At 51.2% G+C, this 134,853-nt stretch overlaps 9 protein-coding genes, 1 non-coding gene and 1 pseudogene across 18 annotated transcripts; 3 read left to right on the top strand and 8 right to left on the bottom strand.

Moving 5' to 3' along the window:
- Window positions 1–15,848: 15,848 nt before the first annotated feature.
- On the bottom strand, window positions 15,849–17,109 carry LEUTX (leucine twenty homeobox). The gene is made up of 2 exons (XM_025914833.2): window positions 17,026–17,109; window positions 15,849–16,295 (listed from the first exon to the last, which is right to left on the bottom strand). Exons 1-2 carry the CDS (start codon window positions 17,092–17,094, stop codon window positions 15,849–15,851), a joined length of 516 nt encoding a protein of 171 aa, XP_025770618.1. The 5' UTR covers window positions 17,095–17,109.
- A 19,803-nt stretch (window positions 17,110–36,912) lies between these two features.
- LOC112851099 (ferritin light chain pseudogene) lies at window positions 36,913–37,991 on the bottom strand (annotated as a pseudogene).
- Window positions 37,992–38,067: 76 nt separating this feature from the next.
- On the top strand, window positions 38,068–39,343 carry LOC112851384 (EP300-interacting inhibitor of differentiation 2). Its single transcript, XM_025914920.2, has one exon. It carries the CDS (start codon window positions 38,217–38,219, stop codon window positions 38,778–38,780), a length of 564 nt encoding a protein of 187 aa, XP_025770705.1. The 5' UTR covers window positions 38,068–38,216; the 3' UTR covers window positions 38,781–39,343.
- A 10,100-nt stretch (window positions 39,344–49,443) lies between these two features.
- On the bottom strand, window positions 49,444–57,754 carry SELENOV (selenoprotein V). Its single transcript, XM_086689757.1, has 8 exons — window positions 57,218–57,754; window positions 55,991–57,111; window positions 54,069–54,093; window positions 53,886–53,939; window positions 53,695–53,769; window positions 53,486–53,580; window positions 53,119–53,166; window positions 49,444–49,567 (listed from the first exon to the last, which is right to left on the bottom strand). Exons 1-6 carry the CDS (start codon window positions 57,407–57,409, stop codon window positions 53,503–53,505), a joined length of 1,545 nt encoding a protein of 514 aa, XP_086545883.1. The 5' UTR covers window positions 57,410–57,754; the 3' UTR covers window positions 49,444–49,567; window positions 53,119–53,166; window positions 53,486–53,502.
- A 13-nt stretch (window positions 57,755–57,767) lies between these two features.
- On the bottom strand, window positions 57,768–72,764 carry DLL3 (delta like canonical Notch ligand 3). 2 transcript variants are annotated; one of them, XM_086689755.1, is made up of 9 exons: window positions 71,398–72,764; window positions 70,987–71,268; window positions 70,052–70,106; window positions 68,672–68,914; window positions 67,411–67,625; window positions 66,271–66,493; window positions 64,230–64,821; window positions 63,904–63,988; window positions 57,768–57,868 (listed from the first exon to the last, which is right to left on the bottom strand). In XM_086689755.1, the coding sequence occupies exons 1-9, from the start codon at window positions 71,464–71,466 to the stop codon at window positions 57,830–57,832; spliced, it is 1,803 nt and encodes a 600-aa protein (XP_086545881.1). In that variant the 5' UTR covers window positions 71,467–72,764; the 3' UTR covers window positions 57,768–57,829. The 2 variants fall into 2 exon arrangements, with proteins under 2 accessions (XP_086545881.1, XP_086545882.1); XM_086689756.1 differs by lacking the exon at window positions 57,768–57,868 and adding an exon at window positions 63,342–63,559.
- A 3,477-nt stretch (window positions 72,765–76,241) lies between these two features.
- On the bottom strand, window positions 76,242–83,257 carry TIMM50 (translocase of inner mitochondrial membrane 50). 2 transcript variants are annotated; one of them, XM_086689758.1, is made up of 11 exons: window positions 83,105–83,257; window positions 82,087–82,243; window positions 81,518–81,549; window positions 81,282–81,303; window positions 79,186–79,244; window positions 78,975–79,094; window positions 78,459–78,563; window positions 78,262–78,360; window positions 77,751–77,907; window positions 77,337–77,443; window positions 76,242–76,452 (listed from the first exon to the last, which is right to left on the bottom strand). In XM_086689758.1, the coding sequence occupies exons 1-11, from the start codon at window positions 83,210–83,212 to the stop codon at window positions 76,351–76,353; spliced, it is 1,068 nt and encodes a 355-aa protein (XP_086545884.1). In that variant the 5' UTR covers window positions 83,213–83,257; the 3' UTR covers window positions 76,242–76,350. The 2 variants fall into 2 exon arrangements, with proteins under 2 accessions (XP_086545884.1, XP_025770415.1); XM_025914630.2 differs by having other exon boundaries at window positions 83,090–83,246.
- Window positions 83,258–84,735: 1,478 nt separating this feature from the next.
- On the bottom strand, window positions 84,736–110,418 carry SUPT5H (SPT5 homolog, DSIF elongation factor subunit). Of its 3 annotated transcripts, none has more exons than XM_086689751.1 (30): window positions 110,304–110,418; window positions 109,970–110,047; window positions 105,389–105,554; window positions 101,607–101,672; window positions 101,049–101,060; window positions 100,488–100,557; window positions 100,291–100,359; window positions 100,127–100,192; window positions 99,850–99,880; window positions 99,426–99,494; window positions 96,064–96,315; window positions 94,839–94,928; window positions 94,661–94,731; window positions 93,046–93,151; window positions 92,737–92,830; window positions 92,509–92,645; window positions 91,943–92,098; window positions 91,692–91,838; window positions 90,713–90,859; window positions 90,500–90,625; window positions 89,580–89,664; window positions 89,120–89,239; window positions 88,935–89,037; window positions 88,725–88,852; window positions 88,519–88,624; window positions 87,693–87,851; window positions 87,407–87,575; window positions 87,091–87,294; window positions 85,241–85,336; window positions 84,736–85,167 (listed from the first exon to the last, which is right to left on the bottom strand). In XM_086689751.1, exons 2-30 carry the CDS (start codon window positions 110,042–110,044, stop codon window positions 85,024–85,026), a joined length of 3,264 nt encoding a protein of 1,087 aa, XP_086545877.1. In that variant the 5' UTR covers window positions 110,045–110,047; window positions 110,304–110,418; the 3' UTR covers window positions 84,736–85,023. The 3 variants fall into 3 exon arrangements, with proteins under 3 accessions (XP_086545877.1, XP_086545878.1, XP_086545879.1); XM_086689752.1 differs by having other exon boundaries at window positions 110,311–110,404; XM_086689753.1 differs by lacking the exon at window positions 101,049–101,060.
- Window positions 110,419–111,238: 820 nt separating this feature from the next.
- Window positions 111,239–116,450, bottom strand: LOC147573598 (uncharacterized). Its single transcript, XM_086689754.1, has 4 exons — window positions 115,106–116,450; window positions 114,001–114,159; window positions 113,833–113,877; window positions 111,239–112,914 (listed from the first exon to the last, which is right to left on the bottom strand). The coding sequence occupies exons 1-4, from the start codon at window positions 115,247–115,249 to the stop codon at window positions 112,660–112,662; spliced, it is 603 nt and encodes a 200-aa protein (XP_086545880.1). The 5' UTR covers window positions 115,250–116,450; the 3' UTR covers window positions 111,239–112,659.
- A 129-nt stretch (window positions 116,451–116,579) lies between these two features.
- RPS16 (ribosomal protein S16) lies at window positions 116,580–119,504 on the top strand. Its single transcript, XM_025914929.2, has 5 exons — window positions 116,580–116,738; window positions 116,875–116,976; window positions 118,915–119,011; window positions 119,118–119,165; window positions 119,295–119,504. Exons 1-5 carry the CDS (start codon window positions 116,691–116,693, stop codon window positions 119,438–119,440), a joined length of 441 nt encoding a protein of 146 aa, XP_025770714.1. The 5' UTR covers window positions 116,580–116,690; the 3' UTR covers window positions 119,441–119,504.
- A 3,793-nt stretch (window positions 119,505–123,297) lies between these two features.
- PLEKHG2 (pleckstrin homology and RhoGEF domain containing G2) lies at window positions 123,298–133,862 on the bottom strand. Of its 5 annotated transcripts, none has more exons than XM_086689747.1 (19): window positions 133,029–133,862; window positions 132,249–132,393; window positions 131,158–131,426; window positions 130,976–131,076; window positions 130,124–130,190; window positions 129,973–130,019; window positions 129,582–129,732; window positions 129,149–129,286; window positions 128,781–128,981; window positions 128,238–128,330; window positions 128,064–128,150; window positions 127,193–127,226; window positions 126,999–127,100; window positions 126,833–126,880; window positions 126,715–126,753; window positions 126,534–126,550; window positions 126,250–126,426; window positions 125,219–126,143; window positions 123,298–125,139 (listed from the first exon to the last, which is right to left on the bottom strand). In XM_086689747.1, the coding sequence occupies exons 2-19, from the start codon at window positions 132,355–132,357 to the stop codon at window positions 123,515–123,517; spliced, it is 4,230 nt and encodes a 1,409-aa protein (XP_086545873.1). In that variant the 5' UTR covers window positions 132,358–132,393; window positions 133,029–133,862; the 3' UTR covers window positions 123,298–123,514. The 5 variants fall into 5 exon arrangements, with proteins under 5 accessions (XP_086545873.1, XP_086545874.1, XP_086545875.1 ...); XM_086689748.1 differs by having other exon boundaries at window positions 132,249–132,378; XM_086689749.1 differs by having other exon boundaries at window positions 132,291–132,393; window positions 133,029–133,861.
- A 334-nt stretch (window positions 133,863–134,196) lies between these two features.
- TRNAI-UAU (transfer RNA isoleucine (anticodon UAU)) lies at window positions 134,197–134,289 on the top strand. The gene is given in 2 exon segments: window positions 134,197–134,234; window positions 134,254–134,289. It is a non-coding gene; the product is annotated as a tRNA-Ile (tRNA).
- Window positions 134,290–134,853: the final 564 nt, after the last annotated feature.

Genomic DNA, 134,853 nt, shown 5'->3' with positions numbered 1-134,853 from the left:
CCTCGTGAGAAGTGCACATTCTTGGATCCGTCTTCAGGGAACCACCAGCTCTGGAGTGGGCTCCAGCAAGTGTCTTAGAAGCCCTCCAGGGGCCGCGTGCTGAAGCGGGTGGAGCAGAGAGGGCCCCCGCTTGAGGTTCAAGCTGCGTCTCTACCTCTGGCTCGGAGTTTAGGTGAAATACAGCAATGATCCTGCCTCACCTTTTCCACCTGTAAAATGATGCACCTCCTATTTTTTTAATGTTTATTTTATTTTAGAGAGAGAGTGTGTGGGCAGGGGAGGTATGGGGGGTGGGGGATGGGGAGGACGGAAGATCCAAAGCCAGGCTCTGCGCTGACAGCAATGAAGCAGTGGAGCCCGGTGTGGGGCTCGAACTCACCAACCATGAGATTATGACCTGAGCCGAAGTCCAGTGCTCAACCGACTGAGCCACGCAGGCACCCCAAGATAATTCTCAGCCTCCTTTAATGATCTGGATCAGTCATTCCTAAGTGAGGATCCACCGGTCACTCTTTTTTTATTTTTTTAATATTTGTTTATTTTTGAGAGAGAGAGCACAGGCAGGGGAGGGTCGGGGAGGGCGGGGGGGGGGGGGGGGGGCAGAGATTCCAAAGCCGGCTCTATGCTGACAGCAGCGAGCCTGACGTGGGGCTTGAACTCACCAGCCATGAGATCACGACCTGAGCCAAAGTTGGACGCTTAACCCACTGAGCCACCCAGGCGCCCCTCCTGTTTTGTAATGCTGTTGTGTGGACCGGTGTGTCACTAGAGGTAAATCACCCGGAAGAATGCCTGGCACCCCGTCCATGCTCCTTAAAGTGAGATCGGTGGTTTTCAGACTTGGTCGCGCATTAGAATCACCTTGGCCGGCTTGTTGAAACATCCATTGCTAGGCCTTCCCCTCCCCTCGGAGTTTCTTGCCTCTCGTTAAAGGGAGCCTGGGAATTTGCATTTTGAACGAGTTCTCAGGCCGAACTGATGCTGCCGGTCCCGGGGACCCTACTTTGAGAACCGCTGACTTAGATGTCACCGTTGCCGGTCTCCAGCTCCCTCTCTGGTGCTTCTGCAGTCACCTCAGGTGCTCTGGAATCGCTCTTTCCGCTGACTCAGGCCTCTGTCCCCCCCCTCCCTCCCCTCTGGCACCAGTCTTGATAGTTGGATTCTCTGTGCTGGTAATTGGAGCTCCGAGCCCAGCTTTCCGCTGAGAGTGGCCCCAGGCTCCACCTGTTCAGGGCACCTGATTGATGGTTCCATCCACCACAACTGTTCCTTTTTTGGCGGCCTTCAGAACAGTCTCCAGCTTTCTTACATAAGCAGACACCTTTCCTCCCAACCCTGGGGAAGGGGCCACATCACTCCTGACACCGGCTGTCCGGCTGTCTGTCCACACCAGCCTCGACCACCCCCACTCACCCGACCCCCATCACAGACTTTCTTTGCCGACACAAAGGGCTTTCAAGGCAGCGCCGGGGGCGCCTGGGTGGCTCAGTCGGTTGGGCATCTGACTTCGGCTCAGGTCATGATCTCACGGTTCGTGAGTTCAACCCCCACATGGGGCTCGCTGCTGTCAGCGCGGAGCCCGCTTTGGACCCTCTCCCTCTCCCTCTCTCTCTCTGCCCCTCCCCTCGCTTGCGCTCTCTCCGCCTCTCGCAAAACTAAACATCGAAAAATAACTAAATTTTCAAAAATAAAGGCAGGGCCAGACACCTGAGACTAATGTCACATTGTGTGTCAGCTATACTCAAATTTTTACAGAATTAAAAATTACAAAATAAAGACAGGACCAATCGAGCCCCCTCGGCCAAACTCCTCCGTCATGCGGCCTGCTAGCTGGAGCAAGGAGGTCAGTGCTGCTGGAGCTGAGCACGAAGGGGAGGGTGGCAGATCAGGGCAGAGAGAGACAGATCGTACAAGGCTTTATGTCATGAGAAGAGCTAACAGTGGTAAAATTTTTAAATCATTTTTTAAATTGTGTATATATTGTATACATAGTACTATATATATACACTATACTTGTATAAACACATATACATATGTATACTATATTTACATTATATATAATACTACATAGGATATCGTATATCTTTGTACACACATATTTGCACATTTATACATAACTATATCTATATATAGTTAAAAAAAATTATACAGTGAGCACACATGTAGCCACTACACAGGTAAGAAATGGGACATAGCCAGTCAAAATCATCCCTAACTTTTGTCAATCCTGGACCAAAAGTACAAATGGAGGCACATGGGTTCACACCCATCTCTTCCCACTTCTGTCCACATCCTGAATCCTTGAGGGGTCATCCATGCGTTTATGTGGACACCCTCATCTCCATATGAAAATGTGGTCCATCTCCCAGATCACCTCTTGCCCACCCCTTGGATCTAGAGGCGTGCAGACCAGCATGACCTGGCCTGGGTGTTGGGGGCCAGGTGGGCTGGGAAGAGGCGCATACAGGTGCTGGAAGGTTCAGGAACACTTGGCTAGGGGATTCTAGAGAATTGGGTACTCAGCATGGTCTAGAACTTCACTGTCCAAGAAGGTAGCCACTAGTCACATACGGCTATTTAGATTTAAATTAATAAAAATGAAATAAAATTTTAAAATTCAGTTCCTCAAAAAAGAAAAAGAAAAATTCAATTCCTCAGTAACACTGGCCACATTTGAAGTGCTCGGTGGTTACGTTAGGCTGGTGTGTATCATACTGGACAGTGCACGTAGAGAACATGTCTATTATTGCAGAATGTTCTATGGGACAGTGCTAGTTAGGAAGGAAGCGTGGTAAGGGTTCATTAAGACAGGGAAGTATGACCCCTAAAAAGCAGGCAACAGAAACTGCCTATGAGAATAAACAGAAGTTGGATTTAACAGACAAAGCCTTCAAAATAGCATATGTTCAAATAACCAAGAGGAATCATGATTTTAAAAGTAAAGGGAAGTTAGACAATAATGACTTACCAAATTGAAAATATCAATTAAGAGTTAGACATTACAGGGGCGCCTGGGTGGCTCAGTTAAGTGTCCAACTTCGGCTCAGGTCATGATCTCACGGTCCGTGAGTTCGAGTCCCGCATCAGGCTCTGTGCTGATAGATAGCTCAGAGCTGGGAGCCTGCTTTGAATTCTGTGTCTCCCTCTCTCTCTGCCCCTCTCCTGCTCACTCTCTCTCTCTCTCTCAAAAATAAACGTTCAAAAAAAAGAGTTGGGCATTATAAAATAGAGCCAAATGGAAAGCTGGAGCTGAAAAGTACAATAACTGAAATGAAAACTCACTAGAGGGGCTCACCAGTAGATCTGAACTGACAGAAGAAAGAATTAGCAAATGAAGATAGATATCATGCATTTCAAAGAATGGGGAGAAAAAAGAATGAAAAAAAATGAACAGAGAGCCCCAGAAAAATGCAGCACACCATTAAGTCAAGCAATATACACATAATGGGAGTACCAAGAGGAGAGGAGAATAAGGAGAAAAATTACTCTAAGAACTATGTTAAGAAATATATTCTAGGGGCATCTGGGTGGCTCCGTTGATTAAGCATTCGACTCTTGATTTCAGCTCAGGCCATGATCTGACAGTTTGTGAGTTCGAGCCCCGCATTGGGGCTGACAGCACAGAGCCTGGAGCCCACTTCGAGTTCTGTGGCTCCCTCTCTCTCTCTGCCCCTCCCCTGCTCATGCTCTCTCTCTCAAAAACAAATAAACATTGAAAATTTTATTAAAATTAACATAATGTAAGAGAAAGCAGTTGAGGAAGAATAGAGGAGGAAAAAGGACGTGAGACACATCGAATATAAAAAGTGAGAATTACCAATCAGGGGTGAATACTTGCTTTACATTTGTGTGACTAAAGAGTCATTCTCATGACTTTTCCAGAAGACAGAAGTTCTGTTCCAAGAGAGCTGGATATTTCCACTATCCAGAAACAGAAATAGGCAGGATTTAATTTTTTTAATAAGACAAAACAAAAAAGTGGCAAAAATTTTAAGGTACTGAAGAATATAATGAAAAGCAAAACCAATGAATATATACGTATATGAATATATATGTATATTCATTCGCAATATATGTGTATATATATATATATATACATATATATTCATTCTCAAGTCAGTTAACATACCGTGTAGTCTTGGTTTCAGGAATAGAATCCCGTGGTTCATAACTTACATATGACACCCAGTGCTTATCTCAAAACCAACAATTTTTAACCTCATCTCAAGATCTGAGCCCTGGGTGTACTTGTCGCTACTGGGCTTAACATTTGTTTTGATTACAAAATAATATGCCGTATTTGATCAAACTTAAGATGCCTTGTATTATGAAATACAGCATTGCCCTATTTACCACTAGGACGGAAAAACTGCTAGCAGTTATGCTGACACAATGCGTTGTTACCACTTACAGTATTTAGCATATATTTGCTAAAAGAGCACTTTTAGATTTATTTAGAAAAAAATTTTTTGGGGGCGCCTGAGTGGCGCAGTCGGCTAAGCGTCCGACTTCAGCCAGGTCACGATCTCGCGATCCGTGAGTTCGAGCCCCGCGTCGGGCTCTGGGCTGATGGCTCAGAGCCTGGAGCCTGTTTCCGATTCTGTGTCTCCCTCTCTCTCTGCCCCTCCCCCGTTCATGCTCTGTCTCTCTCTGTCCCAAAAATAAATAAACGTTGAAAAAAAAATTAAAAAAAAAAAAAGAAAAAAAAAGAAAAAAATTTTTTTAAGATTTTATTTTTTTAAGTAATCTCCACACCCAACACGGGGCTCGAACTCACAACCCCAAGATCAAGAGTCGCAAGCTCCACCGACGGAGCCAGCCAGGCACCCCCTAGAAAAAGATTTTTTTTTTTAATTTTTTAAAATTATTTATTTATTTTTGAGAAACAGAGTGAGACAAAGCATGAGCGGCGGAGGGGCAGAGAGAGAAGGATATACAGAATCTGAAGTAGGCTCCCGGCCCTGAGCAAGCCGTCAGCACAGAGCCTGATGCGGGGCTGGAACGCACGAACTGTGAGATCATGACCTGAGCCGAAGTCGGACGCTCAACCGACTGAGCCACCCAGGTGCCCCGAAAAAGATTTTTTTTTAACAGATCGCTCTTTGTTATCTACAATGGAAAATACAAGCATAATTAATTGGTTAAGGTATATCTACAACTTCCTCATGCTCAGAATCTGATTTCTCCATCATTTTCCCCCAAAATTTTACTGTGAAAATTGTTAAACATCCAGTGAATTTGAAAGAATTTTATAGGGAACATAATATCAACCTAGATTTACCATTCATATGCGTATATATATTTTTTACACCTGATTTATACACAGCTATCCATCTATCCGTCCATCAATGCAGACATTTTGACTCATTTTCTCATCTTCTGACTTATTTTCTGACTTCAGAGTTCTTGATGTTTGTGCTTCCCCGTAAACATCGTCCTTGTGAAATCAAGAGTGTTATTGACGGAGCATTTCTTAGAAAAGCGCTCAACTTTCTTCCTTTCACTGTGTCAATGACAGGGCTACTGGACAAGAACTGGGATTTGTATTCCTTTTTCAAATGGTTTTTAAGTGATTGTGCTGAAACATTACGGGATGCATCAGGACTGCTGTCCAGTGGAGAGCAACTAACTATAAGATGCCCTCAATTACAGGATTAAACCCGATTTGTAGAGATCTTGCAAGGTGAAAAAACAGAGGGGCTCAGAATTAATAAAATCATGTAGACACCACTGATTGAACTCTTACCGACTTCACCACTGATTGAACATCACTGTGATGGTTTTCAAACTTTTAATTCTTCTTAATGTTTATTTTTGAGAGAGAGAGAGAGAGAGAGAGAGAGAGAGAGAGAACAGAACATAAGCAGGGGAGGGGCAGAGAGAGAGGGGGGAGACACAGAATCCAAAGCAGGCTCCAGGCCCTGAGCCATCAGCACAGAACTCAATGCAGGGCTCAAACTCACGAACCCATGAGATCATGACCTGAGCTGAAGTTGGATGCTTAACCGACTGAGCCACCCACATGCCCCACTGTGATGGTTTTCAGATGAGGAAATGTCTCTAAGGTTCTCTGCCCCTCAGTCTCCCTCCATCTAACCCTCATCTCCCCGCCTCCCCGTCTCTATATTTCCCTCTCTGCCTCAATCACTTTCCCAGTGTCCCCCCACCCCCACTTCTCTCCACCTCCCTCTTTCTCTCTCTCCCTTGTCTCCCATCTCTGCAGCTCTCCCTGTTTTGCAGGCTGCCCTTAAGGTAGTTGAGAGTTCTGACTCTCCTCACTGTTCTAGCTCTTTCTTCTCCACGCTGTAAGGAATGGTGAAGTTGTGCTCCAGCTTCCTGGCTGGAGGAAGCTGGAGGAAAGGCAGAGGGAGGAAGTGCTAGGATGGTGGGCTTGTCCCATGAATTCGCAACATTTCTGTGCCTTTTGAGATGATCACATATTATTTCATCTTTAACCTGTGAGTGAGCCGGGACACACTGGCACAGTTTGTAATGTTGAGATATTTCTGTATTTCTGACAGCATTCCTATCATTTCTTATGAATTACTGTCTTAAAACATTGCTGAGTTCAATTGGTTCATATTTGACTTGGAATTTTTCCTTCTGTTTTATGAGTGCCATTTGCCTAGTTTTTTTATTGTTTTTCTAGGTTTGCTAAGGGAATTGTGCCAACCATTCAAAAGATTTTTTGTAATTTTTAAAATTTTTTTTTAAATTTATTTTTGAGAGAGAGAGCAGGGGAGGGGCAGAGAGAGAGGGAGACAGAATCTGAAGCAGGCTCCAGGCACCAAGCTGTCAGCACAGAGCCTGACACGGGACTTGAACCCACAAACCACAGGACCATGACCTGAGCCAAAGTTGGATGCTTAACCAACTGAGCCACCCAGGCACCCCTAAAAGATTTTTTTTAGTTTATTTATTTTGAGACCGTGTGTGTGTGCGCGTGTGTGTGTGCGCGCGCGTGCGCTAGGGGCGGGGAGAGGGAGAAAATCCCAAGCAGGCTCTGCACTGTCAGCACAGAGCCCATCGCGGGGCTCCATGTGACCGACCATGAGATCATGACCTAAGCAGAGATCAGTAATGGAAAGCCAACCAACTGAACCACCTGGGTGCCCCTCAAAAGATTTTGGTAGCGTTCCTTTCCTTTTCTATTCTCTGGTCCACTTTCTAATCCTAGCAATTCTTTGTCTGACTATATGGTAGAACTGGCTGTAAATCATCTAATGTCAATCTTAGAGTGTAGACCTTTTACTTCCTCTGTTACTTCTTTGGTTATTGGTAATTCAGACTTTCAACTTATTGTCATTAATATTTCCATGGAGAAACCCTATTTTCATTTGTTTGCTTGTGTATATTTTGGGGAGTATAAAATATCCTCTGCTCTGTTGGTGCCTGTAGGAGCAGCTGTTGTCGATCCTGATTGGGCGGCAAGGATAAGGGGTGGGGTCTTAAGTCCTGATTGACATTGCTGGAAACACTCCCGTAAACTTGGAGAGAACGTCCTCAGGCAAAGCGGGTCGCAGTGGCTAAACACACGCCCACTTGGGTTGACCGACCAGTTCGTAGACCTGGGAAGCAGCGGTCCCTGTAAATGGGGTGGAGGAGTGCTGCCCGCCCGCAGAGGGAATGGAGGACCGCACCATCACGGAGCACCATCTGGCATGTTATGTGCGTCTGGCGCCCTCTGGAGCTCAAGTGTGGGTAGTGACCCTAGAGTTAGGCAACGCGGCCTCCACCCAGGCGGCGCCCGAATCTTGGCTACACCTATTATCTCAAACTTTCAGGACCTTGCTCGGTGCCCTCCAGGGTCACACTACCGAGTCAGGGCTCCACCACCAGGACCCCTGCTTGGCCGCGGTATAAGACGCAGCTTCCAGTTCGTCCAAGGACAGACACCCCCGTCACACGCAGGGAATTGATTAAAGGTGTCTCCCCACCACCACCCCCCGCCCCCACTTCTTAATGTTTTATTTTTCTTCACTGTTCTTACAGCAGAATAATAAGACGAACACGCGTGTATCCACCACCCAGTTTAAAAAATACCTTGGGTTTTTGCTTAACCTTAAAAAATTGTTCGTGGGCGCCTGAGTGGGTTGAGCGTCCGACTGCGGCTCGGGTCATAATCTCAGGGTTGGTGAGTTCAAGCTCGGCATCGGGCTCGCTGCTGTCAGCACGGAGCCCGCTTCGGTGTAAGTCTTTCACCTGTTTGGTTAAGTGTATTCCTAAACGTTTTATTCTTTTGTTGCTATTGTGAGTGGGGTTGCTTTCTTACGTTCTTTTCAGATAGTGCGCTGCCTGTGTGTAGAAACGTGACTAATTTCTGTGTGTTGATGTTCTATGCCGCAACTCGACTGAATTTGTTTATTAATTCTAAACATTTGTCGCTGGGTTATTTTCTACATAGATGATCGCGAAAAAAAACTCTTCTGTTTCTCCTCTGCTCTCAATACTCCACGTCTGACACCAGATGTATGTGGGTGTTCCCACACCGAGCACTTCTCAGACCCCGGCGGGGTGTCCTACAATTTAACACAGTTCGGACATTATCTACCTGTCATAGCATCAGATCCCACAGGGAAAGGTCTCGGTCCTACAAGACTGTCCCCCACATCCAGCTCCAACTGCAAGTACAAATTGTCACCTGTGCTTCTGACCAACCAGCTAGAAGTCAGGGATTCCCAGTCTCCCTCCGTGGTTTTGATTATTTGCTAGAAATGCTCACAAAACCCAGGTCAACGGTTTACTTATTAGATTACCATTTATTAAAAAGGTTATTGGGGCCCCTGGCTGGCTTAGTCGGTAGAGCATGTGACTCTTGATCTCACGGTTGTGAGGTCAAGCCCCACGTTGGGCATAGAGCTTACTTTAAAAAAAAAAAAAAGGGAAAAAAAAGAATTAAAAGGTTATTAAAGATGTGAATGAACAGTAAATGAAGAGACACATAGGGCCAGGTCGAGAAGGGTCCTGACACAGGAGCTGCTGTCCCTGTGGAGTTTGGGATGCTTCATCCTTCTGGCACACGGATGTGTTCTTGTTAACCAACCCAGAAGCTCTTTGAACCCTGTCATTTAGGATTTTTATGGCATGATTGGTGAACTCACTGACCATTAGCAATCAACTTAACCTCCAGCCCCTCTCCACCCGCTAGACGTCAAGTTGTGGGGCTGGAAATTCCAACCCTCTGATCCCAGGATTGGTTCCCTGGCAACCGTCCCTCCCCCACCCCCCAGTTTCCCAAAAGTCACCTCGTTAACATAAACTCAGTCTGGTTGAAAAGAAAAGGGCTTTTTTTTTTAATGTTTATTTATTTTTGAGAGAGAGAGCATGCAGGGGAGGGGCAGAGAGAGAAGGGAACAGAGGATCCGAAGCGGGCTCTGCGCTGACAGCAGGGAGCCCCATGTGGGGCTCAAACTCACAAACCATGAGATCATGACCTGAGCCAAAGTCAGAGGCTCAACCGACTGAGCCGCTCAGGTGAAAAGGGCTTGTTTTGAACAAAACACTCATCTCACCTTCAGTGCACTGGGGCTGTATCAGGAACCAAGCACAAAATCCAAATATTAGGACAAAAGACGTGCCCCTAAGGCTCTAAATACTGGTGAAATTACAGGATTTTGAGTGCTGTGAGCTAGGAACTGAGGGGGAAGGCTAACATATACAGTTGCCCCTTGAATAACCTGGTTTTGATCTACGTGGGTCCACTTGTAAGCTGATTTTTTCATAAAATATATGTCCAGTGCCGTAAATGCCTTTTCTCTTCATTATGATTTTCTTAATAACACTTTCTTTTTTTTCCAGTTTACTTTATTGTAAGAATACGGTATATCCCACATATATAGAATACGTGTTAACGAAGGGTTTATGTTATACGTAAGGCTTCCGGTCAACAGTAGGCTATTACTAGTTACATTTTGGAGGGAGTCAAAAATTATACACAGGTTTTCAACTGCGTGGGGGTTGGCACCGCTAACGCCTGTATCGTCCAGGGGTCAACTGTACTTTCTTATTGTACTTTTCACAGGTATCACAATATCACAGTCTACCCCCTGACCTTCGGATACAGATCTCTTAAAGCAAATTGATTATAAAAGTCAAAGGATACTAGCACATTACTAGGGTCCCATTTCAGCCATTAATCCAGTCGAATATATATATATATATATATATATATATAAGTGTCAGGGCACCTGGGTAGCTCAGTTGGTTGAGCATCTGATTTTTTATTTTGGCTCAAGTCATGATCCCAAGGTCATGGGATCGAGCCCTGCATCGAGCCTGCTTGAGATTCTCTCTCTCTCTCTCTCTCTCTCTTTCTCTCTCTCTCTCTCTCAAAAAAAAAAAAAAAAAAAGAACAGGATATATATATATGAAAGTGTCTCCAGGGCAAAGCTACTCAGGTTTGAAGCTGCCATTTGATCTTGTCAAGGTTCCAAAAGCAGACATACTCTTGGTGAATGTAGCTTCACCCAGTCAGGCATCTGGTACAGTTGAGCTAAGAGACAGTATCCTCTCTCGTGCTGAGCCTCTTCCAAGGTGTTAATGCAACGTTGAGTCTCTCCCTCATTGCATAACCTGTGTATTCACTCCTTTACCCTCAGCTGCTATTCCTTCTTTTTCCTTTTATGCCCAAACTTTTCCACCCTTGGAAGGCACCTGGAGTTTGGCCACCATACTGGTCTGGACTGCAGGCAGAAGAACAGTCCCTTCCCCAAGCCCACCCCTCTAGCGGGCGGTCTCCCCCCACCAGGCAATACAGTTGCGTCCGCTGTTAACCCCAGTCTTGCCAGATGCCGTGAGGGCACAGCCCATCGAATCAGGCCCTTGGGAATTCTGACATAAGGTTTAAAAATACAGAGGTTCTTAGCGAGGAATCATCCTCTTCCCGGCTTCTGGTGTGGTAGCCCAGGTCCTGTGACTGCGGCGTCAGATAGGGTACAAACCGTAGAGGTGATATAGAGAAGAAAGTACATCAGTCCCCTCCCCCACCCCCTTTCCCCAGACCCACAGAAAAGCGGAGGGCTCCATCCAGTGGGGACGCTCCTTTAGCCCAGCTCATGTGGAGTCTGAGAACACACTCGTGAAGGCGTGCGAACCAGTTTTTCATGCTTTTATGGAAAGCATGCACCTCCGCATTTTGGACAACCAGTGTCCGAATTGCTCGTTCCAATTCTCCATCCCACTAGTGCTCTGGGGAAGAGCTCTCTCTGCACATTGTCAGACACTGTGGGCTGTAGAGTGTGTCCCTCATCTGAAGAAATGACAGTCATCTGTCCACACTGGTCCAATCTTCTAGTTCTCTACGGTGCCCTGAGGGTTAGCCTGCTTCAAGTTAACACACTCCTTGCTTGCCTACTTAAGGCCCTTGATTTGTGACAGAATTAATTTGCTTCCTTTGAGATATGCAGACCGCTGGCCTTGGGGAATAAAGGGCCAAAATGTCCCCAGGCCACAGAGGCCAAGCAAGCCGATTTGAAGTCCCCTTAGCTTTCTGATGAGCCCAGCAATCTTTTAGCAAAATGTTTTTCTTTTTCAAGGTCACACGAATGACTTTACTGACCTCCCTCTGCTCCCCTGTAGACCTTGCCCTCCTTTTCGGAAAGAGCAGAGTATTCTCGAATGACCCCCAGGTACCAAGGAACCAAACCTTCTTGCACAACCCGCCCAAACTCCAGGCACCAAGGAACTCGAACTTCTTGCACAACTTCCAAGCTCCGAGATAACTCTGTAGCTGGCATCATCGAGTCTGCATGTAATCAAGAAATGTCACAGACCGCTGCACTCCCTTAACCCCTTTAAAAATCTCTGGGCCAGGTGGAAACCTGGGAGTTGGCCTTTGGACAAGAGTCTGCCTTCTCCCCAGGTGGCCAGCCTCCCGAATAAAGCTCATATTCCTTTCCAATAAAAGCGCATCTCTTGATGGGCAGCTGAACTTGGGTTTCGGGAACATGAGCGTGTCCTTCTGCCACGGGGTAGGCAGACCCGGTCCAGAGTCAGTGTCTATTCCTGTCACATCGCATCTGTAGTCCCCCTCCCCGACCTCCTCAGGGCTCCCAGCATCAGTCTCACTTGCCAGCTACCACCAGGTCCGGACCACCAGGGAATCTGCCATATAAGTATCTGCAGGCTCTGTCTCTTGTAGGCAGATAAGACAGCCCTTGTTGGCGTTTTGTGCCCAGAGGGTGCGAGGGGAATGGGTCTAGATCTAGCCCACATCTGCATTGTTGTAGAAATATCCATTCATCCAGGCGCCTGGGTGGCTCGGTTGGTTGAGTGCCCAACGCTTGATTTTGGCTCAGGTCATGATCTCACAGTTTGTGGGATCAAGTCCCACGTAGAGCTCTGCGCTCACAGCAGGGAGCCTGCTTGGGCTTCTCTCTCTCCCTCTCTCTCTCTGCCCTTCCCCTGGTATCTAAATAAATAAATAAATAAACATTTAAAAAGAAAAAGAAAAAAGAAATATCCACTCAGTGCACGACCACTAGAAGCAAGCATACAGCAATATTCGCTTGTTGAATCCAATCCCCTTCCAAATCTGGAAAGGGATTCTTCTGATGCACAACAACATGTCCTCCTTTTATGAACCCCTCAGATTCCCATAGTGATTTCTCTAGGGCTGTTCCTCCTATGGGCATCCCTTGATTAGGGGAGGTTTCCATTGCTCTTCTGACTGTACGTCCAAGCCATTGGCCACTGCCCATGGGCAGGGGCCTATTCTACTGTTCAAATCTTCCGTCATGCTAGGAAAACACCATGAAGTTCAGCCCACTGAGCTGACTTTTTTTTAACTTTCTTCAGTCAGAGAGGCTGTCTTCCAAACAGGATGCTCTCCACTCACCTTGGAACTTTGGTCCACAGACCTAAGCAGTACTTGGTCAATCAATTGAGAGCTGTTCATAGGGCACTGTCCAAGTGACACTAGAGTCCGGTGGCTTCTCTCATCGCTCCAAAGTCTCTCCTAGAAGAAAAGAGGCTCTCTCATGTCCCCCAGGCAGCAAGATCCCGTATAAATTATTTCCATTTTATTATGGAACTCTTGTGGGTACTGACATCCCCAGTAAAACATCTCTCCAACATCACCCAAGACATTATGGGTATTTCTGGTTTCTAGAAACCAGAAGGTCCATTAGTGAGAAGGACAGTTTCCACTGTTCCAATAGCAAACTCATAGGGATAGCAAGCTTTCTTCTCAAATGGGAATCCTCTGGTCCGGAGCCCCAGTTGTCATTACTGAGAGATGCTCACAGGCTTTTGCCAGGAGGTCCAGTCTATACTCCACATAGGGCAATTGCACAGAGAATTTGTACTACTGGCACTCAGCCTTCCATTCCTCACTGTGTGGTCTCGGGCAATCTTACTGGTTCCGGATTTACCACATCCAGTTAATATTGTGGCTGGAAGGGCAGACTCACATGCTTTCTGGTTTACAGTATGAGGTAGGAGAATCATTCCCCGCTCAGACACAACGTCCACCCCATAACACAACCAGGTGAGAAACACCACTATTGTGCAGGAATCCTGTTGAAACATTTCGACGACCATAATCCCACCAACCCTTGTATCTTCATGTTCTCTCAGTCTGATTGTAGCCTGCATCGGATGGATTTTCATACCCATGTCAACGAGGTCTGGAAACTCCTCCACCCCCTAACCATTTTAACCGCTCTTGTGCAAGAGACTTTGGGCTTCCAGGAAGAGGTTGAGCCAAGAGACCTTTTGTCAATCTTTGTCTTGATTAATCTGCCTAATGATTGCCTGAGGCGATTGCAAGGCAGGTTTCTCATTATCATCTTTGACTCTTGGCTTTTAAAATTTCTCCAAACTAAGGTAAATAGAACAAACTTGTTTGGGGCTCTTTAATGTTGGGAGGCCAGTAGGGGGTCCTTTTGGCCTGCCCAATCTTGGGTAGTACTATACTAAAATCTTTGTTTGAATTCCATCAATATCCATTTTATTCATCCCATTTCTTTTTCTTTTTTTTAACGTTTATTTATTTTTGAGAGACAGAAAGCAAGTGGGGCAGGGGCAGAGAGAGAAGGGGACAAAGGATCTGAAGCAGGCTCCATTGCTGACAACAGAGAGCCTGATGTGGGGCTCGAACTCACGATCTGTGAGATCATGACCTGAGCCAAAGTCGGACGCTCAACCGACTAAGCCACGCAGGCGCCCCTCATCGCATTTCTTAATAAGCACCTAACCAGCAAGGATGTGGGTGTTCATGTGGTAGGTCAAGGCCATTGTGGATGGGGCTGAAGTGTCAGCTCCTGTTCCAGGGGTTGTTGGTTGGCAAGCTACCCAGGAGCTTGCCAGATATGATTTGAAACCGGCCACCGTACAGAGGGCAAGAAGAGACAGAAGAGGCAGACTACTCCAGATTGGTAAATAGCAGGTTTAATAATGAGGGAATTTACGTTGGCTGTGGGGAAAGTCAAGTGGAATGCATGTTCCAGGGACAGGGGAGGGGGTTAGGAGCCTCTGATTGTCAACGTCCAGCTCATGGGTCAACCAACAGTCTTATCCTTTCTATAACCTCTTCCAACACGGGCTTGGGGGCACGGACTCTAGGCAACTCCATCAGCTGGGATCAGCATGGGTGAACACTGGGTGAGTCCTCAGTAGCAAAATTTGCAGGTGTCCCTGAGGGCCACATGGGCCACTTGAATCCTCATGGTGAAAGCTGCTGGAGTCTCCCTACTCTCTTTTTCTTCTGAAGTGGGATGGGTGGAGAGGGTCGGGGGTAAGTGCATCACAGCCAAGGAGATCCCTCTTTGGCAACAAACTCTGTAGAACTGGGGATGAGATTACACAGGTAAAATGCCTCCTATGCTTTTCTATGAGGCCTCGGGTTTTATGTTCCCCTGGGTTGCTATGCTTCTTGCTTATACTCCAGAGCTCTCTCTGAGCTATTTTCATCAGAGAGTAGTTAGTTGTTAAATCATTGTTTTGTGGAGACACAAGTGCTGCGACCTCCTAGTCCACCACCTCGCTAATGTCCCTGTGACTTTTTTAAAGAGATAAAGATGGTCCATGGGGAACAGGTGCAAGAGAGCTTCGTCTATATGGCATTGACTTTAGTTGGAGTGCTTTCATGGAGCTAGGTCAGTTGCGACAAGCTAGCACCCAAGGAAAACTAACTGGTTTCTACTACCATTCTAAAGGCACCTATGACTGCCCTTAATACTGAAATTTGGTTGAGACGGTACTCAGAGTACAGAAGTTACACAGGCAATGATAAGAGGTAGATTGTTGGGGTGCCTGGGTGTCTCAGTCGGTTAAGCGTCCGACTTCTGCTCAGGTCATGATCTCTCAGTTCACGAGTTTGAGCCCTGCATCAGGCTCTCTGTTGTCAGCAATGGAGCCTCAGGTTCCACTCAGCAATGGAGTATCAGGTTCTGTGCTGACAGCTCAGAGCCCGGAGCCTGCCTCAGATTCTGTATCTCCCTCTCTCTCTGCCCTTCCCCTGCTCATGTTCTGTCTCTCTCTCCCTCTCTTTCTCAAAAATAAACACTAAAAAAAATTTTAAAGGTAGATTCTTTTTTTTAAGTTGATTTATTTTGAGAAAGAGAGAGAGAGAGAGACAGTGTGCACATGAGGGGGGGAGGGGCAGAGAGAGGGGGGGAGAAAGAGAATCCCAAGCTGGCTTTGTGCTGCCAGCACAGAGTCCAATGCGGGGCTCGAACTCACGATGATGACCTGAGCCAAGATCAAGAGACACTTGACTGAGCCACCCAGGCTATCCTGGATTTCTTTCTTCTCACAGAAAAAGGCAAATTCCTGGGCTCTGGTCCATTTAGACTTTGTTGACCCATGAAAGGCCTTTGGAAACATCTCTCAGTTGGTCAGGATTTGGATCATAGATCTTTCTCAATAAGGGTGGGTATGTCAGCCATATCTCCTGAACTGGGACACCTGGGGGAGAGGTACTGATCTAGATCATCATCCCCAGGTAAGGCATATAGTTGTATAAGTTGATCTATGTCATAGGGAATGGAGGCCCAAGGAGGATCAGGGTCCCCCAGACATATCTGTTGGAGATCATGAGGTGGAGAATCCCAAGACGAATTCCACTTGGAGGGACCAGCACCTGCAGATTGCACGCTATCAGGAGACTGAGGTAGTTCATGGTCACAGGCATCCAAAATGCTGGGACTCCCGGGATGAGTGTTTGCTGAAGTTACAGGTAAGGGAGGTTGCTCCTCTTTGATTGAAATCGTCTGGTTTGATGATTTTAGTGACGAATTTGAATCAGTTTGTTGCTGCTCTTTCTTCCTTTTCACGCGCTGGTTCTTAAACCAAGTCTAGGGAGAGAGGAGGTGAGCAGGTTAATACGGGGGGGGGGGGGGGCAGGGGGGCGGGTCTAAAGGGAAATCCTCATGTTTCTCAGGAATTAGTTTCTTTTGGCATGAGAAGGCTAGTGTCTCATCTCTTCATAGTTATCTGAACAAGGGACATTCCTTCTATCCTCTGCTGTCCTGAGTTCCAGAAGGCAAATGGAGTGTAAGATCATGACAGAGCACTCAAACCCTAGATCAGGAGGGGTTAAGGCAAGGTGCTTCTGTCTTGGTGGATGCTCAGCATTTTCAGACAGACTTCTGAAGACCAAGAATTTGGAGTGGGAGTCTAGCTTGGGGTGTCTTCGGGATTCATTCAGGGGTTCTCATACCCCAAATACTCTGTGGCAACTTAGTTGCAAGGCATCTAAATGACCGAATGGTCTGATTAGGGAGAATCTAGACATGAACAGGAGCTGACTCCAATGGGCTTATCTGAGATCCATCGCTGTGTAGCATTGTGGGTCTGGAGTCAGAAAGGTCTGGGTTCAAATTCTAGCTCTTATGTTTATAATCCTTGGAGGATTCTCTGCGAGCTTAGTGTTCCCTAATAAAATGGATGGTCATAAGAATAAAACTATAAGACATCTGTCTGCGCACACACCAGTTGTTCAATAAATAGGAATTACATGATGACTAAAGTGTATATGAAGCTCTGGGTTAGGTGTGCTGTGTAGACACACACTCAGGGACATACCTTTATCACGGATTCGTCTAGCTGAGTAGATGAAATAAGTTCCATCATGGTAACCCAGTCTGGGTACATGGTCTCTTCGAACACTTGTTTCAGTGCTTGAAGCTGTTCTGCACTAAAGTGTGTGCGCCTCCGGCGAGCATACCTTTGCTCTTCTGCAAAAGGAATAGACACAAGGCTTTCATTTAAAAAAAAAACAAAAACATTCAAAGATAAACTTCTTACCTGAGCCTGACCTGAGAGCCAAGAGCTTGGTCTTAAAAGTTGACTCAAATGGATAAAGAAGATGTGATTTATATATACAATGAAATACTACTTGGCAATGAGAAAGAATGAAATCTGGCCATTTGTAGCAACCGGGATGGAACGGGAGAGTGTTATGCTAAGTGAAATAAGTCAGGCAGAGAAAGACAGATACCAGATGTTTTCACTCATATGTGGATCCTGGGAAACTTAACAGAAGACCATGGGGGAAGGGAAGGGGGAAAAAAAGACACAGAGAGGGAGGGAGGAAAACCATAAGAGACTCTTAAATACAGAGAACAAACAGGGTTGATGGGGGACAGGCGGAGAGGGGAAAGTGGGTGATGGGCATTGAAGAGGGCACCTGTTGGGATGAGCACTGGGTGTTATATGGAAACCAATCTGACAATAAATTTCATTTAAAAAATTCAAGAGGTAAAAATATAGGGAAAACTCCAATTAATTAATTAATTAATTAATTATTTAAAAGTTGACTCATGGAACCCACTCTTCACCATCTTGCTGGGATTGCTCTGCACCACTGAAATTCTGTTTCCCCTATGCGAAAATGGTTCAAGCCTGGTTTAAGAGCAAGTAACTGTCCTAACTGTCCACTTGTTCTAGAGGAATATACTAGTTCTGGAAAGCAGTGTGGAGGTTCCCCAAAAAATTAAAAATAGAACTACCCTACAAGCCAGCAATTGTACTACTAGGTATTTACCCAAGGGATACAGGTGTGCTGTTTCGAAGGGACACATACACCCCCATGTTTATAGCAGCACTATCGACAATAGCCAAAGTATGGAAAGAGCTCAAATGTCCATCTAAGGATGAATGGATGAAGGAGATGTGGTATATATACACAATGGAGTATTACTCGGGAATCAAAAAGAATGAAATCTTGCCCTTTGCAACTGCATGGATGGAACTAGAGGCTGTTATGCTAAGTGAAATTAGTCGGAGAAAGACAAATATCCTATGACTTTACTCATACGAGGAATTTAAGATACAAAACAGATGAACATATGGAAGGGAAGCAAAAATAATATAAAAACAAGGAGGGGGACTAAACATAAGAGACTCTTAAACATAGAGAACAAACAGAGCGTTGCTGGAGGGGTTGTGGGAGGGGGGATGGTCTAAATGGGTAAAGGGCATTAAGGAATCTACTCCTGAAATCATTGTTGCACCATATGCTAACTAACTTGGGTGTAAATTAAACAATAAATAACAATGAATAAATAAAAACAATAAATAAATTAAAATGAATAAATAAATAAACCTATGCTAAAAAAAAAAAAGAATATACTAGAAACTCATAGCCAAGAAAAATGAACCAGACTAGTGGGAGAAAATATATCTTTCCTCGGGGTGCCTGGCTGGCTCAGTTGGTTGAGCTTCGGCTCAACTTTGGCTCAGGTCATGATCTCACAGTTTGTGAGTTCAAGCCCTGCGTCGGGCTCTGTGCTAACAGCTCAGAGCCTGGAGCCTGTTTCGGATTCTGTCTCCTTCTGTCTCTGCCCCTCCCCACTTTTGCTCTGTCTCTCTGTCTCTCAAAAATAAATAAATGTAAAAAAATAAAAAAAAAAGAAAATATATCTGTGAGGACAGTTGGAATAACATAGGGTAGTGACATGATTATCAACGTTAGATTCATTTGAGTTCATATGATTCATAGAGTATTTGAGACTCTGTTGCCCTAATCAGCCATAGACTCAGGGTCACTGCCATCTACACTGGTCGGCATGTGAGATCTTGAAGCTGATTTGGCCATTTATCAATGAGGCCAGTGAGAGGAGCAGGTATGGAGCTTAGTGACCTGAGAATGAATGTTGATTCTCCCATTTATTAGCTCTCTCTGGGAGTATCACTACACTTATATTATTTGCCCCTTTTCTCTACCAGTAAAATGGTCCCATAGTTCACTTGCTTTGGGGAAGAACTGAGTATCCAGAAAGCAAGTCTGTTAATTACAGCCTCTGTGTATAATAGGTGCAGAGTGGGAGTTGTTTTATTGTTTAAAATATAAATGTAAAACCATGGCATCTAGCAATATTCGATCCATTTTCCATAGGAGATTCTGTTTATGTTGGGGGCCCTTATTCTTCATATATATATATCTCTTCATACATAAAAAAAATTAATAAAATAGAGCAAAGAGTCTCAATTTCACTAGGTAATAAAGAAATGGAATATGGATCAAATATTAAGTACTATCTTGTATCCACTGCTGAAGATAGGACAGTGGGGGTGTACCTGGGTGGCTCAGTTGGTTAAGCATCCGACTTCGGCTCAAGTCATCATCTCACATTTCATGAGTTTGAGCCCCACGTCAGGCTCTGTGCAGACAGCTCATTGCCTGGGGCCTCCTTCGGATTCTCTGTCTCCCTCTCTCTCTGCCCCTGCCCCCCTTGTGCTCTATCTCTGTCTCTCTCTCTCTCTCTCTCTCTCTCAAAAATAAACACTTAAAAAAAAATTTTTTTAAAGAACATGGAAAAACAAAAACTCACGGTACACAGTAATGGTGGAATCCAGTTACAAAATGTGTTCCAATGCTTCCTGTTGGTATAACCCAGTGGTTCCCAAAACTGACCACTTGGTGTTGGCAAGATGCTACCACAAAGTCTCACCATCTTGCCTCGGCCTGTCCACAGCCCAACTGCTCAACCTCTAGCACTGCAAGCATTTGTTGCCCTTGCCCCAGCTTACCTGCCATAATATCCTTTTGAAATGCAAGGACTCCTTCTGTCGTGCATTTGCTGAACTCCTGAATTCAGTCTATGTATCTGCTGGGTCTGAGGACTCCCATTTATACAAAATTTTGACGTAGTATAGTCCCTGCCCTACCCCGCCCTAATGTCACACCCTCTGGTAATCCATTCAACACGTGCTCCTTGAGAACCTGTTCTGTGCCCCATGCTGTGCAGGGCCCTGGGATAAAGCGGTGATTCCAGACTTCATCTCTGACCTCAAATGGTGGAGGAAAACAAATGGAAGTCAAAATGGATAAAATGTTCAAAAATTTCACTCTGGGAAAAAGAGAAAACACGCAGGATACAGAGAGAAACAGTAAACTGGGAAGGCAATTGAATCCAGAAGGTGAAGGATGGGCTCTGTGCGTTGGGCAGCTACTGGTGAGACCTCGCAGGGTGGGGATGAGGTTCCGGGGATGGGAGGTGCATGGGGAAGCCCCTCAAACAAAGCAGCAGCAGGCAAGGGTCAAGATGTTGGCAGAGCCTAAATGGTAGACATTCTTGTAACTTCTGTTAGAGTTTGGATTTGGGATGGTTGAAAGCCCAGGGAGAATTCTGAGCAAGGGACCTTAACTGATACATTGCATTTTAAAAAACTTATGCCTCCTGGGGTGCCTAGATGGCTCAGTTGGCTAAGCATCTGACTCTTGATTTGGGCTCAGGTCATAATCTCACAGTCCATGGGTTTGAGCCCGCATCCATCAGTGCAGTTGAAGCTGTTAGCGCAGAGCCTGCTTGGGATTCTCTCTCCCCTGCCCCACCCTCTCTCTCTGCCCCTCCCTGATCTCTATCTCTCTCTAAAAACAAGTAAACTTTAAAAATATCATGCCTCCCTCTTGCCTCTTACCTTCCCTTTCCCTGTTTCTCGGTTCTGCATTTTCTTCACCTCTCAGGTGACCTATTTGCAACTTATTTATTCCTCCCCATGGTGTTCTTCTCCAAGACAGGCCTTATACATAGGGGGGGTCTCACCTGATAGGAGAATTGGCTCTAGTTCCTAGTCATCCGCCCTGGAGGCCCCGCACCCATTGTGGACCCAACATCTCTGAAGTGGAGCTGGGACTCTGGCCCTGGCCCATCTCACCTGCCCCCCACTCCACCCTCATCCCTCATCTCCACATGCTCATCAGCCTGGCTTGGAGAGGTCTTGAAAGAGCCCAAGAACACTGACTCTGGAAACATTGTCAGTAGCCCAAAACGATTGAAGCACCCAACTGTGTCTCATACAAGAAGAAAATTCAGGGAACCTTTTTGAAGTGATCAATGGTAGAAACACCTTCCAAATATCTATTCAAAAGGGTAAAAGCAGGCCTTGAATTTTCCATGTAAATTTTAGAATTGATCCCCAGAATCTCCTTGAGAAGCCAATGAGGATAAAAGAGCGTGATGGGGGCGCCTGGGTGGCGCAGTCGGTTAAGCGTCCGACTTCAGCCAGGTCACGATCTCGCGGTCCGGGAGTTCGAGCCCCGCGTTGGGCTCTGGGCTGATGGCTCAGAGCCTGGAGCCTGTTTCCGATTCTGTGTCTCCCTCTCTCTCTGCCCCTCCCCCGTTCATGCTCTGTCTCTCTCTGTCCCAAAAATAAATAAACGTTGAAAAAAAAAATTTAAAATAAAAGAGCGTGATGTATTCAAAGGGTATGAATGTCAAAAGAGCAGAGGATTTTGCAGGTATTTATGTTTAAAAACAGGAGTGCCTAGGGGCGCCTGGGTGGCGCAGTCGGTTAAGCGTCCGACTTCAGCCAGGTCACTTCAGCCAGGTCACGATCTCGCGGTCCGGGAGTTCGAGCCCCGCGTCAGGCTCTGGGCTGATGGCTCGGAGCCTGGAGCCTGTTTCCGATTCTGTGTCTCCCTCTCTCTCTGCCCCTCCCCCGTTCATGCTCTGTCTCTCTCTGTTCCAAAAATAAATAAAAAACGTTGAAAAACAATTTTTGGAAAAAAAAAAAAAAAGAACGAACTTTTGGTTTCATTGACACTATTCTTTTTTGTTGTCTCTATTTCATTGATCTCTGCTCTAATCTTGTCTCCTTCCTTCTGCTAGCTTTGGGTTTAGTGTGCTCTTCTTTTCCTATTTCCCCTTAGCATAAAGCAAGGTTATTGATCTGAGTCAATAAACACAGATAAGAATGCTTAGGGGGCATCTGGGTGGCTCACTCGGTTGAGCGTTCAACTTTGGCTCAGGTCACAATCTTGAGGGTTGGTGAGTTCGAGCCCCGCATAGAGCTCTCTGATGTCAGGGCGGAGTCCGCTTCAGATCCTCTGTCCTCTTCGCTCTCTGTTCCTCTAGCGCTAGTGCTCTCTCTCAAAACTAAACATTAAAAAAAAAAAAAAAAATGCTTACTAATGTGATGCTATGTCATGGGTTTTCACTACCCCACTTACCACTAGCAATGGGTCTTTATTGTGACCAGAGCAATAAAATTTCCCATAATAAGGGTCCAGCTGCCTTTTAGGATTTTTCCAGCATCCGCTTGGTTTCCACCCTTGCCTCTTAGCTGTGCAGTGTTTCTTCATACTCTCTGCCTAGGAAAGAAAAGAAAGTATTTTTTCATCTTCTCTCATCCCTCATGTTAAGAAGCCACCCTCTTGGGGTGCCTGGGTGGCTCACTCTGTTAAGCATGTCAGCTAAGTCTGTCAGCTCAGGTCATGATCTCACAGTTTGTGGGTTCGAGCCCCACCTAGGGCTCTGCACTGACAGCTTGGAGCCTGCCTGGGATTCTCTCTCTCCCTCTCTCTCTGCCCCTCCCCCACATGTTCTCGCTCTCTCTCTGTCTCAAAAATAAATAAACTTAAAAAAAAGCCACCCTCTTGGCATTAATTTCCCTGCAGTGAGGGTTTGCGAGTGTATGGGTGCTGAGAGGGCTTCGCAGGGGTGTTGGGCCAAAAGTCAAAGACGCCCAGTGGCAGGCAGAGAAAGGTCCTGAGGAAAGGGCTTTTGGCTCACACCCACTTGAAGCCAGCAGGAAATCTTTGTGGCCCTGGTCGCCTCAGTAACGGTGCTGTAAAGGTGAGCCCGAGGTTATAACAGGATGCAGATAAAGCCTGATATACTGGCTTCCTTTCAGTTCCTAGTCACACCAAGCTCATTCCTGTGCTTGGAGCCTTTCACATGACAACTGTCCTGGAAACTTCCCAAAATGACATTAACAAGGCAGGGAGAATGTTCTAGATTAAAAGAGACTAAAGAGAGCAACCCTACGGAATGCCCGGCACTTGATTGGATTCTGGGTTTTAAAACAGCTATAAAAGGGGGCTCCTGGGTGGCTCAGTTAAGCATCTGACTCCGGGTTTCAGCTCAGGTCATGATCTCATGCTTCGTGGAATCCAGCCCCGAATAGGCTCCATGTGCCGACAGCGTGGAGCCTGGTTGGGATTCCCTCTCTCTCCCTTGATCTCTGCCACTCCCCTGCTCATGTTCAAGCACTCGCTCCCTCGCTCTCTCTCTCCCTTAAAATAAATAAACTTTAAAATTTTGTTAAAAATAAAACTGCTATAAAGGACATGCTTTTGGATGATTGGAGACCTTTAAAAACAATTTTTTTAATGTTTATTTATTTTTAACAGAGAGAGACAGAGCACGAGTGGGGGAGGGGCAGAGAGAGAGGGAGACACAGAATCCAAAGCAGGCTCCAGGCTTCCAGCTGTCAGCACAGAGCCCGAGGAGGGGCTCAAACTCACAGACCTCGAGGTCATGACCTGAGCCAAAGTCGGAAGCTCAACCAACCGAGCCACCCAGGTGCTGACAATTGGAGACATTTAAGTGCAGACTGTGTATTCGTCTCTAATTCTTTAGCGGCCTCAGAGCAGAAGGGCTACGGGAAGATACAACAATGGGAGCTTAGTGCCCGCCAAGGGGAGGGGATCTGGTTAACACCTTCAACTAAAGTCGGAGCCCCAGAGGGATACACCCTAGGGGAAGGGGTGTACCAATCAGCTCTCAAAGCAACCAAAGACTGAGCCTGATCAGCGCGGACACTATTTGGATTAAAGAATCTGCCTCCCCCACCCCCACCGCCCCATTCTCACTGTGTGAGAACCTGATCCACTTGAGACAAAGATAATACCTTTTCAAGTTGGAACTATGCCTGCAGCTCCGTGACAAGAGTTAACACCCATTGGGTATTTACTTCATGCCAGATATGGTTCTAAGGTGCTTTCGTATATTATTTCCTTTAATCACCACAGAAACCCTGTAATGCAGGTCTGGCACTGGTTTTACAGATGACGACCATAAGGGACAGACGTCTCAAGGAACTGGTTCCTACCCCTGAGCTAACAAGTGGCATAGTCAGGTTCTGAATCCAGCCGATCCGGGTCCAACATTTCCCGCCTTAATTGCAATGGTATTCATTGTTATCAGCCTCTCATCTGATCTTGAGGCTTGTGCATCTCGACTTCTGATCTCATCGTGACTATCTCAAAGGATCACTAAATCTCCAAAGTCAAAGTCCCGCTTGCTCGGGGAACCAATCCCCTTCCCTCCAGGTAGGTCAGGCGTGGCCTTTCCCCATCTCTGTCAGATCCTAGACCCAGTTCTCAACGTCTCCCAGTGGTGGGAGCCAGGACTCAGTGCCCTGCCCCCCAACACCCCATTCTCCAGGATGTAGTAAGAGGTTTTCTTTCAAATGCACATTGAAGCATGTCACACCCTCTCATCACACGCCAGTGTGATATTTCCCTGCTTTATCAGCTCAGAGGACCTAAAAGTAGCAACACTCCAGTAGTAACGGTCACATCCACCACCCAGATCAGACACAAGGAGTGAGTGACAGGGTCACATCTTAAAAGACATTTGTAACAATATCCTTACATAGTACTTACTACATGGCCAAAATTCTTTCCTAATTTCAGACAGCTAAACCAAAGATGTCAGGTATCTGTCAACTGCCGCACAATTATAATGGTGGCTGTGGGGGGCGGGGAGGGGGGGAGGGAGGGAGGGTTACCTTGTAATTTGAGGAACGTCAGGTGAAAAGTTGCCCTCAAAGAATGCCTTTTCCTTCCCGTAGGCAAAGATTTATTTGCGAGACTTTTCCAGTTTCTGTGGGCAGACACAAGTTTGGAAATGAATTGTCAGGGTTTTAGACCAAGGAGGATAGCATTTGTTAGAACAAGCGCAATTCATATACATGGATAACAGTGACCAGACTCCTTGTCTTGCTGTTGTTCGAGATAACAAAATAGCAAAGCGTTCCAAAATGTATTGGCTTCAAACAGTAATTTATGATTCCCTCGTCCAGTTTTGCAGGTGTAATACGCCCATGGGTTGTGCACCGTGTGGTTTTTATCAGATCACAGTGGGGACTCAAGTTTTCGGAAGGATACACCAGGCTGGGCTTCCACATGGATGTGTTTGCTTACATCTCACACTTCACTTGGTATGGCTAGACCACGGCTGTCTTAGACTTCCTCAAATCCCAAGGATCTCATGGTTTCTGGACTTAATGGTGACTGGCTTCTACCATAGTGAGCCTATATGCTATCCAGTCTCCTCCATTTTTCTTGCTTCTTCCAGCTAACTAACCCCCACAGGGAAGTGGGGTTAACACAACTGAAATGTCTGGGTTTTTGTTTTGGTTTTTTTTTGAATGGTGCTTTTGTGAATGATCACAGCTTCTTTCTTGAAGCTTGAAACACCTGGAAATAAAGGAACAGTATATTCCGCAGGGGTTCCCAGTAATACAGTGCCACCATTGACAAAGTACAGCAATCCAGGCACATTAGTTGCTAAACGTCTTCATATTTTCCCAGGACACAAATACAGAGAGAAATGGACAAATCCACCATCACTGTGAACAATTTTAACACATCTCTCTTATAAATTGATAGTTCAAACATGTAAAAATATAAAATGATTAAGCAAAACAATTAAGGAAATTGGCCTAAGAAAGTTACACACAATACTGTTCTATCCAACCAGTCTACAGAGAGAAGATAGAATATGTATTATTTTCAGACGTACACAGAATAGTCACAAAAATTGGCCATATGCTCTATGCTATATAGCATATATATGCTTTGCTATATGCTATAAAGCATATATACGATATATGCTATATGCTATAAAGCATCTATCAACAAATTTCAAAGTAACAAAATGATTTAGAGTCTAAATTTTTATTTTTTTAATATTTATTTATTTATTTATTTATTTATTTATTTGAGAGAGAGAGAGAGAACACAAGTGTGGCAGGGGCAAAGAGAGAGGGAGACACAGGACCTGAAGCAAGCTCCAGGCTCCGTGCTGTCAGCAGAAAGCCCGACGCGGGGCTCAAACTCACCATCTCAAGAACTAGGAGATCGTGATCTGAGCCAAAGTCAGACGCTTAACCAACTGAGCCACCCAGGCCCCCCTAGAGTCTAAATTTTTAGAGCATACTCTCTCCCCCAAAATGTATAAATAATGCATGAGTTAGGGAAGAAACATACATTGAAATTAGAAAATAGTTTTAATCAAACTACAAAAATTCTACGTATCAAAACTTGCGGGGTGCCAAAAAAGGATTCGTGTGTAGGATATTTTTTTATAACTCCTACAAATCAATAATAAAGTCAAACGACCCCATAAAAATTGAGAAAAGACTGAAGCAAACATTTCACAAAAAAGTATATCAAAAAACACTGTTCAACCTTAGTAATCCTTGAAATAGAAGTTAAAATGCAACGACATAATATTACACCCCACAACTAGAAAAAAATTAAACTCAGGAAACAGATTGTTGGCACGTGAAGAAATGAAACACTCTAGAGGGGGTGTAAGTTGATACAACTACTTTAGAAAACTTTGACATTAGCTAGTAAAGTTGAAGGTATGTATTCCTTTTGACCCCCAAATTCCATCCTTAGATATATATGCCTAGGGAATTTTTTAACATGTTCATACAAATATCATTCATAATGGCCCAAAACTAGAAATAACCCAAATCTCAAAAATAAGTGTCACTCCCCATTGCCTCCCACTTACTGACCTTCCCAAGCAAACTACACCCTGAATTTATCAGGATATTTTTATTTAGAGTGTTCCTACCTATGTCTGCAAAACAATGATAAAGAAAATTATAAAACTCATGTAATAGAAGACCTGAATAAGTGGACACACATAGCACATCAGGGGAGGAGATTCTTCTCGAATCCGTTTTTTGTTTTTTTTTTTTAATTTTTTTTTTCAACGTTTATTTATTTTTGGGACAGAGAGAGACAGAGCATGAACGGGGGAGGGGCAGAGAAAGAGGAAGACACAGAATCAGAAACAGGCTCCAGGCTCTGAGCCATCAGCCCAGAGCCTGACGCGGGGCTCGAACTCCCGGACCGCGAGATCGTGACCTGGCTGAAGTCGGACACTTAACCGACTGCGCCACCCAGGCGCCCCAAGAATCCGTTTTAAAGATGCCAGTTCTCCCCCTAAATTCATCCAAGAATATGCATTTCTAAGCAAAATCCCAATAGGATTTTTATGGAAATTCTCAAACTGACTCAAAAATTCACACACAGTATGAAAGTCCAGGAACAGTTAAGACCATCTGGAAGAAGAACGAGGGAAAAGGACTCAGCCTTCTCAGATGTCAACAAAGCATATGTGTATAAGTGCCTGATATAATTATAGTAAGATCATTGGCATTGGGGTAGATAAGCAAATACATTAATACAAGAGAACACAGGGTCCGAAATAGACCAAGCAGAGGGGTGGCATTACAAATGGGCCTGGAAGACAGATCCCCTAGAAGCATCCGGGGCTGGAACTTTGGGGGTGGTTACAACAGGAGGGTAGGCAGAGAAGTCTGCTAGAGATTTAGAGTTAAGAGGGAGGGCAAGGGAAGGAGGAGATAGATAAAAGAAAGGAGGGAAGCTGGAAGAAGAAGAGAGGATGAACAGAGGGGCACAGAGGGAGAGGAGGAGGTGGAGGAGGTTGGAGGAGGGGATGCTAGGGGAGGAGAGGAAGGATCAGGGAAAGAGGGTGGAAGGGAAGGAGGGAAGGGAAAGAGAAAAGCAGGAGGAGAACAGGAAAAAGGGGAGAGCATGTCACACAACAGTAGCCGTTGTAGTCCCTAAAAGGGACACTTTTAGGTTTCCAGCATGGAAAGTTACAGAGCTTTCTAAACCAAGCTAGGGACTGAGATCCGATGGTGTAGGTGTGTCTTACAAAGAATTAACTTGGCTAGGTTTTAAAATACGAAGCGACTTTTGTCCTTCCTTGGGGGTTGGGGACAACTAGAGCCTGGCCGGAATGTTGTCCACGTGCGGATTCGTCTCCCAGGCACGGTCTCCACGAGGGCGCAAGGGTTAAACACGCACGCGCGCGCAGGCGCACAGGCACGCGCTAACGTGTTCCCACGCACCACGGCGCTGTGGCGTTTTTCTGGTCTTCCCGGTTGCTGCCCAGCGGACCCAGCGGCCTGAGGTGCCCCGGCTGCCAGCGGACAACAGTGTGCCACGGACAAATGCAGCAAATGACTGCGACGTCCTGCAGGCAGAGGTTCCGATCTTGCTCTGCTGCCCTCTCGAGAGACCCCCAGGCAAGCGCAGCTTCTGGGGGAAAAGACGCCCAACACCCGCGGCAACCAGTTAAGAGGGTTTGACCAACCACGCTGAGTGTTCCTGGGTGTGTGCAGAGAAAGGAAGCAGCCCAGGATGCCAGCTGGCGAACGCGTTTTCCCAGCATCTATCTGGATTATTTTACATTTATCGAAGGTCTCTTTGCATCTGTGGCTTAGTTTCTGCTGCAGAACTCGGCTGTGATAGGCTCAAAGATAGGGAATAGTCACATGCGAGGCCCTTTACATCACCAGGGAAGGAAGCTACCTTCCGGGAACCGTGCCATTTTTTTTTTTTTTTTAGATTCAAGACCATCTCTCTCTCTCTCTTTTTTAAATGGTTGTTTATTTTTGAGAGAAAGACAGAGCGTGAGTGGGGGAGGGGCAGAGAGAGGGGGAGACAGAATCCGAAGCAGGCTCCAGGCTCCGAGCTGTCAGCACAGAGCCCCACGCGGGGCTTGACCCCACAGACTGCAGATCATGACCCCAGCCGAAGTGGGTCGCCCAACCCACTGAGCCACCCAGGTGCCCCCGGCTTTTGCCAGGGGCTCCTGGCGGGCTCAGTCAGTGGAGCACCCAACTCTTGATCTTGGGGTCATGAGTTCAAGCCCCATGTTGGAGACAGAACTTACCTGAAAAAGAAAAAGAAAAAGATAGTTGCTTGCCAGTCCTACAACTAGAACGTTTTTATTGGGCGGGGGGGGGGGGGGGGGGGGGGGGGCGGTTGGGGGGATATTTTCGATTAAGGGAGAACAATTTTTACACAACTGAAGAAGGGTAGCATCAGAAACGACAGAAAACAGTGGAATGCTCGTGGGTCTTTTGAAGCCTCTTTTCAGAAAAATCCTGCGTGATGCAGAGTCTTTGCATTGCAGGAAGTATCTTTCCTGTTTGCCTCCCTGCAAAGCAGCTTGGCTTTGTGAGAATAAAACTTGACTCAACAACTTGCCATGTGATATTAACCAAGATGAGGAAAGAAGTGACTACAAGCCCCAACTTTCTAAACTTTTATCTGGAAAATGAGGACTGGAAGACTTTTGAGAAACCTCCGAAATTTCAGAATTTGTAATCTCTTCGTGTCATACTCAACAAAGACAATTGCTTAGTGGAAGATTAATTTGATGTTTTCAAGGTATTTAAGATGACAGGTAAAATAAAAATACAACAAAGCATGTATCACATATATTATGTGTTAGTGTTTTCAGGAACATGAAATATGGGAAGGACGTGTTTTTGTTTAACTTTTTTTTTTTAAAGATTTTATTTTTGGTGGGTGCCTGGGTGGCTCAGTGGGCTGAGTGTCTGACTTCAGCTCAGGTCATGATGTCACCGTTCGTGAGTTCGAGCCCCGAGTCAGGCTCTGTGCTGACGGCTCAGAGCCTGGAGCCTGCTTCGGATTCTATGTCTCCCTCTCTCTCTGCCCTTCCCCCACTCACGCTCTGTCTCTCTCTCTCTCTCTCTCTGTCTCTCTCAAAAATCAATAAACATTAAAAAAAATTTAAGAAAAAATTAATGTTCCATTAATTAATCAATTAATGTTCCATTAATTTTTTTATGCTCTGAAACAGCTTAAAATGCATTGGGGAGGCAAGTTATATTATGGGTCCCAAGAGAGGAATAGACTTGTCATCCACTGACTTCAGGCTTGGCCAGTTTGACTTAATTTGACCAGTGAAGTGTGAGCACTAATGATGAATGTCACTTCTGAACAGAAGTTTGGGGGCACCTGGGTGGCTCAGTCGGTTGAGCAACCGACTTCGGCTCAGGTCGTGACCTCGAGGTTCGTGGGTTTGAGCCCCTCATCGGGCTCTGTGCTGACAGCTCGGAGCCACAGCGGGCCCAGGGCAAGTGGGCCCTAAACTTCGTAAACCGGCCTAAACAATTGAGCTTGTGGTGATGTATATTATCAGCAAAAGCTGATGGACGGAGAGAGACAAAGTCCTTTTTGGGGGACTTAGTAGGATTTCCCTTTGGAACCATTTGGAATGGTTCTTTTGGAAGGTGAGCTCTTTGCTTCAGGAAAAATATTTACACGCTGATTGAGAACATCGAACTGTCTGAATTGTTTATCTGGAACTTACTTGTTCCATGCCTGTCTCACAGCCTTAGGGTAGCAGCAGGCTTTGCTAACCTAGCTGAATCATCAGGTAATGTGTAGATCTTTTTTTTTTTTTTTTAATGTTTATTTATTTTTGAGACAGAGAGAGACAGAGTGCAAGTGGGGGAGGGGCAGAGAGAGAGGGAGACACAGAATCCGAAACAGGCTCCAGGCTCCGAGCTGTCAGCACAGAGCCCGACGCGGGGCTCAAACCCACAAACCGTGAGATCATGACCCGAGCCGAAGTCGGACGCTCAACCGACTGAGCCACCCAGGCGCCCCAGCCTATTTTTTTTTTTTTTAATGGGTAATGTGTAGATCTTAACGTTACATGCATTTTTAAAATGTATTTATTTTTAAAATTTTTTTTTTCAACGTTTATTTATTTTTGGGACAGAGAGAGACAGAGCATGAACGGGGGAGGGACAGAGAGAGAGGGAGACACAGAATCGGAAACAGGCTCCAGGCTCTGAGCCATCAGCCCAGAGCCCGACGCGGGGCTCGAACTCCCGGACCGTGAGATCGTGACCTGGCTGAAGTCGGACGCTTAACCGACTGCGCCACCCAGGCGCCCCTAAAATGTATTTATTTTGAGAGTGAGAGAGAGAGAGAACAAGTTGCAGAGGGGCAGCGAGAGAGGGAGAGAGAGAATCCTAAGCAAGCTCCAAGCTGTCAGTGCAGAGCCCGACTCGGGGCTCAAACTCGTGAACCTTTAGATCATGACCTGAGCTGAAATCAAGGGTTGGACACTCAACCGGCCGAACCACCCGGGTGCCCCTGCATTAAAAGCATTTGAACAGTCGCTCCCGTAAGTTCAATTTGCACTTCACCGTTTCCTGCTCCGACAGTACAGGTGGACATCTAAAGGTTCGTGGCGTTTCCTTGAATTTCCTCAGATTTCAGAAACCTGCCGGGAATCTTCCTTCACCAGGGCTGCCGAGGGACCCCAGGGGCCACGTGTACTGGAGAAGCGTATCTGCTCCCTAGTGAGGGGGCCAAGCTGGAGAAGGAGGTCCTGGCTGCCCAACAACAAGGATGGTGAGAATTTGATGCCCCCGGCTCGTCCACAGCTTAGTCACTCCCTGGGTCACGTGAATTGCTTGCTCAGGAGGGACTAGAAGTGAATGTGAAGTCGTCCCGGGTCTGTCTGACTGCTCTCTGCACTGTCCTCCGTAGCATGCCATCCCCGGGTGCCGTCAGCCCTCGAGAGGACAAAGCAGTCAAGTCAGGGGCACAGAGTAGAGCAGAGGGGTCAAGGGCACGGCCTCTAGAGTCAGACTGCGTGGGCTCACACCCCGATGCTGACATTGGCAAAAGCATGAGCCTGGCCATATTTCTGGCCCCTTGGGTGCCTCACAGGTGCATCCGAAACCCTCTCTCCACTTTTTTTTTTTCCTCTCCTCTGCTTTATCACCGATGCAGGATTAGATGGGGGCTGGCAGGGGGTGGGGGTGGCGGGTACAGGCCTTTGAGATCCGTGAGAGAAGGAACGAAAGAACCCGGGGCTCCTAGACTCACACACGGGTTCAGGGAATTCATGGCAACGGGAAGGTTCTCAGCTCCCCTGGTGGTGATGGTGACCGTCCACTCACATCTGAGCTCCGGGCTCAGCGGATTTTGGAGAGATGCCCAGCCCCGCCCCGCACAGAGGCCCGTGCAGGAGAAGCGCTTCCGTGGAGAAGGCAGCCGACAGCCAGCTCCAGACGGGACCAACAGGAGACACACTAGGGAAAGGGAAGAGTAGACGGAAAAGAGAGAAAAGGATGTTCTTTCATCCCCTTGGCTAATAAAATTAGCTAAAAGGTTCTCATTTCCTCCCACATCTCCGGCAAGAAAAACAACACAGGCCTCCACCTCTCCTGGAATGGGTAGGTCTGGGGGCATTGACTACGTGAAAAGGGGAAACATCCCCAGGGAAAAACGCTGTTGTTGTTGTTGTTGCTGCTGTTGTCTTTAAATGGTCTTATTCTTTTTCTTAATGGTTATTTATCTGTTTGGGGGGGGGTGGGTGGTGCAGAGACAGAGAGGGAGAGAGAGAATCCCCAGCAGGCTCCACACTGTGAGTGCACAGGCAGATGCGGGACTCAGTCTCCTGAGCTGTGGGATCCCGACCTGAGCCAAAATCAAGAGTCAGACGCTTAACCGACTGAGTCACCCAGGCGCCCCCAACCCACTTTTGAAACAAGAGAATGTCCTGATTTTTAAAAAGACGGTAGCCCCCCAACTTATCTGCGAGGAAATACGTTCCAAGGCCCGCTCCCCCCCCCCCACCGTGGATGCCTGAAACAGTGAATACCAAACCCAACACGTACGCTGTATTTTTTCCTATGTATGCATACCTTCGAGAAAAATCTGTAAATTAGGCACAGAGACAACAGCATATAATAAAAAAGGACAGGGGTGCCTGGGTGGCTCAGTTAAGCATCCGACTTCGGCTCGGGTCACGATCTCGCGGTCCGTGAGTTCGAGCCCCGCGTCGGGCTCTGTGTTGACAGCTCAGAGCCTGGAGTCTGCTTCGGATACTGTGTCTCCCTCTCTCTCTCCGCCCCTCCCCCGCTCGTGCGCGGTCTCCCTCTGTCTCAAAAATCAACATTAGAAAAAATTACAGTACGAAAAAAACTTTTTTTTAATATTTGAAAACTAAATAATTAAAAACGAATTACCCTCCTGCAATTTTAATGCGACACAAAATTTCACAGCCCGGTATCGTGCCCTTGGGTATTTTCTACATGATTTGTAATCGCTGCAAACAAGCACCCGTCATTTAGATGAACTATGACCAATTTATCCAAGCCCCTGTGTGAGGCATTTTTGTTGAACGGCCCCCAAAAGGGGATGATACAGACCCAGGCCACGCCCAGGAGAAGCTGGAGATTAAGACGACCTTCATGTTTCTGGCTAACAGGACAAGCGTCCTGTATAGACAAGTGTCTTAGGCCATCCAGCCGCATTCCAGAAAGCTGTAGCTTCGGGTCAGTTGGAGCCGTGCGGGTATTCTTAGACTAAGGATGAAGAAAATGAAGCGTTTGTGTCACACCCTGGCACCGGAAGGAGGCTCCCGAGAAAGTCTCAGAGGGGAAAGGCTCCGAAAACAGAGCAAGTGTCTGGGGGCAGTCGCATGAAAACTCCCCACCAGATACCCCCTTGAAAAAGTGTCTCCTCATGGGGTGCCTGCGGGGCTCAGTCGGTTAGGCATCTGACTCTTGGTTTGGGCTCAGGTCGTGACCTCATGGTTTGTGAAATCGAGCCCTGCATCGGGCTCTGTGCCGACAGCACGGAGCCTGCTTGGGATTCGCTGTCTCCCTCTCTCTTTGCCCCTCCCCTGCCCCTGTTCCCTCTCCCTCAACATAAATAAACATTTTTACATTTGTTTCTGTAGGGGCGCCTGGGTGGCTCAGTCAGTTAAGCACCTGACTTCTGGTTTCGGCTCATGTCATGACCTCACCGTTTGTGAGTTCGAGCCCCACATTGGGCTCTACACCACTGACAGTACAAAGCTCTCTCTCTGCCCCTTCCCTGCTCGTGCGTGTCCTCTCTCACTCTCTCTCAGTATAAATAAACTTAAAAATGTGTTTTTAATTTTTAAATCTCCTTTAAAAAACATTCTCTTTATTTTTGTCCTGTAAAAAAACAAAAAAAAACAAAAAACAAAACTGTGAATCCCCTAATATGAGTTCCTTTAATTGTTTAGTCTGTGGCATGATTGACACTGTCCTCACATGATCCAGAAATAGTGGCAGCAAGTCAGAGACAAAGATGCTTCAGCCACTGGAAGTACAGTCTTGGGAGCACTAGCCAACCCGGAATCTATCTCAAAGTTTTGCTTTTATCTCCCCACGTGAGCACTTCTATTCAAGACACTATAATTTTGTTTATAGCCATTCCTATGCCCAGATAATAGGAAGGATTTTCAACTTCTGCTGTAAGGTCATTTGGGGCCTCAGAGGGCAGGATTATACGTGCCTCCATAGGATTATAGCAAAATTACTACAATTTCTAGTTCCTCCCCTAATAATATATGTTGTTACCTACGTCTGGGAACTCTTTTGTTAAGTATTTGTGATTTTCTGGGCAGCCTGAGAGTGGGAGCATGGACCTGTGGGTCTCCAGCCCAGCTGGGAGCTGCCTTGAAGGAGCCCCACGTGGGGTGTCTGTCTGGCTAGGTCACTGGAGCACACAACTCTTGATCTCGAGGTTGTGGGTTCAAGCCCCACACTGGGTGTAGAGATGAGCCACACCTAGAGTGATGGCAGAGATTCTGGTGAAGAGCTGTGTTTGAAGCAGTAAGGAGGCTGAATGTTGTGTTTTCTAAATGCGATGCTCGGACCAGGAAAATTAAATGAGAACATATAGCTACTCCTTTAAAAAAAAATTTTTTTAAAGTTTCATTTGTTTAAGAAATCTCTACACCCAACGTGGGGCTCGAACTCATGACCCAGAGATCAAGAGTCACATACTCTCCTGACTGAGCCAGTCAAGCTCCCCCAGAATAGCTACTCCTGATAGGGCAGAGAGCAGTGAGTCACTAACGTTACTTGCTGATGCCCGGGAATCACAGCCATCATGATGGGAGTCACCACCAGCAAAAGCAAAGATAGAATTTCCTGGGGCGCCTGAGTGGCACAGTAGGTTAAGGGTCCAACTTTGGCTCAGGTCATGATCTCAAGGTTCATGAGTTCAAGTCCTGCACTGGGCTCTGTGCTGACAGCTCAGAGCCTGGAGCCTGCTTCAGATTCTGTGTCTCCCTCTCTCCTCTGACCCTGTTACCCTCTGTCTTACTCTCAAAAATAAACATTAAAAAAATAAATTGAAAAAAAGAATTTCCCTCTCTGAAGTCTTTCCATTAGTTAGAATAAAGAGAACGTAATTGGAGAACCAATATTTAAGATGTTGTAATATTATGAGACACATAACAAAAATAGCAATGACTATGTACCTATCAAGAAAATGAACTACTGGGGTGCCTCACTGGCTCCATCCACGGAGCATGTGTCTCTTGATCTCCACTTGGTGAGTTCGAGCCCCACACTGGGCTTAGAGTTTACTTAAAATTTTAAAAAATGTTTAAAGAAAATTAACTATTTATAACCACAATGGAAAACATGGGTGAATCTCATAAAAATAGTGCGTGAGGGGCGCCTGGGTGGCGCAGTCGGCTAAGCGTCCGACTTCAGCCAGGTCACGATCTCGCGGTCCGGGAGTTCGAGCCCCGCGTCAGGCTCCGGGCTGATGGCTCAGAGCCTGGAGCCTGTTTCCGATTCTGTGTCTCCCTCTCTCTCTGCCCCTCCCCCGTTCATGCTCTGTCTCTCTCTGTCCCCAAAAAATAAATAAACGTTGAAAAAAAAAATAAATAAATGGAGATTAGCCTTTAAAAAAAAAAATAGTACGTGAAAGAAACCAGACACAAGGGTATACAATTTCAAAAAGTAAGCGACACTGGCAGGTCTGGGTGGCTCAGTCAGTTAATTCACTGGATTTCTACTCAGGTCGTGAGTTCTAATTCCTCATCGGGGCTCTGCACTGAGGGGGCGAGCCTGGTTGGGATTCTCTATCTCAAAAATAATTTTTTTTTTTTAATAAGCAAAACTAAAATACAGGAATGCACCCCCAGGAATAGAACAAAAAGCAAAGCAAGTAAACAATGACCATAAATACCAGGCTAGTAGTTACCTCCCGGTAGAAAGGAGATTCTTGTGAAGGGGGAAGGGTTCGGGAATATGGGGAGTCAATTTCCAGTGGTGGTTACATGGCTGTTCACTTTCTGATAAACCATTCCGCTGTATACTTTTGTATACTTTTCTGCATATAGGTTATGTCACACAAATAAGATTTAGAAGAACATAACCGTCCAAGAGTAGCTAAAGAAGTTTTAAAGATAACAAGGGGGATATTATTATAAAGCTTTAATTGTTAAGAGGATTGTTATGGGGGGGGGGGCACCTGGGTGGCTCAGTCCTTTAAGTCTCCGACTTCACAGTTCCTGGGCCCCATGTCCGGCTCTGTGCTGACAGCTCAGAGCCTGGAGCCTGCTTGGGATTTTGTGTCTCCCTGTCTCTCTGCCCCTCCCCCACTCGTATGCGCGCGCTCTCTCTCCTTCAAAAATAAACATTAAAAATGTAAAAAAAAAAAGAGGGAGGATTGCTATGGGGAAGATAGGCAAATGAATAAATGGAAAATAATAAAGAACATCCTCCCCACCCACCCACCCACCCCCAAAACAAACAAAAAACCAAGAATCTAGGGTATCTTGGTGTATAATACAGGCAGCGTTTCTGTTTTTCATTGCAAAAAGCTTTATTGTTTCCATTGGGTCGACAGTTTGGGAGAGGGCTCCGTCGTGGTTAAAAAGCTGCTCAGACAAGCCCAGGCAGAAGCCCTGGCACTAAGGGGATGCCAGAGGGGCCCCTCCAAGGTTGCTGGGCTCCAGAGGCTGCTAGTCGAGCTTGAAGGTGAGCCTTTCGAAGAGATACTCGCCCAGCGCGGCCTGAGGGCCGGCCAGCCTGCGGAGGTTAGTCAGGTGACTGCCCATCTGCTTGATGAGTTTCACCTCCTCGCCCAGGAAGTGGTTCTCCAGGAAGTCACAGAGATAAGCGTCGGCACGAGCAGAACCCAGGGCATGCAGATCCAAAATTGCCTCGTTCAGGTTCTTCTCCAGGACCAGAGCCGTTTCCATGGCGTCCAGGGCTTTACCCCACTCGTCGTGCGACGGCTTCTGCACGTCCTGGAAGAGCGCGCTGCCGCTCCGCTGGTTTTGCAACTTCAAGAGCCGCTGGGCGCCCTCGCGCTTCTTCAGGGCTAACTCGCGGAAGAAGTGGCCCAAGCCCTGCAGAGCCACATCGCTGCTGTCGAAATAGAAGCCCAGAGAGAGGTAGGTGTTGGAGGCCCGCAGATGCATGTTGACCAGGCAGTTGACGGAGGCCTCCACCTCGGGGGAATAATTCTGACGACCCTGAGAGCTCATGATTGGCCGGCAACAAGGCGCTAAGCTCAAAAAACGGTGTTGGTTGGCCCCAGAGGCAGAGGGTGGCTGAGAAGGTGGTTCCGGGGGTTGAGACTGTAAAGGCGGCTGGAGGGTGGTCTGAGGCTGGAGTAAGGGGTGTCCCTGGGTCTGGTCAGTCCAAGCTCTGTTGAAGCACGAGGCAGATCCAGCGGACCGCCGGGCGCACTGCAGATGTGGCATTATAATCACCGGAGAACAAGAAGCGTAGAGAGGAGCATGTTGGGTGGAACCTGGGGAAAGCCAATAAGAAGCAACCTTGTAAGACTCTCCTGGGGTAAACGTTAAACTGACTCAAACGGAAAATAGGGACGCGCCCCTCGACGTGCCGTTGCCAGCTCGGGGCCGTTTCGGCTGTGATGACGCTTCTGGCCGCAAGGTGGCGCCTGGCGGGGCACGGGCGCCGGGAATGACGCGTGCGCAGCGCTCCTAGGTGTATCCGTAGGATAAACGCACGCGCCGCGTTCACCGGTGCGCACAGCGCTCGCGCACACGCACTTACGCGCCCGCCCGTAGTCGCGACGTCCCGTTTTTCCAATTTTTCTGGGAGCGGCCGAGCTGACCCCGGGGTCCGAGATGTCCGAGCTGCCCCCCGACAGCGGTGTCCGGCAGACGGACGCGGCGAATGGCCACCGCGACGCCCCGCGGGCGGAGGTAGGCGGCGGGAGGCGGGAGCCGGCCCCGGCGGGGCCTGCGGAGCCCGGGGAAGGTCCGGTGGCGGCGCCCGGGGAGGCCCGCGACGCACAGGTAGCCCGAGTGTTGGCGGAGCCAGCGGAGGAAGAGGGTGCGCAGGCCAGACCCCGATCCCGGCCCGGGAACGGCCCGGGGCTGGCTGCGTTGCCGTACCTCCGCCTCCGTCACCCACTTAGCGTTTTAGGAATCAATTACCAGCAGTTCCTGCGCCACTACCTGGAACACTACCCGATCGCTCCGGGCAGAATTCAGGAGCTGGGAGAACGCCGCAGGAGGTTTGTGGAGGCCTGCAGAGCCCGGGAAGCAGCGTTTGATGCCGAGTACCAGCGGAATCCCCAGAGGATGGATTTTGACATTTTGACATTTACGGTAGCCCTCACTGCGTCCGAGGTCATCAATCCTCTGATAGAGGAACTTGGTTGTGATAAGTACATAAGTAGAGAATAGTCTGGTGGCGAAACCACTGCAGAGGGGAGCCTCTGTTTTCAAGTCTCACGCCAGTCCTGTCCCTCGATTTTAGAAGGTCAAAGTGTATGAGATAAGGCGAGGCATAGTTGCGGGGGGAAGGGCGTTTATCGCGACAAAGCCTCAGAAAAGAAATTCAAAGCCTTGTGACTCCTGTAACTGTTGAGTTTGGGGTTGATACAGAGCCTTCTCCCTGTGTTGTGGAAATGACTTTCAAAATTGCTTCACTGAAAAGTGAAGGATAGTTTTCAGGACATTGAGACCCGATGAAGAACTGTGGCCAGTATCGGGGCCCGTGATGACGAAAGAAACTCTCAAATCGTGATGGGGAGGAAGAAGGAGCCACGGCGGAGTTATCCCGTGGAGAGACTGGAAGCCTATGGCGAGAACTTGACATTGCCCGAATATGTGCTCTGTTCACGTCAGGTTCAACAGAAGGTTTTAGCACAAGATCGACTTTGTGTTCTGTGAAGCATTTCAAACGGCAAGGAGTGTAACTTGTTGTCTATATTACCTGATAAACCTTGTATTCGAGAATATCTGAAGATTCTGGAATTTTTTTTCTTTCATTTTTAATGTGTTTAAGCTTTTTTTTTTTTTTTTTTTTTTTTTTGGTAAACCTATTCAGAAAACCCCCAAAATGTGAAATATACACCGAAAGTTCTTCCATCCCTGTCCCCTCCATCCAGTCCCCGCCACAACCCACATCTGCAAGGTGCCTCTCCTGTCGTTGCCTTGTGTACACACAAGCAAATGCAAATTTGAGGTTTTTTTTTCATTTCTTCACAAAAGTGGGCGTACTTACTGATTTACACGTTGCTTATTCAGTAAGAATGTACCTTGAAGATCCTTCCAAACCACTGCATTGCCTCGTTCTTTGTTCTTTTTCAGAGCTGCGTTCTGTTTCATTCTGTGGTTGATTATGTTGTAATTTACTTATCCAGGAACATATCGATGGGCATTCACGTTCTCCATCTTTGTCTTTAGATTTTTTTTATGTCAGAAATTCATCATTTATTTTAGAAGATAATTCTTAGTAAAATCTAATTTTTGATCTGACAGATTTTCCTTTTTTTTTTTTTTTTTAACCTTTTATCGCTTCACCCATTTTCTGTTGGCAAAAAAAAAAAAAATGGCTGTGAAAGGTAACCTTGTATGCATATCACAGGGCCTGTGCGCAAATGCTTTGATGGAAACGACCTTGTCGTGTTTTGCCATCTGTGCAATGGGGCATAGCGTAACCTTTGATGGTGTATTACGGCATTTTTCCTTGGGGCATCTTCTAATCAGCAGCTTCTTAGATTCTTTGTCATGTGTAACATCCATAGTGTGAATTTCCAGAAGTGAGAATTCTGGGCCAGGGTACTCATTGGAAATTGTATGTATATTCCCTTTTCTGTGAACCCTGTGTTCGTATCTTTTATCCATTTCTCTCCTGAAGAATTGTTGTTCTTTGTTGATTCCAGTAGCTGGCGGTGTAATATGTGAGATAGGATGATAGCTTGTAATGTGAGTTATGGATATCTTTCCCCATTTAGTCACTTGTGTCTGGTTTTCCTGAAAGCCTTTGGGCAGGCAGGTTTTGCTTTGGTTTTTGTTTGCTGTTTTCTTTTAAACCAGTAAGGTATCGAATCTCAAGATTTTCTTGGGGGGTGTGTGTGCGTGTGTGTAGTTTCTTTGTGCATATTTGAGTCTCTGAACACTTGGAATTTATCCTGATGTACAGTAAGAATTCAAAATTTATTTTTCAGGGGCTACTGGTTGCCCCAGCACCAGTTACCAACTAGTCCTTCTTTTCCCTGCTCACTTTGTTTAAAGATGCCTCTTCGTCATATACTAAGCTGTGTTTTCGATTTTCTGACTACGTAGTTTTAAATCTGGTAGTTTTTAATGTTTATTTGTTTTTGAGAGAGTGTGCGAGCAGGGGTGGGGCAGAAAGAGAGGGAGACCCAAAATCTGAAACAGGCTCCAGGCTCTGAGCTGTCAGCACAGAGCCCCATGCGAGGCTTGAGCTCACAAACTGAAATCATGACCTGAGCCGAAGTTAGAAGTCAGATGCTGAACCAACTGAGCCCCCCAGGTGCCTCTCAAGCAAAGCTTTTTTTTTTTTTTTTTTTTTTTTTAGAATCACATGACAGTTAATTTATCATTAAGATACTGAGTCTTCCTATCCCAATGGTCTATTTTCCCTTTAAAAAAAAAACATTTTTTTTAAGTAATCTCTACACCCTACGTGGGGCTCAAACTCACAACCCTGAGATCAAGAGTCACGTGCTCTGCAGACTGAGCCAGCCAGGCACCCCTATTTTCCCATTTTTTAAAAGACTTCCCCCCCAAAAAAAATGCAGCACCCAGGTGGCTCAGTTGAGCACCTGACTCTTGATTTAGGCTCAGGTGGTGATCCCAGGGTCCTGGGATGAAGCCTCATGAGCCTGCTTGAGATTCTCTCTCTCTCTCTCTCTCTCTCTCTCTCTCTCTCTCTCTCTCTCTCTCTCTCTCAATTAAAAGAACAAACAAACTTCCTTTGTGTCCTTCAGAAGAGTGTTAGGAGCGCCTGGGTGGCTCAGTCGGTTCAGCGTCCCAACTTCAGCTCAGGTTATAATCTCGAGGTTTGTGAGTTCAAGCCCACATCGGGCTGGTGGCTGTCAGCACGGAGCCTGCTTCAGATCTGTCCCTTTCTCCCTCTCTGCTCCTTCCCTGCTGATGCTCTCGCTCTCTCTCTCAAAACAAATAAGTAAACTTTAAAAAAAATAACCCTAGGATCACTGAAGATTCCGCAAAGGCCTTTGACAAAATTCAGTAATCATTCTTGATCAAACACCCACCGAGCAACAGACACATATGTGAAGAACTTCCACAAAATCAGGAACAAGACAAGGGTGCTTGGCTATCATTCACATTGTTTTACAGGAGACAGAAGGCACCGGCCCAGGAATTAATAAGGAGAAAGAAATTCAAGGTAGAAAAGTTGTAAAGAGGCATTATTTTCAACTGTTTGATATGACCTGTTCTTCAACCTAAGAACCACAGGAAAAACTACTATAAACAAGAGAATTCGGTGTGTTAACAGGCTATCAAATAAATATGGAGACATTACATTTTTTTGAAATCAGTTATCCTCTTTCTATTTGAGAGAGCGAGAGAGAGTGCTAGCAGGGGAGAGGGGCAGCGGGAGAAAGAGAATCCCAAGCAGGCGCCACGCTCGCACTGAGCCGGCTCCCGCAACCCTGGGATCACCACCTGAGCCGATGTCAAGAGTTGGACGCTCAACCGACTGAGCTCCCCGGGTGCCCGGAAATGCATTATTTTCAAACACACAGGCAAACTTTTAGAAAAAATGTAACAGAAAGAATCCTCATTTATGCAGAAAAAACAGGAAAGATAAAGTAGCTAGGAATAAATAGATCTGCCAGAGATCTACTTTTGGAACATTCATTTAGGGGCAAACAATATTCTTTTGGTTTAAATATTTATTTTTTTGAGGGCGAGCACGCGCCAGCCAGCGTGAGCAGGGGAGGGGCCGAAGAGGGGGGTGGAGGTTTTGAAGTGGGCTCTGTGCTGACGGGAGATCTGAGCAGAAGTTGGACCTTAACCCACTGAGCCACCCGGACGCCCTCCTACGGTTATTTTTACAGTCCCCACCATGATGAAGTAGTTACTGATAATGCACGATCTTCGTGTGCCTCGAGTGATCCTTATTTACAAATGAGGTATAAGCTTTTTGATGTGCTTCTGGATGTCTGTCTTTTTTGTTTTTTCTTTCAGTAGGCTTCCTGCCCAGCACAGAGCCCACCTGAGCTGAGGAGTGGCCGGGTGGCTCGATCAGTGTCCCAACTCCTGATTTCAGATCAGGTCATGATCCCAGGGTTATGGGATCGAGCCCCACATCGGGCTCTGAGCTGAGCAAGGAATCTGCTTGGGATTTTCTCTCTCTCTTCCCACCTCCACCCCCTCTTCAGCCTCTCACCCTCTTCAAAACAAATAAACAAACTTAAAAAAAAAAAAAAAGGCCTGAGCTGAGACCAAGAGTCTGACACTTAACTGACTGAACCACTCAGGCGCCGCCCCCCCCCCCCCCCGTCTTTATTTAAGGATGTTCGTAGAAGTGTTCCCTAAGTGTCATTTTCTTGTGCACTATTTGTTAGTTTTAGAGTTTAAATGTTTTTCTTTATGTTTATTTTTGAGAGAGAGACAGAGCGTGAGCAGGGGAGGGGCAGAGAGAGGGAGACACAGAATCCAAAGCAGGCTCCAGGCTCTGAGCTGTCAGAGCCCAACTCGGGACTTGAACTCACAAACTGGGAGATCATGACCTGAGCCAAAGTCGGACGCTTAACCGACTGAGCCACCAGGCGGCCCTGTTACTTTTAAATTTTAATGTTATTATAACATCATTTAAATAATTTGGAAGTTTTTCCTTTCCTAAATTCTGGAACACCTTAAAATCCACTGGAATTGTCCTGGTAAGGTTTGATAGCATTTCCTTTGGGACTGTTCAGGCTGGTGATTGGGGACAGTGAGGGTGAGAGTCCTGATGTCCCTTTCCCTACTTTCCCCGATGGTAAGAGCTGTAGATTTTGAGGTACTTAGAATTACAAAGGTGTCCACACTGAGTCAGAATGTAGCATTTTTCCTGACTTTATTTTAATGTAAGTTTTTTTTCTTTTTTTTAATGTTCATTTATTTATTTTGAGAGAGGGCACGTGCCAGGGGAGGGGCAGAGAGAATCCCAAGCAGGCTCCACGCCATCAGTGCAGAGCCCAACAAAGGGCTCGATCCCACGAATGGTGAGATCATGACCTGAGCCAAAACCAAGAATCGGATGCTTAACCGACTAAGCCACCAGGGGCCCCTTTCCTGACCTTCTTGATTCAATGCCTTTCTTTACACTCAGTGGTAACAGAGGGGAGTTGCTGAACTTGGAGAGTGTTATGCAATAAATAGAAGCACGTGACCTGTAAAACTGCAAAATAATCTTCGAGAAGCATGTGGTGGGATCGCAAGGTCGGAACCGTCTCTCTGGGTTCAGGAAGTCAGCCTGGAGTTTCTGCTTATCAGGTTACCCACAGAGGCTGCTTATTCTCCCGAGTTCTTCCAGGATCTGGCCTGAAACAGAAATTGCAGGTTTCTGCCCCGCAGGGAAGCTGAACTGGGGTTTAGAGAAAAACGAGGTTTGTTGCCCAAACAGTAAGCATTGTGATAACTCAGGTTTCCACGGTTCTAAGCTGCTTAGTCAAACGTTGTGTCCCTTAGTTTGCCCAGAAAAGGACGCTGAGGCTTAGAAGGTCAAATTGTTTTTACAGATCCATCTGACTCCAAATCGCACCAAAGGGCAGTGACCTAACCGGGCGTTAGCCTCTCAGGAGGGCAGGGAGTGGGACCGGCGGCAGGAGGGTGAACATGAAGAGCATCACTCGTGGTGCCAGGTGTCTTGGGATCAAATTCCGATTTTGACATCCGTCTGTGAGGCCCCAGGCTTATTACTCAATGCCCGGTTTCCCATAAGTTTATGCCACCCTGCTCCTTCTACATCTTTCTGACTGATGGAATCTTGTAATAGAGGTGAAATATATAAGCTTTTGGAATTTCTGAGGAGGGGAACACAAGAATCTAGAGTCCTACACCAACGCACATCCTTAGAATACATAAATATTGTCATGGAAACCAAATTAAGATTTTTTTAATGAAAATCAATACATGGGGTGCCTGGCTGGGTCAGTCGGAACAGCATGGGACTCTTGATCTCAGGGTCATGAGTTCAAGCCCCATGTTGGGTGTAGAGATCACTAAAAAGAAATAAACCTAAAGAGGCGCCTGGGTGGCTCAGTGGGTTGAGCAACTGACTTCGGCTCAGGTCATGATCTCGCGGTCCGTGAGTTCAAGCCCCACGTCGGGCTCTGTGCTGACAGCTCGGAGCCTGGAACCTGCTTCGGATTCTGTGTCCCCCTCTCTCTCTGCCCCTCCCCAGCACTCACTCTCTCTCTCTCTCTTTCTCAAAGATAAATAAACATTAAAAAATTTTGAATTAAAAAAAAAAAGCTTAGAACTTTCAGCCCCACCCCCAACCTCTGGGGAAGAGGGATGGGCTGGAGGGTGTTAATCACCCATGGCAGGCGATTTGATCAGTCCTGTCTACACAATGAAACCTCCATAAAACCCCTAAACAACAGTTTGGAGAGAGTCCAAGTTGGTGAGCACATTGAGTTAGTGGGAGCGGTGCACCCAGCGAGAGTGGGGACGTGGCGCCCCCCTTCCCGCAGGCTGGGCCCTATGTCTCTCTCCCATGTGGCTGTTCTTGTGTCTTTAATAATAAACCAGTAATAATAAAGTGCTTTCCTGGGTTCTGAGAGTCATTCTAATGAATTCGCAAACTCGAAGGGGGGGCTGCGAGAACCCCTGAATTGATAGCTCCTTGGTCAGAAGTGCGGCGACAACCGGGGATTTTGAGTGGCATCTGAGGTGGAGGCAGGTCTCGCGGGGCTGAGCCCTTAATTGTGGGAGCTGACGCTAACTCCAGGGCAGAGTGTCAACACTGAATTGTAGGACAGCCACCCAGTGTCCAGGGAGTTGGTTACTGGTGTAGATAAAACCCACACATTTGTTGTCAGGCTCATTCAGGATTAACTTCAGTTTGATTCATTCAAAGCCCGTGCAAAATCCTTTTTTGTCATTTAATGTGACATAGCCATGGGAGTGCTACCCCATCATAGTCACATGTCCCACCCACACTCAAGGGAAGGGGGATCATATGAAGGTGTGGGTCATTGAGGGTCACCTTAGAATCCTACCTACCATAAAAAGTAAATAATTTTAAGTAGTTACTACCTTATTATGCTTTATCATATTATGACATAATTAAAAAAAAAAACATAGTTAAAGCCTCTGGCTCACCCACTGCTCTCACCCACTCATCACATCCTCCCAATCCTGGGGTATTTGTTATGATTTGGGTTTGACGGCACATGACGGAGACCCAAGATAACAGCATCTTAAACAGGGAAGCTTGCTTTTCCCTCCTGTCCATTTGTGGCAGTTCTACCGAAGGACCCCAGGCCCCTTCCCTATTGTTGCCCCATCCTCCCTACTCAACCCCCATGGAATCATTCTGTCTCGTACCAAGATGGCACACCATCAAATCCCACTTCCAGACACCAGGATGGACAGCACAACCCCCCAAACTGCAGGCGTCACTTTTGCTCACGTCCTATCGGCCGTATCTAGCGGCCAAGGAGCCTGGGAAATGTAGTCTTCGGCTGGGGACTGTCATGAAGTAGTGCCTCTGCCCCAGCGGCCAAGCCTGTGTCTTCATTTTGCAGATGGAGACACCAAGCTCAGAGTGCCGACGTCACCAGAAGGCGATGGATAAATCAAGGGCAGAAAGAGGCAAGGAGAACCTCCTTGTATCATAGCCCAAGACCAGGGCTTTTACCAGCTCCGAAGAGCTGATATCTCATCACTGATGCGGTAAGAGGCATTTAATGAAGGTGGGGAAATGCATACATTTGACGGACAAGTGCTGGGGGGGATCTAGCGTCCGGGTGTGAGATTGTTGGCGGCGTGAGAAAATACCGAAGCACCAATCCTGAACCCTGCCTTCCCCCCGTGCTCCTGCCCGGGCCACGCAGTGTGGTGGGGAAACTCGGGCTCTGCAGACCGCGCCTGGATTCTCTGGTCCAAAGTAGAAATAGCCTCGGCGACGTAATAAGATATTGGGTCCTTGCACGGCTTCCATTCCGGCGAGCAGATGTGCCCTAAGAGGTTTAACGTTCACGCAGCTCCTGGGCTATGAAAGCCCTCTCCCGAGACTCTCACAGATTTAACTTGTTTACTCTTTTCAGCAGCCTTGAGTGAAGTGCTATTACGTTCCCCATGTTACAGAGGGAGCAACTGAGGCACAGAGCGGTAGAGTCACTTGCCAGAGCTGGGAAGTGGCAAAACCGGGAATGGAATCCCGGCAGGGATTTGGCTCCAGGCTCTGTGCTCTCAGTCGGTAGGTTCTAGGGTCTGCCCCGTTATCTGCACCTGCTCCTCGTCGTCAGGAACAGAAAGAGAGTCCACAGGCTCTTGGCAAACGTGCAGAGCTTGGCTTTGGAAGCCCGGGCAGCGTGTCTGATCTCGCTCTCCAACGATCACGTAGCACCCACTGTGCCACCTGCACGATACCCATCACCTCTTCTTCCGCTGAGCCCAACACGAGCCCTCGTCCTCCCCACCTCGACCCCCGACATCCCCTCCCCAGGAGGAAGACAGATCCACCCAGGCTGCAGGGGAGTTTGAAGCGTTTGTGAATGGACAGCTGGTCCGTTTGAAGAAGGTGCTGGGACCCTGGGGGTGGGGTGGGGAGACCGACAGACAGACTGTGCCCAGAAAGGTGATGGCTTTGTGGGTGAGGCCAGGCTGCAGAAAACTGTGAGCATCACCGGCGAGGAGAGCAGGTAACAGGCAGTGGGCCGGCGAGCTGGAGGTGAGGTGAAGGGGGTGGGGGGGCAGGGGACAGGGGGCAGGGCGCAGGCTTGGCATCACAGCGGATGACAGGGTAGAGGCTGCCAGGAAAATCTTGCCTCCCTAGCAAAAAGAGAGTGACCCAGCAGGCAGGTCCTTCCTCACGGAACCCTCTCCCACCTGCAATAAGGACTCCGGGGGTGGAGGTGCAACAATGAAACGACGTGTGTTAACCATGGCAGGAAAGCAATACGGAAAAACTCTGGGTCGCTGACGGCATCGTCGGACCGCCAGCCGACTCCAGCCCCGTCCCACCAGCACACGAGAAAAACGGTGTATTTGTTGGATGGTGGAAGCCACCGGTGGCCCGGTTCGCCGTCACTTGCAGAGAGGAGCACCCCTGACAGAAACCCACTTATTCTGTGCCCGGCCCTGGGGATTCCACATTTAAGTAGTGTTACCACGCCCATTTGACAGAGGAGGAAATTGAGGCTCCGAGAGGGGGTGTCCCTTACTGGAGGTCACGGCCACTACATGGCAAAGGTCTGACTCCCACACCTTGCGGTGACCTCCCGGCTGGTGCCCAGGGACCCCACGGCACCAGGTGCAGAGTAGGCGGCCCATCAAGGTCTGATGAATCCCCAGATGGCCCTCCCCCAGGTCACTGACACCCGCCTCCCGACACTGCGAGTCTAAATTCTGGGGTTTTTTAAATTTTTTTTAACGTTTTTATTTATTTTTGAGACAAAGAGAGACAAAGCATGAACGGGGGAGGGTCAGAGAGAGAGGGAGACACAGAATCCGAAACAGGCTCCAGGCTCTGAGCTGTCAGCACAGAGCCCGATGCGGGGCTCGAACTCACGGAGCGCGAGATCATGACCTGAGCCGAAGTCGGACGCCCAACCGACTGAGCCACCCAGGCGCCCCCTAAATTTTGTTTTTAATGTTTCTTTTTGAGAGAGGGAGAGAGACAGCGAGCGAGCAGGGGAGGGGCAGAGAGAGAGGGAGACACAATTCGAAGCAGGCTCCAGGCGCTGAGCTGTCAGCACGGAGCCCGTCGTGAGGCTGGAACCCACAAACCGTGATCATGACCTGAGCTGAGGTCAGACGCTCAACCGACTGAGCCACCCAGGCGCCCCCCAACACTGGGATTCTAGGACCTGTGGGTTTAGAAAGTGGGCTCCAGGGTGTGATGAAATTTGGGTTGTCAAGAGTTGGAGACTTGCCACAGTCCATATTTCCGTCCCACCCCCTAAAACTGCCAATAAAATGAGAAACTGTCAAAACGTATCCTGGGGCACCCGGGTGGCTCAGTTGGTTGAGCAACCAACTCTTGATTTCGGCTCAGGTCATGATCTCACTGTTATGAGATCAAGCCCTGCATTGGGTTCCATGCTGAGCCTGCTTGGGATTCTCTCTCTCTCTCTCTCTCTCTCTCTCTCTCTCTCTCTCTCTCTCGCTCTGCCCCCCTCCCTCACACTCTCTCTAAAAATTACATTTTTAAATTGAAAAAAAAAAAAAAAAAGTATCCCAAACCAGGGCATAGGAAATGAAGATGCCACAAAAGAAAGAAAGAAAGTGGGGCACCTGAGTGGCTCAGTCTGTCAAGCGTCCAACTTCAGCTCAGGTCATGACCTCGCAGTTTGTGGGTTCGAGCCCTGCCTGGGGCTCTGTGCTGACGGCTCAGAGTATGGAGCCTGCTTCGGATTCTGTGTCTCCCTCTCTCTCTGCCCCTCCCCCACTCCTGCTCTGTCTCTCTCAGTCTCTCAAAAATAAATAAACATTAAAAACAAAGTGACTCAACAGCACCAGGAGTTGAGGCTAGCCAACCAGGAGCAAACCTGGGGAGCAACAGGGAAACAGGACTAGGCTTCTCTTCAAGAGTGTTCTTCTTCTTTTTTTAATGTTTATTTTTGAGAGAGGGTGCGAGACAGTGGGTGAGCAGGGGAGGGACAGAGAGAGAGGGAGACACAGAATTCGAAGCAGGCTCCAGGCTCCGAGCTGTCAGCACAGAGCCCCATGCGGGGCTCGAACCCACGGACCGTGAGATCAGGACCTGAGCCGAAGCTGGACACTTGAACTGACTGAGCCACCCTGGTGCCCAGGATTAGGCTTCTCTCCAAACCTGCCCTTCCTTCCCCTCCCCACCGCCTCCCCTCTCACCTCAGGAGACAGTGTGGCAACATTAGACGAGGTCAGGCCAGAACAGAGAGGCAGATTGTATTTATTTCCGTTTTCACCCCTCCCTGACTCGCCCCAGCCCCAGCTACCATCAGAAAAGGACCTGACTTGGCAACATTTCAGCCCTTCTCGGCATCCTGCTGAGGCTCCTGAAATGGAGAGGAGAGAGAAAATACTTTAAAACATCAAGAGCGATGACAACAACACTATAAAAATAATAGCATTTATACACTGTTTACTATGTGTCAGGCACCATCCCAACGCTCCCCACTCTAGTCTCCTTGCCATTTCTCAGACACACCAGACACATTCCTACCCCAGGGCCTTTGCACTTGCTGCTTCCTCTGCCGGCTATATTTTCCATAGATAACCCCCGATATCCGCACGACTCAACCCCTTCCTTCTTTCAACTGTTTACTTACCATCTTCCCAATAAGGTCTTCCCCGACCACTCAAGTTATCCCAGCACTACCCACCCCCACTCCTTTCCTGCTTTATTTTCTTCTCAGCACTTATTTCCACCTTCGATTTGCCTATGTGTCTTGTTCATTGTCTGTCCCCACCACTAGAATGTCAGCTTCACTAGGGCAGGAGTTCGCATCTGTTTTGTTCATGGCCGTATCATCCCCAGGACCTAGCACAGTATCCAACACAGAGTAAGTACTCAGCAAATATTTGTTGGATAAAGTGAAATCCAAGGAGGTAACGGCTATCATGGTTTCTGCTTGACAGAGGAGAAGACCAAGGCAGAGAGAGGTGAAGGCATTTGCCTGAAGTCACACAGCCAGTAAAATAGGGATTTGAAGCCAGACAATACCGACGTAACCATTGTCTATCCTTCCGTTTTTTAATACAGTTGATTGTCGTTCTTGTCCACCCAAAGCTGTCTCCCCATCATCCCTCCCCATGGGCTTAGGGAGACCAACTCCATTCCAAGTTGGAAATGGCCACATGATTCAAGACTGGCCAATGAGAGCTCCGTGTTCCCTTGGGCCTCAGTGATTGGTTCAGGGATGAACATGTGACCTAATCCAGGCCAATAGGGATTTATGCCACCAAGATAGGGAGCCTCTCTGAGAATAAAGTTAGCCCAGGGAAAAAGCAGAACACAGAGTAAGGGAGGGTCAGATTCTCAATGCCAACATTTTGCTGCCTGGATCAAGCCATTCCTGAAGCTAATTAGCCCCTAGACTTTTATTCTCATGAGCCAACTTTTTTGTTGTTAAGCCAATTTGAACTGGGTTCTCTGCTGCAATAAGAACATTCATGACTTATTCCAATAACAACTGCTGTTCACTTACTGAAGAAGGGTTTTGACAAGCTCTTAATTCACATCTAACATCACCAGCTTCAGCCTTGTGTGGCTGGCTGGTGGATCCAGGATTTGAACCGAAGTTCCTGTGACCCTAGAAGCTGCATGCATAGCTACTCTGGTATTCTGCGTATTGGCAGGTGTGAGAAACAGACGTCTCCTCTGCCTCCCCTGCCCCCATCCCCAGCATGGCTGCTTGAAAACAGACCTACTAAGTGCCTGGCACATAGTAGGCATTCCAAAAATACTGTGTAAATTTTAAAAAAAATTTTTTTTTCAATGTTTATTTATTTTTTTTGGGACAGAGAGAGAGCATGAACGGGGGAGGGTCAGAGAGAGAGGGAGACACAGAATCGGAAACAGGCTCCAGGCTCCGAGCCATCAGCCCAGAGCCCGACGCGGGGCTCGAACCCACGGACCGCGAGATCGTGACCTGGCTGAAGTCGGACGCTTAACCGACTGCGCCACCCAGGCGCCCCAAAAACAACTAATATAATGTGGACATTGTCTGGATCCTAATTCCCAACCCACCTCTAAAAAGATATTTTTGAGACACTTGAGTAGATCTTAGATGCCATTAAGACATTTTAAAATTTTTGTCGAGGGTGGGGGCGCCTGATGGCTCAGGTGATGCAGCATGCAACTCTTGATCTCAGGATTGTGAATTCAAGCCCCACATTGGGTGTGAGCCTACTTAAAAAAAAAATCAATAAAATTTTTGTTGGGGGTGAAAATGGTCTTGTACTTCTTTTAAAAACTTAATTTGTTGGGGTACCTGGGTGGCTCAGTCAGTTAAGCATCCAACTCTTGATTTCAGCTCAGGTCATGATCCCACTGTTTGTGAGTTCAAGCCCCATGTCAGGCTCTAGGCTGGCAGTGTGGAGCCTGCTTGGGATTCTCTCTCTCCCCCTCTCTCTGCTCCTCCCATGCTGTCGCTCTCAAAATAAACTTTAAAAATAAAATAAGAGATGCCTGTGTGGCTCAGGTCATGATCTCACAGTTTGTGAGTTTGAGCCCTGCATCGGGCTCTGTGCGGACACTCGGAGCCTAGAGCCTGTTTCAGATTCTGTGTCTCCCTCTCTCTGCCCCTCCCCCGCTTACACTTTCTCCCTCTTTCTCTCAAAACTAAACATTAAAAAATTTTTTTTAATAAAATAAAAACTTATTTATTAGAGATGCATACTGAAGTATTTACAGGTGCAATAGCGTGAGGTCTGGAATGTACCTTCAAACGCTAACATGCCAAAAAAAAAAAAAAGTGGAGAGGAAAATAGATGGACTAGGAGAAAGTCGGTAATAATAGTTGACCTGGTCGACGAGCACATGGGGCTCACTGTACGGGGCTCGCAATTAGTGTACGTGTCTAAAATTTTCCACCAAAGCGTGAAAAAAATCATAGCTTCCATTTATGTAAACGTCTAGAAAGTGCAAACTAATCTAGGAGGACAGAAAGCAGATCAGGGGTGGCCGGGGACAGGGCAGAGGGCAGGAGAAATTGCTGAAGGCGCCCTCTCAGGGGTCTTAAAAACCCAGTATCTGGGGCACCTGGCGGGCTCAATCAGAAGAGCACGTGACTCTTGAGCTCGGGGTTGTAAGTTCGAGCCCCACGCTGGGTGTGGGGATGACATAAATACATTAACGAAATGAAAATGCAAACTAAGGGGCGCCTGGGTGGCTCAGTCTGTTAAACGGCTGATTCTTGGTTTCGGCTCAGGTTGTGATCTCGAGGTTCTCATGGGATCGGTCCCCGAGTCACGCTCTGTGCTCCAAGCACAGTCCTCCCTGATCTTAGCAAGGAGGACTCACTGAGCTGGGTAGGACTAGGAGTAGGATGTTTCTGACTCCAAGCACAGAGCCTGCTTGGGATTCTCTCTCTCTCTCTCTCTCTCTCTCTCTCTCCCCTCTCTCGGCCCTTCCCTCCCTCTCCCTCTGTCTCTCTCTCTCTCTCTAATTAAGTAAATATTTAAAAAATTAAAAATCCAGGGGCTCCTGGGCAGCTCAGTTAGTTGAGTGGTTGACTCTTGACTTCAGCTCAGGTCATGATCCCGTGGGACCGAGCACCCAGGCGGGCTCTGTGCTGAGCACGGAGTCTGCTTGAGATTCATTCTCTCTCTCCCTCTGCCCCTCTTCCCCACTCACCCTCTCTCTTCTCTCTAAAAAAATAAATAAATGAAAAGAAATAAAAAATAAGAATCCAGTATCGGTGGCCAATAAATGGTCGTGTATATGCTTTAATACCTTAAGACAACGTTAGCAATGGAACTTTCTGCAGTAATGGGTTCTATGTCCTACATCTGCACTGCTTAACATGTGGCTGTAGAACTCTTGAAATGTGGCTAGTGTAGCTAACAAGTGAATTTTTATTGTATTTAATTTTAATGAACTTACCGTAAGTTGAAAAGCCGTAGGCTGTTATTGGGTGGCACAGCTTTACAACTGAAAGTGAAAGGAAGGGAGGGAGGGAGGGAGGAAGAAATTTAAAGCTCTTTTGAAAAAAATTTCATTGACATACACTGAGCCCTTCTTTGAGCCATGTACATTTACTACCTTAGATGAGGCATCTCTTGGAATCATCTCAACAACCCCATTTTACAGATGAGAAAACTGAGGTTCAGAAAAGGGTGTGGGTGACCTGCCCCGATCTTAACAGGGAGGACCGGCTGAGCTACGTTGTGAGTAGGTTGTTTCTGACTCCAAGACAGCGCCCGCCCTCAGCCCCGCCTCCGCCCCGCCCACCTCGCCTCCCTCACCTCACCTTTGGCCGGTTGTCTGCTACCTTTTCCTAATTTCCTCATCGATAATGCTCACAATCTTCTGCAGCCTGGCCTCATCCACAAAGCCATCGCCTTTCTGGGCACAGAGGGAAAAGAGCAGGGACATGTATGTCTCCCACCCCCCTCCACCGCCGCCCCCCCAACCCAGCACCGCCCTCCCTCCTGGTCTGGAACACACAATCACAATCACCTTCTTTGAATGGACCAGTTTTCCATCCACAAACACCTCAAACTCCCCTGTAGCCTGGGCAGATCTTTCCTCCTCCTGGGGAGGGAATGTTGGGGGTGGAGGGGAAGGTGAGAGCTCCTCTCCAAGCCCCTGGGTTCTCGGGACCCTAACTACCCACCCCCCTCACTCCCCCAGGCCACCGGCACACTCACAAAGCGTAGACAATTTGGAAATTGCAGCTCCAGACTCTTTCTCAGTAGAATGTACTGCAGGGAGGAGATGGGATCATGGGTTCACAGGATCAGAGGGTCATGGGGTCAGGGGAGGGGAAACAGGACCTCCTTCCAGACTTCCTGTCCAGCACTCCCCCCACCTCCAAAGTCAAAACTACTCACCCGAAGGCTGTAGCTTCAGAGGCCGCTGGACGCCGAGGGAAAGAGAAGGGAGACAGAGAGAGATGGAGACAAGATACTGAATCAGTATCTCCCCAGGCCCAGAGGGAGCCTGTGAACACCGGACTCCGATCCCATCCCATACTGCTAGCTCACCCAAGGCAAAAAAAAACCACAACAGTCCTCTGTATGGTCCACAAGCCCCCACGGTATCTGCCCCATTGCCTCCATTCACTCCCTGGCCCACTGCTCCAGCAAAGGAGGGAGGGAGGAAGCGCTTTTGAAAAAAATTTCATTGACATACACTGAGCCCTTCTTTGAGACATGTACATTTATTACCTTAGATGAGGCATCTCATGGAATCATCTCAACAACCCCATTTTACAGATGAGGAAACTGAGGTTGAGAAAAGGGTGTGGATGACCTGTCCCAATCTTAACAGGGAGGACTGGCTGAGCTAGGACTGGGACTACCCTCAGCCCCGCCTCCACCCCTCCTACCTCGGAACTCCTCCTCCAACACTGCATGCCTCACCACAGGGCCTTTGCACTGGCTGTTCCCTCTGCAGAATGCTCTTATCTACATGGTTCCCTCTCTCCCCTCCTTCAGGTCTTTACTCATATATCACCTTCTCAAGGAGGCCTTTCTGACTACCCCATAAAATTGTGAACCCCCCCCCCATTCCTTCTGCCGTTGGCACTGATCGCTTTTTTTTCTTTAGTTTACTTATTTATTTTGAGAGAGAGAGAGAACACAAGCGGGGGAGAGTCAGAGAGAAGGCGAGACAGAATCCCAAGCAGGCTCTGCACCATTAGCGCAGAGCCCAATGTGGGGCTGGAACCCACAAACTGCCAGATCATGACCCGAGCCAAGATCAAGAGTCGGAAGCCTAACCGACTGCACCACCCAGGTGCTCCAGCACTGATCACCTTCTACGATGCGAGATAATGTACTGTGTGCCATATTTATTGTTCATTCCGGCCCCCTCCACACCAGAACGTGAGTGCCACAAGGGACAGAGATCTCTGTCTTACGCACTCCTGTGTCCCTGGTGCCGAGGACAGGGCCTGGCACAAGGTAGGTGCTTAATAAATAGTGGTTGAATGAATGAATGAATGAATCCATGGAGTCAAAGAAAGCTAGAAAGGAGGAGAAGGGCAGAGAAAGAGGGGAAGATGAGGAAGTGGGGAGAAGGGGAGAGAGGCATTTACATCGGGAAAGGAAAAGAGACAGTGAGTTGGGGACAGAGACAGAGCAGGAGAGACCACCTGGGCAGAAAAAAATGGGGGGTGGGGGGAGTGAGACTGGGAGAGATAAGGGGGAGAGAATGTTCTAAAGCAGGAGAGAGACATGGGGATTGGGGGAGGTCCCTGCTGTTACTGTTGTCGTGGACCCAGAAGACCCAGCTCTGGGACCACCAAAGAGAACGGAAGCCAGCCTCCTTCCGCCTCTGCACTTGCGGTTCCTCCTCCCCTTGCCACCTCGATTGCCCTCCCAACACCCAGCTCTTCACGCGGAGGCCCCCTTCTCATCACCGCCTGAGAAAGGCCATCCCTGACCACCCAGTCTGGCATTCCCCCACCCCTCCCGGGCCTGGCTTTGGGTCTGCGTGGCCCAGCCTGGCCTGGCGAGAAAAGCAGGTGGCGCTGTTCAGCACTCCATCCATCCTCCGAGCAGGCCTGGCCCTCGGGGGGCAGCACGCTCCAAAATGAGTAAATGAGACTGAACGAATGAAGCTCAGAGCAGAGATTTGAAGCTAACAGTTCCCCAGCCCCAGAGGAAATGATAGGTGGAGCCAAGTTTCCAACTGGGAGTGGGGACTCCCTCCCCTCACCCGATCTTCAAATCCCGGAAGCCCCAGCGCCCACCCCCTCTGGGCTTTCCCCAAGGGGAGGAAGGCAGGTGTGGGCGGGGACGCCCCTCACCAGTAGATCACTCGAATCAGGATCTTGCTGTCCTCCGGTAAGTTCTCGAAGGTGGAGGTGAAAGCGGTGGCGAAGGAGTCGGTCTCCAGGATGGGCGCGGGAATAGAATCGGGAGTGGAATCCATCAACTTGGTGGCTGATGAGTCTGCCCTCGAGGTTGACCCAAGGGTGGGCCCCAGGAAATCAGCGGCCGTTGGAGTGTGGGCAGGAAGGGACTCTTGGGTGACAGAGCCGAATCCATTGGCGACTGATGGGAAGTGCTTCACACTGGGTGTGGGTGAAAGATCCTTGTCAGGCCACACAGGGGGCTCCAGAGCAGATTCTGAGGGTGGCTCCAAAGGTGGGGCTGGGTTCCCTAAGGATTCCGATGCAGGGGCAACGGCTGTGATTGGGACCCCGACTGGGAACGAGGTTGGGGCTGGGATCCGGGCCAGAGTCGGGGTCCTGATCGGAGTGGGCGTCCGGACCCGGGTCGGGATCTGTACTGGAGTCAGGGTCCGGACCCGGGTCGGAATCTGTACTGGAGTCAGGGTCTGGACCCGGGTCGGAGTCCCGACGGCAGTCGGGGTCTGGACAGGAGTCTCAGTCCAGACTGGGGTTGGGGTTTGGACCGGAGTCGGGGTCTGGACGAGAGTGGGGGTCCAGGCTGAGGCCGGGGTCTGGACAGGAGTCGGGGTCTGAGCGGGACTCTGGGCTCGGGCCGAGATCCGGACGGGATTCGGGGCCCAGCCCGGGCTCGAGGTCTGGCGGGGATCTGGGGTCCGGGCCGGGATCTGGACGGGACGCGGGGCCCGGACAGGGGTCTGGGCGGGATTCGGGGCCCGGGCCGAGATCTGGACGGGATTGGGGATCTGGACGGGATTCGGGGCCCGGACCGGGGTCTGGGCGGGATTCCGGGTGCGGGCTGGGGTCGAGGCCCGGGCAGGAGTTGGGATGCGGACCGGGATCGAGGACCTGACCGGCGTCGAAGCCCGGACCAAGGCCAAGACCCGGGCCGGGGAGGGGTTTGGGGCCCGCGCCTGGTTGTTCATGGGCAGCAGGGGGCCGGGGGGGGGGCGGGGTTGGGATCCCGCCCCGTCCTCCTTCCTTGGGGCGGGGAGAGCCTCACGCACACCAGGGTTCTAAAATGGGAGAAACCACAAGGGGGCACTGTTACATGGTGTTCCACGCTGTACACCGGTTCTACTGCGCTGGGCCTCCAGATCTCACCTAATTCCTGAACCCTACCTTCAAGGCAAGGAACACAGAGATTGCTGCAGCGTTCCTCTCACTATCGCTAACATTCAGGCCTTCAGTATGTTTCTTGAGTGCCTGCTGTGTGCACGGTCCTGTGCCGAGTGATTCTGGGAACAGAGCCCTGATCAGCAAACCCCTGGTCCAGTGAGCAGGTTCCCTGTCCAGTGGGGGAAACATAGCCATCACCAACCAACAACAGCCCAGTGTGGCCGGGGCTGGAGTAGGGGAGGCACAGGCAGAGGGGTCAGAGACAAGGCGAGAGAGGCACAGGAGCCTGCAGAATCCCAAAAGGTGCTAGAACCAGCCTGGGGCGGAGGGGGCTCCCTGAAAAAATAACTGGGTGGTCAGGAGAAAACTAAAAATAATAACTAGCAAAAATAACAAGAGTTTGCAGTTACACAGTGCTGAGTGCTACACATATAAATAACCACAGCTAGTAAGTGGCACAGCCAGGATTCAAATGGAAATTGTCAGGCTCCAGAATGCTGGTACTTAACCACTCTGCAAATGGCCCCATCGCCCTGTGAGCTCCGGGGGGGGGGGGGGACTTACTTGCCTCCTTCACTGCTGAGTCCCCTGCTCCCAGAATAAGAGCTGGCATGTTCATGGGAGGTCCACAGTAGGTGTTTCATAAATATTTACCTTTTTAAAAACAAGTTTTAACACTCACATGAAATTGGAAAAACAGTGTATAGAATCCTGTAGGGGTCTCTGGCTCAGTCGGTTAAGCATCTGACTCTTCATTTCGGCTCAGGTCACAGTCTCGCGGTTCGTGAGAGCCTGCATTGGGCTCTCGAGTGGAACCTACTTTGGACTCTCTCTCTGCCCCTGCCCTGCTCTCTCTCTCTCAAAAAATAAGTAAGCTATAAATTTTTTTTTTTTTTTTTTTTTTAAGAATCCTGTATTAACTTCCATCCAGCTTTCCCCAATAATAGCATCATATGTAACTATAGTACCTTGTCAAAACCAGGACTCTGACACTGGTCCAATACTATTAGGTCAGGTACAGACCTTATGTTGAATCATGGAAGAGTTTTAAAAGGAGAGTCATGGGGCACCTGGGTGGCTCAGTTGGTTGAGCGTCCAACTCTTGATTTTGGCTCCATTCATAACCCCAGGGTCCTGGGATAAAGCCCCATGCTCAGCAGAGCCCCTTGGAATTCTCTCTCCCTCTCCCCCTGCCCTTCTCCCCTGCTCACGCTCTCTCTCCCTCTCTCAAAATTAAAATTTTTTTAAATTTTAAATAGGAAAATCTTGAGAGACATCGAATTTTTTGTGTGATTCTATCTAAGCAAGTTTCTACCCCTCTCTGGGCTTCAGTTTGCCTCCCTGTGAAAAGGGCTTTCCTCTTATCACATAATATTGAGAACTAACACTGAGCATCTATTATCTGACAGCCTCTGATACAAAATGCTTTGTACATATTTAAAACGTGTCTCCAAGTCGCCATTCATTTTTCATTTCTTTCCCTCTCTAGTTCAAGACTCTTGAAGCTTGTGAATTCTTTCTTCTGACAATTCAAATCTACTATTGAGCTCTTCTGGAGGATTTTTCATTTTAGATATCCTCCTTTTCGGCCCCAGAATTTCCATTTCTTTATTTTTTTTTAATTTTTTTTTTAACATTTATTTATTTTTGAGACAGAGAGAGAGCATGAACAGGGGAGGGTCAGAGAAAGAGGGAGACACAGAATCTGAAACAGGCTCCAGGCTCTGAGCTGTTAGCACAGAGCCCGACGCGGGGCTCGAACCCACAGACCGCGAGATCATGACCTGAGCCAAAGTCGGACGCTTAACCGACTGAGCCACCCAGGTGCCCCTCCATTTCTTTTTAAAATAACTTGTCTAGGGGCGCCTGGGTGGCGCAGTCGGTTAAGCGTCCGACTTCAGCCAGGTCACGATCTCGCGGTCTGTGAGTTCGAGCCCCGCGTCGGGCTCTGGGCTGATGGCTCAGAGCCTGGAGCCTGTTTCTGATTCTGTGTCTCCCTCTCTCTCTGCCCCTCCCCCGTTCATGCTCTGTCTCTCTCTGTCCCAAAAAAAATAAATAAAAGTTGAAAAAAAAAAAATTAAAAAAAAATAAAATAAAATAATAAAATAACTTGTCTCTCTGTTGATAGTCTCTATTTGGTGCCACATGGTTTATTGCTTTTAGGGCGTTTTTTTTTTTTTTTTTAAGCTTTATTTATTTTTGAGAGAGAGAGAGTGCAAGCAGGGAAGGGGCAGAGAGGTGGGGACAGAACATCCCAAGCGGGCTCTGCGCTGACAGCAGGGAGCCTGATGCAAGGCTGGAACTCAGGAGCCTTGAGATCATGACCTGAGCCAAAGTCGGATGCTCAACGGACTGAACCACCCAGGCGCCCTTGCTTTTCTTTCTTTAATCACAGTTGCCTTTTGCTCTCCAAACATATTTGTAATGGCTGCTTTGAAGGCTTTGTTCATTCCAACATGTGGTCACTCTCCCCAGGGTGGGCAGTTTCTCTTGCCTCCCTCCCCCTCCAGTATGCCGTTCTTACTTCCACACCTATCTCGTATTTTTTTGTTGGCAACCGGACATTTCAGATAGCACATTATGGCAACTCTGGGCGCTGGCCCCGACTCCCTGGGGTTTGTTTGTTTCCCTGGTTAGTGACTGGCTAGGTGATTTAAGTCTATTCTCCTTTCTCCAGCAAGTGTAGAGCAGGGGGGAGGGTGGATGGGGACACAGACTCAGATATGCCCAGTCATCCGGGGCTGGTGGGTTTGGGCAGGTTCTCTGGGTCTTTCTGACTGTGCCGGGCAGGTAAGCTCCACCAACTGTCAGCTGTTTGCTCTGCGGTCCTCATTGTTTTCAACACCATGGGGGCATCAACTTTTTCAGAGACGGATCCGATCAAATTAGGGATCCTTTGAATGGTTAGCTCCCGGAGTCAGTTTGAGATTAGTTCTGACCCCAGGAAGGCTCCTCCCAGCTGTCTCTTTCCTTAGCTCTCCGGCAAACTAGCCAGAACCCACCCATGTCCTTCCATCGCTTTCCAGCACAACTTCCGCTGTTTTTGAGGCACCTTCAGGCTTGAACTCCACACTGTTGTGAACAGTCTGTTCCTCTGAGAAAAGACTTGGGAGCTCTCTGTTCTGCAGCCTGCCTTCCCAACAGACAAAATCTCTGAGCCACAGCTCTGATACTGGGGAGGGGGACAACGGTAGGCTTGGCTCAGAGTAACCCCACTTTAGGAGCGGAGTCCTCAGCGGGGTGAGGCGGCAGCCCCAGGCCTCTTAGCTTGCCCTCTGGATGTGAACCCCCTGCCCCAGGAGCCAGGGAGGGACAGTCAGGGCTCTGGCATTCTTGGCCACAACACATCGAACACAGAGTCCCCCAAGTACGGGCTGGGCTGGAGAAGGGAGCCCCCACCTCTTGGTGGTGCTCCCCCAGAACTCAGCCTCAGCAACAAGTAGCTGGTGGCAGGACGAGAGAGACTGATGCTCTGCCCCTCCCCCGAGGACAGCCTCCAGCTTGGAGCTGGGGGCGGGGAGGGAGCCCAGGCAGGAATGGAGGAGGGGGGTGTTACTGGAGTAGGGTGGGGAGGGGGTGGGGGGGGAGGGTATTGGTTTACTTGTTACTGATTCTCCCTGTTCTCACCAAACGTTTAGATTTTCTCGAATGAACGGTTAATTCGCTATGTGCCTTCAGGATCATTCCCAGAGGCTTTAAACAGTTGATCTGTCATTTTGTTTTTATAATTTGCACCAGTTTGCCGGCAAGCGGGTCTGCCGAGCTCCTCCTGAGGTGAATGCCAGGTGAACTCCATACAGTCCATTTTTAAAACACAAATGGTAGCACCCTATACACTCCTTTGCACCTTGTCCCTCCCCCCCCCCAGTCTTGGACAAAATGCATAGATGGTAATTTCATATTAGCACATCGATATCTGCCTCGTCCTGTTAACAATTGTGTAATATCCTGTTTATAAATGGCCCCTAATTAATGTAACCAGTTCCCTCTCATCAGACACTTAGGGTGTTCACAGCCTTTCGCTATTATAAACAACCACTGCAGGGGTGCCTGGGTGGTTCAGTCGGTTAAGCATCCAACTTCAGCTCAGGTCATGATCTCACAGTTTATGGGTTTGATCCCCACATCAGGCTGTGAGCTGTCAGCACAGAGCCTGGAGCCTGCTTCAGATTCTGTGTCTCCCTCTCTCTCTGCCCCTTCCCCGCTTGTGCTCTCTCTCTCTGAAATAAATAAAAACACTACAAACAACCACTGCAATACAGACACCTTTGTGCACAAGTGAAAGTTCACGTGTAATTTGTATCCTAGACACGAAACCACCAAATTGAAGGGAATGTGAATTTTTCATTTCATTTTTTTAATGTCACATATTTATTTTAAGGGAGAAAGAGAGAGGAAACAAGCAGGGGAGGGGCAGGGGTAGAGGGAGAGAAAGAATCCCAAGCAGGCTCCACACTGTCCGCACAGAGCCTGACACCGGGCTCGAACTCGTGAATCTAACCATGAGAGCACAACCTGAGCCGAAATCCTGAGTTGGAAGCTTAAGTGACTGAGCCACACACGCGCCCGTGAATTTTTCATTTTAGAAGTTATATTAAATTACCCTTCTGATGTTTTGTGTGATACGTCATAAACATCAGGGTGTTGAGGCAGCCAACACAGCTGCATTTTTGGTGTTTAGAAACAAAGCAGCACAACCACGTCCACACAAACCCTATAGCTCTTTAGCACCGAGGCGTCAGGAAGGACAGCTGCATCCCAAACCCCGCACTCGCTGGCTCTGTCTCCGCAGTAGTTACTTCCCTCTTTTAGCCTCAACTTTCTCTTCTATAAAATGGATCCCTTCTCCTCTCACTGACTGGTTCTGTTGTGTTAAAAAAGAAAGCGCAGGGGGGGCGCTGGGTGGCTCAGTCGGTTAAGTGTCCGACTTCGGCTCAGGCCATGATCTCATGGTTTGTGAGTTTGAGTCCTGCGTGGGGCTCTGTGCTGACAGCTCAGAGCCTGGAGCCTGCTTTGGATTCTGTGTGACCCCCCCCCCACCCTCCCTTGCTTGCACTCTCTTTCTCAAAAATGTAAAAAATTAAAATTAAAAAAAGAAAAAGAAAAGAAAGCACAGGCTGGAGGGGGCGGGTGCTGGCTGGCTCAGTAGATGGAGCGTATGACTTATGATCTCAGGGCTGTTAGAGCCCCACGTTGGGTGTAGAGATTACTTAAAAATAAAATCTTAAAAAAAAAAAAAAAAGTACAGGCTCAAAATGACGTCACTTGGGCGAAGTCACCAAACTGGGGCTTAATACCCAACCAATTTGCAGTTTCAACTTCACAGAAAAAAATGTAAGTCTTCACAGGTCAGTCAGGAATTTTCTGGTCAGCACCCATAAGGTGATCAGTCACATGGACCCCCTCCATCCCCCAAAGCAAGCTGAGGTTAAGTCCCCAATAAGACCCCCTGCCCTTCCCCTAGAGGAAGGTGACAGTGCCTGGAACAATCCTTTCTTTGATAACTTCCTTGCCCCCCTCTCCTTCCTATAAAAACCTTCCACTTTGTGCAACTCCTCGGAGCGTCCCTCTACTCACCAGACAGGAGGCTGCCCAATTCACGAATCCCTTCATAAAGCCAATTAGCTCTTCAAACCTACTCAGCTGTCTTGCCTGCCTGATACAATACTCTCAGGTCTAGTAACAAACCCCGATTTGAGGCAGAGGGAGGGACACTGGTCTAGCCACATTTTCCACCTGATTTGGATAGCCTGACTCACTTCACTTCCCGCTGCACGCTAGACAAATAACCAAGCCTGACGAATCACAATAAAACATACTTGGGGGGGGGGAGGCCACGTGACACGCCAGAACCAATGAAAGCCCCGTTTGCAAATGAAGTCGTTCCCAGACACAACTGGGGGGGGGGGGGGGGGGGGGAACCTCCCGGTCCTGAATCCAGCTCTGCTAAAACTACACCCACTACAACATTCATTTTTATGAACTAATACATTCTCCTTGTTTAAGCCACTTTGAGTTGTTTCTGATCCCTCCAGCAGAGTCTTAACTGGTATGCTTCCCAGGAGACACGATCTCTCCCCTCAGTCCCAACACGAAGTACAAAGCACTTAGCCCAGTGAGTCAAAGCTGATCAAAGTAAGAGCCTTTATAGAGGTCCCTGGAGAGATGGAGAGAGGAGAAGATAGGATATAAATAACCATTATGTACAACTCCCAACAGTAAAATTCTCCCAGCCACCCCCTCCAGCTCCAAAGTGTCTAAGGCAGAACATTGGGCACCACCAAGTAAATACAAAAATATCCGGGTCCTGTCTCCAGGCGCTGATGGAGAAGGGGCAGGTCAGGCCTAGAAATGAAATGAGTAGGTGGCATTAGAAAGGGCTGCCCCTCTGCCTCCTCTCCCTCTCCCCAGGGAGGGGAAAACAGTGAAGCTCTGGCTGAGGCTCCCACCGTGACCTCACGAAGGCCACAGGTCTGCCAAAGAGAAGATGGCAAATAGCTCCAAACGACAGCAAAAGGGCTGCAAACTAGAATTAAATTAGGCCATAACTGAGGGGTGGCTTAAGGACCTGCCAGAGACTCTACCCTCCTCGGCTTACAGATAGGGTAAAGGAGGGCTACGGGAAATGCAGGGGCTGCCTCCACCCAGCGTGCCCAAAGTGCGCGGAGCGGGTAGAGGTGGGTAGCTACCTCCCGGGCATAGATGGAAGGCGCAGATATGACGTAAATCGCACGAGAGTCTCCATCTTCGGGGTGACTCCAGTCCGCGGGCTGGCTGCGGGAGGAAAAGAATAAGATCTCGACCCTTCAAATTCTCAGTTCTTGTTTCCCCCACCCACCGTGGAGAGAACCCAAGGCCAACTAAGGGGGCTAAGGAACCTCCCAATCAAAGAGGCCTCGGGCAGATAAGAGGAAGGAACCAATCAAGAAGGTGTATCGAGGAAGCAAGCCAATTGCACTCTGGGGGCTGAAGTAAGCAGCCAGGAGAGACAAGGCGAACGTCTGCGGTCCCTCACCTCGGGCCATCCTCGGAACCCTCCTGCGTTCTCCGGTTGTTGAGTGCGTCTGGTAGCGCAGGCACCGATGGCTCCGGGGTCCCCGCCAGCAAGCGAGACCCAGTATCCCGGACAGGACCACGGCGTCGCACGTGGACCAGCAAGAGCGCAGTGCCGGCCAAGCCCGCGGCCACCAGCAGTCCCAAAGCCGGTGGCAAAAGGAAGCGCTGGGGATCCCCCTGCCTCGGGCCTGGTAGGGCCGCGGGTAACGCGCCTGTGCCGTCGTCCACGCCGACGGGGTGAACCGGGACCTCGCAGCGCGCGCCCATGTAGCCGGGCGCGCAGGCGCAGACGAGGCCGGAGAAGTGGGCGTAGCAGCGGCCGCCGTGGGCGCAGGGGCGCGCGGCACACGGGTCGGCGCGCTCGCGGCAGTCACGGCCGCCGAAGCCCAGGGCGCAGGAGCAGCGTCGCGCGCCACCACCCTCCAGGCACGTGCCGCCGTTGGCGCAGGCGCGGCCGGTGCAGTCGTCCAGGTCGTGCTCGCAGCGCGGCCCCGCGAAGCCGGCGCGGCAGCGGCAGCGCAGGGCGTGGCCCAGGTCCAGGCAGAGCCCGCCTGTGGGGAAGGGGCGTCAGCAGCAAGGCCCGGGCGGTACTTCCTCGGCGGGCGTCTGCTCCTCGGCTCTGTAACCCCTGCCCGCCCTTTCCTCTGGGTCCCCACTCCCTCCATCTAACTCTAGGGCCAGCCTCTGGGAAAGCAAGCCCGCTTTTCTCCCGGTGAAGTCTTGGATTAAGTCGGCCTCACCTCTTCGGCGCCCTGTGTCCCTGTATCTTTCTCTCGGCTTCAACAATACTCAAATGGCAGTTGCAGAACATGTTTTAGCCAGCTGGCCTTTGCCGGTGCCTTCTGCCTGGGATGCCCCTTCCCTTTTCACTTCCTCCTTTCCTCCCATTCTTTTCACCTCTTCTCTTCCTGAGCTCAGCCTTCAGGTCTCTGCTGTCTCCTCCAGGAAGCCTCCCCTGACTCCATCCCAGCCCTGCGCTCCCCCCATCACAACCCTGACAACTCTGGGCTCCGAGGACAAGTGTGCCCTCCCCCACTGGACTGGTACCCCCATGAGGGCGGGGCCCAGAGCTGTTCTGGTCACTGCCACGTCCCTAGTACCACTCAGCCCAGAGTGAACACTCAGGGTTTTGGAGAGTTTTTACACTCATGATCTTCTAACACCTATATCAGATCAGGTCTCTCCACTGCTCAGAAGACTCCTGTGGCTCCATCTCCCTCGGGGAAAACCAAAAATCCTCATCATAGCCCATGAAGTCCCACCGGGTCTGTCACCTCCCTGACCTCATCTCTCACCACTCTCCCTGCTCCTTCTGCACCAGCTTCCCTGGGACCCTTAACCAGCCAGGTACATTCCGACCTCAGGGCCTCTGCACTTGCTGTTCCCTCTACCTGGAACATACTCTTCCCCCAGATCCCCGCATGGCTCCCTCCTTCACTACCTTCAGCAAGCTTTTCCCTAACCACTTTGGCTCAAGTGTCAACCTTCCAGCTCATACACACCCCCCTCTGACTTTATTTTTCTTCTTAGTTTTTATCACCATCTAACGTCCCATATAATTTATTTATTTTGTTTATCAGCTCTATGAGGGTAGGGATTTTTGTCTATCTCATTCCCTGCTGTTTCCCTAGTGTCTAGAACAGGACCTGGAAGACTGTAGATACTCATTTTTTTTTTAAAGTAATCTCTACACCCAAAATGGGGCTTGAACTTACAACCCCGAGATCGAAAGTTACATGCTCCACCGACTGAGCCAGCCAGGTGCCCCCTACTCCAATATCTTTGAGACAGGAATACCACCTTGTGCATTTTACAGAACAAACAGGCTGGGCAGAGGGGGAGGGTCACTTCCACAGGCCACAGGCTAGAGAGAGCACAGCTAGGATTCCCACCCAGGACTGTCTGAGCCAAGCCCTGCTTTTGCCCACTGACCATGCAGGGGACCCCCCCCCATATCCCCCCCCACACACCATCCCTCACCATCTGTCCTCCCACCTCACCGTTCCGGCACGGTTTCAGGCTGCACCGGTCCACTCTCTTCTCACAGTTGGAGCCTTGGAAACCGGGTGGACAGTGGCAGACGTAGGCAGAGTCAGGGTCTGCGCCTCCCACACACAAGCCGCCATTGAAGCAAGGTCCATCCGCACACGTCACCCCGCTCACCTCACACCGCAATCCGTAGAACCCGCGGGGACAGGCGCATTCGAAGGATCCTGATGTCTCCTGGGTAGCAGCAAGAGGGCTTCAGAACGGGGTCTCCTGGGAGCAAAATCCCATCCCCCCTCCTACCTCGAACATGGGGGGCTGCTCATTGTCCCGTCCTGCCTCACCTGGGAAGTCCCCCATGAAACAATCCCTCGCTGCACTCCATGTTTCTGGATCCGCCCATCCAAGCCCACAGAGGGGAGGCTCTGGAGGCCCGGAGAGCCCCCATTCCCACTTCTACACCTTCACCTACAAATGCTGCCAGCCTGGTCTGCCCTCCCGATTTTGTCCGCAGAGCCAAATCCTACTTCCAGGTCCTAGCCCTAAGACCACCTCCCCCATGAAGCCTTCTCTGATCTCCCCTTCTCAGGCCCTCCCCCTACCTTGAACCCTGACTGTTCTCACCGTCCGTTGGTGGCACTGTTCAGGTGGCCCACGCTGGGCTCCACTTTATCCCAGTACACCCCGGCTTCATGCCCACTGCCACATGTTTGCTTTCCCCAGGCCACTCAGCTGGTCTACCCACTCCACTGCCCCTCAGCCAAATTGGACTTCAGAAGCCCCCAGCCCTAGGCCCATCTCTAGGAAGCCTTCTCTAATGCTCCCTCATCCTAAATTCCCAACTCACCTGGCCCCACTGCTGCCCATTTTGAGCCCTCAGGTTGTTCTCTATTCTGGGGGGGGGGGGGAAGTTGGTAGCCCCATAGGACTCATCATCCACATGCCTGCACCTTTAGGTGCCACCCACTGGGCCTGTTCTTCCCAATCCTATTCCCATCACCTAATTCCACCTCGTGACCCCAGATGCAGGTTGGACAGCCCCAGGAAGCCCTCCCCTGACAGCTACCCCCAGCCCTTCCCGGGGTGTGGTCTCAAACAGCCCCAGATGGGGGTAAAGTACGGATCAGGATGACGTAGGAGGGGGTGATACTGACACTGCAGCTGCCCCCGTTGGCACATGGGTTTCCATCACAGGGCCCAGGCCTGGGTACAAGGCATCCAGTGGCAGCAGAGGATGGGCCCCTGGGAGTGAGGCAGCTGCTGGAGACGGGGATGGTGCAGAGGGGCCCAGTCCAGCCCTCCAGGCATCGACATTCATTGGGCTGCTCACAGAAGCCGTGGTCTGGACTGCAGCCGGCCCGACATGCCGCTACGGGGGAAGAAGAGGCAGAGGGAAGAGTAACATTGATGAGAGCAGGGTCAGGAGGATAGGAATCGGACAAGTGTCTGGGCGCTCTGTGTGCACCACCTTGTTTCATCCTTGTGACAGACAACCCTCTGGGCTATATGGTATTGTAACTTCCCCCTCGGTTTCCAAACAGGGAAACTGAGGCCCAGAAAGGAAGACAGGAAGTAGCAGACAGAGGATGTGAACCCAGGTCACCGAGCTCCAGAGTCTGTGTTCTCAGAAGGAGAATGGAGTGGGGGCTCCAGGGTCTGAGCTTGGAGAGAGGAGAGTGAGAGAAGGGGCTTGGGGCTTGGGGAAGGGCCCCTGGCCTTTCAGGGGGAATTGGGAAGGTCTTGAATGTGGGCAGGTCCGGGAGAATCTGGATAAGCCTGGGAGTCCTACGGGCTTCCGTGGGGCTCAGACGTTTGGGGAGGGGGTCTGAGGGTACCCATAATGGAAGTCAGGGATCCAAGCTTTAGAAAGCAATGGTATCTGGCCCGCGACTGCAAGGAGAAGATAAAGAATCCTTTAATGAGGGGGTTGTGGGAAACTGCGAGGAGTTTCCAAAGCTCCTGGGTGGGGGGTAAGAAGGGCCCCAAGCGTTAGAAGAGTTTAGAGGGTCCTAGCATCCGGAAAGGGGTGTGGCATGGGTTAGAGGTGGAACCGGGCGTGGGTACCGGCATGGGAAATGGGTGTGGGTTCCTATTAGGGAAGACAAAAGTGTTAGGAAGAGAGAAGCGGGTGGAGTGCCCAGGCAGGGCTAGAGAGAAGTCTAGGGTCCTCAGTTTCCCCGAAGGTGGTAGCTGGATCGTGGGGAGGGGGCTGAACCGCGAGTGGAGCTGGAGCGGGGCGTGGGGTACTTGGCCAGCGGTGAGCAGCATTCCCTAGTTTCCTGGAGAGGGATGTCTGCGGTCCCCGGGCTGAGCTCTTGGGTCCCCAGTTCCCCGAAGACGGTAACGAGGTTTTGCAAGGGGCGTGGGGGCCGCGAGTGCAGCTAAGGAAGGGCCGGGGTGGAACGCAGGACTCACGCGCTGCCTCGCACTCGTCCTCGACCGGCGCGCAGGGGCGCAATTCTGGGCCGCACCGCGAGGGGGCGCTGCGCGAGCGGCAGAGACGCGCGCATGCGGCCCCGACGGCGGGCGGCTCGCAGCGCGCGCGGTAGGAGAAACGTAGTTCCCAGGCGCCTGCGCGCTGCACATCCCGCGCCCACGGGCCCCCGGCCGCTAGGCGGCGCCGGCCGGCCACGCGCGCCAGAAGGCTCCAGGCGGGTCCTGCGGGAAGAAGGGAGCCGCGCTGGGGTGGGGGGCCGGGCCGGAGCCGACCCGACTCAGTCTCGCAATACAGATGGAGCTTGCACTCTCCCGGCTTGTACTCTCCCTGCCCCTCTTAGCGAGGCCCAAACACCGCTTTGAGAGCCCTGAGAATGGCGGTTCAACCCTTAGCAAGGCTGTAAACTCCTATAATGTACCCTGGGACCTTTGATGTCGCGATCCCGTTAGTACCCTATGACCATCATGATGAGAACAGTTCTCCCACAGAAGCCGAAATAACCCTATATTTTGCACCAGAATCTGTGTATATTAAGGCAGTAATGAGACCTCTTAATACCCTGTGACATCTGCTATCTCTATATGACCAAGGGGCAACGGCAGGTCTTTTGAAGTCGTAACACCCCCAAATTGTGTCTCAGGATCTTCCTAGAGCAAAATGGTGACAGAGATCCCAATTACTAGACCATAAATGACCCTCATTGCCTGAAGCCTTGGGATGCCGAGACAGTGGCATTTTCTCCCCAGCAAAACTGTCACCCCCTCCCCAACATTGTGCCACAGCTTTCTATATCTACACGGTGACAGCACACCCCCACTGTGGGCCTTACATGGTACCCAAATCCCCCTCAAATTAACGATAAAATACCATATCCCTCCCTGAAACCTTTGCTCAATATTCTCTCTGGTGAAACTGTGACATCCCATTAGGGCTCCGGGGACCTCTATAGGGACACCATGACAGAACTCTGAATGGAGAACAGGAAGTAACCCATATTGAACCCGGGGTTATCATATTCAGATGGCGATAGAGCAGAACTGTGAGATGCTATATCCTGCTCTGGTGGCTTCGATTCTAAGATAGTACGAGAGCTTCCCTCTGGCACACTTCACCTGGGATCCGGCCAGAGACTCCTACACCCAGAACCAGGACATTTCTACACTGACATGCCACGAGCCCCGGGGCTACTAACACCCAGCACCACACTCTGGGAGCTGTGGGGACCTCCTGGGTCCAGCGATCCCGCGAACGCTCCACTCTACAGATAGCCCCATGTCACTATCTTGGAACTTACATCGGGCCCAATTCCCTGGAGCCCCCACACTCTACACTTCAGTCTGATGGCTAAAGACACTCACCGCCAATCTGTTCTAACTCTTCTCTCCAGGTTTCGATGATGAGAGAGAAGGTGCCCTGGTTGGGTGGAGGAAGGAGGAAAGGATGGAAGACAGTGGTCAGGGTGGGGGGGGGGTACTTGATGAAGGCCAGATTTTAGGGGTGATGGTCATTCCAGGGACCAAGCAGACAAGGGACAGTTCTGAGAGGGACTGGCCCAGGGAAGGAATGACAGTTTGGGCTTCCTTTATTGAGCACTTGCTGCAGATAAAAACTATACTGGAGATACCTGGTTGAATCCCTCAAAAGGGACCCCTGTGAGGTATCATGATGATCCCATTTTATAGATGAGGAAACTGAGGCTGGAAAAGGGAAAGTCACCTTGCCCAAAAGGCCAAGGGGTCTAGAATTCATACACAGGTCTGTTCACCTCTCCACTTTTGGGGCTGTGGGATGGGAGATAGGATTTTGAAGGTAAAATTCATGCATATGGGCCCCAACCGGAATATCTGAGAAGGGATGAAGTGAGAGGAGATTGGGGCCCCAAAGACAGGGTATGGGAAGGTCCCAAGTGCAGGGAGATTTGGAGATAAAGGTAAGGAGTCAAGTGTTTAGGGACCCCCCAAGGAAGAGAGGTAGTATTCTGTGAGTTGAAGATTTACAGAGGTAAGTTTGGCGTTCTGGGAATTTGGGGTCTCAAGCATGCAGGGCGGGGGTCAGAACATTTGGGATCTCCATAGGGGAAGTTGGAGTCAGAAGTTTCCGGTACCTTGTGAGTAGGATTTACGGGTCTAAGAATGTGGGATTCCAGATGATAGTTACTGGTCTGGAAATCTGAGGTCCCTAGGTGGCAAGGTTGGGGTCTTGGGAGTTGGCGGGCAGAAGGCCATAGAGGTTTGGGTAAGGCCTCCAAGCACGGGGGCGGGGGGGGGGGGGGAGCGCTGGGGCGGGTTCTCACCGGCCAGGCTTCCCGGAAGGGCACGCGCATGAAGCCGTCGGGCAGCGGCAGGTCAGGCGCCGGCGCTCCAGGCTGCTGGGTATAGACCGGTCCGCGCGCACTCAGCGCCGCGCCTAGGGCGCACGGAGATTCGCCGGCCTCTTCGGAGACCCCTGGCTTCAGGCAGACCCTAAAGAAGAGGCGGCACGGGCCCTGGGCGCTGCAAGGGGACCGCGGGGCCCCCGGGCCTGGTCCCGGCCCAAAAGAGTGGATCTGCAGCTCGAAGACGCCTGCCGGCCCTGCCTGGGGCCGGAAAGGAGTACCGGGTGAGGGGGCGTGGGGGCCCAGGCGTCCAGTCTGTCCCGCGCCTCCGCCGCACGACCCCTGCGTCCCACCCCTTCCCATCCCACCCCTTTCTATTCCTGCTCTGACCTGGGGAAGGAAAAGAAGCGCCAGGATCACCGTCCGGGACAGGAGCTGGGCCATCTGCGGGCTGACCATGGCCTTTCGGGGTGCCGGGAGCCGCAGCTGCTGGCTCCCGAGCCTTATATCTGAGGGGACGGCTCCGCCCCTTCAGGCTGCAGCCCGGCTCCAGGAGACCCTAGGGGAGGAGATCGCAGGGGAAGGGGAGCTTGCTGGAGCAACCGTGACATTGTAATATGGGCAGAAGCAATGTAGTGAGCGTGTGATCTTGTGTGTGGTTGTGGGCACGACTTTGTGTGTGGCTGAAGATGAGGTGGGGTTAGGTGCAGCCAGTGTGTAAAGTTATATACGATTTTAAATTCTGTGCGTGTGTGGTGTGATCAAGAGTTACCGGGTGGAGGCTGCACGTGACTGACTGTGTGCCTAAAACTGCGTATGGTGAAGACAGGTTGTGAGGTTGTAATTCTAAGATTCTGTGGTGTGTGTGTGTGTACGCGTGTGCACCAGCGTGGGAAAACAGGGGTGTACCTGATTTCCTGACTGTGTGACTTCTTGAGATCGGCTGTTGTGGATGTGCGTATCATTGCGTAATGTGAGATCCTGAACGCTGTGTGTAGCCGTATGAACCTTTAAATCTCTGGTCTGTGCACGCACCTCTGGGTGGCTGCGTGGGGGGGGGGGGGGGGGAAGGGTCTGCGTAAGCTGTGAATAACCGAGCATCCCTGTGTGAAAGAGGTTGGGTGTGGGAAGTCCGTGGCTGTAGCCCTGCGTGGACGCGACGAAGATCCAGGGTTCTTTGTGGACCCCCATGTGCGTGTACACGAGCGGTGTGTGCTCCCCTCCCGAAGACAAAGCCACCCTTCCAACCCCCGCTTCGCGGATGCACCAGACGCCGGGGTGAGGAGCCCCCGCCTGAGAGGGGGCTCCAGCTGTATGTAAATGCCGCCATCTGCCGGACGGCCGCGCCCCTCCCCCTTTGGGCCGCAGCTGGGCCGCCCGTTTGGCCTCCGGAAGGTGTGAGGAGCAAATGGGCAGGAAATTCCGTCTTCACAAATCAGGGGCCTGCTCCCTCACAGTGGGGGGGAGGGGACACCCCCGGGCCCTCCAGAAGCCCCTTAGTATTCCCGGACCACGGCAAGGGAAGCCCGGTTAGGAGCAGATGCTCCGGCTTCTCTGGCCGTAATCGTTCTGTGCCAGGTGCCGAGTGAAGCGCTTAGATGACGTGAACTCCCTGCAAATAACACGTTTTAATAGTTGGAGGCTAATAATTATGGGGGGGGGAATACAGGTTCCATTTACAAATTTTTCTTTTGGAGAAGACAGAATGATCAACAAAGCATAGTCCAGCAGAACCGGGCACACACAAGCGCGCAGCAATTTTTAATGAAGGAGAGTTCGACGAAGTAGTTTGCTCTTAGGGGCGCCTGGCTGGCTCAGTCAGTGGAGCGATTGGCTCCTGAGCTCAGGGTCGTGAGCTCGAGCCCCACGTTGGGTGGAGATAGAGATTAAAAATAAAATCTTAATTTTTTTTTTTTTTTTTCCTGAGGCCTGGGGTCTTGGAAGGATTGTGAGCAAGGGGAGCCGTGGTCACTGTGCACACTACCCAGATTCCTTTGTACAGGTCTTCCCTCTAGTTGTCTTTTCCACTCCCTCCTCTATTTCATTGTCTTCACCAGATTTCCCCTCCTGCAGGCCTTCCCTCACATCCACCAAGGTGGCCAGGCACCTCCTCTGAGCCCCAGAGCCCCGATTACTCTCTCCCAGCTGTGACCACTCTGGCTCAGGGGGTCTAAGCACAAATCTGACCCGTGTCCCTCTCCTGCAGGCTCTTGCATGGCTCTCCTGTGTCTTCAAAATACAGAGACTCTAAGGTTGACACGTGAGGCCCTCCTTCCACATACCCTCCCCCTACTCAGACTGGCTCTGTAGCCCTAAACACAGAGCCAGACCTCATGGACTGATTACCAGGAGGCAAATTAGACCCATTACTGGGGTAGGTGGAGGAGTGAGCTTCCCATCACAGGAGACATTCAAATGGAATTTGGACAGTCCTTAAAAACTGCTGTGGGAGAAGGCAGATTCCTATCCTGGATAATAACTTGGGAAGATAACAGATTCCAGGTCTGAGATATCTCATTTTGAAGATCATAAAAATAACCAGACTTTATTGAAGGCTTGTGTCAGACAGGATAGTGTTTCAGGTGAATTCTGTCATGTCTGTGTGTAAAGTATACTTTAAGAGATTTCCATGAGTCTCTTTGGCTATTCAGAACTTTTCCTTATTTGCCAACCTTAGGGCCCACAGGTCATGCTGAGGTGACATCCAAGCAAAGACATAAGGTGGGGGGGGGGATAAGTGGGGGGAAGAGAGGGAAAAGTGGGGGGAAGAGAGGGAAGTGATAAGTGATAAGGATCCTAGGCAAATATTCCTGGCAGAGGATACACCAAGTGCAAAGGTCCTGAGGTGACTACACCTGACACACCCAGATATCCCCATGGCTTTTCTCATTTCATTATGGTCTGTCAAATATACTTTCCCAGGAGGCCTTCCTTGACTGTCCCATTCAATCCAAAACAGCACCTCAGGGGCGCCTGGGTCTCTCAATTGGTTAAGTACCCAACTTCAGCTCAGGTCATGATCTCACAGTTTGTGGGTTTGAGCGCCACCCTGGGCTCTGAGCGGACAGTGTGGAGCCTGCTTGGGATTCTCTCTCTCCTCTGCTCATGCACTCGCACACGCTCTCTCAAAAACAGATAAACATTAAAAAAAATAAAAATAAAACAGCACCTCAAGTCTCCCAACCGCTCTATCTCCTTAGCATACCCACTCCCCTTATTTTTCTTTATGCATTTATTGAGAAATATCTGACCATTATCTCCTCCATAAGAACATGTCTGTGAGAACAGGAGAGCTCTAGGTCTAATTTGCTCACTGATGCACCCTAGTGTCTAGAACAAGGCTGGGCAGTCAGCACTTAGGAAACACTTGCTGAGTAAGTGAGTGAATGAGGGAAGTACTACTATTAACCTCCTATGAATGAGTAAACCAAGACCCCTGAGACTTTGCTGGGGTTACAGATACTACACCTTGGGGCTGGTGGGGGGGGGGTCATGCAAATTTTAATACTTCTTCGTAGACATCTGTGAGCCTTTAAAAAAAACCCTATAGTTCAGGGGTTCAATCTGGCCCACACAGTTACATTTTAATTACTGTAACACCAGCAGACGTCTTTTGAAAATATTGAACCGGTACTAGCACTAAATGCTGGCTGGAGGAAAGGCTGGGACAGCCGGGGCTGGGCGCCATCAAATCGGCCCAGGATACTCTCATCTGTGAAGAGTCAGTATGGGCACCTGGTAAGAAGCACCACAGGAATATAGATGCAGCCTGAGCACGGCCTGTCCTGTTTACGCCTCACAACTGCTCTAAGACAGCTCCTACCATCACCCCCATCCGAGAGACGAGAAAGTGGAGGCACAAAGATGCCCTGCCCAAGGGACACAGCTACCATCTGAGCGCCTCCAGGGAGCGTCTCGCTCAGCCCTCAAGCCCAGCCGACAACGAGGTAGGTACCATTATCTCTACAGATGGAGAAACGGAGGCATGCGAGGTGAAGTAACTTGCCTGAGACCACACAAAGCAGGAAGTGGTAAAGCTGGGATGTGAACTTGGGACAGTCTGGGACTTAACACTGTGGGATGATACACAACTGCACTGTCCGCTGCAGGAGCCAGGAGCCACATGTGGCTGCTTGAATTAAAATTAAAATGAAACAAGGAGAAACTCCATTCCTCAGTTACTGTCATCACAATTCAGGGAATCCGTAGCGCCATATGGCCACTGGCTGCTGTGCTGGCCAGTGCAGATCCGGAACACGGAATAAACATCACAGAAAGCCCCACTGCAGAGAAGCGCTACATAGTCTCCCTATCCTAGTTAGGGGCCCACATTTAAGAACTGGGAGATTTGGAGGCACCTGGGTGGTTCAGTCCGTTAAGCATTGGACTCCTGATTTCGGCTCAGGTCATGATCTCACGGTTCATGAGTTTGAGCCCCATGCGGGGCTCCACACAGACAGTGTGGGAGCCTGCTTGGGCTTCTCTCTCTCTACCCCTCCCCTGTTCGTGTGTGCTCACACTGTGCTCGCTCTCTCAAACAAACATTAAAAAAAAAAAACAAAAACCAATTTCTGGCTTTTTTTTTTTTTTTTTTTTTTTTTTTTGGAGAGAGAGTGCAAGTGTGCGAGCAGAAGAGAGGCAGAGGGAGAGAATCTTAAGCAGGTTTCATGCCCTGGCAGAACCCGACGTAGGGCTTGATCTCATCACCCTAAGATCATGACTTGAGCTGACGTCAAGACAAGAGTCAGATCCTTAACTGACTGAACCACCCAGGCACCCAACTTCTGGCTTCTATTGAGAAAGCAGTTCAAGCAACTCCAGGCCCACCTTCCCCGAGGGCCACAGCTGGCAGAGGGAACAGCAGCTGCCCTCCTGAGACAGGAGGGTCTCCGGGCTCCCAGAGCCCACTGAGCCCACCCTCGGCACATACACACAGCAGCCTGGCATCGACCTGTCTCTAAAAGCCCCAGTGCCGCCCTCTCTTCCCTTTTCCACAGATGAGGAATCTGAGGTCAAAGAGGCAGATGCTCTTTTTGTGGGTCACACAGCACATACGAAGACATGGCCAGAGGGACCCAAGTTTTCAGATTCCCAGGCCAGGATTCAAAACTAGTCCTGATCCACCAGAGAACCTACTCCGTGCTCTGCAGCTGATCAGCCCCCATGGGACGATGACCCAAGAGTCCCGGACCTCACCCTGATGCCCCCATCTGAAGACTCTCCGGACACAGGACTGTGGCATCTGGGATGGACTTTATTGGATGTGGCTGCCCGAGCCATGGTCTGGGAGCACTGGGGCCAAGGGCCCAGGACCTAGGCAGTGAGTCTGCAGAGGCTCAGAAGTCAGGGCTGTTTGGAGCGAGGCCATAAGCGGTTGGTCAGAGAGCCAAAGAAAAGGTTCTGCTTGCTGGACTTGGAGAGCTCGGCCAGGCGCTGCTGTTCCTCCTGGGGTGAGGGACAGAGAGCAAGGTCAGCCTGGGGCCCGCAGTCTCGTCCCAGGCTCCGCCAGCCGAGAGGCCACCTTCCTTAAATCTCTACCCAGCCCAAACCCCTTCCCCAACCCCCTAGAACACCCAGCCCAGACTCAAATCGCAGGGATTGTCATGATCCCCTTCCCCAGGTCCCAGGAAGCCCCTCCCTTGAACCCTGCGAACCTATCCCAGATCCTATTTATCCTAACCTGGATGCTGCCGAGACCCTAGGCCCTTCACCAGACTGCACCGTCCTGCTCCCCAGGCCCCCAGTGCCCAGCCCTCAGCTGTATGAGCCCTGCCTGGATGCTGAAGGATCCCAGGCCTAAATCTCTAGGGCCTTGTCCTTTGGACACTCAGGAGCTCCAGCCCTACTCCCAGGCACCCAACCCGAAATCTGGTCAACTTCCATCTAGACCCCTGAGAATCTCTTTCCCAAACTCCATCCGTATTCTTAGCCTCACTTCCAAACTACCAGGATCACATCAAGACCACCAGAACGCCTTGCCCCATCCCTTCCGCCAAGTGTCCGGGGATCCCTCTCCCCAGGCTTGACTCAAACCCTCTGTCCACACCAAACCTGGGCCCTCAGATCTGCTCAAAGCTATCACAAACTACCCTTCTCCAAGAACCACGCTTAGCGTTTCCTGCCTCCTGTTCTCAAGCAGGCTGTGGAATCTACCAGCCCCTCCCCCATGACAAGAGCCCTCCCAGACAGGCTGTGTGGAAGACAAGGTCCACACTCAAGGTCTTACAGCCAGACAGAGACAGGCTGCTCCACCGCTCCTCCCCTGGGAGCTTCGGGAACTGACGTGATGCCCCCCTCCCCGACCCGCAACTGCAGATCTGAGCACCCACCTGCTCTAGCCGGCTCTGCCGCTGTTTGAAAGCCTCCAGTGGGTCATCCTCCAGGGCGTAATGCTCTAGCACAGTCCGGACATCTTCTACACGGTTCAGTGCAATGGCTGTGGGCACAGAAGGCAGGGGTCAGCCAGGCAGAAAGGCCGCAGGGAAGGATAAAGATCAGAGCTACCTGGAACATCTCTCAACACTCTAAAAGGGCTCCCTTGAACATCCCCTAAATACCCCAGAGCAACTCTAAACCTTCTCAGAAGCTTCTAAAGACTGCAAGATGCTTGTGAACCTCCACACCTCAAATATATCCAATTTTACATGGAAAAATAAATAGAAGCCAGAATTAAGCATCTATCAGTCCTCTTGAGAGTCATGGGCTCCAGGGTCAGAGGCCAGGAGGTCAGGGGTCAGCCTCACTCTTGAGGAAGGCAGACAGGTCCAATAAGACCCGGTCATCAGAGTTGCCATCCCAGGGCCGCAGAGCAACGCCATTGTAGGGCTGCAGGCGGAAGGCTTCCTTCTTGCAGTCCACGACTACTACGCGGGCAGGGTCCCGATTCAAACACGAAATGTCCTGGAAATGCAAACGAGGCTGAGTCTCATATAATATAATGGTTACAATTACACAGTCCCCAAAACACTCACTTCTGAATGCAGAGACAAGAGACGGCTTCCAAACCTTATATCCATGCACTACCCCCAACCGTCTTGTTTGGAGAGGTCCTATCTACCCCCACTCCCATTCCCAGATTCAGAGGGAAGGGAGAAGAGCCTAGAGGCCCAGCCTGTGCTGGGGGAAAGCTGAAGTCCTGTCAGAACCAGACCTGGGGCAGAAGCAGGATTGAGGCTGGGGTCAGAGCTCTCTCCCTCAGGAAGTGCCAGCCCCCTACCAAGTCCCAGAAGACTGCCCACAGCCCCCACATGGCACCTTGACATGGTGCCCATCCATGTATCTTGTGGCATCCCGGAACAGGCGGTAGGAGATGAAGCCATGAGGGTCCACGCTGTCGATGAGTGGGAATGCAGTCTAGGGGTGGGATGGGAGGGAGAACAAGGTCAGGCTGAGCCCTGACCCTCCCCATCTCCCACCTCACTGACCATCCCTCCCCTGTCCTGAGGCCTTACCATGCCAGTCTCTGACGTAAAGATGACGATTTCATACAAAGGGGCGAGCTGCTGGAATAAGGTCTCGATGCCCGGACGCTTCTTAAACCTCCAGCCAGTGGCCAGCTGGGGAGGCAGTGAGGACAGTGAAAGCAGTGAGGACAGTGAAACCCCAAGACCCAGAAGCCCCCAACAGGATAAAGCTCCCCCCAGCCTGGGGGGATTCCCAGAACTGGAGGGCTCTCCCCCATCTCTGTAGTTCTTGGGGGCTCAGGAGTACATAGCTGTGACCGAGGGTCTGGGTCCCAGAGTAACAGCAGACTCCTCCGTAGCACACACTGGGTGCCGAGGCACACTTACAACAACCTACAGGGTGGGGAGTCTCGCAGTTGAGAAAAGCGAGGCAATGAGAGTGACACCTTCTTCCCTGGTGACAGTGGAGCTGGTTGCGGAGTCTCTGCTCCCGACCACGTCATCACAACGCAGCCACCCATGTCTATCTAGTGTCCCCAGCCCGCTGCCTTCCCCGGGACACACCGACCACTCAGGGTGCAGGAGGACGCCAGTTAGCTCCAAGACCAGTGTGTAGGGTGGCTGGTAATATGGCTCCTTCAGAGGGTCAGGGAGGAGACAGGGACTGGTGGGCTCAATGATCATCTGTGGAAGAAGGACAGAATGGGAACACTCAGACAAGGAGGCAGGAGCCGGTGCCGGAGGGATGGGGACCGGGCTCAGGACTCCTGCTCACCTGTCTATAGTCTTTGAAATATTTGTAAGTCCGGCGCAACTGCTGTATCAGAATTGGATCTAGGAGGACACCGGGGCACAAAGGGATTCCAAGATGAGCCACTGCTCAACCTCCTGGACACACCAGAGCTTTATTTCCCTACCAGACACAAACAGGTCTACATACCCACCTGGTATGAATGAGTTCATTTCTAAGTCTGAAGGTAGAACGCAATGACGTGACCGCCAGGCAGGAACAAATACATTTATTCACCTGCCCAGTTTGAACGTGAATACTTATCCCCACACACCACCCCAAATATAGAACAGAATGTTTATACATCTGCCCACTTAAAACTCACAAATGGGGCACCTGGGTGGCTCAGTCTGTAAAGCATCCAACTCTTGGTTTCAACTCAGGTCACGATCTCACGGTTCATGAGTCTGAGCCCTGCATCGGGCTCCATGCCGATAGTGCTTGGGATTCTCTCTTGCTCTCTCTCTGTCCCTCCCCTGCTCACTCTCTCTCTCTCTCAAAATAAATAAACTTAAAAAAAAAAATTACTTTTAGGAAAAAAAAAACCCCACATACAACTGTGCTGACGTTACGCCGTCATGTGTTTAGCTCATTTTAAACCACTAGGTTTCCAGGTATGCCTGCTTTTAATGAGTATGCTGAGCCTATCTAAACTACGCTAAGTATATACATACAGCTATACATATTAACTAATGGTTTTCAACTTGGAGCCATCTCATCTGCCACTTTCCAGGAAACTCTGGCAATGTCTGAAGACCTATGTGCTTGTCAACATACTGACATCCAGTGGACAGAGGCCCAGCATGATGCTAAACATCCTTCAATGCACAGGGGACTCCCCCACAACAAAGAACTACCTGCTCCAAAGTACCAATTTAAAAAATCCTGTTATTTTTTTTTATTATTATTTTTTCAAACTTTTGTTTATTTAAGTAATCTCTGCACCCAACACGGGGCTTGAACTCACGACACCGAGATCAAGAGCTGCATGCTCTTCTGACTGAGCCAGCCAGGTGCCCCGAAAAACCCTGGTTCAAACGAATATACTGAATCCGGTTTAAAGCAAGGAACTTACATGACTGCCTGCTTTATTACAGCATTTTTACTCTAATTAAACCACTATCTATGGACCTGCCTTTTCAAAACCAAAATACCGGGGTGCCTGGGTGGCTTAGTCAGTTGAGCATCCAATTTCGGCTCAGGTCATGATCTCAGGGATTCTGGGTATGAGCCCTGCATCAGGCTCATTGTTGTCAGCCCAGAGCCTGCTTCGGATCCTCTGTCCCCCTACTCTCTCTGCCCCTCCCCCGCTTGTGCACACGTGTGTGCACGCTCTCTCTCTAACATTAAAAAAAAACACAAAAAAACAAAAATACTGAAACCAGTTATGTTAATAAACACACACAATGCATGTTCACCTGCTCAATTTAAATCAGTACGCTAATCTGTTTAATCCAGGAAGACTACCCACTTAAAACTTCATGCTTACCCACCTGCCCAGTTTAAATAATCAATGTGTTAACACGTGGGTTTGCAAACTTCCCCAGCACAAACAGGTGGCTTTCTGGACCTACCAATTCTATTTTTCTCCGGGGAAGGGCCAAGTGTGACAGAACTGACAACTACTCTCTACTATCCAATTTGTTAGAAACTCTCCACCAAAAGCTGGTTAACTAAAAGAGGGAGGGAGGAAAGAGACATTGTTTTGGAAATGAGGAGCCTGATGGGGTGGGGGACTGGGAGGAACAAGAGGCTGTCATAATGAGGAGGGGATTAAGGGTGCAGACACTCAGATCTAAGGCACAGGAAGCCATGTGTTTGGTGGCAGACAGGCCCCTCTTCCCAAGCATTCCCACCATGGACTCCCCTCCCCCATCTGTTCCCTGACCATCTGCTCCTGGGCCAGCCAAGAGGACTGGGGCTTTGTAATGCCCCTCCCCCCAAAGCCATCCAGCTGCTGACTCCCCTACCCCCCAATGGAAGGAGGTGGAGCAGGAGGGCACCAGATGGGAAGGGCAACATCCCTATAAATGGCAGAGTAGAAAGGTTCAGGGGACCTCAGAATCTGTGCTTTTACTCACCATTGTCGAATTCATCGGGAATCTGGAAGGTAGAGACAAAAATGTAGCATTTGGGATGGCAGGGGCAGAACCCCATCAAACCCAAAAAAGGAATTTCCGGGACCTTGGGAGTAGGCAAAGGTCCCTGGGAGGGAGAGGCTCACCCCTAGACAAGAAATGAGCCCGAACAGACCAAAGGGGAGAGGACACACAGGATGGGACCCCTGGCAAAGCCTCTGGGTCTCTCTCCCTCTCACCTTGGCGCCAGTTTCATCCACAGAATTGTTTCCTGCAAGGAAGACAGGGAGGAATGAGTGAAATTAGGGCTCAGTCTCCTGGGTCTTGAGGGAGGAAGAGGGCAGGGGGCCTAGACTCCTAGGTCTGAGGAAAGAAGAAAGAGGCATGGTCTCTTAAGATCAAGAGAGAAAGGGGACTGGTAGTCAGGATTCTGGTTTCCTGAGAGAAGAGGGACTGGGGCAGGGCCTCCTAAGTCTCTGAAGGAAGAAGGGACTAGAGGGAGGGCTGGAGTTTTGGGTGCTAAAGGAACAGGTTGCTTAGGAGGCTGGCCCAGTCCTCTCCTCATCTTGCCCTCTTCCAACTGACTCTCTATATCCTAGTGCAGAACTAAGACTAGAACCTTCAGCAGAGTGGGTAGAAGGAGAAGAAAGGTCACTTCTCCCATTTCCAAGGTAGATGATGTTCTAGTTGGCTGCCTTATGCAGGGAGGAGCCAGGGGATGAAGGTGGGTGAAACCCTCAGGGGAAAGAGGTTCTACAGAAAAGAGGGCCAAGGGAACAAAATTAGGGAACAGGCATATGCCCCTCACCGAAGATATAGATGACGCTCACAGTCCCACCGGCCCCGAGCAGCCCAGCAAGCCAGAGTGCGACTTTTTTGGCGTAGCTGGGACCCTCTGTGCCTCGCTGCTGCTGTGGACCCTGAGCCTGGGCCTTAGTGCCCGTGCGGCTCCCAATCTCTGTGGCCTGCAATTGAGAAAGAGGTAGGTTAGCTGAAAGAGAAGAAAGGTCAGGATGATTGGGGCACCCTGGTTGGAGAAGAATCAAGGTCGGAAGCCAGGAAGCAGACAACCACACAGCCTCGGGGTGTGGTGTCTCTGGAGGCGCAACCAGGAGACTGGATCTCTTAGAATAGTCAAAAACTAGACTGCCCCGGACCAGGCCCCAGGGGTTCAAGAGTTGATAGGCCGGGTGTCCAGGATCCTGTAGGGCAGGGAAACGAGATCAGGGAGACTGGCAAGACACTGGGCTTCCAGGAGCAAGGCAACAGAGGGCACAAAAAGGGATAGGACGGGTAGGCATGGCATTTGGATGCCCGGGGCTCACAGCAGTAGGGTACAGAAGGGAAGGGATGAAAGCGAGGGCAGAGGGGCCATCGGAGTTGTAAGGGCACGAAGTGATCAGCCTGGAGGTCAGAACGGCTGGATCTCTGTCAGTGTAGAGGCAGGTTGAATCAAAAGCGCAAACATCACCACCAGCGCGGGGAAAATACCCCCAAGGCCGCAGTGGCACCCCAGCATCCCGGGCTCCTCCCCCTCAAGTATTACCTGGGCGGCCACTGAAACAGGGAACAGGTGACCTCCCCTCCCCTGGCGCCCACGTGGGGTCCAGAGGAGGTGGTGTTCTGAGGACGCACTTGAGCCCACAGCATCTAGCTCGGGGGCGCAAGCGTTGCCCACCCCGGGAGGCAGGAAACTCCCCAAAACGCGGGCGGCGTTCCATTCAGCACCCTGAGGTGCTGCGTCCCGGAACCCCCGTGCGGCGGCGGTCCGCCCAGAACTCCACGAAAGGGCTCCCGGACTCGGTGCCCACCTCCGTCCGGCTCACCTGGTCCGGGGTCCGAGGGGGCGGCGTCGCTAGCCTCGCGCACAGCCCCCGCGCGCCGAGCCGCAGCTCGCTCCACAAGCGCAGGAACAGCGCCGCCGAGGCCGCCATCTTGCGCTGACGCCACGCGGCCCCGCCCACTCGCTCCCTCCTCTCCCGTCCCCGGCTGGGGCCGCGGCCAATGGGGGCGCGGGGGACGGACGGGCGGACGGGAGCCCGAGAGAGACAAAGGCCTGCGGACGGGGAGCCGCGGGCGTGCTAGCCTGGGGCCCGCAGGGCACGCCAACCGGGAGGCGGTCCGCGGTCCTCCCTGAGTCTCCCTCGGGCCTTGGGGCGCTCCCCCGCCTCTGCAGCAGCACGGAGCGGGGTACCCAGTGCCCGGGGGGTAAAGCTGAGGCCACCGTGGAGGAACCTTGTGGCCGCGAGCCAGACGGTCTCGCCCTGAGGGGGTCCGCCCAGAAAGCGGGCTGCCCGCCAGCCCTCCCAGACTCTCCCTCCCCTCACGTGGAGCCCGGAGGCCGAATCTGCCTTCTCTCCCGTCCTCAGAGTCCTTTCTTGCTCCTCCTCTGGTGACCTTCTAAGGAAGCGCCTGGAACGCCAGCCATTTCACCGAGGGCTCAGCCAAAGGAATGGCGGCCGGCTCTCTGGGGCCAGGCTTATTGGGACAGAAATCAATGAATAAGGGGCTACGGGTGAAGTAAAAGAGTCCATGGGGTGTCTGGGTGGCCCAGTCAGTTGAACGCCCCACTTCAGCTCAGGTCAGAATCTCGGGGTTCAAGCCCTACCTCAGGCTCACTGGTCAGCACAGAGCCTGCTTCGTATCCTCTGTCCGCCCCCCCCCCCCCCCCCCCCGCTTTCTTCCTCCCTCCCTAGTGCTTTCTCAAAAATAAAATTTTTAAAAATCTCTTTAAAACGAGGGGGAAAAGTCTATGTAAGCTTATGTAAGCTTTCAAAATGTGGAGAATGACCTTGTAACGTTTAGGGATAAATACTAAGGTAGTAAAAGTACAAAGGCAAAAAGATTTGGAATCCAGGATTATGGTCACCTTTGGAGGGGAATGGTCTGGGGCTGCTGCTTAAAGTGGGTCCTATCTGGTACATACTGTTCCCGAAGCTGGGTGCTGGGGACATGGGCGTTCAGGGTGTCCTAAGACCTTTTTGAACATGGGTAACATTTTAGAATACATTTCATAACACATTTATTACAAAAAAGACGTATCAAATGAAGAAGGTGAAGGAAAGTCAAGGTACCAAGCCCCCTTCTCTCTCCCCCTCTCTACCCCCAAGCCACCAGACAAGCCACAGCAATTCTGGGGTCATTGCTCTGTGGGCTCAAGAGAAAGGACCATCGACAGCTGTATCCCGCACCACAGGAGGAATTTAGGTTTTCCAGGCGGTTTACAGATTTTCACTTAACATAACTCGAGCAACAGTACAACGTGACTAATCACGTGGCAGGCTCTGTTCTGATAATCTCGTGTCTTCTCATACATTCATCCCGAGAACCCTCCATCTGGAATAGACAGCATCATTTTCCAGATGGGGAATTGGAGGCTTAGGTATCATCCAGTTATTTGCCCAGGAAGTAGGTGGGGTCTGCAAATGACCCCAGCTTAGAAAACACAGACACACACTTTTGACCAAACAGCTTTTTATTGAAAGACCTTAACACAAAAGCAAGCTGGGGAAGGGAGGGTACAAGAAGGTGGGGACCCTCCCCCAGACTCTACTCTGATTCCCATGAACATCAGGGAGGGAAATAGGAACCCAGAAAGGAAAATAAAGGAAATCCTGAACAATCAGATTAGCCCTGGTCCAGGCCCCAAACCTGGCCCAGACCTGTCAGAGCCAAGGGCCAGAGAAGGAAAGAGGACACTCTCCATCTGCCAGATATCTGCCAAAGTCCACCCGCCCTGCGTTCCTTAGGCCTCCAGGAGCTTCCCCAGGAAGCGGAGGTTGAGGATCTTGAGCTGCTCATCAAGATCCATGCGGACGATGCCATCCTCACCATCGATACTCAACAGGACGCCTGTGGCTTCCCGATCCTCACCCAGGATCACCTTCACCTGGGAGGAGGGGCACAAGGTCAGTGTCTGTGTCAGCAGCCCAAGGCTCCCACGTCCCCTTGGCCCCCCTTACCTTGTTGTTCTTGGTGGGGGTGATGGGCTCCAGGTGCTCACTGGAGATGCTGACAACCTTCTCACTGTCCTTCAGGTACACAGAGCACATGCCGCCCTGTGGGTAGGGACAGCCTGGTCAGCCTGCCTGTTTCCAATACAGGACTGATGCCCGCACTCAAGGACCATAGGCTCAGGGCTCATTCTAAAAAATCACCTTCCCAAGGTGACACACGGGCAGGAAAGGCCAAAAGCTGGGCCTAGTTCCTGGGCCTGTGGTGTGTGGGGGCAGGGTGACCAGATCAGCATGGGAAACATTAGAATGAAGCCAACTTAGGCCAAAAGAGAGACCGCTGCTCAGACACCTGACCCTTCATGTCCCAAGTGGGCCTCATCATCTTTCTCACACTTGCCCCTCCTCCTAGGCCTGCCCAGATCGGAGGGATGGCCCCACAGCCCCCAGGCCCCGGCCAGAGCTCTGACCTCAGGTTGGCCAGCTCTTTCACTGAAAATCTCCAGCTCTGAGGTGTGTTCACTGCCCTCCCGAGAGTCTCTGCCACCTCCCCCTCTCCTCTCTTCCCTACAGCCTTATAGTGAAGCCTGACCTCCCCTAGGCTCCCAGCCCCCAGTCTCCCCACCTTAATCCATCCCTGCTAGAGCAACGTAGTGAATTAATCCCAAACCACAGACCTGATGCCACCACCGCCCTGCCTGCTCAGATTCCTTAGGACACAGTCCAAGCTCCCTAGGTGGCCATGTGACCTGGCCCAGCCACTTCTCTTGCCTTGTCACTCACCTTCCCCCCTGGCTCTTTGTGTTCCATCCACAATGAACATACTTCATCTCCCCAGATGTGCCAGCCTTTTCCTCACCCCCAGGCCTTTGCAAGTCCCCTCTTTCTGGAACACACTTAACCCTTTCCCCAACCATTTCTCTTGGCTTACTCCTATTCATTCTTCAGAATTTGGTGCAGATACCTCCTTCTCCAGGAAGCACCCCCCTGAACCCTCCTCCAAAGTTGAGTAAGATGCCTCCTCTAGGTTCCCAGAGCTCCTCTTGCCCTTGGGACTTCCTGTACCCCAGCTCTGGCCACTCAGGCTGTTCCTGTCTGGGGACATGTCTGCCTCCCTCACTAGAATGTGAGATCTGTGAAGGCAGGACCTGGAGCTGTTTTGGTCTCTGGTATTTTCAAGTAATGTTTACTAGAAGGCCAACAAGGTGCTGGTCCCTCATCTAGGGACTAGGGCTACTTAGGAAGGAAATACAGGCTTAGTAATCAAAGGATCACACCAGAATAAACTTTAAGCTTTTAGGCACCAGGTAGGTAACATGAGAAAAAGTTACATGGGCTTACAAGAGACAGATCTGAGACAGCTTAGGTGTTTCCCTGAAGGATGAATAGCAGTTTACTAGACAAAGGATGGAAGGAAGAGAATCCTAGAAAAAGGAAAGCGATGAGCAAAGGTCCAGAGGCTGGAGGGAACTTGGTGACCGTGAAGAACAGAGAGGCTGGTAATGCTGGAGCAGGGGGAGCACTAAGGGTAGTGGTGCCCGGCACTAAGCTGAAGCCTGGCACAGAGGAGCGCTCAGTCCATGTCACTGAACTGATCTCAGAGGAGTATATTAAAATGTAACCAGTTCCTGGGTACCAGTCACTGCTCCAGGCCAGGGGCCCCAGCCATGCACAGGACAGGCAGAAACCCCCGCCTTGTGGAGCCTACAGGCCACACCTTCTGTACCTGCTTTTCCGGGTACAAACAGGCACTGGAAAATGTGGTTAGATGGTTAAAAAGAAAAAAACCAGTAACAACAGAGACTGGGGACCCCAAAGGAGAGGATGCCTGCCCACCCACCAGCCTGGGCTCCACTTACCGTGACGCTGCGGATGACTCCTGTCTGCCCCACCACCTGTGTATCCAGGTAGGTGTCCCGCACCTTCACCTGGATGTCAGTGGTTACCCAGTCGCTAGAGTTCTGCTCAATTCCTGAGCCTGGTGTGTGCGGGTTATAGCCACCAGGGGAGGGGGCTCCAGGTGTCATCGGACTGTAGCCAACAGGACTCGGGCTGGGGCTGGCCTGTAAGTGAAAGAGAGTGTTGTTGGAAACACGTCATCAAGCTTGGCTGTCCCTATAGACCCAAGGCCCATTCTAGCCCACCGCCCTTAAGGGCATGCAAGCTCACCAATACCTGATAGGCCATGGGGGAGGGTGTGGGGTGGTAGCTGGCTGGAGAGTGGGTGTTCTGGTAGCCCGCTGGGCTTGGCGCCACCTGGTGGTAGCTTTGGGGGCTGGGGCTGGGCTGGTAGGAGCCTTGCGGGGAGGGGGCGGCATAGGGGGAGAACTGGTCTGTGTTGTACCTGCAGAGTCAAAGACAGAAAGGAGCACTTGCTGGGGATGATGGAGAAGAGGAGAAGGTAGTGGCAGTGGAGAAGGTCTGGGCAAGGGTTGATCAGGGCTGGCCACAGTGGACTCACATGGCTGGCGTCCCTGGCGTCTGTGGGTTGTACTGTGGGTTGACCTGTGGGGATGAGGGATCGGGATAGCCAGGCGTCTGGGGGTTGGGGGTGCCCCCATAGGCCTGTGGGGACGGGGTGGGCTCGTCGTCGAAAGCATACTCGTATTCTTCCTCAGCCCTGTTGGACAGAGAAGTCTGTTAAGAACAACTCTGTGGTAATCACAACAACGTAACAAATGCTTCCCGAGCTACACTGAACACCTCACAACAGCCCCATCAGAGACCTCCATTTCACAGTTGAGACTGGGAGGCAGAGATGAGGCTGCCTGCCCAAGGTCACACACTTGTCATATGACCTAGATCACAAAAATCTGTCTCTGACCCCAGGTCTTTTCTTTCTTTTTTTTTTTTTTAAGTTTATCTTGAGAGAGCGTGCATGAGTGCACCGCTTCCCACCCCCCCCCCCCCCCCACACACACACACACATGGGAGCAGGGAGGGAAAGAGAGAGAATCCCAAGCAGGTTCCCCACTGAGCCTGACTCAGGGCTCAATTTCACAACTGTGAGATCATGACCTGAACTGAAATCAACTATCAGATGCCAAACTTGAGTCACCCAAGCGCCTCTCCAAGCCCAGGTCTTAACCACAGCCTACTACTATGGTGGGGACTGGAGAGACCATTTTATTGCCAGCCCAGCCCCACCTGCCCTTGGCACGTGACCAGCCTGGGGCTAGGAGCAGAGAATTCAGGAAGGGCCACACAGACCCCACTATCCCACAGACACCCAGCATAGCCACCCATACATGCACTCAGGGAACCCTGTCCTCCACCCCAGTTCTCACCGTGATGGCGTGTTAGGGTTGTTGGGGTCCCAAGCACCACTCTGAGCAGGAGTGCGGCTGCCGTCATGCAAGGGTGTCTGGGAACCGTAATGCGGGGTACGGCTGCCTGAAATGGGAGAGTAGGAGAGGTGTGTCTGTCCGTCAGCTCTGTCCTATCTGCAGCTCCCCCACATCGCCCCTCATCCCTGTCCCCTGGGCACACTCACCATCCTGGAGAGGTGTCTGAGAGCCATACATGGGTGTGCGGGAGCCAGAGCCATACATGGGCGTCTGGGAGCCATACATGGGTGTCCGCCCATAGGTTGAGGTCATGCCACCTGGGCGCCGTGAGCCCCTGTGGACACAGAGAACTAGATGGGTGAGAAGGACCCTCTCACCACCCAACAACCCCCCTCCTGCCCCGGCCCAGCCCGTACACCGTAGTGAGCCGCTGACGGTCCACAGAGATGGTCTGGCAGGTGGAGTGCAGCTCTACACGGGCCGTGGACTCCGTGGCATCCTTCACCACACCGATGTAGCCTGGTGAGGAGGCAGGAGGTCAGGCTGGGTAGGGTTCTCTACCATGCCCCTCCCCAGGCCTCCAAATGGCCTCAAAGCTCACCTTTGTAGGGCCCTTGGGAGATGCGCACAGTCTGGCCTATAAGTTCGTTGTCTCTCCGCCCTCGGCCCCTGCTCATGCCGCCGCTGCCACCACCGGGGCTGCCAAAGCCACCACGCTGACCTGGGGAGAAAGGAGAAGATCACCAGTCCCCAGGGCCATGCCCTCCCCTCACATGCTGCGTCCACAGACAGAGCAACCTCAAGCCCCTTCTTCACCTGCTTGACTCCCCCACACACCCACACTGGTTTAGAAGCTTCCTCTGGGTGGCCTGCACCAGAGCTCGGGCACAGCTGTGACCACTGCGGGCTGCCACCAGGAGCAGTGACGGGGGAGGGTCCTGGTCTTCATGGGCTCAGAGCCACATCAGGGCCAGGCCAGCCGAGCAGGCACTCAGGAAGTATGGGCTGAATAACCTCCCTCCTCCATCCCCCAGACACATCCCCGCCCAACTTCCCCTCACCTCCAGCGCTGGGGTGCATGGGGCTGCTGATCCGGGGACTCATAGGGGCAAAGCCACCCACTGTGAAGTTGGTCACATCTCGGGGCTAGGAAAGGGACAGGAAGTCAATCAGCAGGCAGGGCCTGGAGGACCGGCTCCTGGCCCCCATGCCACTGCCTGCCTCCATTTGGGAACAGTTCCTGCCTGAACTGGCCTAGCAGCTATCCCTCTCTCCTTCTGGTGACAATGCCTCCATTTCCCTTTGAGAAAACCGTCACCCCAACACCACTGTGGGCCTGTCAATCAGGAGGCCTGGTCCTCCCCTGGCCAGGACTTTATAACCCTGAATAGCTGGGAGAATTCATGACCCCTACCTTCAGGACCACAAGGAAATCACCTCCTGGTCCCAGCTACCCAGATCCTGGGCCCGATTTCCCTTCTGATACGTGGTTCTATACAGCTTTCCTACAAGTCCTAGGACCTCTGCGTCTGCTGTTCCCTTGAGCTAGTCACATAGCTCTGCGTTCCTTCATTCAGGTCTCTGCTCAAGTGTCACCTCAAGGAAACCTTTCCTTAACCTTCTCCATCTAAATCAGCAGCTCCCATTATTCTCTATCTCCCAGTCTTGTTTTACTTTTTTTCATAGTGCCTATTGTCGCTTCACACTGTACTGTGTACGTACGTATTTATCTGTCTGTCTTCTAGCAGCTCTAGGACAGAAATTTGCACCTTGCTCGCTGTCGTATCTCCAGTGTCAGAGACCCAACAGGTGCACAATAAAACCAAGTGGATGAATGATTTGGTGAAAAGCTCTGAATCCCAATCAACTCTGCCAAGGACCCGACACGGACATCTGCCATCCCAATCCTCCACGAGCCCACTGTTGTCGCGGCCAGGGAAGGCTGGGGAGCTGAGCCAGGGCGCCACCACACCCACCTCACCTTCGAGCCCCCTGCCAGGACGAGGTGGCGGGTCTTGCAGACAAACATGCCCCCATTCTCCACCAGTTTCTTGCAATGCAGGAAGGCGAAGCTGCGGAAGAGATGGCGAATTTCGCCCTCCCGGCCCTGGATGAGGAAAGGATGATCACTCTTGTGGCCATGCCGCACCCCAGCAATTTCAGGCGTGGCCGATGGGCAGGAGCTTATACTCACTGAGTGGGGGCCGTCAATGACCTTCACGATGTCTTTCACGTGGATGTTATTCTGTTCTGAGTCCAGGGCCACGGCAAAGCGGTTGTCCTTCTTCCGGGTCACAGCCTGGTGCCTGACAGTCACCACCTTCCCATACATGTTCAGTACCTATGGAGGGACGGGAGGGATGCTGAGGGGTGAGAGTAGAAAGGGGTGACGTGGAGCAGGACTTTCCTAAAGTGGAACGATCCTTCCTTGTGGGAGGTTGTCCCAAGCTCTGCAGGAAGTCTAGACTCCCCAGCCCCGGGCCACGCAGTCTCAGGGCACCACCCTGTAGGCACTGGATCAAACAAAAACGTTCCCAATCATTCCAAAACACCCTTCAGGAGGAGACTCCATCCTGACTGAGGAACCTGAGGAATGGGTAGAGTAGGTATTAACATAATAGCTGATGTCTACCCATCACTCTGTGCCAGGCTCCATGCTAAATTCTTCACACAAGATTTCACTGAAGCCTCAAAACTTCCCTCTGAGATGAATGCTGTCATGATTCCCATTTTACACAAAGGGAATCTCAGGCCCAGAGAGGGCAAGTCACTAGCCCAGGGTCACCCAGCATGGAATAACAAGGCCAAAATATAATTCCAGAGTCCAGGGTCCTAAGCATTAGGCTCTGACTCTCCCATCACCAGGTAGGGGTGAAGGCGAGGAGGGCACCCGGAGCACCCAGCCCCTGAGCAAGCACCTGGGTCTACATATTTGATCTCAGGGCTTCAATCACAATTATTAAAGTAGATGCTACCGTTATCTCCATTTTAGAGGATACAAAATAGGCACAGAGAGGGTAAACAATAGGTCACTTGTCCAACACCACACAGCCAACCATGGCTCACAGAGCCAGATCTGCCACCCAGAGCAGTCTGGGTTCTTAGCCACCTCCCAGGATGAGGAGCTCGAGGGAGAGGAAGACCCCTACACGGAAGCCCCGCCACACACACACCTGGAAGGTCTCCCGCTCCAGCCGCACAATGACACCCACGGTCTGGGGGTCTAGCTGCACCAGCTCCCCCCATTCATGCTGGCCCCCCACATCCACACCCGATGCCGTCTCTGAGCAGAGCTGCAGGTCCCGGGGGAGCACCTTCAGCTGTGGGAAATGGAAAACAGGTGAAGCAGGGTCCTGGTGGCTCATCGGCCTGGGTCTCTGTTCTGGCATGCTCCACCCCTCCCCCCCTCACCCCCACCACCTACCTCATGCATGGTGAGGTCAGAGAACAGAATAACAAAGTTCTCCTCCACTCGCACAATGAGGCCTGTGTCACCCTCAAATCGGCCAGCAATCACCTTCACGTGGTCCCCCATCTTAAAGTACTTCCGAAGTTCCTGGGCCGGGAACTCCAACATGTCCTGGGGATTGGGTGTGGGGACACTGAGCAGGGGAAGGGAAGCCACCACAACCCACCTGCTTCCCCATCTCCAGAAGCCACTCACGTCCTCAGAAAAGACTCCTGCCAAAACCCACCCAGGCTCACACCACCCAACCACAGATTCTTTAGGCCACCTGCCCTGGAGACAGCGGACCTCAGACTCAAGGTATTAGTCAGGATACCCCTTTACTCCGCACACACAAAGCCTGTCCCCAAGACGTAGAATGCCAGACTAGACACTCTTCCTCAGACCTAGCTGGAGACCGCCTCACCCCAGACACATCACGGTAGCCTGGACAAACCCTCAGACAGACGTACACGCCCTTAAAGCAAACGAAAACCACGCAGCCACCTTAGATTATCCACAGGTATGGGCAGTACGGTACCCACCTTGAGGTCCTCGTGCTTGGGCATGATGGTGATCTTGTTGCCATCCACGCTGAGGATCTTGCCCTGCAGGTTGATGAGCTCGCCCTCACACACCTCCACATTGTCCCCAGGCTGGAAGTTGTGTTCCCGCTCCTTCCCTACAGGGACAGATGCAGGGCTGACTTGGGAGCTGCCTGCCAAGAGCCACCCCCTCTTCTTTGGCCTGAGTTACTGACAGGGACCAAATACCTGTGCTCTCAGTCACCACCTCAAGGTCAATGCCCTCCGGCTGGTCCTCAAACTTCTCCAGCTCAGAGAGTGTGGGCTTCACACCCTCCGTGATCTGAGACAAGGAGAGAGGAGAAAGGTCAGTGTCACAGCCCAGATGAACGGGTTGAAGAGGTAGAGTGACTGCCCTGGGGATACTCCTGACTTGGAAGGCAATCCAGCACAGATCCAGATAACCCACCACTCTGGGGCCTGGACCGAAGGAGGGAGAGAAAGCTTGGCCTCCCTGCTCCCCACCGTCATAAGCAACAGGCCCTCCAGGACCCTCACCACAGCAGACATGGCAAAGCTCTTGAACAGAAAGCCCTTCCGGCTGTAACGGTTCCCTTCGAAGATGAGGAAGTCACCATCAGAGGCAACATCGCCGCCCAGGGACCTGGGATTTTGGGGGAAAGAGAAGATTAGAAGGGGGATGAAGAAGAGAGTCTCAGTGAATCTCAGGCTCCTCTGCTGGCGAGGGAGGAAGAGGATCACAGGACGACTGACCCGTCCCGTTTCGCCGCGCCCTGCTGGCCGAGCAACCCATCCCAAGCTGAAAGGCTCCTCCCTGCATTCTGCTGCTCTCTCCCCTGCTTTATTGTTCGCCACAGCCCACATCACCCTCTGAAAATGAGCCACCGTTTGATCCGTCTCCCTGACCAATGGCAACTCCCAAAGAGCAGTTTTTCACTCACTGCTATGTCCCCTAGAGCAGCGAGCATCTCGCACCACGGAGGCGCTCGGTGAACACTAGCTGGACAAAGTATTGAACCACGCCAAACCTTCACATGCACGGAGCCCCGGTCTGCACCTGGCCTGGCCACACACCTCCACAACTCCTCCCCAAAGCCTAGGACATCACTAATGCGACCTATGTTTCCTAGCGAAGTGAGGGAGTGAGGCTCGCATAGGGCACATCTCCCAGGGAGAGTGGTCTGAGTCAGGACTCAAATGTGGGGGGTGGTGGGACTCCCAAACCCGTGCCTTAACTCTACTGGCCCTGCCTGTGGGGCAGGAGGACACTCTGTCCCTGCCCACGCTTCTAGAGAGAGGAGGGAAAGCCCACCCCACTCCCAAAAAGGGAGCATAGGGGAGCAGGCTGAGCTCCCCCTGCCACTCACTCAATCCTCTTCTCATTCAAGTGCTGAGTTTGGTGGAGGCCCAAACAAGCTCTACAGGCCGGGTCAGGGCACTCAGTAAAAGGCGGTCCAGTCAAGTGGACAGCAGTGGGATAAGTGGGTCCAATCTAGGCATGTGAAGTATTAGCCAAGTCCTGGGATGCAGCTCAAAAGGAGTTCTGTAATCCCCCTTTAACAGAACTGAAAACGGGCTAGCGGCTCACAGTGGGTTCCAGAACAGGACCAGTGGCAAAGGGTCACTGCACCTCTTGTTTCTCCCCCTCCTCTCCTGCCTTTCCCATCAGGAGCCCTCTGGCTAGCCCTGAAATCCTGGGGTCACTGGGCAGAGCTCCAGAGCTCCCTCCAGCTGGGGAGGGCGAGGGACACATCCTAATGGGAAGGGCTCTGTACTCCCACCTCAGGTGCCCAGGCACCAGAAGATCAGTGAAAGAGACCTTGTAAGGCCTGACATGTCGAGAACTCCCATTTCAGCGTGTGATACCACTAATCACACTTACTAGGAATCAAGGGCTATTCTGGGTCCACATGCTTATTAAGTCATTTGATTCTCCCTACAGTCTCAGCAGGCAGGTGTTGTTCTTTACAGCACAAGAAACAGAGGTCCAGGGATGTTAAGTAACTTGGCTGAGGCACTGCTGGCAGGCTAACCACTCATAAAGTAGACCATGGATGGGTCGGGGGACCCACTCCTATGGGGGGAACCTGCAGAAGGCACTCTACAACACAGCTGTGGGGACCCAGCCCAGCCGGTCCCCAAGGACATGCACCTGATCTTCTCAGCATCAAACAGCCTCTGTGGAGGTCGCTTAAACTTCTTCCTTTTGGCAAACCAGTCTTTCTGTGGAGGAAAGGTGGCACGGGTGGGAAGGGTGAAGGAGGAGGGCCCAGCCACCCGGAAGGATCAGGCATCCGCCCACCCCTGAGCAGCGGCATGCCCCCTCGTACCAAGCTCATACGGGCCTTGATGCGGTCATAGTCGATGCGTGGGATCATCTTCAAGGAGATGGTGTTTTGGCTGGGCTCCACATAATCCACCTGAGGAGATGGGGGTGGTCAGGAGGGCCCTGGCCCTCCCTCTCTAACCCCAGACACAGGAAGGGCATGGAGATGGCAGGGACAGGGGGTGATGGGAAAGAAATCACACTGATGACAATCCCCCACGTTCTCTCTGTCCTGTTTCCCCTCAACCCCAAAGCAGACTGTCCATCTCTCCTCGGATGTCTAAAAGGCCCCTCAAACCTAGTGCAACCACAACTAACCTTAGTCACCCCCCCACACCTGCTCCCTGCCAGCCTTCTCCCACTCCATCATTCCTTCTGGTCTGGCACACGAACTGGCAATTGTTCTGGACTCCCTCCCTACTCTTCTGCCCATCTCCGGTGTGTTAGCAACTCCCATGGGCTCTGCCTTCTAAACCCCTCGTCCCCCCTCTGACCTCGTCCCCCTCCTCTCTCCTACAACCCTGGGCAACCCAGGACTATGGTGGCACAGTCTCTTCGCTGGTCTCTGTAGCCCCATCTGGTCCAGTCTGGGGTTTGGCAGCCAGGTCCTTCTTTGTTGTGGGGGGCTGTCCCCTACACTGTAGGGTGCTAGCAGCATCCCCGGCCTCTATCCACTAGATGCTAGAGCAACTCCCCCCTCAGTTGACAGAACCAAGAAAAGGGACCACACTGTCCCTGCTTGAGAACGAGGAGTCTATCCTCGATGAAGCTCCCACAGTAATCCTATTAAAATCCACATCACACCGTGTCCCTCCACTTCACTCTGGAAGAAGCCAAAGCCTTACGACAGGCCACAGGTGCAGTCCCTTCCCTGAGCCCACTCCTGGCCACTCTCACCCTCACACACTCTGCTTCAGCCAGGGCAGCCCTGTTCACATGCTGTTCCTTCCACTGCAACACTCTTCCCCAAGATTTCCACAAAGCCCCCTCGCTCACCGCCTTCAGATCTTTACTCAATGTGTTTTGAACTCTCACAGGAGATGGTCATCCATTCCCCTGGATGTGTGCTCCCAACAAAATCTAGGCTCTGCATCACCTAATCTGCCCTCTGCACTAGGAAAGGGCTGGGAATGACAAAAGGAAAAGGGAGAAGGACAGAACAGGGGAGCAGGGGCGTGAACACAGGCCCTGGCCCCTCAGCCACCCTGCCATATCCCCACCCCCGGCACCTGGGCGATGTCGTCCTTATAGATGCCCCTCTTGAGGCGGACCCAGGACTTCGGCTTCAGGTTGGCCACCTCCTTTACGACTTTGAGCACATCTGTCATTTCCTTGATGGGCACCATCTGCTGGTTCCAGTAGCCAAGCCGCAGGTTGCCCACGCCCTCGATGGCCTGCTTCACGTGCGTCTGCTTATAGGCCTCCACGTAGATGTAGCCCTTCACGTGCTCTGGTGCCACCACTGACTTAATCTGCAGGGGCTGTGGGGCCACGCCAGCAGAGGGAAACAGTGAGACGCGACTGCTACTAATGGTAATGGCCGCCACTACAGTGCTCTCTCTTCTAGGAATTCATCCCACAGTATGTGCAACGACCCCAGGGATAAGGATGTCCACTGCAGGGTTATTGATTACAGCAAAAAAATAAGACTGCAAATTTTTAAATGCCCCCAAAAGGGATTTGTTGTGTCACAAATGTTCTGTGAAATATAGTGTACCGCTTAAAAAGGAATGAATCTCTATGTAGTGACACAGACAGATAGCCAACACGCACTATGTGTAAAAAGCAACAAGAGTGAAGAGAAATGGAACAATTACACTAAAAGCAAACAGAACGCGCTTTAAGACAAAACCTGTCACTGGAGACAAACAAGGGCATCCTAGAATGCTAAAAGGGTCAATCACTCAAGATGTCAGAATTACAGACATATATGAATGTAACAAAAGGACCTCAAGGTACACGAGGCAAAACCCGACAGAAGAAACTAGAAAAGGAAAGAAAACTACACACAAAACAAGCAGAAGGAAAGAAATAATAAAGATCAGAATGGAAACAAGTAAAAGAGGGAGAATAGAGAAGTCCATCAAAACAAAAGCTCGTTCTTTGAAAAGATTAACAAATTTGACAAACCTACAGCCAGACTGACCCAGAAAAAGACAAAAGACTCAAGTTGCTAAAGACTCAAAAAGAAAGGACATTGCTACCAATCTTACAGGGTTACAAAACAATACTACAAATAAGTGCACACCGACAGATAAGATCACCTCAAAGAAATGAACGTTTCCCGTAGAAAAACAGAAACTACCAAAACTGACTCAAAAAGAAATACAACATCTGAATAGACCTACAAGAAGATATTGAATTAATAATGGAAAAATACCCGCCCCCCCACACACACAGTGTCAGGACTAGACAGTCTCACTGGTGAATTCTACCCAACATCTTACACCCAGCACGGAGCCCAACATGGGCCTTGAACTCACAACCCTGAAATCAAGACCTGAGTTGATGCTTAACCGACTGAACCACCCAGGCACCTCACTATCCAACATTTTAATAACACTGATCCTTCACAAACTCTTTTTAGAAGAGGAGGTAACATTTTCCATCTCATTCTGTAGATCCAGTATTAACCTGACACTAAAAACAGACATCTTTAAGCAACTACAGTTCAATATTGCTTATGAACACAGATGTAAGTACAGTATCTCCAATTAAATAGAACTGGATCCAACAACATATCAGAAGGATCATACACCATGACCTTGAATTTTATGTTATGTGAGTTATATCTCAGTTAAAAAAAAACTACTCATTTGTTTCAGCATTGCCTGTGATACCAAAAAATGGAAACAATCTTGTATTTACTGGGTATGGAAAGATAATTAAGGTCTTGGCAAAAAGCTCACTGCAGAATAACACATGTACGGCATAACACCATTTTGTTTTAAAAACAGGGCAAAGTTTTCAACGTGCAGACGATGATCTGGAAAGACATAAACCAACAAGAATTCCTTCTGAAAAATGGGACTTAGGGACAGAGATTTGGACTTCTACAATACACATGTACTATTCTGGTCATTAAAAATAATAATCAGTCATAACTCAAGTGATCACCAGAATTTTGCCCAGGACACATGACTGAGGTCTGAGTACACTTGAAATGATTTGCAAATCCAACTGTCCACTTGGGCCCACTGACATACACCCACTGCTTCAGCAGGTACAAGCAATGTACTCAGCCTGACACGGACTATATTAAGAACATTACCGGCTAGCACAGAGTTAGCCGTAGCCCCATGTTTCATGAATTTTGAGCGTACCCTTCATTGGGTTTGCCCTTGTTCCAAAACTGACAATTATGCCTCTGACAATAACTATATTTACTGAACACAAGCTGCAGGCCAAGTCCCAGATGAAAGCTGGACATGTCCAAAGCTACTTAATCCTAGCAATGCTGAGGAGCAAGCAAGGCACCCAGAAAGGGGAAGGAGCCTGAACAAGGTCAGAGAGGTAGGAAGCAACAGGGACAGGATTCAAATTCCAGCTGTCTAAAGAAATATCTGTGAACTTAATGTTTACTTTTTAAGAGAGACAAACGGGGAGGAGGATCAGAGAGAGGAGACACAGAATCGGAAGCAGGTTCCAGGCTCTGAGCTGTCAGCACAGAGCCTGATGTGGGGCTCAATCTCACGAAATGTGAGATCATGGCCTGAGCAGAAGTCAGCCACTTAACCCACTGAGCCTACCCAGGTGCCCCAAGAAAGATCTGTGAACTTAAAGCAGCACCTTCATGCTTTGTGTGTTGTGAGTGAGCCCTGAAGGGTCAGGACCAGCCCTGGCATAGTCACTGCTGTATCCTCAGCACCTCCCAGTGCAGACACCTGACCATGGGAAGGGTTCGGCAGATGTGTGAAAACTGCACGGAAGAGGGAAGGAAGGAATTCTCCCCCTGACAGGCCTGTCCCCTGACACACTCAGCCACACTGTCCTATCCCAGGACTCCTCCCAAACAGTAAAAGGGGGACAGCTGCCCAACAGGGCTGGTGAACAGGCAAAACTCACTCAGGCAGAAAAGGTTCAGGAAGCTAAAGGCTGGGGTGCCTGGGTGGCTCAGTCGGTTAAGCGTCCAACTTCCACTCAGGTCATGATCACATGGTCTGTGAGTTCAAGCCCTGCTTCAGGCTCTGTGCTGACAGCTCAGAGCCTGGAGCCTGCTTCAGATTCTATGTCTCTTTCTCTCTCTGGGCCCCTCCCCCACTTCCCCTCCCCCCCCAAATAAACATTATCAAAAAAAAAAAAAAAAAGATGTTTAAAACAAACAAAAAAGGAAGCTAAAGCCTGACTTCTGGAGGGCTACAGGGGGCTGCTGAACCCTGTCAGGAATGCAGAAAGAACGAAGACAATACCTCTGTCAGGCACAGAAGAATGCTTCAATCCAGGGAGTGGTTGTTTTCTAGCTAAAGCAGCTCACGTAACAGACAATGCTGTTGACCGTAAGGAGCACCTGGTACCCTTGAACCTATACTGTCCCTCCCTCTGGGCTTTTGCTCTGTATCTCATTTCCCAGGTGCCTGCCTATCTGACTTACCGTGTCTGTGAACTGGTAGGCAATGAACTTGCGCATCAAGGAAATGGCCGTGGCCCGTTCCTCCCCAATCTGGAAGACAGACAGACAGACTTCAGATGGAGATGACAAGGTGAAGGACGGACACAGATAAGGGGACAGAAGACAACAGCAATGCAGAGTAATCAGGCAAGAAAGATAAAATGGAAGAGAGGGAGGAACAAAAAAGATGGACAGATACAGAGAAAGAGGAATGGATGGTAAGAAACACAAAGGTGGGAGACAGTGAATTAAGTGACGGAGGAGTGAGGAGGGGCCAGGGGCCGGGGGATGAAGAAGCAGAGACAGGACTAAGAGACTGATATACCAAGGAGACCCAGGACAGAAAGCTGGGAGCTCTCCCTGACAAGGTCATTTCCCCCATTCCCCTGCATCCTGGAGCACACACCTTACATTTGACAGTCCACAGATTTGGATCCCTAGATAGGAGAAGAAAAGGAAACCCTTCAGGGAAATGGCCTCATCACGAAAGACCCGAATCCCCACACCCATCTTTCTTGCTCTCCCTCCACACCCTCTCCTCCTCCATCCCTCCTTCCAGAAGCAGAAGAGGGCAAGCGCCAACATGCCACCTGTTCCCACTATCCACCACTCTGTGTCTGCATAGGCACATCACCCCAATACAAGATTCCCCCATCTCAGCCCGTCCATCCCAACCCCCTTACTTGACTCCCGGAAGCAGCTGCTGCTGAGTGATGTCATCAGAGAGCTCATCAGATCCTCCATACACCCTGGAGAGAGGACAGCAATTGGGAAGGAGGGGTGATGCTCTGTCAGAAGCCTGACCCTTTCCGAGAAGGGACCACCTGCCCCCACCCCATGCCCTTACGTCTCTCCCACAGACGACTTGGCATATTTCTTCATGTAGTACTCGCCCAGTTCTTCCTCTCGCTGGTCCCTGGGGTATGAAGGGGAAAGTAAACATGAATGAAAGGCTGTGGAGAGGAGGGTGGGCTGACTTGCTCCCAAGTTCCCCCCTGGAAGCCAGTCTCACCCTTTCACCCACCCCCATCCCCCGCCGCTTACCTCCAGAGGTTTTGTAGGCGGCGAGCCCCAGAACGGTCTTCATCCAGGACGACATTATCGATGTTGGAGGCTGCGAAAAAATGAGCAGATGGGGTAAGTAAGGGGAGGTGAAGGGCAAGGGCGTGGAGGAAGTGATGGGGGCTGAGAGGGCCGGAGCTGGGCCCTGGGGCAGGAGATACCTCACTGAGGAACCCCCAACCCTCACCCTCTACTCTGTCCCGCTCAGCATCTTGCTTCTCATGAAGAAGACTTGGGGACAGGGTCCAACAGGTGGGGACATCCAGCCGTTCCCCATCTCACAGCCGTTAAGTATGCCCTGAACTCCACCCCCCACCACTTATCCCTGCTGCCACAACGCTCACACGCATACATAAACAAACACACTTCCCCAGGCCGACGGCTGGATACCTGGCCTCAGAACCCCCTGAACTCTGGACCCTGTATGAGTCAGAGCCCCCAGGGCCAGACAGGGGTCAGGGGTGGAAGGAGGGTACTGTGGGCAGGAAGGAGATGTCAGGATATGGGAGGAAGGTCGGGAAATCACAGTTTTCAGATTCTTACCTTCAATCTCTTCTACTTGGAGGAAGAGGAGGTGGTGGTGGTGGTGGTGGTGGTGGTGGTGGTGGTGGTGGGCGAGGGCAGACAAAGTATGAGCCAAATTATAGCAGCGAAATCAACCAATGGGTTGGGGGAAGGGGAAGGGAGGGACACAGGAAGGTTGAAAATCAAAAGTAAAGGCCAGGCACCAGGTGGTTGGGGGAGAAGCCGAAATGTATGAGGCGCACAAAACGGAAAATAACAGGGAAGTGGGGGCACTGGCCCAGGAAGTGGGGGGTTATCTTGGGACAGAGCCCACCCACCCTACAACCCCCATAAGGGATTCACGGGGGCCCTGGGACCCCAGAGTCCTCTTCCCACAACCCCCACCACCCACAACCCCCACCCCCCAACTCATGGGCCTAAAAGGAAAAGGGTACAGAGCTGGTCTCTCTGGCAACGACAGAAAGAAGCGAGGTGAGGAGGGTGGGAGTTGGGGTGGTGCAGGGCATGGGGGTTGGGGATGGGCTCTCAAGACCCAAGACCCCAAAGTGGGCTTGCAGAGGTGGGGCCCACACACACCTTTCTCTAAAATGTCCTCTGCTCCGTCCTCCCACTGGTCCTCATCCTCATACTCATCGTCCACATCTGCAACAAGAAAGCCACGTGGTCAGGGAGGCAGCTGCAGCAAAGGTGACAGTGGTTCCCAGGAAACATCTCTGGGGGGACAGGCACTACGGATATCCACCCTGCAGATCAGGACTCAGGGCTAGACAGGTGAGGCTCTCACCTGCTGCCCTGGAGCTGCTCCAAGCTGCAGGATCGAGTCTCTGTTGCAGCTTCGCTGCCACCTGGCTCTAAAAGCCATCCCTCCCCTAACCCCATCCAGGAGCCGATTTCAAAAATCAGATCAGGGGTGCCTGGCTGGCTCAGTGAGTAGAACACGTAACTCCTGATCTTGGAGTCATGAGTTCAATCCCCATGCTGGGCGTAAAAATAAAAAATAAACTTAAAAAAAAAAAAAAATCAGATGGGGTGCTGGGTGGCTCAGTCGGTTAAGCATCCAACTCTTGATTTTGGCTTAGGTCATGATCTCACAGTTCGTGGGTTTGAGCCCCGTGTCAGGCTCTATGCTGGGATTTTCTCTCCCTCTCTTTGCCCTTCCCTCGTACTCACTCGCACACGTTCACACACTCTCTCGCTCAAAAGAAAAAAAATCAGATCAAATTAAGCAAGCAGAAAAGTTCCCTCCAAACTATCAAAACCAATATATAGTTTAAAAAAATTTTTTTGGGGCGCCTGGGTGGCGCAGTCGGTTAAGCGTCCGACTTCAGCCAGGTCACGATCTCGCGGTCCGTGAGTTCGAGCCCCGCGTCGGGCTCTGGGCTGATGGCTCAGAGCCTGGAGCCTGTTTCCGATTCTGTGTCTCCCTCTCTCTCTGCCCCTCCCCCATTCATGCTCTGTCTCTCTCTGTCCCAAAAATAAATAAACGTTGAAAAAAAAAAATTTTTTTTAAAAAAAAATTTTTTAACATTTATTTATTTTTGAGAGAGACACACACAGCATGAGCGGGGGAGGGGCAGAGAGAGAGGGAGACACGGAATCCAAAGCAGGCTCCAGGCCCTGAGCTGTCAGCACAGAGCCGGATGTGGGGCCCCAACTCATGAACAGCGAGATCACGAACTAAGCTGAAGTCGGACGCTCAACCAACCGAGACAGCCAGAGCCCCATTAAAGACACAATTCGTGATCTGTTGGTTTTGTTTATTGTTCCCTTCGGTTTATAACACTATTGCTTACCGAGTGTACTGTATGCCCTGCTCTGTTGTGAGTTCTTGCCACAGATTCCTCATTAATCCTCCTGGTGACCCTGAAGGAGGTAACACCACCGTTCTGATTTACAGTGAGGGCTCTGAGGCCCAGAGAGGTGACTTCACTGGCCCAGACTCTCAGCTAGTACCTGAGAAACAATCTGGCTTCGGGGTCCATGCATCTAATCTCTTCACTACATTACATATCCTCTTTTGTATGCAGCCAATGTTACACTAAAAACTGAGAAGTGGTATCTGTACGTGATGAAAAACGCAAAGTGTCCAGAGGATGTATGGGTACAGGTAAGTCTCCCTCCCATTTCTAACCCTAGCTCAGTCCCCTTTACCAAAGGCAACTCTATGACCAGTTTCTTGTCTAGAAATAATCTGTACTTAAAGAAGAAATGCATATAACATCCCCATTACCTGCCCCATTTTTTTTTTTTCCAATGCAACTTTTTAGCACACTGTTCTGTACTTTCCACTTTTTCTAAGCAATGATACTACCTTGGAACTCTTTCATAGCAGCACATGCTTCATTTACTATTATCCGACTATCTGCCTCATAACTCATTTTACCAAGCTATTACCATCAACAGACATTTAGATCACCGAACACTTACAACTGCAAACAGGACTGCAGCAACTATCTTTGGCCTCATATCTTTACGCACCTATTCGAGTTTAACTGTGAGATGAACTCCTAAAAAAGAACTGCTGGATCAAAGGGTCCCTGCATGTTAAATATCAATGGGCCCTGCCACATAGCCTTCCCACAGGCAGTGCCCAATGACACCCCAGAAAACACATGGCTGTCCCGAGCAGTCCACGTCCATGTCACACGGCATGTTATCCATTCTCTTGATCTGGGCACTTCTGCTACCTAAGATCTTTTCTCTAAGAAAGGACTCGCTTCCTTCAGCTGTTAGGAAAAGGGCCAAAGCTCTCCAAGAACAGGAGTGTTCTGAGCATTTCCTGCCCCTCTGCTCCCTGGTTTTCCCTCAGGTAAGAGGGTCCTAAGAAAGGGAGGATGGCATTCCAAGTAGCTCTCCCTTACATGCACGTGGGGAACAGGCACTGTTGAGTATGGCTGGAGGGAGTATCTGGTATGATCTTTTCAGGGGCCAGTATTCGGCCACAGACATCAAAAGGCTTTCAAATCATATACATTCCCTTTGCCCAGTAATATGACCCATACGGATTTGCCACGTAAAAAATCTTCAGGGTCCATGTCAGATAAAATACCACATCTTCGGGGCACCTGGGTGGCTCAGTTGGTTAAGCGTCCAACTTTGGCTCAGGTCATGATCTCACGGTTCATGAGTTTGAGCCCCACGTCAGGCTCTGTGCTGATAGCTCAGAGCCCACTTTGGATCCTCTGTCCCCCTCTCTCTGCCCCTCCCCCACTCATCCTTCTTTCTCTCTCTCCCTCAAAATAAAAAAACTTAAAAATATTACATCTTCATTTTCACTAATCTCTAACTGAAATTTAGTATTTACATCAATTACGAACAATGGAAACATCACAGCAATGTTAGCAGTGAACTCTGATATTTTCATGGCACGTTATACAGCTGAAGATATCTCAAAATATCATTTGCACTCATTGCTACTTCAAAATTAGATTCTTATCAGACCCTCCACTAAATCTTGTTATTTCAGCACATTCCTAACGAAACACACATGTTCTTTGAGTATTTAGGTACCGTATTTCAGTATAATTGTTCTCTCTGGAATCCTACGTATTTTTTCCTTAAGCATTTCAGAACACAATTCTAAGAAGGGGCCCACAGACTTCACCAGACACCAAAGAAGCCACAGCACAAAAAAGGTTAAGAACCCCTGGTCTAGGCAATACCTTGTGTCTATGAGTCTAAACACGTATGAGAGTGTTCCCAGCAGTGCTGCTTGTAATAATGAAAAACGCAAACTCCAATGTCCAACAAGAGATTGGTTACATAAAACAGATTATGGAAAAAATACTATGCAGCCATTGGGAAACAAAAGGGTATTTCAAGGATGAGGACGATGACAGCATGAGCACTTAAGTGCCATATGTTGCTCAGGAAACTTTCTTTGAGAGACCAAACAGCAACTCACCCAGGGCCACATGGAGAAGAGAGCAGAGCCAGGCCACAAGGGACCCAGGCCTGTTGGCCTCCACCACCCTGTCCTGCCTACATCGAGGTCGTCTCAGCTTCCCACGAGAAGCACAGACTTCAGTTTTTTAAAGGATAATACTACTGTGACTGTTTTAAAAGGATTGATGTTTGGGGAATATATGAAGAAATATTTGGGGGTAAAATCATGTATTTGGGATTTGCCACATCATCCAATAGTGGGCAGGAATGAAGAGGAAGAAGCAAAACGATCGGTACTAAGGTGTTAAGTGTTGACACGAGGTGACGGGACATGGAGGCTCCATACACTATCCTACTACCGTGTGTGTTCGACATTTACCAAAAGAAAAACCTTTTGGAAAAACTCATTCGAGAAATAGAACCGAAGGTACAAGTCCGGCCAACGCTCAGCACCTGCCAGCCCTGTGACATACCAGCCTCGTCCAGAATGAAGCCGCCATGGCGGGGTTTCTTGGGAGGCCTGTCATCATCTTCCTCTTCCTCTTCCTCATCATATTCTTCCTCCTCTTCCTCCTCCTCTTCTTCCTCGGGCTCTTCCTCCTTCTCGCTGCCTGCTACACTCCGCCGCTCTTCTTCTACCTGCAGGGTTACAAAAGGTTGGGGCACCAGGGTTCGGTACCCCAAAATCCAGATACCAAGCTCCCCAACCCCAAATCTGACCTTAGTTCTGGCTGGCTAGTCATAAGCCCCTCTGCTCTGCATACCCTCCCTTCCACCCCAGCCTCTCTGGGAGCCATCCGACCTCAGTGATAGCACTGCCACCCAGTCAACCAATACCTGGGAGCTGACCCAGACTGCCTGCTCCACTAGACCTCCTTGCTAGCCTCCACCTGGCCCGTAAATGTTTTAGCTCCATGAGGTCGGTCCTCGGCCCTCATCTCTTTCCACTCTACAACTCCCCAGGCCGCCTCATCCACTCCCTCAGCTGGTGGGCATCTCTGTGACTATGATTCCTAGATCTCCGGTTCCAGTCTACACTGCTCCCCAAGGTCATCGCCTGCCTCTTGTTGCTAATTCCGAGGACAATCTTCAGTTGTTACGTACAAGACACTTCACACCACTGCCTACTCCCTCCCTAAAGAAATGCTCTTCCCTTGACATCTGTCACATCACATTCTCCCAGCTTTTCTCCAACTTCTCTGGCTGGCCCTCTGCAGGCCCCTCTTCCTCTCTCACCCCTCAAGTGCTGGCTTCAGTCCCCAGGGTTCAGCCAGGGGCCCGCTCTGCTTCTCCCTGCATACACTCTCCCACTGGGCCACTTTACCTTCCAGTCCCAGTTCCTGTCTCTGCAGGTGATACCTCATCTGTCTCCAGCTCCCCACTTTCTTCCAGAACTAGAGGCCCCCCATATGTCAGCAGCCTCCACAGATGCCTCCCTTAGATGCCTTCTGAACCCTTCATGCCCACCGTGTCCCACACTGATCTCAACGTCTTCCCCTAGACCTGTGCTGGCTCCCTCTAGCTCTCATCAGGCACCAAACTCTTGACATTTCTGCTTTTGGAACATTGTCCCTCCAAGCTGTCCCTTCTCCCCCATCCCTACAGCCCTAGCCTAGGCCAGATCACTGCCCTCTAAAACCTAGCCCCTTGCCCAGCCTCCTTTCTGGGTCTCTTGGCCTCCAAACCAGTCACAAAAGGAAATGACCCAGACAAAACAGTGTTCCCCAAACTTCAATCTTTTCCGCACTAACTACCCATCTTCTTGCCAAGTTCACATCAGTTCAACCTGTTTATCTGGTATTTTAAATTCACTCATGTTTTTATTTAACTTAACAAAGAAACTTTTCCAAACTTTGGAATATTTCAGAAACAAAAACATTTTTAAAGTTAGCTTGTTACAAGTAAAAAGTAACCATAAAGATAAAAGCAAAACAGGGGCGCCTGGGTGGCTCAGTTGGTTAAGCGTCTGACTTCGGCTCAGGTCATGATCGCACGGTTCACAAGTTTGAGCCCCGTGTCGGGCTCTGTGCTGACAGCTCAGAGCCTGGAGCCTGCTTCGGATTCTGTGTCTCCCTCTCTCTCTACCCCTCCCCACCTCTCAAAAATAAATAAAAACATTAAAAAATTATGATCTAAAATATGAAACTGATCATTTGGTCCCCTGCTTAAAACAGGGCCAGGGCTCCCCACTGCCCCCAGGTAAAGAACCAGCTGCTTAACAGCTTAGACTAGAAGCACACACTCTGCTACTGCCTCTCCTTCTTATCCTGCCTCTTCGGGCTCCCCCTCCCAAGTGCTAGGTCCCAGCCACACTGAACCATTCGTTCCATACTCTCTCAGTGCTAGTATCATCCGTGCTGGTCCTCTGCAAAAAAAAAAAAAAAAAAAAGTTCTTTTGCCTCTCACTCATACTTCAATCAAAATACTCCCCCTTCTAGAAAGTTATGCCTACCCCCTACCCCAGCAAAGTCAGGCACATCCTCTGAGCTTCCTCCATCACAGCCCCGACCACTGTGAGCTCTCTCAGGCTATCTCAGGCATTGCTGGGTCCCCAACATTACCCAGTTCAGGAATGGGAACAGAAGACAACTTAAACATTTGTTTAGTACATACTCCTGACTCATCCACAATGTCCCGCCTTTTAACAACTCAAACGACTCTGAGTAGCCTGATTTCAAGGAACCCTGTCTTCATTCCCCTGGCTCAGTCCCAGCAAAGCCTTCTTTCCAAACCTGGCTCCCTGATCCCTGAGGAAAAGAGCTCCCATTACTATTTGTGTTATCTTGGGGCTGGAACGTGCTCTTACACTGTCTGTCCTCAGCATCCCCTGAAGTAACCACTGGTTTATAAAACTATCTCCCCTCCAGGACAGAGAGCTCCATGAAAGAGCCTGTGATCCCAGCCTGATAGGAACACTTGCTGAATGAATGAATGAATGTGCAGGTTACTGTGGCTGAGAATGGGGAAACCACTGATTCCCCCAACAGTGGGTCATCATCTGCCATCCCAACCTTCTATCCACAGGACCTGGTCCTTCAAGGACCATGCTAACCTTTGGCTATCCAAAAAGCCTATCCAGTCCTATCTCTAGCTGGCCTCTCACTGTCCTCCTGCCTCATCTAGTGACGGGAGACAAGTGAGCAGGTGAGTCAAGAGCCTGGTGTGGTGTTGGGGAAGTGAGATTTGCACAGAGCAAACCAGATGTCCCAGCCAGGAAAAGGACCCAGGGATCCTGGCCTCATTACCACCAGGCTTTAACCACAAGCAAAGTGTCTTGAAGCCATGAGTCAGGGAGACCAAGAACCCAGTGCTGCTGCTCGAAGCAAAAACCCTTCCTAGCATCCTCCCACTTGCCTCACCCCCACCATGGCTTCCTGACTCTTCCAACTCTTCGCTGGAAGCTGAGGACTGCCCACAGGGCACAAGGATTGACAATCAAATGCCTACCAAGGGCAAGCAGAGAACAAAAATAAATGGGGCAGCTCAAAGGAAACCCATGGCACTCTCCATCTACCTGATTTTTCCTAGGACACAAGTAAAGGAAAACTTCCTTTTACCTAAATCTTCTGCCACAAGGCAGGCATCATGATAAATGGCAACTGATATATCCCAGGAATTGGAGAAAATTCCCCATTTTAAAGCAGGCTGCCATTTCTTGAGCAAAGAGCTGCTTGCTGGCTCCTCTAATTTTCCCAGAAAAGCAGAAAAATCATGATTTTTACATGAAATCGCCCTTGCAAGTGTTGGCAACTACCTTTAAAAAAACTGATCTATGTTTCTGTAGGTTAAAGGAGACATCTATAATCATCCAGTCATCTCTGTTAGTTTGTAACTGTTGCCTACTAAGTGTAAACTCCCTGAAAGCAAAAATTTGCCTTGTTCTATTCTCTCCAACACCTAGGAAGAACCTGGAACAAAGCTGTAGATGCTCAAACATTCATTTGCTCGATAAATAAGTTAGAAATAAACAGACAAGGAAAATAGCTAAAAGGAGACTATTTAAAGTCAGTTATGTCCCAGGAAATGTTTATTTGACTCCTGAAACAGTGATCCTTTTAAAGCATTAGATCACATCCCTTCTTTGCTCAAAACCTCAAGGCTCTGTTGCACTCAATCAGGACAAATTCCTCACCAGAGGCTTCAAGATCCTATATGATCTGGCTCCTGTCACTTTCTTGTGGCGCTCACTCTGATCCAGCCAAACTTGACTCCTTGTTACTTTTTGAACACGCAGACATGCTCCCAACTTGGCACTTGCTGTTCCCCCCTTACTGGAACACTTCTCTTCCACACATGACTCACTTTCTCACCTCCAACACATCTTTTTTCAAATATCACTCTCTCAGACTCACCCTATTTAAAACTGACCCAAGGCTCCCTATTCCCCTTCCCTGCTCTTCTCCAAAGTACTTTCTGCTTTACTAAATGATACACACATCAGTCACGTTTATGTTCACAGGGGCAAAGACTTTCAAAATGTTTTACTAGTGCAGCCCAAGGGCAAAAAAGTGTGCCTAGTACACAGTAGGCACTAAAAATATATTTCTGAAATGACCGTGCATACTCCAAAATAAAAGCTAACAGCGGGTGCTTCCTACATGCCAGGTCCTCTAAACACATCACCTGTGGGGCTCCTGGTTTGCTCAGTCGGTTAAGCCTCTGATTTCAGCGCATGTCATGATCCGATGGTTCATGAGTTTGAGCCCCGCGTCAGGCTCTGTGCTGACAGCCCGGAGCCTGCGCCTGCTTCAGATTGTGTGTCTCCCTCTTTCTGCCCCTCCCTAGCGCATGCTCGCTCTCTCTCTTAAAAATGAATAAACTTTTAAAAAATTAAACACATCACATGTTATTTCACTGTATTTGGAGCATCCCTGGCCTCTCGCACCTGTCCTTCTGCTTGACTTCGGCTCGCCTACTTCTCTGTCACTACCAACAATCTGGAGGCTCCCAGAGGCCAGAGCTCGTTCTGATACCCTCCGAGCTCCCACAGGGGCCTTTCTGTCCCGGTCCTGTCCCCAGGCTCAATGCCTCCCCACAACGTCCCAGCCACACACCTCGGCCTCCTCGCCGTCACTGCTGCGCTCGCTGTCCTCCTCCTCGGAGAAGTTGCTGTCCTCACTGTCCGACATCTTCTGCTCTTGCAGGAAAAGACGGCCTCAGTGCGTCCCCCAAACAGCAGCCCCACCCCTGCCTCGGTTTCCCCGCCGGTTCCCGGAGAGAAAAAAAAAATCCCTCAGCGCACTTCCGGCAGCCTGGTTCTGGCAAGGGTGAACCCGAAAGGCTACCCCTTAAGCTATCTGCTACACCTTCCGTGTCCCGGAATCCGGTCTCTAAAGCCTCCCTATGCCCCGGCGACCCCCGGTCCTGCCACCACGGCGTCCTACCCACCCCTCACCGCTCCGGTTCCACCTCAACCTTCGGTACCAGCAGCTGTTCACACGACGCCTGGCTGGGACTGATGTGCCCTCTCGCGAGAACCTACGCGTCGACCTCGCTTAACGCGAGATTTCCGGGGCTAGTCCCCGGCGACGCACTTCCAGGACGCCATCTTGAAAGTGGCAGATCCGGCTCAATGTAGAGCATGGAGTCGACATCTTGGGAGGGTCAAAGAGGAAGGATGGTTACTCCCCTTCTGGACGGCACTTCCAACCGGGAATTCGTGTTTGAATTTAATAGTGTGGTGTGCCAAGCCGTGAAGAGGCAGGGAATGACCAAATAATAATGAGTTAGCAAATAAATCAGACTTTATCTCCTACCTCCAAAACATTCCTCGGAGGTAAGTACCCCCATTTTGCTGACAAGGAAACTGAAGCTCAGAAAATAAACTGGACAGGGGCAGACCTAAGACTCCTTCCCCCAAGTTTGAGTGACTCTTAAAACTCTGGTTTTCCTTTACAAATCCCGAAGTTTAAATCAATGTGAATTTACATATTAGTAATTATTTGTCAGACAGATGGCAAAGAGGACCAGGCATGATGAGACAAGGATAAGAAAAATTCACTCGATGAAGAGGGAAAAAATGAGAAACTTTTTTAAAAAGTGTTTTTATTTTTGACAGAGAGAGAGAGAGCGCGCGCGCGCGAGCGAGCATGAGTCGGGAGGGAGAGGGAGACACAAAATGTGAAGCAGGCTCCAGGCTCTGAGCTGTCAGCACAGAGCCGGACGCAGGGCTCCAACTCACCGACCAGGAGATCATGACCTGAGCCAAAGTTGGACGCTCAACCGACTGAGCCACCCAGGCACCGCGCCCCCCCCCACCCCAAATCAGAAACTTTTAAAACACATTGCTAAAAATTTCTTGCATAAGCATTGAGACACCTGGATTCAGTTTACAGAAATTTAATATGCACCTGGTTACAGAGTAAGATGGTGTGGTCAGGCCAACAGTGGGCTCACAAGACACTATCAGGGAATGAATACACCACAGGTGTGTCTGTGTGAGCACACACTCCTTGATCCAACAATCTCAGCCTGAACCCAAGACAGACTGGGGAGGGGCTGGTCATTCTATAAAAATGTTTTCCCTTCTATGAGCTTGGTCCCCACATGTTTATACATATTTAATAATTAGGCTTCATGCGTCTAGTGGAGCCCGATGCAGGGCTTGAACTCGTGACCCTGAGATCAATAGTTGGACATGCAACTGACTGAGCCACCCAGGTGCCCCCAAGTTTGATTCTTTTAAACACCAGCTCTTTAAAATAGGATCCCACATGTAAAATGCCTATTGACACTGCTGCAGAAAGCTATTTACTCCAGGAAAGTGAGGGAGCAGTAATTTTCTCCTCGTAGAAGGTTCTTCCTTGGTGTCTCAGTGGTTCTCAACCCTACCACTATGTAAGAATATATAAGAAGATAAAAGAGAGATGTGCGATAGCCCCAAAGTGGAAACAACCCAATGTCCACCATGAGGAGAATGGATAAACCAATTCGGGTGCATTCATACCATGGAATAGTAACAAACTGCTGATACGCATGTGAGTGAATCTCAAAAACATCATGCTGAGTGAAAGAAGCCGGACACTAGAATATGTATAGTATGATTCCGTTCATATGAATCTCTAGAGGAGGCAAAGCTAATTCTATACAGACAGGAAGCAGATTAATGGATGTCTACGACTGGACGTGAAGACTGGGAAGGGGCATAAGGGATGATGCTTTGGGGTGATGGAAATGTGGCTGTGTGTATATATTTGTCAGAACTCATTGAAATGCACGTTTAAAACGTATGCTTTTTACTGTATACAAATTACACATCAATAAAGTTGTATTTTCAATAAAGTTGATTTTCAAGCTATAGCTGTTCAGGATGCACCAGAGACCAATTATCAACATCTAGCCTAACCATCAGTGTCACCCGAAAGCTCTCCAGATGGTAATTATTTGCAGCCAGGGACATGAGGCACAAGACTCTCCCTGTCCTGTAGGGGTGGGGTGAGGTTGGAAGACACCTGTGCAATGCTTTGTCCCTTCCTGAATGAGGAGAGAGGAGGGAATACCTCAGATGGAGAAGAGGGGCAGGTGGGGGCCAATTTACCTAACCCCCTACCCCTGTAGGTCAGAGACTTCAGGCTTCAGATTTTCCTCCTCCTCTCTTCCCCTTGGTTCCATGGGCTCCAGATGGGGGCCTCTGGCCCAGAAGGAGAAGGCTTTGGATTGGCAGCTGGGACTGGAGACCAAGTGCCCTCTGTCTCACACCTCCCGGGCCCTCCGGCAGTACTAGGGAGTCTGTGTCCTCCCAGGCTCATGCTGAGGGCAGGTGCCTAGCACAAGCCCCCTGTAATAACTCCAAGAGCTTGGCCAGAAAGAGGGGGACGGGTCTCTGGGGATGTCCTTCACAGGGTGGACAAGGACCCTGGCCAGTCACCCACAGCCGGGACCCCAATGCATCCAGCAAACGCTGTAGCCGGAACACAGCAATCCCCATGGATCGGCCCTCTTCGAACTGGATCACAGAAAGCTCCAGCCGGAAGCATCCCAGAGTCTCAGCAGGACAAACCTGTGGGGACAGAGTGACTTGGTGTCTCTGGGCAAGGGTCTGATCCCAAATCCCCAAACCTAGGGTTTCTGAATTATGTCCTGGCATAAGCCCCTTCACCTCTTTGGGCCTCAGTTTCCTCATCTGTAAAACAGAACTCTGAATAATCCCTATCTTCAGGGATGATGCTAGCCTATACTGTCTGTGCCTGTGTAAGTTAGAAAATGACACTTCTTGGGGCGCATGGGTGGCTCAGTCGGTTAAGCATTCAACTTCGGCTCAGGTCCATGACCTTGTGGTCCGTGAGTTCGAGCCCCGCCTTAGGCTCTATGCTGACTGCTCAGAGCCTGGAGCCTGCTTCAGATTCTGTGTCTCTTTCTCTGCCCCTCCCCCCACTCGTGCTCTGTCTCTCAAGAAAGAATAAACGTTAAAAAAATTAAAAACAATAAATTTTTAAAAAATAAAACAATACTCCTTAAAACACTTCCAAGTGCTGATTTTGTCGGAACCAGATATTTCATTGCCATCTACCAGAAATTGACAAAAATATCCAGGATGTGGATGCTGACCTTGTTGTGGGATTCTTGTGCAGCGTACATCCTTCACATCCATACATGGTGGCCCTGTCTACCTCACAGGGTCAGTGTGAAGACTAAGTAAGCTAATATAGTTAAAGCGTTTAGGCCAGTACCTGGCAGAGTGAGCACTATTAAAAATGTCGCTATCATCATCAGTATCTGTTGTTAGGTGCCAGCTGCTGTTCTCGGCGTGGGAGACAGCAGTGAACGAAATGTATTTGTGATGGCTGGGAGCTGGGTCAGCAGCTGGACAGCCAGAACACCAGCCTGCTGCCTCCTGCCCCAAGCATACATGTGTTCTCAGCCTAGTGGAATTTCCCTAAATTTCCAACTCCAAGTAAAAAGCTAATGAAATACTCACGGAGAGATCATCAGGGGTGTAGAGAGTGCCATCATTTTTGTTTCCCTACAATTGGGGGCAGGGAACAGAATCAGATCTTGGAAGGGAGAGCCTGACCTTTCCTCAAACGTGCCCCACACCCTACCGCCTCCCTGCCTGTCTGCTGGCTCTCCCCTCCATCTTCCTCACCAGCATCTTCATGATGGCAACAAGGAAGTAGAAAGGCTCCCGAGGGCAGAGGGGTGATCCTAGGCCTCCCAAGGGCCATACCAGCAGAAGGATGGTCCAGAGAGGCCACATGGGCACCCTGCCCACCCCCCAGGCCTTTTCTGGTCCCAGCCCAGGGTCCTGGAAGCAAGAAGTACAGGAACACTTGAGTGGCTCTGTCGGTTAAGTGTCCGGCTCTTGGTTTTGACTCAGGTCATGATCTCACAGTTCACGGAACAGAGCCAGTGTTGGGTTGTATGCTGACAAGCTCGGAACCTGCTTGGGATTCTCTCTCTCTCCCTCTCCCTCTGCCCCTCCCCCACCACGCACGTGCGCACAGGCAGTCTCTCTCAAAATAAGTAAACAACAACAAAAACAGAAGTACAGAGAGATAAAGCAAGCTGGAAGACTGAAGTGTCCTGTCCCCTTCCTGTCCATCTCCACTCAGCCCACAGATACTCAGGGAATGTTCTTCAAGAGGCCAGGGAAGATGGTGACCCTAGAGTAGGCCCCAGGTCACAGGCCTCCCTGACACCTCTCCCCCACTCCCCACAGGAAGATACAAGACTGAGCAAGGGTGTGAGGATCAGCCTAGAGAGATTGGAGGGTTGGGAAATCCTGTCCCCACCCTCCCCACCGCCCCAAGAGATCCATCAGGCAGTACAGTGTGTGAGTGCGTGTGAATCCTGTGGCCTGTCTTCTTAGTGGGAAACACCTATGCTAGGCTTTAGACATATTTGCAGGTGTATATTTGCGGGGGGGGGAGGTGTCCTTGCTCTCTTTTCTACTTCTAGTTCTTTTTTCTTTTTTAAATAAATGTTTATTCATTTTTGGGAGAGAGAGGAGAGAGAATGAGAGGGGGAGGGGCAGAGAGAAAGAGAGGGGGACAGAGAATCTGAAGCGGGTTCTGTGCTGACAGCCACAAGCCTGATGGAGGGCTCGAATGCAGGAACCGTGAGATCATGACCTGAGCTGAAGTCAGACACTCAACCAAGTGAGCCACCCAGTGCCCCTCCACTTCTATTTCTGTATCAAGTACTGTATTTCTGTATTTCAAACATCTTGAAATCTCCATGCTTGTCTGTACCTGTCTGTCTTCTTTCTCTGAGGGCTGGTCTCTCTGCCTCCGAATCGCCGTCACTTGTGTTTTCTGGGTCCATCTGTAATTGATCTTCTGTCTACCTTCTTTCTCCTCTTCTCCATCGGCCTCTTCTTTGTCTTGCTCCTTCATGTGTGCCCGTCTCTCTCTTGTGCTGTGTATCTGCGTGTGTGTCCTCCCAGGTCAGCCTCTGGATGCTCCCTTCCTTCACCTCTCCCCTCTCCCACCCTTTTGGAGCTGGACTCTGGGCTGGAGGATCCTCCCTCCTGCCACAGACCCACCTACCAATCTCCACCCTGTCTCCATTTTCCAGGCACCAGGTAAGCGACCACACCCCTTTGAACCTTGAACCTCGGATTCTGCTGCCAGGGAAACTGAAGAAACTGTGGGCTCTCTGCAGCCCTGATAAAGAACCCTTTTGACTGGGAAAGGAGTATCCTGGGGGGGGGGGGGGGGAGAGCCAAGGGGAACCCAATCCTGAGATTCCTCAGATGGGATTGGGGGGACTGGGGATGGAGAATACTATGGGGAAGGAGCCTGGAGAGTTGGGTGATTTGGGGGAGTGAAGAGATGATTTGAAGGACCCCAGAGAAAGAGGGATTTTAAGGTAGAGACCTTGAAGAGGGGGAATCTGGAGGGAGGGTCTCTAAGAAGTGGAGAATTCTGGGAGAGGGAAATTCCAGGGGAGGCAGTTGCTGGTTAGAGGACGCTCTGAAGGAAACGGAATTCTTAGGAAAGGTAGATTCTGAAGGAGGGGGGTCTGAAAGGGAGAGAACACTTGTGAAAGGAGATTCTGGCGGGGACGTTCTGGGAAAAGTGGACTGCGGGCAGTGGGAGATTCTGGGGCCCTTGAGTGGAGGAAGATTCAGAGAAAGAGGGGGGGTCTGGTTGAGGGCTCTGAAGAGGAGAGTTCTGGGGGACGGAAACTTAAAACGGAAGGAAATTCTGGTGAAAGGTAGATTCTGGGGGAAGGGCTCTAAAAGGATTAAAAACATTCTGGGAGAGAATTCTCGAAGGAGGTGAGTTCTGAATCCTGAATCTGGGAATCCTGGCTGATTTCCTGCTGTGGGTTCCGTAGGTGAGATTCCGATGGAGGAGGATTTGGGGAGAAGAGTGTCTAGAGGGCAGGATGGAGTGTACAGGGGAGGATGATTGCTAGAGATAAGGGGCTAAGAAGGGCCCTTTCCAGAAGGTGAAAAGCGACATTCTGGGTGGAGGAAGTGGAGGGAGAGTATTAAAGAGCTGAAATGCAAATGAACCGGCCGTTACCAATGAGGACAGAGACTAGGAAGAACAGCCTGTCCTCGCTCTACTTCCGCGACTGCACCCGGCACATTTCAGGCCCCGCCCCTTCCACTCACGGGTCCCTCCTCCTCCGCTCGGGGGCCCACCTTCCCGCCGCGAATCCGAAGTCCCGCCCCTGGCTACAATAGGAGCCGTAAAGCTCTCTCCCGTCGCGACGCAGCACTCAAAGCGCCTGCGCAGACCCTGAAAAGCGGCCGGGGTGGCCCCGCACTTTCCTTTTCCGGTTGCGGCGCCGCGCGGTGAGGATCTCTTGTCTACGTTTGCAGCCATGCCGTCCAAGGGTCCTTTGCAGTCTGTGCAGGTCTTCGGCCGCAAGGTGGGCCGGGCGCCCGATGGGAGGGGCGGAGGGAGGCCGGGGTCTGCAGAGGCCTGTGGGCAGGGTTCTAGGGTCCACATGGGAGCCGGGGGCCGAAGCTCACGTGGTTCCGCTGTTTCTCCCTCGCTTTCCACAGAAGACGGCTACAGCCGTGGCGCATTGCAAACGGGGCAACGGCCTCATCAAGGTGAATGGACGGCCCTTGGAGATGATCGAGCCGCGCACGCTGCAATACAAGGTGCTGGGATTGAGGGTGGGCGTTTGGGTTGAGTAGGGGAGCTCTGGAGAGATATATTTAAGTGGATTCTTGGAAGTGGTTTTGGGAGGCTGAGGGATCTGGTATCAACAACGGTTTGTATAGAAGGGGGAGTTGGGGGCAGAGAAAATGGGCATTTGGAGATGGAGCTGTTTTCGGAGGTTTCAGATATTGTGCTAAAAGCTTGAGTTGAGAGTGAAAACGTGGATGTTGCAGATTAAGAGGATGGTTTCAAAAGTGGGATATGGAAGCTCAGTGATAGTTGGGGACCCAATGGCAAGAGGAGTTTGTGTGGCAAGTTGATGGGGTCGTGTATTCTGTATACAGTCTAACGTTTGTTTTAACTGGTAGAGTGTGTATACGTTTTTCGAGAACAGGAATTAATTTGTTAAAAGATACGGCCTAAAGGTAGTGTTTGGACATTGTAGGTGCTTAAAAAGCATTGGGAGAACAGGACCAGAATTTCTGTTTGTTGTGCTTTGCTGTGAAAGGGGTTCCTTGCCTGCTTGTTTCTGTTTTGGCCTCGGTTTTTTCAGCTCAGAATGGAATGAGTGGAGTCTGTTTTTTGCCTGTTTTACCTGTGTTGTTATTTGAGGCATGTAACCTCGTTTTTTTTTTTCTTTCCCTTGGGTCATCCGTAAAATGGGGATCATTTCTCCCTTGAAGGGTTGTTGTGAGGGTAAGTTAGATTGTCCGGGTAAACTTCTTGGCACGTATGAGAATGCATTTGTTTCTTCTTTAAATTTTGTTGCTTTGTATTTCATTTTTATTTTAATTTTTTTTGACAGTTTTATTTATTTTTGAGAGTGCAAGCGGGGGAGGGGCAGAGAGGGGGACAGAAGATCTGAAGCAGGCTCTGCCCTGACAGGAGAGAGCACGATGTGGGACTCAAACTCAGGAACTGTGAGATCATGACCTGAGCCAAAGTCTGACACAACCGACTGAGCCACTCAGGCACCCTCTAATTTAATTTTTTAAATTTTAGTGTAGTTGACACGCAATGATATGTTTCTGGTGTACAGCGTAGTGGTAAGAGTGTCATTTTTAAACGTGAAGAATAACATGCGTTCCAGGCTTAGTTAGAATGTCATATGACAGTGTCTGAGATCTTTTCTGTGTAGCAGATACCAAGTGCTGTGGTTTACTCTTCTCGATTGTCAGTTTTATGAAGGTTTTGTTATGTAACCGGTGTTGGGTGTTGGGGACCCAGCAGTGACCCAGGTGACCCCAGGCCCTGCCCTTATAAAGCTCCGAGTCTAGTAGGGGAGGCAGACTGGTCCCAGTATCAGACCCTGCTCCAGGGTAGTCAGGGCTAGGATGGGGGAGCCCAGAGAAGGCATCTGGCTCGAACCTGGGTGGGAGGATAAGTACAGGCTTCATGGGGGGGGGGGGGGGGAGGGATGGGCTGGGGGAGGTGGAGATGGGAATCTGTGAGCTGAGAGCTAAGACCTAAAGTAGGTAAAATAAAAGATTCTGGGCACGTGCAAAAGGTGTAGAGCTGGTAAGGGGAGAGCAGGGCACACAGGTAGTGTAGTTGTAATTTGGAAATGTGAGGCTCAAAGGGCTGGGTGGAGAGCCCAAGGGAGGGAAATCCAGAGAAAGCACCTGACATGGCCCAGGAGTGGTTTTTCACTGTTCCAGGCAGGTATGGTGGCTGTAGGGGTTTTCCTTGTTGAGCTCAAGTGCCAGAACTGGTCCTGGAGATGGGGACTCTGAGGCCCAGAGGGACACAGATGGGAGGGCCCAGCTCGGGTTCCCTTCAGCAGTCTGTCATCTGTCTTCAAATCGTCCCTGCTCTCCTAGCCGTGCAGAGAGGTCAGCGATGGCAGAAGCTACTTGGAGAGAAGTAGGGTGCTCGGTGCGGTGGCTCAGCTGCCCAGCCTGTGATCTAAAATCCTGTCATGTCCCTTGTTCCTCCAGCTACTGGAACCTGTTCTGCTTCTGGGCAAGGAGCGGTTCGCTGGGGTGGACATCCGAGTCCGAGTGAAGGGTGGCGGTCACGTAGCCCAGATTTATGGTGAGTCGCCGGAACGGGGCATACGGTGGGAGGTGGCTCTGAGAGCAAAGCCCTACTCTCGGGGCTTCCCAAAGCTGATACGTCCTTTTGTGCGTCTTCTTCACAGCAATTCGCCAGTCCATCTCCAAAGCCCTGGTGGCCTATTACCAGAAATGTGAGTAAGAATGGCTCCTTCCCATCGGGTGGGTGGCAGGCAAGTGGAGGACCAGCCCCGCATTTAGCCCCAGAGACCAGGAGGGTTCTTCCAGGGTTGTCTCAATCTTCACTGTCCTCTCATCCCCAGATGTGGATGAGGCTTCCAAGAAGGAGATCAAAGACATCCTCATCCAGTACGACCGGACCCTGCTGGTAGCTGATCCCCGGCGCTGCGAATCCAAAAAGTTTGGTGGTCCTGGTGCCCGTGCTCGTTACCAGAAATCCTACCGATAAACCAATTGTGAGGATTAGGGTTCACCTTTATAATAAACAATTGTCATGGGACTTCAGGTTTCAAGGACTGTGCTGTGGTCGTTTTGTGGTGGGTCTTTGACTAAAAGAAATGCGAGAAACAGCCCGGCTCACTGCCGGTCTGGATTGTAAGGCTTTCCAGCGTTTTCAGAAGACACCACGCCTGGGTTAGTGTGGGTGGGTGGGGAGGCGGGGGTGGGGGGGCGAGCTTGAGACCCAGTCTCCCCGCGCTTGTAGTAGAGTCCAGCGTGCGGGCCCCATGGAGGCGGGGTGGTTCTAGGCCATTGGTTGTGTGGGGTGTCCTCGTGAGTTTTTTTTTAGTCCTCTTGCTGCTGTTGTGATGGCGTGTCAGGGAGTAGCGGGGGAAAGGTGTAAGATCAGTAAACGTTAATGGAAACTTGGGTGCCGCCTGAAGTCAACTAGTAGGGCCGTGATTGGATTGGGAAGGGATCTTTCCTAATGCCAGTCTGTAGGTAGATAGACTCGAGATGTGGGAGGGGTGGGATCCTTCTGACTGGCTTCATCCTTCAGGATGTCAATACTACCTCCCGGGGAAGGGCCCCCTGTGGCCTCTCGAAAGCAGGTCCCGATCACACTCATTGCGGCAACTGCCTTTACTGGGCTCAGAATGTGGGTCTGAGGACTTGTTCATCTGTTGTGCCTGCCACGTAGTAAGAGCCAACATATTGTAGGCTCTCCATTGCTACCACTGGGCTACACGGTATTTCCGTTGTCGAAAGTTCTGTGGACAGCACTGGTGTATGTTTAAGGAAGCAAAATGTTGCTTGTGGATTCAGTTACTTTTGGTTTTCCCTCCCCATTTTTACAGTGAAGCTAATGAGCTTCATTGGGTGGGAAGGGCATCTCTGCCCCATCAGCCCTTGCAGCCGGCCTGGACACCTCAGCCATCTGTCCCCAGGCGGGGTCCCACATGCTCCCCCTGCTGAGGGTACTGGCATTGATGGAGAGGGGAAAATTTTAACAATTTTTTCATGAAAGAAGGAACTTGAGATTTATTGACCAGTTGTCTTTTCGGTATGTGCCCCACTCCATCTAGTAGTCACGTGCAGCTGGCAAACTGGGCAGCGCAGATGAGAGAACGCTGCCGTCATTGAGGAAAATGGGACTGGACGCGGCACCGATGTGTGGGGAGCGTATGCAAATAGCGTTTCTTACAGATGGACGGTGTGGTTGATTGGTACCAACCAAGCGCCAGGCTAAGCATTGTTAGGTATACTTGACGACATGCTCGTGAGGTGGCTGACAGGCTGGTGTCTAAATGTTAGGTAAGATTAGCCTAGTGGCCATGTAACTGCAGCTCATCAAGTTTAAATTGCAGCTGTAGTTAACGGGTTTGGATGGCATTAACCTAAATGTCCTGGAGAGGGCAGGAGGCCACTACCCTTGCACTTTGAGCCTGATCGGTGGCTCTAAAGACGGCTGGGCTTACAGTGGACGAGCAAGGAAGGTGTTCCTGAGGAGGTGTGGGAGCTGGGGCTGTGAAGCAGGTAGGACTCAGGCAGGTGGGAGTAATGGAGGGGGGCGGTCAGGGGTCAGGTGGGGCTTAAGCAAGCCTGGTGTCCCTGGTTTCCTACAGCGTTCAGAGACCCCCTTACAAGACTCCTGGCTCCCTGCCAGAGGCACAGCTGGGATGCATCTTGCATCTGGAAATGCTGAGGGGGCTCGCCTCTCTTTCCCCACTTCAGGCTTTGGAGGAGACGGCCCTTTTCTCCCTCCCTGCCGCCTCCTCAAATACCGGGAATTCCGGCGCCACTGGGAGCCCAGGCCAGGCTGAGAACTTCCCTTCAGCTGGGAATGTGCAGCTGGGGGTGGAGGAGGGGAGGGCCAGAGTCCTGACCCTGGCGAGGCTGCGGTGCAGTAGGCCCAGGCCACTCAGCCCAGGCCCTAGTGTATGGCCCAGTAACCGTCCAATAAGTAAGTACCAGAAGCCAGCAGCTAATACTGAGCCAGGCTCTGTTTGGGATACTTTACTCTGCCAAGAATCACCTAGAGCCCCTGGTGCACTAGGCTGCAAGCCCTGTTCTGGTAGGGAAGGGTTTTCTTGAACCAGGCCTGGTACAGGATAGACACTCAACAGCTCAGAGCATGGACTCGGGCTACGTGGTGTGGATCTGAGTTCCAACTCTGTCCCTTAGCAATGCGACTGAGCAAATCCCTTATTCTCTCTATGCCTCTGTTTCCTCATCTCCACAATGAGGATCAGAAACCATCCTTGTGGCACACGGGCGGCTCACTTGGTTAAGCATGTGACTCTTGATCTCAGCTCAGATCATGATCTGGTTCGTCGGTTCGAGCCCTGTGTCGGGGTCCACATTGACAGTGCGGAACCGGCTTGGGACACTGACTTCCTCTGCTCTCTCTCAAAATAAAACAAATATATAAAAACTTAAAGAAACCATCCTCATGTGCCTTTTAGAGATGAGGATTCAGAGTGAATGAGTTCACATAAAGTGACTAATGCCTGAGCTATGCAGTTAGCACTCCATAAATTTCCACTTTTTTTGTTAGCTGATTGTTAAAACTTCCGATTCCTAGGCTCCTGCCCTGGAGGTTCTGATTCCATAGGTTGGGACTATTGGGGGATCTGTTAATTTGAACAATGCCCCGATGAGTCAGGCTCAGATACATTTGGGAAATGAGGATATGCTCACTGTATCTTTGCAATGATCTTACAAGGCAGGTACTGTTGTCCTCGTACAATTGAGAAAACCCAGACTCCCAAGGGAGGTTATACACCAACTGGAAAAGTCAGGACTTGGAACTCAGCTAGGACACTGAAGCCGTAGGGAATTCCAGGAAAAAATAAATGAGACAATGTGCAAAAGCACAAGAGGTTTAGCATTCAATGAACAAAGCTAGTATTCCAAAGAAACTGCTTAACTTAGGCAGCTCGCTGGGCATGCCATTGCTGGGAGGGGGCAGAAGGATTCTAACATAAAAGTCTTTGTCTCTGACCTGAATTTCTTTTTTGGGGGGTGTGGGGGCACGCCGAGGCACTCTAGAGGCCCCAAACTAGAGCGAGGGGGTGAAGAGATCCAGTGTGCGTAGGTGGGCACAAGAATTGGAACATTCATGACGTTGGGGAGTGGTTGTCCAGAGAACTCAGATGTGGAACAGACTTCCAGAATCCCAAACACATTCATTCTGGTGTCCGCATGGACTGGGCTCTGAAATTCTGTAGTCCCAAGACCCAGTATGATCTAAGGAGGGATGGGATGGCGATAGAGAACGTTGGATGGTTGCCCTGCTGGATTAGATGGTCGGGTGAATGAGACGTAGGAGCGGCTGGAGGTGACATTGTGAAGGGACGGATGGAGAGGGCTGGTTGGAGAAAACAGGTGGGATGATGGAGGAATGGACTGGTGTTAGAAAGGATACTAGATGGCGTAGGGGTAGGGTGATGATGGATGAATAGGATAGAGACGGTTAAATAAAGCATGCTGTATGGATCGGGAGATGGACAGGCAGACGGGAGGAGAGGGCTGGGGAGACACTGGATGGATAGACCCAGGGATAGCTGAGCAGAAGAGAGGACAGAACACATGAACTGGATAAATTGCGGAGGGAACGGACTTCTACATCTGCCTGGGACAGAGCTGCTTAACTTGGCTTTCCTGGATGGCATCAAGCCGTCCATAAACTCTCTGAAACAGCACACACCAAACTCTAATGGGTGGGTGTCAGCAACGCTCAAAGAAGTTTGAGATTCCCCCCCACCCCGTACTGAGCCACGGATTCGTGCTGTGTCAGACCTTCCCATTCGTTGTCTGGTCCTCCCCCACTGCCTCCGGAATGGGAAAAGATACAGAACTTCAAAATATGAATGAACAAAATATTAATGACAACCCCTTCCCCCATCCCTGTTGAGTTAATCAAGGTAAGTAAGGAGAGCCATTTGCCAAAGCAGATCCCAGTTGCTGGAAAGCTGCGGCAATTTTTACACCTTTGTTCAGTGTCTGGACATCTGGGTGAAGTTCTGAGGGTCTGTGGCATCTGGTTGAAGTCCTTGCTTTTCAAGAAGTCTGATATCCTGGCTCACATGTGGAAAGGGGCATCAGGAGCTCCCTGGGCCCTACGAAGGCCCACAGATTCCTGGGTGGGGGCCAAGAGAGCAGGATGGTTTAACCTGACTTGGGCCTTGGCTGGCCGTAGCCGCCCACCGCCCCCGACATGGATGTTGACCGTGGTGGCATAGCTGAGCCTCCTGGCTGGGGGTGGTGGGGGCTGGGGCTGGGGTGGTGGTGAAGGTGCCCGCGATGCCGGGGCAGAGGAGGACCAGGGGCCCCGGGAGGCTGGGGGAACTTCTCCCCCAGGCCCTTGTCTCCGAGCGAGGCTTTGGCTGATGTAGGACGCTGCCAGGTATCTTGAGAGGGCAGCTGCACTGGGACCCAGGAGCTGACGGGTTGGAGGAGGGGGACTGTGGGGTGGGGTCAACTCTGAAGACTCTGACCGGGCGACCTGAGACACCGGGTGGCCTCCTGGTTTGGAGAAAACCACGGTGGTTGGAACCGGGATGGGTAACAGGCCCTGGCTGTCCCGAGAGCCTTCCTGCTCAGGCAAAGCGGTCGCAGCTGGAACATGAGTGTCCGTGAGGCTCTTCTGCTCCAACAAAGGTGTAAGTTTTTGGACGTGGAGGTCTGTGAAGCTTTGTTCCTGAAGCAGAGGTGCAGCAGATAGCCCCTGGACGTCTGGGAGGCCTCCCTGCTTGGGCAAAGGCGGGAGGGCTTGGAGGGCTTGGGCCTGGGTGTCCTTGAGGCCTTGTTGCCGGGGCAAAGGTGCGGCAGCTGGGACATTCGGGTTCTGGGACAAGGACAGTGGGGCGTCGGCTGGGATCTGACGGTCTAGGCAGCTTCCGTGTGCAGGCACAGCTGAGGTACCCGGAACCTGAATGTCTGAGAGGTCTTGGGGCAGAGGCAGTGGGGCGTTGGCTGGGGTCTGGTGGCTTAGGCGGCCTCCGTACGCAGGCCCAGGTGAAGTACCTGGGACCTGAACGTCTGGGAGGTCATGCTGCAAGGGCAGTGGAGTGTTGCCTGGGATCTGATGGTCCGGGCTGCTTCCGGGCGTAAGCAAAGTGTTGACGGCTTGTTCACAAACAGCAGCTGGGAACTGAACATCCCCGGAACCGCCTTGCTTCGTTGACAGGGTGGTGGTTGGGCTCTGGCTCTGTAGGTGGCCTTCTTTCTTGAGCACAGGAGTGGTGGCTAAACCCATGGCATCAGAACCACGTCCCTGCTTGGGTACAGCTGGGCTGGTCGGAACCTCGATGTCCATGTGGCCTCTGTGCTCAGGCAAAGGCGTGGTAGCTGGAACTTGGGTTTCCAGGTGGCCTTCTTGATCAGGTAAAGTTGTAGCTGGAACCTGATCGTGTGCGGGGTCTTCTTGCTCGGGCAAGGGTGTGGGGGCTCCAGCCACACTCTGTATATTCCAGAGGCCTCCTGGCCCAGGCAAAGGGGTAGCAGCTGGAACCTGGATGCTCAGACGGTCTTGCTCAGGCAAATTTGAAACATCTAGACCCTGGCCACCCAGGCAGCCTCCCTGCTTAGACAAAGGTGTGGCAGCTTGAACCCGGGTGGCGGGACCCAGAGGGACAGATTCCTGGGCACACGTCAGCGGGAAGGCCAGCTCACATACCAGCACGTGTCCAAAGGCAGGCAGGGGCCCTGTGTGCACAGAAAGAACGGAGTCAGGACCGCGATCTCAGTGTGGGCCGTCTCTGCTGACCACACACCCGGACCTCACCTGGCTCGGCCTGCTCACGGGGCAGGGAGGGGGACAGCTGCGGCTGGGCCAGAGCACGGGGCCGGCGGCAGGGCGCGTTGGCCGACGCCCGGGTCTCTGCCCGCTGCATCTGCTGGATCCGCTCGCTGTAAAGCCGGGCCAGCTCTCGCACTCGGGAAGCTGTCCTCTCCGAACTCGGGGCTCCCGCCTTCCCACTCCCGCCACCTCCACCCAGATCGGAGTCTTCCAGGATGAGCAGTGGCTCTGGGAAACCGGGCCGGGTCAGCTGCCCCTGCTCCAGTGCCTGCCAGGCGCTCCGGATTTCTGAACAAGAGCGGAATCCCAGCTCATCTGAGAATCCCTGGTCTCGGGTGACATCCTGGGACTGGAAATCTGGGAAGGATTCCCCTTCCTCAGGATCCTGCTGCCCTACCCTGCCCCCAGAGGACCGCTCTCCTTTGGTGGAACTGCTTCCGGGAAACAGTTCTCTCCTCGTGGCTAGAGCCTCATCGGGCTCCCGCAGAGCTCCCTGAAGCCAGGAATCACAGGGAAGGGCGGGAGTGCTGGGAAGGCTAGGAATGTCAGGGACACTAGGTATGGATGGAAGGCAGGGCATTTCAAAAACACTGGAAATGTCAGGGAGGCTGGGAAGGTGGGGAATCTTGGGAATTTCAGACAGGCTGGGAATTTCAGGGAGGTTGGGTACGTCTGGACTTTTGGTACGGCTGGGAACGTCGGGAATTTCAGCCGCACTGGAACTTTCGAGCCCTTCTAGCACATGGAGTGGGGAAGGCTCCCGTTCATCCAACTCCAGCTCTTCCTCCTCCTCCTCTTCTGAAGAGTCCCGGCTGGGAAGGGCTTGGAATGTGAGGGCTTCACTGTCGCCTGGCACCTGGGAGTCTCCAGGGAACGTGGTGATGTCGTGGGGGGGCAGCTGTAGTGGGCACTGGGGAAGAGGCCAAAGATACCATGGTGGGCTGGCCCTCCGGCCCCCCGGGCTGTGCCTGACCGAGCTAAATCCCAAGGACGCCCTGATGTGACACCCAGCTCACCCCTGGATCCCGGAGGCCTCTTTGGTTCAGCAGTTCCAGGATCTCCTCCGTGATCGAGGTCCCGGAGGGTTCCAGCGTGGGGGGGCCAGTGTCCTCTAGGTCCTCAGGGGGTCCGGAAGCTGGAACTGGTGGCTGAGGCTCCAAGGGGGGGTAGAGCTCCCCCTCACTGCCAGCATGCTGTGAGCAAGGAAAGAGGACGGAGGGCAAGAGTCGAGGGCCGCCCATCTCTTCCTCCCAGACTCAGGAGTCCGGGTCCCCAGACCCTGTGCTAGGGTATTTCTTACCTTGAGTCTAGGCTTAGCTGGGATGGAGAGATGAGAAAGAGAAGAGTGAGATGCAGAATCTGGATGATTCCTTACAGCCGATCCGCTGCCCCTATCAGCCCTCCCCCACGCACACGGGGCATCTCTCGGGAAGAGATAGACAGAGAGGCATGGACCCGGCCGGGCTAGGGTGGCCACTTACCATTCTGTGCAAACATAACATACGGGTCCTTTACTGGCTCTGGGGAGAGGACACAGGAACGTCAGGGGCCCAGCTCCCCCCGCGTTCTCTCGTCAACTTTCAGGTGGAGGACACTCACCAGACTGTCTGCGGCCACGGCGGGTAGCAGAGGGTCCTGGAGACGGAGCTGTGGGAGAGGCAGAGGAGAACCCCACGATGAGCCCAGCTCCAGGCTGGAGGGGGCAGGCCGGGGGTACAATTCCTGGGGGAGAAGCGGGGGAACCTCAGGGTTTCATCTTCTTTACCTGTGTTCCTTCGTCCAGGGGTGAAATTTCTAGCATCCCGAGGTCGGGGAGACCCAAGAGGGGGTGTCGGGGGCTCTGGGATGGGCTTACTTTTAGGAGCACCTGCGGAGAGACATTGGGAACCCCGTGATCTACTTTTCCTTGGAAGTCATCCACCTACTTCCACATCCTCCCAACCCAAGGCCCCAACTCACAGTGCAGGCTGTTTTCAAGGAGAACTTGCTTTGCCTGAAAGAGACCAGGGTGAGGGGCTGTGTCGCTGGGGGCTGCCTCTGAGCGCCCCAGTCACAGTCCTATTAACAGGTGCTACTCTGTATGAGGCACGTCACACGACTGATGATTATCAGTAGTCCCCACCGGTGTGCGAACTCGGTGCTCTGACTCCTCCAGGTGAGGAAACCGAGGCCAGAGAGGTAGCGTCACTTGCCCAAAGTCACACAGCAGCGACGTGTTGGAGCTGGGATTCAAACCCAGGCAGGAATTTATTTTTATCTACTTGTTTTTTTTAAAGAGTTGGCATCCGTCTTACTTACTTTTTTAACGTTTTATTTATTTTTGAGAGAGGGGCGCCTGGGTGGCTCAGTCGGTTGAGCAACCGACTTCCGGCTCAGGGCATGATCTCATGGTTTGTGAGTTCGAGCCCCGCGTCGGGCTCTGTGCTGACAGCTCGGAGCCTGGAGCCCGCTTCGGATTCTGTGTCTCCCTCGCTCTCTGCCCCTCCCCTACTCATGCTCTGTCTCAGAAATAAGTGAACATTAAAAAAAAAAATACTTTTGAGAGAGTGCAAGTGGGGGAGGGGCAGAGAGACGGGGACAGAGGATCCCGTGAAGGCTCTGTCTTGACTGCAGCGAGCTCAATGTGGGGCTCACACTCATGAACCGGGAGATCTGAAGTCAGATGCTTAACCGACTGAGCCACCCAGGTGCCCCCCTCCTTTTCTTTTTAAAATGCAACTTACTGATCACGGTCTAAGCGAGCCCCCTACACTCAGGGTCTCGTAGCACAATGGGGGGGGGGGAATGCCTCCAGCATTCCGAAGCCCCTTGGATATGGCAGGAGCTGTACCTTGGCGGGGATGGAGGCGGGGTGGTTCTCAAAGAAAAGGCGCTGGAGACAGTGAATCCACAGCCTCTTCTCTTCTTGGTTCTTGGCCTGGGGGTGGGATAGGGAGTCGGGAGCCAGGTGGAAGGTCTGGGGGCTGAGGGGAACCCTGACCGCCCAGCCCCACCTTGCACTCACCTGGAGCAGATGCCTGTGTTTGGGAATGGTCAGATCGGACACCTTGAATCCTAGAGGATCTCGAGGACTCTCGCTCACACTCAGGTTGCAGCACTGGGTAAAGGGGACAGAACGGGGCAGGGAGCTCAGAGCCCCGAGACTCAGTGTGTATCTGGGTTCCTACCTCCTAGAAAGATGTGCCCCATGAGGTCGTGTGGCGGGTCCCCTTACCCCCTGTGGAATCCCCCCACCAGGCTGGGCTCTGCTCTCCCTCACCAGTCTCTCGCCCTCATCTGGGTCCAGATGTGCTCCCCTCATGAAGACGCTTGCCTGGTGGGCAAATCCAGCCCCCCCGCCACCGGCCTGTATCCTGATGCCCTCACCCTTCATTAAACTTCACCCCCATCCTTGGACTCAAGAAAACACGGCCCTCAAATTGAGGCTGGGTTGTTCCTCCTTGGCAGACCCCGCCTGCCCCCAGCTAGCCCGTAGGTACACAGGTGTAGGTATACAGAATACACCTTCCAGGTGACATCCTGGTCCTGCCCCCAACCCTTAACTCACGAAGATATGGCCCTTGTAGGTGTACTCCGGACCCCGGCGTTTGGCCACGAGCAGCATCCGTGAGAAGAGAAAGAGCAGCCTCTCGCCCCCTCGAAGTCGGGGGCCGCCCCCTCCGCCACCTCGGAACGCGCCCTCTAGCACCAGCTCCCCGAAAGCACTGAGCTCCGGGCCAGTCCAGCCGCCAAGCCGCCGCTGCACTTCCTGCCGGGCCCGCCAGGTGCGCAGGGCACAGGGGCGCGCACACACACCAAGACCAGGAGGTTAGCAACAAGGCTGCACTACCCCAGCCCATCCTCCGAGGCCACCCCCACCAAAGGCCCTCGTGCCCACTGCCCCCATCCAGCAGCCCCAGCCCACCCTGGGGTCACCTGGAGGCGCGCAGCATGCTCCTGCTTGCGTTTCATGTCATTGATGTACCAGGCGACCGCTGTCATGGACACAATGGCCTCCTCCACCATCTCACGGCCCCCGGCGCCCGGGCCCTCTGCCCAGTGCTTGCCTAGCTCCTGCCAGGCAGGCACCCAGGGAGGGAACAGAAACAAGAGAAAAGGATGGTAATGATAGGAGACAGATACCAAGGCAGCGACAGAGGTGGCGACCCAGAGGAGGACAGAGACAAACAGGCAGAGACAGAAAGAGGAATCAGCTGGAGCCAGTCCCCACTGGTGGCAAGAACTTGCCCCCGACTGCTGGCCCAGTTTCTAAGGACTTGTCCTGGGTCCACCCTGCAGCTGTACCACCGGGCGGTCAACGGCCAGGACCTTGCCCTCCCTGAGCAGCACCCCCAGGGCCACGGCTGACCTGCAACAGCAGATGGTACTTGAGGATGCGCTGAACAGGCTTCAGCAGGAAGCTCTGCAGGGGCAGCGAGTGGCGGAGCTGGGCCTGGCGCTCCTGCAGCCACAGGGCTGCGGGCGGGGACAGCGACAGCTCCCGGAGCAGGGCTAGGGAGCTGGGGGCGGGGCACAGGTCAGGGGGCTGGCAGCCCCCAGCGGGGAGGGTGCGGCGGGGCGTGGCCAGGGTTTCAGGGGCTGGCAGGGGTCAGGGGCAGCTTAGGGAGAGCTCGGTTAAGGTCATAGGCTGGCAGGGGCTGGAGCTGGATGGGTCGAGGTGGAGGGAGGTTGGCTGGCACATCAACTCAGCGGGCAAAGGCCTGGGGCCCAGCGGGGGCTCCTCACTCCTCACCCCTCACCTCGGGTAGTTCATGCAGTACAATGTGTAGATGTCAAAATCCTCACTCTGTGGGTGACACAGCAGTTAGGGAGACCTGAGGTCCCAACTCCCCGGGACCCCCCGCCTTACCCCAGCCCCATCCCGGACTGAGAGCCCCCACCCTGACTCACCCTTTGCACGAAGCACTCGGCAATGCCCCCTGCGCTGCTGCTGCCCTCCAGGTCCTCCAGGAGCTCACTGTGGGGGAGAGGGCGAGGTCAGGGACTGCCCTGTCCCCACAGCCCCCCGTGGGACGACTCCAGGAGGCTGGGGATTTGGTGGCTGCCAGGATCGCTCAAGGGGCTATCATATCCGAAGGGAGTCTTCTGATTGCTACGTGGGGAGATCACAACCCCGCTCAGACTTTGTCCATGGACAGCATCCCGTTCCTCAACCCCAAATCTTGTCACAGCTGCCATGAGCCTAGGGGTCTCGTGATATGACCCAGGGAGAGGGGTGTCATGGCCCTCAAAGCTGGGATCATCTTAAGAGGCTGCTGTGATCCCGAGATCTCGTCATGTCATCTCAGAGCTCCTGCAATAACGTGGAGATCGATCTCATCAAGACGTTCACAGGGGTCATGATCCTCGGACACCAGCATCTTCCTCACTGGGTCCAGGCCAACCATCTGGTTTGTCTGGGACCGAGGGGTTTCTCGGGACGACGTGGTCACGCGAATGCTCACGCTATCATGATCTTTAGGCCCCCCACATGAGCCGTGGGTTCACCGTGATCTCAGACCTGACCTAGTGCTGAGACCCATCCCCGTACTTAGATCTCATCTGGGTCCTCGGGCTCCTATCCAACTCCGCCTCCACCACTCTGGCTCCTTCACTCCCCATCATGATCCCTGCCCAATGTCACTACCTCCCATGTACCAGCCTGGAGAGGGGGCCGTGGGACTCCAAGCTTTAGGTTAGGATGCAGCCCGCCTCCCCTAGCCCTACCAGCTGGTGCCCCTGCCCGTCTCTCCCGCCTCTGACCTGCTGAACTCGTAGATGTCCTCGATGTTGGCAAATAGTATGCCCACCTGCTCCGTGCTCAGCCCTAAGACCCCGCCATCCAGCAGAGGACCCAGGTAGTCCTGTGGGGATGACTGGGGTTATGGGGGGCGGTGGAGGGCTGGCCTGGGTCCCCACTGTGCTCGGGTACCCGCCTGCCTCACCTCCACAATGCTGCGAAGGTCCCGGACATAGGCCCGCTCTGTCTCCACGATCTCGCGAGCCACTCGCTCTAGCCTCGAGGGTTTGGCGGAACCCGGAGTCCCCACAGGTGACAGATGCAGGCGGATGGGGGGTCCTGGAAGGGGCTCTGGCCTAGAGGCTGAGCAGGCTGGGGCGGGCCCTGGAGCCGGGTCCCCCTCGGAGCCCACCGTGCTCAGGGATGTGGAGCTCCCAGAACCTCGGGGGGAGGCCATGGCAGGGGTTGCAGGGGCTGCCAGGGGTGAGAAGCAGGAGATCAGGCCGTCTCCCCAGCTGAACGAGTGCAGCCCTACGCTCACCCACCCCAGGTCAACATCTGCCCCTCCCCTCCTCCCAGGGCTCCCTTCTTCTCTTGCCACTGCACTGCCTTGGTCCCGTCCCGTTCTCTCCCATCAGCATCTTCTCTGGGCTTCGACCTCCACTTTTCTAGTCCACCTCCGTGTGTCAGCCTGGGAGATCTTTATTAATTTGCCCGTTTGGCCCTGTCACTTTAAGTATAACCCCTTCATGCCCTCAGGAGAAAGTCCAAACCCCTCAGATCCACACTGCCCTATGCAGCGTGGCCATCAGAGACTTTTCCAGTCTGTTCTCTTCCCACAGACACACCACTTCTCACACTCCAGACTCCAGTCGTATTCGGCTGCCTTCAGTTACTTAAAAACACAGCCTTCTCTCACCTCTGCACATACTTTTCCCTCTGTGTGGAATAATCTTCCTTGCTTTTCCCAACTCATTGCTGCTTATCTTTTAATTCTATTATGTCTCCTCCTCCAGGAAGCCTCCACTGAGTTCCCATACTGGGCTCCCACAGTGAGAGGAAAGGGCTATCACCCCCACCCCCACCCCTGCCCAGGCTTGACCGCTGGACTCTGGGTGTCCGCCTCCGGACTGTCACCATTTAGGGATGGTTCCATCTGCCCCACCAGACTTGGGAACTCTGTGTAGGCAGAGCTGGGACTGTCTTGGTCACCCTATGTGGCCAGCACTGGGCCAGCCAGTGTCTTGAGTGAAGGAACAAATGCCCAGCAAGCTCCACCCTCCCTTGGACTCTCACCTGTCTGGGTCTCACACACGGCTGTGCAGTCACACAGTTCACCTGTGGGGCCACGGCCAAGGCTAGGGCTGGGTTTGGACAGGCTCGGTCCGCGGGCTCCCTCGGGCATGGCTGAGTGGCTCAGCGGCTTCTGCGGAAAGACCCCCTTCTCGGATATCAGGACCCCATCGGCTTCCCCGCCGCCCACACTCACAGATTAGGCCAGAGAATTAGGAGTGTGATCTAAGTCCAGGAGGGACCGGAGAGTAAATAATGGGGCAGACAGAGGCATAGTGATAGAAAGAGGGGCACCAGGAGAGATAACACAGAGAAAAAGATGGAAAGGTTGAGACAAAGAAGAGTGAAGCTAGGAGTCTGGTCTGTCTGGGGCCGGAGGCTCAGGGATCCTGGGAACGTTTGGGCTCTGGCTGGAGCCGAGGGCGAGGGGCAGGGCTGGGAAAAGCCGTGGGCGGGAGGCCGGGAGGTCCCTGGGGAGGGCGGAGGAGGCTGGGGGACCGGATGCCAGGGTCCTGCAGACGGCTCCCTCCCCCGCCCAGGGCTGCGAGTTGGGGCGCTGGCCCTGAGCCCTCGACCCACTCCCCTCTCCAGCCAGTCCCTCCGCGATCCGCTTACTGTCCCCACCGCCTCGGCGAGGGTCCCCAGCGCCTTCCCACACCCTTTCAGACCCAAACTCCCGCCGGCGCCTCCGCTCGCCCCCCGCCGGCACGCCCCCTCATTGTTCAGCGGCAGCGGCGCCGCCCCCTCCCCCAGCCCGTCGGGGCCCCTCGCCTCCCCCCTCACCTCCCAGGGAGTCTCCAGCCCCGAGCCGAGGCTGCCGGATTCCTATTCAACCCTAGCACGGTCCCCGGGGAGACGCAAAGCCGGACTCCTGGGTCTCTGCAAGTCAGGGGCGTGAACTTCGGGCTCTCAGCCTCCGGGAACCAGAATCCGAGGTCTCTCGGAGAGTGGGATGCAGCGGTCCGAATCTCCTGGTCCTCTCAATGGGGGATGCTGGGAGTCTCGACTCTTGGGTCTCCGATGGGGTGCTGGGGACCCAAGTTCCTGAGTCTTCTAGATAGGGCCGTGGGGCGACCGGATTCCTGAGTTCCCCTAACTCTAGGAGCAGGGATTAAACCATCTCCAGGCGGGAGCGCAGGGGAGTCCCCAGTTCCTGGGTCCCCTGGAAGGAGTGGGCGTTTCAGCACCAAACAGACTGGCCGGGGTGCTGGGAGTCCGTTTGCCAAGTTCGGATGCTGGGCTCGGATATCTGGGAACCGTTGGAGGTAATCACCGATCTGGGATCCCAAGTTCTTTAAAACGGGGTGCAGAAAGCTCGGCCTCCAGGAACGCGCGGGGCTGACGTCCCGGACTCCCGGCTCCTCCAGGAGGGGGCGCTGGGCACCTGGATATCTGGGGTCCTTTAGCCTGGACGCGGGGTCCCGGGCTTCGGGGTCTCTCAGGGAGCGGTACACAGACTCACGACGCCAGAGTCCACGACTTTGGACCCTTCGGGTTCTGGGATGAGTACCACGGGGCTCCGGCGGCGGCAGCGCCACATCTGTGGCGGGAGAGTCGGGTCCCAGCTGTGAGGCGGGGGGCGGTCGCCTAGGGCTTCCCCTCCCCCCCGAGCCGCCCCGGCGCACATCCTGTTCCCGCCCGCGGGGGGGAGGGGCTGCCTTCCGGCCAGCCAGTCGGTAAAGGGTTAAGACCCCTCCCCCCTGATTCTGAATATTCATAAGAAGGCGAGTCCCAGAAAGGCTACACCCCCACATTCCAAAAGCTTCTGACTTTTCCCTTTTACAGCAAGGGCCTTCAGGGCGTGAGAATCCGGAACTGGTAACGCACTTTCTCCCATTGGTCAACCGAACAATTCTTATTTGCATATGCAGTAAAGGCGGAGCTGTCCAGCGGGGAGGGTCACGTGTCCAAAAGCGACTGAAGGACCTCGCGGCGCGAGGGTGCGGCCGGAGCTCCAGTGGCGCAATCGGTTAGCGCGCGGTACTTATACGACAGTGCGAGCGGAGCGATGCCGAGGTTGTGAGTTCGATCCTCACCTGGAGCACCTTTTTTTCTGTTACCAGCATTTTACAAATGTATACGTCTTGTAAGTGAACTAAAACATCTACATCACCACCGAGGGGAGCGAGCATTGGATCTTCGGAGCTTTTGGGTTAGAAAGACTCCTGGAACTAAGGCAGCTGCCCGGGAGTGTTCTGTACTGTGGGGAGGTGCCCTTTCCATCCTGGCCGCCAGAGGGTGCTATCGCCTCTTATATGCCTGCGAATTCAATTGGGTCTGCAAATCTCAGTTTAAGACTTCTGTAGACGTGTCGGGTTCTCCTCTGCAAACTGTCCAAGGCATTGCTTTTTCTTCTCCATCTTCTCTCTCTCTCTCTCTCTCTCTTTTTTTTCCAGTTTCATTGAGATATAATTGCCATATAACATTGTATTAGTCCAAAGTGTACATGATTCGATATATGTATAAATTGAGAAAAAGAGTTTAGTTGACATCAGTCACGTCACATATTTTTTTTCTCTTGTGTCTTGGATTTTTCACTTTCCCTTTTCCTCCCTCTTTCTGAGTTGGTTTGTTCCTTTCAACAAATACTAAACGTGCACTATGTGAC

This window comes from Puma concolor, chromosome E2 (assembly GCF_028749965.1).
Source record: "Puma concolor isolate L17-30 chromosome E2, mPumCon1.1.hap2, whole genome shotgun sequence".
NCBI lineage: Eukaryota > Metazoa > Chordata > Mammalia > Carnivora > Felidae > Puma > Puma concolor.
The sequence above is the reverse complement of the archived record's forward strand: the minus strand, read 5'-3'. Positions and strand labels throughout refer to the sequence as shown.

Excerpts from the sequence above, each read along its gene's own strand:
- DLL3 (XM_086689755.1), bottom strand. The coding sequence starts at position 71,466 with ATGGTCAGCCCGCAGATGGCCCAGCTCCTGTCCCGGACGGTGATCCTG. Across the intron at positions 70,107-70,986 it reads CCTTCCGGGAAGCCTGGCCG|GGCACCTTCTCTCTCATCAT; the intron begins GTGAGAACCCGC and ends CCACCCAACCAG. Across the intron at positions 63,989-64,229 it reads GGTTCCGAGGATGGCCCGAG|CCAGCCCGCGGACTGGAGTC; the intron begins GTGAGGGACCGC and ends TTCCTCCCGCAG.
- LOC147573598 (XM_086689754.1), bottom strand. The coding sequence starts at position 115,249 with ATGAAGGAGCAAGACAAAGAAGAGGCCGATGGAGAAGAGGAGAAAGAA. Across the intron at positions 114,160-115,105 it reads CAGAGAAAGAAGACAGACAG|GACCCTGGGCTGGGACCAGA; the intron begins GTACAGACAAGC and ends TCTTGCTTCCAG. Across the intron at positions 113,878-114,000 it reads TTGCCATCATGAAGATGCTG|GGAAACAAAAATGATGGCAC; the intron begins GTGAGGAAGATG and ends CCCCAATTGTAG.
- SUPT5H (XM_086689751.1), bottom strand. The coding sequence starts at position 110,044 with ATGTCGGACAGTGAGGACAGCAACTTCTCCGAGGAGGAGGACAGCGAG. Across the intron at positions 101,673-105,388 it reads CTTCATTCTGGACGAGGCTG|ATGTGGACGATGAGTATGAG; the intron begins GTATGTCACAGG and ends TTCTTGTTGCAG. Across the intron at positions 100,360-100,487 it reads CGCCTACAAAACCTCTGGAG|GGACCAGCGAGAGGAAGAAC; the intron begins GTAAGCGGCGGG and ends TTCATACCCCAG.
- RPS16 (XM_025914929.2), top strand. The coding sequence starts at position 116,691 with ATGCCGTCCAAGGGTCCTTTGCAGTCTGTGCAGGTCTTCGGCCGCAAG. Across the intron at positions 116,739-116,874 it reads TGCAGGTCTTCGGCCGCAAG|AAGACGGCTACAGCCGTGGC; the intron begins GTGGGCCGGGCG and ends CGCTTTCCACAG. Across the intron at positions 119,166-119,294 it reads GGTGGCCTATTACCAGAAAT|ATGTGGATGAGGCTTCCAAG; the intron begins GTGAGTAAGAAT and ends TCTCATCCCCAG.
- LEUTX (XM_025914833.2), bottom strand. The coding sequence starts at position 17,094 with ATGTACCCAGACTGGGTTACCATGATGGAACTTATTTCATCTACTCAG. Across the intron at positions 16,296-17,025 it reads TAGACGAATCCGTGATAAAG|ACTTGGTTTAAGAACCAGCG; the intron begins GTATGTCCCTGA and ends CTCTCTCCCTAG.
- TIMM50 (XM_025914630.2), bottom strand. The coding sequence starts at position 83,212 with ATGGCGGCCTCGGCGGCGCTGTTCCTGCGCTTGTGGAGCGAGCTGCGG. Across the intron at positions 77,908-78,261 it reads TGGATGGGCACCATGTCAAG|GACATTTCGTGTTTGAATCG; the intron begins GTGCCATGTGGG and ends TTGCATTTCCAG. Across the intron at positions 76,453-77,336 it reads GGCAGAGCCGGCTAGAGCAG|GAGGAACAGCAGCGCCTGGC; the intron begins GTGGGTGCTCAG and ends CCCTCACCCCAG.
- LOC112851384 (XM_025914920.2), top strand. The coding sequence starts at position 38,217 with ATGTCCGAGCTGCCCCCCGACAGCGGTGTCCGGCAGACGGACGCGGCG.
- PLEKHG2 (XM_086689747.1), bottom strand. The coding sequence starts at position 132,357 with ATGCCCGAGGGAGCCCGCGGACCGAGCCTGTCCAAACCCAGCCCTAGC. Across the intron at positions 128,982-129,148 it reads AGCATGCTGCGCGCCTCCAG|GAAGTGCAGCGGCGGCTTGG; the intron begins GTGACCCCAGGG and ends CGGGCCCGGCAG. Across the intron at positions 127,227-128,063 it reads CCGCCTCCATCCCCGCCAAG|GCAAAGCAAGTTCTCCTTGA; the intron begins GTACAGCTCCTG and ends GGTCTCTTTCAG.